We start from the raw sequence: 120,032 nt of genomic DNA, 5'->3' as shown, positions 1-120,032 counted from the left end.
AATGCCTTGCTTTTTATTTATCATAGTGACTTGAACCACTTAAGATAGGATCAGTTTCTACAGTTCCAAAGCAATTTGGAGAGAGACTTGCCCAACCCCTTCATTTTCAGACGTGGAAACTGAGATCCTGACAGGTGAGTGCTATGTCAAGGACAGGCAGGTGGTGGTGTAGGTGGGGTGGGAAGATGTCTCCTGAATCTTGGTCCAGAGTTCTGGATGAGAGGTTGTGCAGCCAAGCACGTGTGGCTTAACCAATGCACATAAATGAAAAGGCTGTCTTTTTGTAAACGCACCTATGTAACGATTGCTTACGCAAGAGGTGCTGTTGAATAAACCGTGCTCTTGAACAAGCCCTTTCCTTCCCATTGCATATCCTGGGCGTCCCCAGGGAGGCGCAGCCGCAATTACGCAGGTGGCAGTCCTGAGGCCGACCGAGTACTTTGTGACTGGATGACTGGCTCCCAGAGAGCCGGAAGACCGCCCTTGTCCTCTAATCGGGTCTCTCAGCTACCGAGCCGCAATAATCCGGTTTACCGGCCTCTGCACAAGGGCCAATACGAGGCTGGAGCCCTACCACGGGATCAGCTCCGAACGGCGACCAATCAGAGGAGAGAAACGGATCCCCGATGCCCAATCAGAGGCCGTCAGAGCTGGGTCGCAGCGGGCTGCCAGCCAATCAGCGTGCGAGCGGCGTCCGGTAAGCGCGGGGGGCGGAGCGTTCTGCACGGCTGAGCGTTGGGCGCTGCGAGGAGCTCCGCGGGTGAGTGGAACTGCGACCCTGGCCGAGGCGGGGGTGGGGAATGCGAGGGTCAGGGCGTGGGCGCGGGGCGTGGCAGAGTCACGAGGTGGCGCTGGCTGGATCCTCAGAGCTTCGGCTGGCAATGGGAGAAGGTAAGGGATAGAGTAGTGGGCTCGAGGAGGTGGTCCTCTCCTACCGGATGGCGGAGAAAGAAGGGAACATTGCTGCCATGGCAACGCATGTGTGCTAGCTGGCGAGGCCCTGGTACCCGGTCCCTTTCACCCTCGAGACATGCGCTGGTTTTAAATCCCCACCTTCTATCTTCCACTGTCGGCCCACCCGCTCCCCGAAGGGCCTCCATCATTGGTTGGCATGCTACCGCTTGGGACCAGCGCAGAAATAAGCCCCCTGTGGCCCGCCTCGCCTCCACAGCCTCACTAGCCTCCCCTCCTGTTGGCGATCTGCTCCAGTGACTAAGCTCACCCCGGACGCTTGGTGCAACAGGCCTCTGCCAAAGGTCCACCAGCGTTCAGCCTGGCTGCCTTGTCCCGGCAGCTAGCCCCTTAGAGACGCTGCAGCCTGAGAGACCTGGGGTCCTCCAGAGGTGGTATTTTTTTCTTCTTCTTTTCTTCCCTCCTTCCCTCCCTCCCTCCCACTTTCCCTCCCTCCCTCCTTCCCTCCCTCCCTCCCTCCCTTCCTTCCTTCCTTCCTCCCTCTCTCCCACTTTCCCTCTCTCCCTCTCTTCCCCCCTCTCTCCTCCCCTCCTCTCTCCCCGTTCCCTCTCCCCTTTCTTTTTTGGCACCCAGCAAGAGATTAGTGCAAACAAGTGCTCAGAGGAAGGGGGTCTTGAATCAAGACCACAATGGCACCCTACCATCCCATAGGCGTTAGAGATACAAAGCACACCACATACGTAATTTTACATTTTCTAGTATCTATATTAAGCAGATTAATTTTTAGTATATTTTAGTTAACTCAATATATTAAAACATTATTACAAAATACAATCAGTATTAGATTAATTGATGAGATATTTAAAATTCTTATACTACCTAAAACCTTCAGAAATCTATTGTATATCTTACTTTGAGTGTGTGTGTGCATGTATGTGTGCACGTGCGCACATGTGCGTGTGCACGTGTGCATGTGTGCGCATGCTGGTCCTAGGGCTTGAATTCAGGGCTTGGGCCTTGAGCTTTTTTGCTCAAGGCTAGCACTCTACCACTTGAGCCACAGGCTCCATTTCTAGCTTTTTTTTTTTTTTTTTATCATTCATTGGAGATAAGAGTCTCAAAGATTTTCCTGCTGGCTTTGAGCCACAGTCCTCAGATGTCACCCTTCTGAGTATCTATGATTACAGGTGTGAGCTACTACTGGTGTCCACTGTTGTATATCTAACAGCACATTCTCAACCACCCGCAGTGCAAATGCTCATTGGCCCCAGTTAGCTAGTGACTAACATGTTTATTTTTTTTCCTTTTCTGGGGACCCATGGTGTCATTAGCATGTCTCTACTACTGAATTCCACCTCCTCAGCCCCTACTATATTAAGCCTCACATTTCTTGGGTATATGTGAATTGTGCCCAAAATAATGATTGCAAAGTCACCAGTTTTCTTTAAAGCTTATCAGTGTGCAGGAAGATATTGTGCAGCAGTAAGGCAACAAAAACTGAGGCAGAGGCTCTGTCCCCTTTTCTCAGTTGAAAACAGGAATCCAACATGAAGCAGTATTTCAAATGGATATAATTCAGTCACTAGAAAAGGTAATTGAGTACAGTGATATGGCTGTTAATTATCGTGGCAATTCTTAGGAAGGCCCAGCACCTGTAGCTCATACCTGTAATCCTTAGGAGGATTCTTAGGAGGCTGAGATGTGAAGATCATTGTTTGAAGAAAATATGGGAGACTCTGTGTACAACTAGCCATCAAAAAGCTGGACATAGAGCTGTAGTTCAAGAGGCAGAACACTAACCTTAAGGGCAAAAACTTAAAGGACAGACCCTGAGTTCAGGTCCCAGGACCCAGCACAAAAATAAATAATAAGAATCATGAGAAGGATTCTTCAAGCTTATATAATACAGAAACACTTAAGCCTAATTTTGAAAAATGTGCAATCTTGGACCACTGGGAAAGATGAGGAAGGTGTTTTGTTTAAATAGAACTGAATGAAACTTCTTTTGTTTTTAGGGTTGAAGACTTTTAAGAGTCCAAAGGCTTTCTGACTAAAAAGACTTCCATCTCCCATCCATAATCTCCGCCATGATTCATAGTCTTTTCTTGATCAACTCCTCTGGAGACATTTTCTTGGAGAAACATTGGAAAAGTGTGGTCAGCCGTTCTGTTTGTGATTACTTTTTTGAGGCACAGGAGAGAGCTACTGAGGCAGAAAATGTGCCTCCAGTCATCCCTACCCCTCATCACTATCTCCTAAGTGTTTACCGCCACAAGATCTTCTTTGTGGCTGTGATCCAGACAGAGGTCCCACCTCTGTTTGTCATTGAGTTCCTTCACCGAGTAGTGGACACATTCCAGGTTTGTGAATATGGAAAAGTTTATGTAACCTGTAAAATGTATATATAGTCCTATGTCTGTTAGTGTTAAGAAATGTGTGTGTGTGTTTGTGTGTGTGTGTGTGTGTGTCCTTAGTCTTTATCTCAGAGCCTAGGTGCTATCCCTTGGCTTTTCTGCTCAGGGATCTACTACTGGATCCACACAGCTCCACTTTCAGCTTGTTGGTGGTTAATTGAACATTAAGAGTCACATGGACTACCTTGCTTGGGCCGGAACCATGATTCTCAGATCTCAGCCTCCTGAGTAGCTAGGATTACAGGCATGAGGCACCAGCATTTTTTTTTTTTCCTGGTCGTGGGACTTAAACTCTGGGCCTGGGCACTGTCCCTTAGTTCTTTGGCTCAAGGCTAGTGCTCTACCACTTGAGCCACAGTGCCACTCCCAGTTTTCTGGTGGTTTATTGGAGATAAGAGTCTCTTGGACTTTCCTGCCTGGGCTGGCTTTGAACTGCGATCCTCAGATCTCAGCTCCCTGAGTAGCTAGGATTACAGGCATGAGCCACCAGTGTCCGGCACAGAAATTTTTTTTTAAGATAAGAAAATTTTTAGAATTTTAAATACAAATGTTATTTGCTTTCTCCATCTATTTGATGAGATTTTTAATTCTGTTTGCTGAATTGGCTACATCCAAAATGACAAATTGAGCCTGGTATGGTGGCTCACAACTACAATTCCAGCTACTCAAGAGCTGGAGATAAGAAGGATCATTGATGGAGGCCTTCCCAGCAAAAAATTAGCAAGACCCTATCTTAGTCAATAAGGTGGGCTCAGTGGCAGCTGCATGGGAGGTCATATGTAAGAAGATTTTGGTCTGAGGCTGGCCCCTGGAGGGAAAAATCTTAAGACCCTAGCTGAAAAATAAAGCAAGAAAAAGGCTAAGGGTATGGTTCAAGTGGTAGTGTATTTTCCTAGCAATTGTGAAGTCCCGAGTTCAAATCTCAGAACTGCTAAAAATAATCTGGTGGACTTAATGCTAGCCATTGTTAGCTACATTGCTTTAATTAGATCAAACGTGTTAAGTGTGTGAAGTTTCCTAAAATAATAAACTCTAGTACTGCCAAAAATAAAAGAAAAGGAAGGGAAAAGCAGTAAACATTAAGTAATGCCTAGTGTTAAGTCTCCCTGTGGGGGTTATTTGTGAGTCCATGGTTTGCCTTGGGCTTGGGTAAGGGCTGAAGATGAGCTCTGTTGCAAACATAGGATTGGGAAATAAGTTTCTGAAGAATTTGTGACACCTTTTGCAAGGTACTGTTTTCATTTTTGATCTTCAGATCTTGAACAAGCAGAGTAATGGGGAGATGAGCTATTCCAGGAGATGAGCACTGCTTAACACGCCAGATTCTGGGTTCAGACAGTAGAGTCCTTTCCCTGACACTCACCATCTGTAACCTCTGCATCAGTGTGAGTGATGTCTGCAATTAGCACAATGAGATAAGGACCTAGGCTTGTGCTCAAAAGCAACTCAATGAGTTCTTTCATTTGCACTCACATCTGCATCACATGACTGCAGCTGCTTTCATCCCCAAGAGAATTAAAATTGTTTTCAAAGTTTTTTTTCCCTGAATAAACACTGATGGTAGTGGTTTTCTGGGATTCCAGTTTTGATGTGGCATACATACAGGAAAGCCTCACTCTGGGGAAAATCTAGGAGTAAATTCCTCCTGAACCCTGTTATGAGGTCCTCACGTATTTACCCCTTCTGTGGTTACAGTCCCATCAGAGAAGTTCCACAGCTGCTTCATAGTGCCATGCCAATACCATGTACATTATTAAAAGGTAGGAAGTGAAAAAACAGGCTGTTTCATCTATTTCAAACCACAAAGGAAGATGGAAAAACAAAGGTAAAGTTGCTAGTTTTGCATTCCAGGACTTCAGAGCTAGTCGTTTTTGAAGTAGTTGTTGAAAGTTGGCGTGTCCTGCCTGCATGCCAGTGGTTCTTCCATTAATTCTAGCTACTCAGGAGGCTGAGATCTGAGGATTGAGGTTTAGAGACAGCCCCAGCAGAAATGTCCATAAGACTCCAACTTCCAATTAACCACCAAAAACCATAAATGGAACTGTGGCTCAAGTAGTAGAGTACCAAACTTGAATGAAAAAACTAAAGGAGACAATGTCTAGGTTCTTAGTTCAAACCCCAATACTGGCACAAAAACCCAAAACAACAAAAACAAAACCACATGGACATGTCTGAATATTCTGTCCTGGTGCTTACAGGGTGGTGGAAGGGTTCACATGTGCTTTTGCTCAGCACTGTCATATTGCAAGCCCTTGCCATCTCCTTACCAGGTTTATAAAACCCAAGCTAAGTGTTTTATTATCTAAATAAAATTGTTCTGGGGAAGGAACTATGATACATACACTGTTAGTCTTCCTTTTTTGCCTTAGAAATACATTCCTGACTCCTCAGTGCCATGGGTATTGGAATTTTACTGGTACCTAGCATTACTGAGTGTAATTTAGACTGCATCTAGTACTGTCTTTACAATCTGAGATGTCAAAGAACTGGCAAGTGGTGAAACGATCTGAAAACCATACCACAGTACACATGGATCTGGAGTTTGGTCCTGAGTTTTTGTCTTCAAAGAATGGCAGGACTGCTGTATAAACTGGCTCTGTGGGGTAGAGCTAGGCGGAAGATTTCAGCTTAGCTAAAGAAATGACTTCTAATAATCAGAGCTCTCACTGAATCTCAGAAGGGCTGCACAACTGTCTCAGAGGTTCTGTAAAAGTCAGATTGACGTTGCTAAAATGTTACATTGGCCAACTACAAGCTTTTCTTTAATCCTTATGGTCTTCATACATTGCTCTAGTGTATAGATACTTTCATACATTGTTATTTAACCAATTATATTTTTTGTTGTTGTTGTTCTTTTGTTGTTGTTGTTCTTTTGGTGTTGGTCCTGGGGCTCATGCTTTACCACTTTGAGCCACAGCTCCAATTTTGGCTTTTTTGTAGTTAATTGGAGATAAGAGTCTCATAGACTTTTCTGGCTGAGACAGCTTCGAACTGCTGTCCTCAGATCTCTGCCTCTTGAGTATCTAGAATTACAGGCATGAGCCATAGGTATCCAGTTTAACCAACCATACTTATTCTTAAAAAAAAAAACATTTTATTGTAAAGATGCTGTACAGGGGTTTATGTGAGTAAGGTAATGAGTACATTGCTTGTTGTTTTTTCTCCTACTATCCCTTCCCTCCCCAAATCCCCCACTTAACCATACTTATTCTTTTTTTTTTTTTTGGTCCGGTTGTGGGGCCTGAACTCTGGGTCTGAGCACTGTCCCTCAGCTCTTCAGCTCAAGGCTAGTGCCCTACCACTTGAGCCACAGCACCACTTTTTTCCTTTTTGCTTATGTGGTGCTGAGGAATCGAACCCAGGGCCTCAGGCATGCAAGGCAAGCGCTCTACCACTGAGCCAACTTCCCAGCCCAACCATACTTATTCTTAAAACACCCCAGTATGTCAGCCTGATGTCATCCTGATCATACACTAAATCAGTCAAGACCCAAATTATTTAACATGACTTAACCTACTGAGTGACAATTAAGATTATAATTCTGACCATGTAAGCATGGTCTTCTAAATTGAAGGACAAAGAATTTGTTGAATTCTACCATTAGAGATGGTCCAAAGAGATTTTCTGCTGTACCGGCCAACCCTCATTTCATCTCTTCCTTCTTTATCTCTTATTTAATGTGTGAATATTGAGAAATAACACAAGAGGGATTAAAAAGATTTTCATATACAATTCTGTCATATGAAGTACTATGATTTTGAAAATTTTTTTTCAAATTGTTGATCCAGATTCAGCCTTCTATTCTCTATATATTATCATGTAGAGGCAACTGCCTTTACGAGTTGACTTCCTAGAGAAAGTATCTAATGGTTCTAGTACTATAAACCAGTCCAAGCTCTCTTTACCAAGCTAAGCTGCTTCGGGGAAATATGGCTCTGCCCAGTCTCCTCATTGAGGAAGAATGTCCCCAAAACACCAGCTAAACATGGTAGGCAGACAGATCCTTAGGAATACTCTTTTTTTTTTTTACAATCATCTCTGAGTGATTAATGTGTGTATTATATTTTCACCAGGACTATTTTGGAGTCTGTTCAGAGCCAGTGATCAAAGACAATGTGGTTGTGGTTTATGAGGTATTGGAAGAGATGCTTGACAATGGGTTTCCCTTGGCTACTGAGTCAAATATCCTCAAAGAACTGATAAAGCCTCCCACTATCCTTCGAACAGTGGTCAACACGATAACAGGTATGGTGGGGAGAACAATGACAAAGAGCTGCTACCACCCTGAATATAGCTACTGGAGTGTGTACATTGTTTGGAATCTTCTAGAATTTTAAGTATTCAAGTGCTTCACTATTTCTTCATGATCTAATCTGAAATAATGTTGTTTTATATAGATGGTACTTTTATTTCAGTGACAAAAAGAGGTATTCATGATCTTAGGGTATAGCTCAGTGGTAGAGTACTTACTAACTTGGTATGTACAAGGGCTTTAATCCCTGCCACTACAATAGTAATAATAATATTTGTAGTAGTGGGAGTTTGATCACAGAAGAAAAATATTATTATAAAAGCTTCAGAAACAGAAAAGCTCAAATAATATGAAAACACTTTAATATTCAATATGCTTTGTGTGTGTGTGTGCACACGTGTGTGTGTGTGCATGTGCACGCTTGTCAATCCTGGGGCTTGAACTCAGGTCCTGGACATTGTTCCTAAGCTTTTGTTGCTCAAGGCTAGCACTGTACTTCTTGAGCCACAACCCCACTTCCAGCTTTTTGGTGGTTAATTGGAGATAAGAGTCTTCTGGACTTTCCTGTTTGGGCTGGCTTTGAACTGTGATCCTCAGATCTCAGCCTCCTGAGTAGGTAGGCTTACAGGTGTAAGCATCCAGCCCCACTCTACTTTTAACATTTTTTTAGTATATAGTTCTTATCTCTTCTTTTTTAAAATTTTATTTTATTTTATTGTAAAGATGCTGTACAGAGGGGTTACAGTTACATGAGTAAGGTAATGAGTACATTTCTTGTCGAGAATTGTTCCTCTCTCCTTTGTTCTCCCCCTATCCCTTCCCTTCCCTCCCTCCCTCACTCCTCCCCCCCACTCCCGAAGTTGTAAACTTCATTTCCAATGTACTGTCTTGTGGGTATCATTGTTGCAATGGGTCATCCTGTGTCTTTGTTTCAGCATTGAACAAATGAATATACAAGATGCAGGGTGCCAATATCAAGTACAGTGATAACAGGAGATATACCATAGGGGCAAGAACATACAAAGGAAACAAAACAATCTCATAGTACATTAAAAACAACAACAAAGAAGAACTACTTGTGTCCATATCTTGGGGTTTGTTTCGCTTAGCATCGTCTTAAAACTACACATAGAACTCCCCTATGACCCAGCAATCCCATGTCTGGAAATCTACCCAAATGTCCACAAACAAGGCCACACTAAATCCACCAGTACAACGATGTTCATTGCAGCATTATTTACAATAGCTGAGATCTGGAACCAACCCAAATGCCCCTTGGTAGATGAATGGATGAAGAAAATGTGGTACATATACACAATGGAATTCTGTGCTTCCATCAGAAAGAATAGCGTTGTTCCATTCATAAGAAATGGAAAAACTTGGAAAAAATTATATTGAGTGAAGTAAGGCAGACCCAAAGAAAAGCAGGTCACATGATCTCCCTCATCTGTAAGAACTAGAATATGTAGAAGATATTCTAAACAGGGATCTCAAGATCACAAAAGCCAAACACTTAGTGCAAAAGACTATATATAATAATGAAGCATATTAACATGGACTCCAACTTTTGGAAAAAAAGAGGCTCTCATTAGATCCTCCATACAGTTCATTCTTTTTCTCTTGTTTTTTTTCCCCATGGTTTCCCTCATTTGCCATAATTAGGATATGTCTCAGATAATTTTATCAGATGAGCAAAAAGCTCAAAAGCTATGTACATATGACCATATCTTTTCTTTTAAAAAATTCTTTTTGAGACTTCCTACTTGAACTCCAGATCCTGCTGTCTACTCACCCACACCCCAGGCCTGGGATTAAAGGCATGTGTTTTATCTTTTCTACACAGATAAATAATAGATGGACAAAAAAATTTTAAGTAACAAATCCTCTGTGTGTGTGTGTGTGTGTGTGTGTGTGTGTGTGTGTGTGTATGTATATATGTATATGCAAATATTTAAACTTAACCTGTCCTCTAAGTTGTTTACTTAGTCCTTTTTCTGATGTTCATGATTGTTTTCCTTTTAAATGACAAAGGATTAATGTTTGTATACTGGAAATGGAAGTATTAGACCAAGATACACGTATATTATAGGGAATTTTCATGTACTGAGCCAAATTGACCCTTAGAAAAGTTACCAATTTGTACTGATACAAAGCTATCACAGAAATACACATGACAAGGTGTAGGAGTCTATGTATTTTTAATATATAAAGATAGGTTCTCACAATTGTCACTTGCCACACTTTAAGTGACTTAGTCAATGTAATCTTTGTGCTTTGTTAAGGTTTTACTTTGGGGTCTTGTTTGATATGTAAATTAAAGTTTCATTGAATTTGATGAATTGAAAAATATACTTCCAAAAGTATAAAGAGGTTGGGCATGGAGGCACATGCCAGTAATTCCAGCTACCTGGAAAGCAGATATTATAAAGATCACAGTTTGAGGCCTGCCCAAGCAAAAAACTAGTGAGACCACATCTTAACAAGGTGGGCATGATGGTATACACTGTAATTCCAGCTACACAGGAGGCATTAATAGGTGGATTGTGGTCTGAGGCCAGCCACGAGTAAAACTCATGAGAACTTGTTTGGAAATTAAAGCACAGTAGGGCTGGGGGGTGTGACTCAAGTAGTAGAGCCCCAGCTAAGCAAGTGCAAGAACCTGAGTTCAACCCCTAGCACTGTCCCCCAAAAAAGAAAGGAAGAAAAAGGAAAGAGAAAGGAAAAAATGGTATAAACTTGAAGACTAGCCAGGATCGTTTTGGAAAAAAAATTACATACAAGGGTTTTAGAAGGATTTGCCCTGTGAAATGCCCAGGAATATTTAGTTCTTATAGTGTATAAGGCAAAAGCTCACAGAGTAGCTATGTTAGAAGAACCAAAACAAAATAAAAAATTTAAGAACAGAGCAACAGAAAATGTGTCCTGCCAGATACAGGCTATATTGTGAAGTTTTGATCATTAAAAAAGTATATAGGGGGCTGGGAAGGTGGCTCAGTGATAGAGTGCTTGCCTTGCATGCATGAAGCCCTGGGTTCAAGTTCTCAGTACCACATAAGCAGAAAAAGCTGGAAGTGGTGCTGTATCTTAAGTGGTCGAGCGCTAGCCTTGAGCTGAAGAGCTGAGGGACAGCGCCCAGGCCCAGAGTTCAGGCCCATGACTGACAAAAAAAAAAAAAAAAAAAAAAAAAAAGTATATGGTATTAGCTCAGTAACAGATTTGGTCTGTTTGCACTATTCATAGTTCATTTCAAGCCTTAAAAGCTTTTTGGGTATTTTGGATATTGTGAAGTTATTTAAGCCTTAGTATCCTACTTAGAGGTGGAAGTATTTGAGGACCCTTTGGAAAAAATAAAATAAAAATGTTTTATAAACATGCTGAATATCTATGAATTTGCTGTTTCTTTCTTTAGAAAAAAAGATCCAGGTAATCGAAGAAGGAAATGGAATTTAAATTATACTTATTATTTCAGTTTAAAATCTTAGTAGTAAAAAAATAGTTTTTGATAACTGTATGTAAATGTGTTGGAAAAAAGCAGGTCAATGAATGGATATACAGTTCTTAAGAACAGGGAAGGCTCTGATTTATATTCTTTTCCTAAGTTTCAGTATTAGTGTGGGACAGAGAAAGTTGACATGTACATTTTAATACCTACCATTAATATATTTTAAGAACCTACCTCAAACAAGAATGCTCTTTTTAGCCATGAAAATTTTATAACAATATGTAGATTACCAACTCTGTGGAAAGCCAATACATTATTAAAGCTGCAAGCTATTGTGGAATTTGAGATACTTCAGTTCATGTTACTTTGAAAAACAAAATATGATATCTGTTTCACAGGTAGCTGGTTTTTTAAAAAAAAAAACCTTTATTCTGCTGGAGCAACAGAGCAGTGGTGACAATGGAGTGTTACCCTATAAAGAAGTTGTGAAGTACTTGTCTGCTGTTTGATGGTGTATGAACACAGAGGGAAGAGAAACTTCTAGGGAAGTGTTCTCTGGTTATATTAGAGTCAAACTGGCACAAGAGTATCAATTTGATTCTAAAAGTACCAATATCAATTGTCTCAGGAAGTACCAATGTAGGTGACCAGCTTCCAACTGGGCAGCTGTCCGTGGTGCCTTGGCGACGGACTGGGGTGAAATACACCAACAACGAGGCCTACTTCGATGTGATTGAAGAGATCGATGCCATCATTGATAAATCAGGTAGGTGCTTCAAAGATCTTCCACAGGTATGCAAATAGAAAGAGACCCCTTCCCAGGATACTGCTAGTATCAGAACTCCTCCCCTAGGATCAGTGCTTTTGAGTGAGTGACTCCTCAGCAGGCACTGTCTGTGGTGATGGTTGTAGAATTGGTGTTATGACACACATGTCTGTGTCATACTCCTACTGCTGTTATAAGTCCAAGAGCTGAGCAATTTGCAGCAATTTCTTTTCACATTGATGAACTTACCTATCCAATACATGCTTATTGTAAATTCATTGGGTTGCTGCAGCACAGTGGCGATGGTGGGTATTTGGTGATAAAGAAAAATGAGGCGGCTACTATAACAGCTACATCTGAAGCTAGTCTAGTTATGCAGACAGAAGAGTAGGAAAGGTGGAACAGATAAAAAGTGTCCTGCTGATCTGAGCACAGCATGCAGAAGCAACTGTGCTTGATTTATCAGCAGAGTGAGCAGAAGGATTTGAGACTGCATGGATTTTGGAGCAACCACTCTAATGAGTGTTTCCCAAAATGTTGTTGAGAAATAAAGACTGATAAGCATAAAAAGAGAAAACTAAGCCTTGAGGATTTCAAGCTAAAGTGACATAGTAACCTCTCATATGTCATACTGGGAAATAATGCAAAAACACATTAACAATAAAAAGGACATAAATTTTGATGTGGTTATCCACCAGAATATTATACAGTAGTGAAAGAATGAATTATGGATTTAACCAATGACATAAAAGAATCCCACAATATTGAGGAAAACTGTTAAATGTCTGTAATTATAACCTGTGCTATTACATTTATATGAAGATTGAAAAGAATTTTGTAATATCATAGGGACAAAAGGGAACTCTGGGATGTGGACATGCTTAAAGACTCAGCACCACATAAGCAAAAAGAAAAAAAGCCAGAAGTGGCACTGTGGCTCAAGTGGTAGAGTGCTAGCCTTGAGCTGAAGAGCTGAGGGACAGCGCCCAGGCCCAGAGTTTAGGACCCACAACCGGACCCCCCCCAAAAAAATAAAAAAGAAGAAGAAGAAGAAGAAGAGAGCAGCAAGAAATGGCTAGGAGTCACAAGGGCTGCAAAAAGACTCCTGTAATTAGAACAGTGTTCACTGGGAACCATAGAGGGGGAAGTTCTCGTGGGAAATTGTTTTTGGCCCAAAGATTCTGCTTTAAGAACTATCCCATTCATCCTTTTGTATCCTTTACTTCATCAGAGTGTCTTTGGATGTGCAGTTAGTAAATGTCTGGAAGAAGTATAGATCTAGCTCATGAGCTAGATGGCTAGAAAAGAGGAAAAAAGAGAGGGAAGAGAAAGGAAATGGAGGAGGAAAGGAAATAAATCTTTAGAGGTCTTAGATGTTGTCTTATTTTTTTCTAATTCAAACAAATGTAATTCTCAAGTAATCACAAAGTTTCCCACAAAATTACAATCAGCCAAATATTTTTTCTCATTTTTCACATGGCATTTTGATAGGATCCCATGGTTTCACTAATATTATGTTACAGTAAACCTTCATTAGTCTTATTCCTGCCTCAGGCTCCACAGTGGCTGCTGAGATCCAGGGTGTAATCGATGCTTGTGTCAAGCTGACAGGAATGCCAGACCTCACCCTTTCCTTCATGGTAAGGTCTGGGTTGGAACGTGAGCCCTTGGGATGGATGTGGGTGCTTCTGAGGTGGTGGGCATGGAGAAGAAGTACTTAGGGCAGCACAGAGCTGTCTGGCTCAGTGTCTCAACAAGAACAGTGGCAGAAACACTTCAAAAGAAACTGGATATCTGATCTGGAGTCTTGCTCTTCCTTGCCTGGTGCTGCAGAATCCCAGGCTGCTGGACGATGTCAGCTTCCATCCTTGTGTTCGTTTCAAGCGCTGGGAATCCGAACGAATCCTCTCCTTTATCCCTCCTGATGGGAACTTCCGTCTGCTCTCCTACCACGTCAGTGCGCAGAAGTAAGCGGTCCTGTCACTAGGAATGGAACCTGTTTCTGTGTGAGAACATGATGTCTGTTACAATTAAGAACTTGGGCTCTAGATTTAACCTGGGTTCAAGTTCCAGCTTCTCTGATTTGTCATTGTGTCACTTCTGGTGAATTCTTCCCTACCCTGTGTCTGCTTTCTTACCTGAAAATAATAATTTTTTTAAAAAAGTACCTCATGAAGACTAAGAACTTAAATAATGTTTAACACAAAGAAAGGGCTCATTATGATTGTGACTCATGTCTATAATCCTAGCTACTCAGAAGGCTGAGATCTGAGGATCAAGGTTTGAAGCAGCAAAATCTGAGAGACTCTTATCTCCAGTTAATCACCAATTAACTCCTGAAGTGGAGCTGTGGTTCAAGTAGTAGAGCACCAGCCTTAACAAGAAAGCTAAATAACAGCACCCAAGCCCTGAGTTCAAGCCCCAGTACTGAAACCCTCCTGCCAAAGAAAAAGATTACTGATGTTGTTATTGTGCTGTGTAGTTCTGGAGATTGAACTCAGGATTTGTAAAGGTAGGCACTCATTTGCGCTGTGCCTCTAGTCCTTTTACTTTTAGTTGAGTTTTAGATAGAACGTTTGCTAACTAGTCTAACCTTGCATGTAAATCCTCTAACATCCACTTCCCAAGTAGATTCGATTACAGGCTTTTGTCACCATTTTGGCTACTGTTGTTTTGTGAGATAGTATCTTTCTGTATATCCTTGGCTGGCCTGGAACTTGTGATCCTCCTATCTCAGCCTCCTCGGTACTAGGATAATAGGTATATACCGTACCTGGTTTGTGCATTTATTTTTGTTGTTACACATCTTATCTAAATAACATTTTCCCTTTCAAATCAGAATCTGAGCGTACCTTTATTTAATCTTCTGACCTGAAAAAGTGTTTAATTATGCTATGAAAAACATCAGTGCAGTGACTTTTGGTCTTGGATGTTCTATTTATTTGGAGTGTAAAGACTTTTGGAAACAGTGGTGCATGGTAGAAGGTTAGGAGGTGAGTGCATCGAAGTGATTCAAAAGACCTCAGAGCAGTTTGGAATCAATGACTTAGGGAATAAGTGCTGGTTCAGATTTCCTGGACTCAACCCTGCCTGGAACTCTTACAGTTTGTAACCTTGGGCCAACTTGCTCTCATTTAAGTGTAGGGACAAGGCATAAATACTGTCCATCCCTCAGTACCTATTTCGCATTAGGAAACAGCATGTAGCTTCAGTTTCTGTGTCATATAGTTACTTGGTGGATTTAAATAAGCTAAGGAGTAAATGGATAGAAAGCATTTAGTATAATCACTGGTGCAAAGGAAGTACTTAATGTTAGAAACTGTGGTTAGGATTTCCTGTTTCATCAAATCATGACAGCCTAGCTGTCAGTTGAGGCCAAATGAAACTACTCTCAAGAAGTTACAAAAGAGCTGAGGGCCTGCAATTCTAGTCTGAAATTTGGAAATTGCAGTTCAAAGCCAGCCCAGGCAGGAAAGTCAGTGAGACTCTTATCTCCAATTATACACACACACACACACACACACACACACACACACACACACACACACACACACACACACACACACACACACACACACACACACACACACACACACACACACACACACACACACACACACACACACACACACACACACACACACCAAAAATTATGAAATCTCCCTAAGGTGTGTTATTATGTGTAAATGATTGATCATATGCCATAAACAAGTACAGTGGCTCTTTATATTGCACATTGTGGCTTTCTCTGGGTAGGCTCAGTTAGGCCTCTTGATCTTATTCACATTATTCAGAGTCATCTGAAGCTATGTCCTACACACGGTCATTGCTTTTCAAAAAGGAAAAATACTAATTATTCCTTTTGTTTTTTTTGTTTTTGTTTTTGTTTTTGTTTTTGGGTCCGGTCATGGGGCCTGAACTCTGGGCCTGGGCGCTGTCCCTCAGCTCTTCAGCTCAAGGCTAGCGTTCTACCACTTGAGCCGCAGCACCACTTCTGGCTTTTTTCTTTTTGCTTATGTGGTGCTGAGGAATCGAACCCAGGGCCTCATGCTTGCAAGGCGAGCGCTCTACCACTGAGCCACTTTCCCAGCCCCTGTGTTTATTTTTGAAGGCAAACAGGACACGGGTAAGGGAAGAAAAGCTGCCAATTGGACAAAAAAAGCAAAATGTAGTTGGGCCCAGGGGTTCATGCCTCTAATGCTACTCAGGAGGCTTAAATCTGAGGATTGCAATTCTAAGCCAGCCTGAGCAGGAAAGACTGTGAGACTCTTATCTCCAATTAACCAGCAAAAATCCAAAAGTGGAGCTGAGGCTCAAATGGTAGAGTACCAGCCTGAGCAAAAAAGCTGAGGGACAGCTAGCCACCAGTAACTCAAACATCAAATCTCATGAGGCTGAGATCCGAGGATCACAGTTTGAAGCCACCCTGGGCAGGAGATTCTGATCTCCAATTAAGCAACAAGTAAGCCATAAGTGGAAGTATGGCTTAAGTAGAAGAGCCTTGAGCACAAAAGCTCAGTGACAATACCCAGGCTGTGAGTTCAAGCCCCAGGACTGGCACAATCACACACACAAAAGTTCAGAGACTGCCCAGGCCCTGAGATCAAGTCCCAAGCCGTTCCTCCCACTCCCTCCACCACACACACCACAATAGTCATACAAACACACAAAAAGCAAAATGTCAACTACTTGTGAGGCAGAGATCTGAGGAGCATGGTTCAAAGCTAGCCCCAGCAGAAAAGTCCATGAGACTCTTATCTCCACTAAACTACTAAAACAGCAAGAAATAGAGCTGTGTCTCCAGTGGTAGAGTGCTAGCCTTTAGCAGAAGAAGCTCAGGACTGGTGCGTGCACACACACACACACACACACACACACACACACACACACACAAAATGTCAAAATATCACACACACACACACACACACACACACACACACACAAAATGTCAAAATATCACTTTGCAGTACATTAATGAAATAGCTTTTTCCCTCTTTGTCTCTCTTTCCAGTCTGGTTGCAATCCCAGTGTATGTCAAACATAATATCAGTTTCCGGGACAGCAGTTCACTTGGACGTTTTGAAATAACAGTGGGACCCAAACAGACCATGGGGAAGACCATAGAGGGAGTGATTGTCACCAGTCAGATGCCTAGAGGAGTCCTGAATATGAGCCTCACTCCGTCCCAGGGAGCACACACATTTGACCCAGTGACAAAGGTAGGGAATTGCTCAAGTTAACCAGTGTGGCTCTGCAGGAGCCTTTATAGATGAGATTCATTAAAGGACATTGTTCATTAAAAGAACAAATAGGGGGCTGGGAAGGTGGCTCAGTGGTAGAGCGCTTGCCTTGCATGCATGAGGCCCTGGTTTTGATTCCTCAGCACCACATAAGCAAAAAAAGCCAGAAGTGGCGCTGTGGCTCAAATGGTAGAGCATTAGCCTTGAGCTGAGGAGTTGAAGGGCAGCGCCCAGGCCTAGAGTTCAGGCCCCACAACCGACAAAAAAAAAAAAAAAGAGAACAAATTGGTGTTTTCTAATAAAAAACACCTTCCCTGAGGCTGAAGCTCATCCAACTCAAATGAAGGCTCCACAGTGTATTGGGAAGACCACCTTACTGTTTTCATTTTCGTTGAAGATGCTGTCTTGGGATGTAGGAAAAATAAACCCTCAGAAGCTACCAAGTTTGAAGGGGACCATGAGTCTTCAGGCTGGGACTTCTAAACCAGATGAGAACCCCACAATTAACCTGCAGTTTAAAATCCAGCAGCTGGCTATATCTGGTAAGTGGCCATATCTTGCAAGGCTTTCCCAGGAGAGTAGTGGCTCTTTCCTAGGGGTAAATTGCAGAAAGCCTTCCTAGACTTTCTGTTCTGTGAAGAGGAAGTAGTTACGGACTTTGACTTTATTACATGCTATGTAACCTTAATAAGTTTTTTTTCCAGCATGTGCTGGTATAAGTTTGCAGTGGGAGAGTGGTGAGAAGTAGTAGCCATGGCAGATAGCAGGGTCACAGGCCATTGTTGGGTCAGACCAGGATTGTTGATTTGAGATTCCCAAAGTTTTTGGTCTGAGAATATTAGCTCATAGTAGTAAAGGATAATGTCCACTCCTAGTAGTAAAGAATAATGTCCACCTCTTTCTCCCAATTTCAAAAGATGTTCATGTTTGTCCTTAATATAATTTTGGAACATTGTCAATCTACTCTGCACCTACATAGAGCAGAGGTAATAACTTAATACTAGCTGAATGCCAGTGGCTCATACCTGTAATACTAGCTACTCAGGAGACAGATCTGAGGATCGCTGTTTGAAACCAGCCTGGGCAGGAAAGTCCATGAGACTCTTATGTCCATTAAACTACCAAAAAAAAAAAAAAAAGCCAGAAGTGGAAGTTCTCACTCAAGTGGTAGAGTACTTTGCACAAAAGAAGTTCAGGGATAGCAACCAGGACCTGAGTTCATGCCCCAGGACCAGCACACACACACACACACCACAAAACTTTACTACTTCGTAGGAGTCAATATGTGCTGGCACTCTTGTGAGTTCTTTCCATGTATTCTTATTTAATTTTTAGAGAAACTGTAGGTAGTAAGAAATGGACTTTAGCTTTTATATGACATTCCTAGTTTTCTCCACTAAAAGACTTAAGTCTAATAAAGTGGAGTTCAGTTAAGTAATAAGAACAAGAAGTCATTTTTTTATGATAGCATTTTCATTGAAGCAGAGAGTTGCACTGTCCATTTTTATACTGAGAGTCAAGAATCTGACAGCACAGAAGTGGCTATGGTTATCAGTGTCCATTAATTCCAGCTCACCTCTGAGCTAAAATGAGTATAAACAATTGTGCCAATTGTGTTTTCTGAATAATACTCATGTCTTATTTCCTCTTGTCCCCTTCCTTTTCTTCCCTCCAGGACTCAAAGTGAACCGTCTGGATATGTATGGAGAAAAGTACAAGCCCTTCAAGGGTATAAAATACATGACCAAAGCTGGAAAGTTCCAAGTTCGAACCTGAACAGAGAGTCTTGCCAATGAACAGCCAGAAACACTTTTTTCATTTCTTACTTGTCTAAAAATATCAGCCTGTCTCTTAGGTCAGTCCCCTCCAGGGCCTACTTGCTCCCTTTTTTCCTCAGCCTTCAGTGCCATGGAACTAATCAAGGGAGAAAGGGTCACCAGGGAGATCTTGGCAAAACTGAAACTGAGCACAACTCTGTGCTAGAGAAGAGGTGTGTGATGGAGGGAAGCCATACTTGACACTGGATTTAGCACTTTTAGAAAAACACCAGCATTTGTTGCTTGTGGCTTTAGTATCTAAAGCCAATGAAAGATATCTTGACTTTTTTTTTTAAGATAGAAAGTTTGGAAGAAAAAAACATCAATGTTAGTTAAGGAAAAGCCAGTTAGAGATCTGATCTGTAGGGCCAAGGATGTGACTCAGTGGTAGAGCCCTTTGCTGAACATGTGTGAGGCCCTGGTTCATCTCCAGCAACACACACAATGTAAAATAGATTCTATCTATGAGGGAGAAGCAAGAGGAAGTCCAGGGATATGTACTAAAAAGAAAGACCATCAAGAAACGAGTACATGAATGAGAGGATGGGAGAATAGAGCTGAGTTGGTTTCCTACTGATCCCTCTACTATGTAAAATAATTTGTACTTGTTGAAATTAACTGGAGACTTCTTAATTTCAAGTCTACTGTTAACATGGAACTCCAGTAGAATCAGAGTTCATCTTAAAGACTGTGGCGATACTGGACTAGCTCTTCATTCTAATTTTTGATTGCCTTTAGTATCTAGTCTTTCATCTTCAGTGAGATTACCTGTCTGCCTCCCCAAACCATTCTTTTCACTTCAGTTTACACAATTCACAGTCCTTTCTGGTTACCTGACACTTGCCTGTAGTTTTTTAAAAGTAGGAGACTTTATGCCTCATAATATTAGAGTAGAAACAGCAAGTCATTTCCCATAAAGTCATTCCTCACCTTAAACCAGTGATCTCATATTTACATTCATTGGTGCTGGACCCAGTGGGGCCCTTAGGCTGCCTGTCTGAAACTTCAATGAGGAGATGTAGATAAAAGGAGCTTTGAGGGCCTGAGATTCCTGAAGCTTCTTAGTAAACTTATCATTTCCTTATATTCTTTTTTTTGTGTGTGTGTCAATTATGGGGCTTGAACTCTGGGCCTGACCACTGTCCCTGAGTTCTTCAGCTCAAGGCTAGTGCTCTACCACTTGAACCATAGCACCACTTCTGGTTTTATGGTGGTTTATTGGAGATAAGAGTTTCACAGCTTTTCCTGCCCAGGCTGGCTTAGAACCACAATCCTTAGATCTCAGCCTCCTGAGTAGCTAGGATTACAGGTGTGAGTCGCTGTGCTCACTTTTGTATTCTGTAATATACCTATTAATGATAGATACCTATCAGTCCAGTTTTCTTTTAAAGCAAAAAAATTCCTTGAATCTTTGACTATAATTAATGCCATAAGATAATAGTCCATGTTGATTGTGTTTAGTGAACATGGCAATTTAAGAAATATTTAAGGCTTTCCAAAGAGTAATTTTTCTTTCAATATGTAATGATGCATTTATCTGTCTCTACAAAAAAATCATAGCTTAGGGAACAGTTATGCTCTGCATTGTACATGGAGAAAAGTGAAACCTGTGCTCTCCAGACCATAGAATTTTTCCCTAAAGTCCTATTTCCAATTACTTAAGCAATTTTTTTTTTGCTAGTTTTATCTTGTTACTTCCAGGACTTAGTTTTGCTGCAGAATAATGTTGGTTTCTGGTTTCCCTCTGGAATGAACTGTGCACTATGAACCAGTTGTGATTCCTACCATGCCACTTCAGAATTACTCCACCCCTACACTCACACCTCCCATGCAAGGGGAAACATCTCTGCATGTGGATTCCAGAATGCTGGGAATCACTTCTCCTGAGGGCTTTCAAAGACTTTGTTTCCCAGGTCACAGGAAACAATGAACAGCCATTTTACATCTCTAGTGTGGTATACACAAGATGCTTCTGTTTAAGTCCTAATAAAGTTGAACTGTACCAGTTCTCTGTGGCCCAAGTGTTCTGAGACAGGACCGACATAAACTCTTGTCAGGCACCATGCAGTAGAAGCAGTGAGGAGTTTGTCTGTTCTGGAGACCTAAAGCCACATGTAGAGTTTGATTTTCTACCCACCTCTGGAAGATGGGGAATGTTAGTGTTTCTGTCATTTCTAAGGTGGTGGAAACTATGGTTCAGATCACAAAAGTCATTAAAGCTGCCAGTGTTTATTCTAAAACTTTCCCTGTTCTCCCAGCTTCTCAGGTTGGTTAGGCAGGAAACTGAGCTGCAAGGTACCAGACATTTTTATTGTAGCAGTCATGTGTTGGAGATGAGGCTCGGGAATGTGAGGCTCCCCATCAGCATGGAAGTGTGCACACAGACATTGCATAACTGAAACGATATCCTTTCTAGGAGCTCAAGTGGTAGTTAATACTATTGCTTCTTTTAATAGTACTGAGGTTCCCACTTACCTTCAGCTTTGCATTTCCCAGTTCTAAGTGATAAACCATTCAGAATAGTTTAATGAAAAGTTTTTGCTTGTTTTCCTGTTTTTTGTTAGCATGCATTAGCAGTTTCACTGCAAAAATTCCATAAATGATGTATAATGTATTTTAAATAAGATCGTCCCCTATTTTTAACTCTGTGTGTGTGTGTGTGTGTGTGTGTGTGTGTGTGTGTGTGTGTGTGTGTGTGTGTGTGTGTGTGTGTGTGTGTGTGTGTGTGTGTGTGTGTGTGTGTGTGTGTGTGTGTGTGTGTGTGTGTGTGTGTGTGGCTATTGCTGTGGTTATTTTTGAGATAGGGTCTTGGTTTTGCCCAGGCTCACCTGGACTGCAGCCCTCTTATTTATACTTCCCACAGTAGCTGAATTGACAGACATGCACCACTGTGCTCAGTTATTTGATATGGGAAGGTCTCCAACAATGAGTAAACTTTTTGGCTTGGATGGCTTTGAACTGTGATTCTCTTCATCTCTACTTCTTGAGAAGCTAGGATTTTAGGAATGAGTTACTGGCATCCAGCGATGTTAGACCTTTTGATTGTGGCTTGTCTTGCTCAACGTGATGGTCTCCAATTCTATCCATTTTCCTGTAGATGGAAAAATTTTATTCTTTATGGTTGAATAATAATCTATGGTGGGGCTGGGAAGGTGGCTCAGTGGTACAGTGCTGGCCTTGCATGGATGAAGCCCTGGGTTCAATTCCTCAGTACCACGTAAGCAGAAAAAGCCAGAAGTGGCACTGTGGCTCAAGTAGTTGAGTGCTAGCCTTGAGCTGAAGAGCTGAGGGACAGCACCCAGGCCCAGAGTGCAGGCCCCACAACTGACAAAAAAAAAATCCATGGTGCATTTATATATTTTCTGTATCCATTTGCTGTTTGTGGTGCCTAAGCAGATTATACAGTTGGCTTTTGTGAAGTGCTTCTCTAAACATGTACTTTCCTTTGAATACATGCCCAGGAAAGGTAGGGTCATAATGTAGGTCTACTTTTAGAAACCTCTATACTGATTTCCATAGTGATTCCACTGGTTTACTTTCCTACCAACTGTGTATGAAGGTTCTTTTACATTCTCGCCAGCATTTTTTTTCTTGAGGATAGACATTCTTACTCAGATGGAATCTCAGTGTAGTTTTACATTCCCTCTGTACCTAAGGATATTTTCTTTCATGTATGTATTTACTATTTGTATTGAAGACTGTCCAATTCATTTTCTTATTTTGTAATGAGATTATTCATTTGTTGTTTAATTTTTTAAGCTCCTTGTATATTCTGGATATTAATACTTTATCTGTTTAACAGCTAGAAAATATTTTCTCCCATCCTGTGGGTTGTCTCCATTCTGGTGACTCATTGTTTCCTTGGATATGCTGAAGCTTTTTAATTAATGAAGTCCCATCTATAGATTCTTACTTTTATTTCCTAGGCAATTGGAGTCCTATTCAGAAAATATTTTTCTGCCCCTTGAAGTGTTTTCTATGTTTCCTTATAGTAATTTCAAAGTTTCAGTTCTTGCCTTAAGAAATTTGATCCTTGGGCTGGGAAGGTGGCTCAGTGGTAGAGCGCTTGCCTTGCATGCCTGAGGCCCTGGGTTCGATTCCTCAGCACCACATAAGCAAAAAGAAAAAAGCCAAGCCAGAAGTGGTGCTGTGGCTCAAGTGGTAGAGTTTGAGCTGAAAAGCTGAGGGACAGTGCCCAGGCCCAGAGTTCAGGTCCCACAACTGGACCCCTCCCCCCCCCCCCAAAAAAAAGAAATTTGATTCATTTTGAACTGGTTTTTTTAATAGGGTGAGACAGTCTTCTGCATCTAGATACCAGTTTTTCCATCACCATTTGTTGAAGAGACAATCTTCAGTGTGTATTTTTTTTTTTCACTTCTGTCGAAATTAAGGTGGCTGTAGCTGTATGAGTTTGTTTCTGAGTCTTCTGTCCCATTGGTCTTCATGTGTCATTTTGTGTCAGCATCATGCTGTTTGTTTTCTTTTGTTTTGTTTTTCTGTCATTCTGGGGCTTGAACTCAGGGCCTGGGTGCTATCCCTGAGCTCTTTTTGCTCAAGGCTAGTATTCTACCACTTTGAGCCACAACACCACCTCCAGTTTTTGAGTGGTTAGTTAGAGATAAGAGTCTCACAGGGACTTTTCTGCCCAGGCTGGCTTCAAACCATGATCCTCAGATCTCAGCCTCCTAAGTAGGTAGGATTACAGGAATGAGCCATCAGCACCTGGCTCATGTTGTTTTTATTACTATGGCTTTGTAGTATAGTTTGATATTCAGTGTTTTTGGTTGTTTCCAGCACTGCTGCTTTTGGTCAGGATTACTTTTGTTATTTGGGGTGTTTTATGTTCCATTTTAGGACTGATTTTTTTGGGGGGTGGGGGTCCGGTCGTGGGCCTGAACTCTGGGCCCGGGCACTGTCCCTCAGCTCTTCAGCTCAAGGCTAGCGTCGTTCTACCACTTGAGCCACAGCACCACTTCCGGTTTTTTCTGCTTATGTGGTGCTGCTGAGGAATTGAACCCAGGGCCTCATGCATGCAAGGCAAACGCGCTACCACTGCGCACGTTCCCAGCCCTAGGACTGATTTTTTTCCCCATTTCTTTGAAGGATGACATTGGAATTTTTATAGAGATTGTATTGAATCTGTAGATTGCTCTTGGTAGTATGGCCATTTTTACAATATTAATTTTGCCAATCTATGAACGGGAAATTTTCCCATCTTCTGGTGCCTTCAGTTCCTTGAAAGTTTTATGGTTTTCATTGTAGTTTATTTCTCAGGTTTTTTTGTTTTTGTGTTTTTTTTTTTATTTAGGCTATTATAAATGGAATGGTTTCCTGATTTCTTAGCCTATTCATTGTTAGGTTAATTTGTATCCTACTACATTGCCAAAAGTGTTTATCTGATCTGCAAGGTTTTGTTTTGTTTTTGTTGTTTTTGGTAGAATCTCTGGGGTCTTTTAAATATATGATCATATCATCTATAAATAGGGATAATTTGACTTCTTTCCCTTTTGAATTCCTTTTATTTCTTCCTCTCACCTTAGTGCTCTGACTAGATGTAGAGACATTAAGTAAAAGTGGGGAGAGAAGACATCCTTGCCTTTAAAGGAAATGAGTTTAGTTTTCCTCCCATTTTGTGTGATGTTGGCTATAGGTTTTTCTAGATAGCCTTTATGATGTTGAGAAATGTTCTTCTAGTCCTAGTTTATTCAGTGCTTTTATCATGAAAAGATGTTTTAAGTGTTTTTGGTGGTACTAGGGTGAAGTGCTTGCTAGGCAAACACTCTGTGTGCTAGAAAGGTGTTCTTACTGCTGAGCCATGCCTCCAGCCCTGTTTTTACATCCCAGGGCAGCATTGGGCTCTGTTAGACTTCCCATTGTAGCTAACAGATGCTTATCACTTTTGTCCAGCTCTTCATTGAAAAGGGATCTCAACTATTGTGACTCCCAAGGACAGATGTCTAAAGACACTGCATTCCTTGTCCTGGTCTTCTGGTTTCTGCCTGCAACCAACAGCAGTATCAGCTTGGTGCCATATGAGTGAGCACTGAGAAGTGAATCGCCCGCCCAGCCCAAACTTGCAGATGACTGTAGCCCCAGCTGAAGGGCTTTTTGAAACAAGTGATGTTGGAGTCAGGGCCTAATGATGACAAGAAGCTGCCTTGACAAGATGGTGGGGAGGGAAGAGGAAGCAGAAAATGTCCCTTTTTGGAAGCAAGCAAAAGATGTTGCTATTATGGATTATGTCACATTTGCCTTCTCAGTGACATTCCATTCTTTAAGCATCTTTTTTGGCGAAATTATCAATAATGTATTTTTATTTTCATTATTACTGTAAAATTAAATATCCATCGGCTAGAAGAAAAAAAAAGGATTTCAATTTATCTGAAATTGGTTGTCTAAACCATGATCCTCTCAATCTCAGCTTCCCAAGTAGCTAGGATTACAGCATGATCCAAGAGCACCCAGCAAGACAATGACTTTTGTCAAAGGCCTTTCAGCACCTATTGAATGACCAAGTGATTTTTGCCCTTGATTTTATTTTTTGTTGCACTGATGATTTTCATATGTTCAGTCATCCTTGCATCTGTGGAATTGAAATGAATTTGATCAGGATGTTTGATCTTTGTTTTGGTTTGGTTTTGACATTACTAGGTTTTAAACTTAGGGCCTTGCATTTGCTAGGTGGTACCTCACCCCTCCAGCCCTTTTTCATGTTGGCTATTCTGTAATAGGGTCTTGCTATTTTTTGGGCCAGGCTTGCTCCTGGACTGTAATCCTCCAATTATATATGTCCTGATATAGCTGGGATGACGGATATGCAATTGTTTATGAAGAGGTTTATGGATTTTTTTTTTTTTTGCCTAGACTGGCCTCAAATCTCAATCTTCTCAATTTCAGCCATTTGACTTTCAGTTTTCTAAAGATCACTGGTATGAGCCACTATGCTTGGCTATGGTATAAAAACCCTTTTATGTATGTTAAGTTTGATTTGCAATTATTTTGTTGAGAATTTTTACATCTATGTTCATCAAGGAATGTTTTCTGAGTTTGGTATCAAGGTAACATTGGCTTCATAGAATGAGTTTAGTAGCATTTCTTCCCTTTCTGCTTCATGAAATTGAGGAACACTGGTGTTAATTCTTTATTAATAAAGGTCTGCTAGAATTGACCTGTGAATATATCTGGTCCTGAGTTCTTTTTTGGGTAGACTCTTATTAATGCTTCAATCTCATTGCTGTTTAAATGGCTTAATTCTCTAGTTTCAGTTTTGGTAGGTCAAATGCATCTAGAATTTTATTCATTTCTTCTAATGTTCTACTTTATTAGAATATGAGTTTTTGAAGTATTTTCTCCAGATCCTCTGGATTTCATTCATCTTTTCTGTAATATCCACATTTTCATCTCTAATTTTATTAATTTTGGTCTTTTCTCTCTTTTTGGTCAGTTTTGCAATCATACATATCTTTCCAAAGACTTAACTTTTTGTTTTATTGACTTTTTTGTATTGTTTTAAAATCTCAGTCTCACTAACTTTTTTCATTAAACTTGCTTATTTCTTCCCACTAATTTTGAGTTTGGCTTGTTCTTGTTTGGAACTTAGAGTATATCATCAGCCTCTTTAATTCAGGTCTTTGTGTTTTGGTCTCCATAGGCTTAAATATTACCTGTATCTTCTTTTGTTGTTGATTTCTAGTTTGATTCTGTTGTGTCCTGTTAGAAAACAGTGGTTATTTGAATTCTCTTGTATTTATTAAGATTTACTTTATGTTCTAAAATATGAGGTATAAGTGTATATTGTGCTGTTGGATATCTGTCAGATTCACTTGGTCTGTAGTGTTTATTCTGAAGTTGTTTTTCTTTTTCTTGTCTGGATGACTTATCTGTTGGTGAGAGAAATTCTGAAGTCTCCCACTATTATCTGTGCTTATAAATACAGTAATGTTCATTTGTAATTGGATCCATCAATATTTGGTGTTTATATGTTAAAAATTATTAGTACTACTTGATGGATTGTTACTTTATTAATATGAAGTGATCTTTTTTGTCCTTTCGGACTAATTTGGTTTGAAGCCTGTTTTATTAGTGTATCAGTATATACTCAAATATTATAACTACTCGTGCCTACTTTGGAGATCCATTTGCCTTGAAACCCTTTTTCTGTCTTTTCACCCTAATACCCTGTCTTTGTTAGTGAGTTGAGTTTATTGTAGGGCACAAAGGATAGGGTCTTGCTTTTTAATCCAACCTACTTGTCTCTCTGTTCCCTTCTCTCTCTGTCTGTCAGCCTGTTTCTGTCTCTGTCTACTCTCTGTGTCTCTGTCTCTGTCTTTCTCTGTGTGTCTGTGTCTCTCTCTGTCTCTCTGTCTCTCTGTCTCTCTGTCTCTCTGTCTCTCTCTCTCTCTCTCTCTCTTTTTCTCTCCTGGTACTGGAGCTTAAACCCAGAATGTTGTGCTTGCTAGGTAAGCTCTACCTCTTGAGCCATATCTAAGCCTCATTCTCTTGTCTTTTGATTGGATAATTGAGATAATTTTAACATTGAATTTTAATAATCAAAAGGTGCAATATGTAGTATTTCCTATCGTTTTGTTGTGTTTGCAACTAATCTAATCCTCACTTGTAACTTACTTATCTAGTAGAATTCATTCTTTCTTATATTTTCCTGGTTACATTATCTTCCTCTTCTCCGTATAAGATTCTTTAAGCATCTTGCAGTGCTGCTTTAGTGGTTAAGAATATCTTTACTGGATAGCCAAATGATAGTAGATATCATCATTACATAGCCTTCTTGCTTTTAGAGTTTCTCTTGAAAAAACTGTTATTCTGATGAGTTTACCTTTGTGATTTGTTACTTTTCTCTTGCAGCTTTCAATATTTTTTTCTGTATTCTGTGTATTTGGTACTTTTACTTAAAATGTCTAGGTGTGTATCTTTTAGGATGTTACCTTTTTGGTGTTCTGAGAGCTTTCTCTACCTGGATGACCTTAATATTGCAATTATTCTATTGTGTTTTCTGTTGTTTCTCTCTCTTCTCCCTCTCCTTTATCATTGATTTGTAAGTCTGTTTTTATGTGTCCCAGAGGTCTTACATGTTCTGTTTGTAGTGTCTTAGTACTTTTTGTCTTTACATGATTTATCTAATTCTGCTACTTTATTTTTAATCACTGATCCTCTACTTTCAGTTTATTCCATACTATTAGTAAGGCTTTCATTTTGAGTTTTTGAGTTACTAAGCCTTTCAATATCAGAAATTCAATTTTTTTAGGATTTCTGTATTTTAATAAATTCCTTCAAATCCTCTATTATCTTCCTTATTTTATTTGGCTGTTTATTTGAATTCTCATTGAGTTTATTCCACTGTCTATTTATGTTCTATTTTAATTCATGTGCTTATACATGCTATTTGAAGTTTCATTGGTTGTTTGTTTTTTTTTTGGTCCGGTTGTGGGGCCTGAACTCTGGGCCTGGGCGCTGTCCCTCAGCTCTTCAGCTCAAGACTAGCGCTCTACCACTTGAGCCACTCGCCACTTCCAGCTTTTTTCTTTTTGCTTATGTGGTGCTGAGGAATCGAACCCAGGGCTTCAGGCATCCAAGGCAAGCGCTCTACCACTGAGCCACCTTCCCAGCCCTCATTGGTTGTTCTTATCATTGTTGAGTTTATTGTTTGAAAAGTCACCTGCTTTACTATCATTCAAAACCTTTATTGTGGAATTGTTTTTTGCTGGGGATATTTTGCCTTGTTTTCTTCAATAACTTTTATTTCTCTGTTGGGATTTATGCATCTGGTTGGAGGTTTAGTCACTTGTAGTCTCCAACTGAAAGCAAAATAATATACTGATTGAATCTTATTTCTTACCACTAAAGTGAGGGCTATGATTCAGTAGCCAAGCATTTGCCTAGTACTAGGGACATCAGGCCTGATCCTCAGCACTGCTTAGATGAAGGTTAACTAGCAAGAGTCTTTTGTGCAGGACTAGTTGTCTGTTTCTCGATTGTTTTCATTATATGAGCCCTCCCTTCTTTGTGTTTGGGGTTCCTGTTGGCTCTGGGCCTGTGGGCTGGACAAGCTCCCACTTACTTCATGGGCCCACAGTTTTTTCACCAAGGCAGCAAGCATTTAAGTCTTGAGGTGACCCTCAGTTATGTCAGAGAGTGGGCGGAACAAACAGAGCACTGAGTTCAGTACTGGCTTGGGAAGGACTGAGGGATCTAGTTGCCCTGTTGGCTGGTCTCAGTGCTTAGGTTTGTGGTTCAGAGGGTCTGGACTTGAGCCCTCAGTCCTAATTGTTAGCAAATGCAAGTCTCATGCTTTCAGGCCCTACCTGACGATTTACCTTCCCGAGTAGTGGGATCTTCCTTTCTTGGAGGATCTGAATGCAAGGCTCTGGTCCACCCAGCAGGTAACGCATTGTCAGGAGGCAGGCCCCAGAAACGGAACCATAAGTCAGGCGCAGTTTTTTGTCAGGCCTCAGCCAGTGGAACTCCTTCCTGGTCCTGGAGAGTGAGACTTCTAACCATCAAGTACCCTGACTACCACTGCCATCTCCTGCACACTGCCAGTGCAGTTCCCATAGCTTGAAATGTTCAGGGCCACATTCATTGCTTATGGCCATCTTCCTTTCAGGCTCTATGACATTTATCTTAGACCCTTGAGCTATGATAATCCATTGTTTTCCAGCTCCAAAGTGTCTCAGTCTTAAAACAATAAGGCTTCTCTCAAGATGATGGCTTTCTGTCACCCACTGAGACAAGGTAAGGAATAGAATATGCCTTTTCCCAGGCTAGCCTTCTACACTGCAGCAGTCACTATGTCACACATCCTCTCATGTGATCTTATAGCTTTTAGGACATGTGATCTTATAGCTAAAGTTGGCAATCTGTTATGAGGGCTGTTTGTCTGGTGATGGTGTCTTCATCTTCCCCTCGACCTTTCAGGAAGCCAGGGACAAGCTTGAAACTTCTTGTTGCTTTTCTCTGTTGCCTTGATTTCTTTTTGCTTTTCTGCCATCCTGTTGCCTTTCATAGTTCTCGATGCTCTTTTTCTTTCTCTCTACAGAAGGTAATTATTTCTATGTTACCTGACTCTTCTTATTCACAGAGTCCAAATGGTGGATGCTTCTAATCTACCATCTTCCACTCGGTTAAATCTTTCACTGTCCCATGGTGTCCTTTCCTGTTACATTCTTCACCTTCTTGCCCTGGATGTAAATCAGTGTTTCACGCTGGTGTTTCCTAATAGCCATTAAGTCGCTGTCTTGGTTATCAGATTAACTGTTACAGTATGACAGTGCTTGTGTTCAAGTAACCATTACTTAATAAGGCTCCAAAGCAATTTGGTATGCCAAAAAGAAGTTATCCCTCTAACAAAGCAAAAGTTGTCGGATTAATAAGGCAAACCATACATAAGATCTACAGTTAGAACAAAACATTTATCTAAAAATTATAAAGAAAAAAAACCTAGCAGTTTTGTTTTTACCCTACAAGCTATAAAAAAGTTAATGCCAAAATGTTATGAGTGTTTACTTAGCATGCCAAAGGCATCAACTTTGTGGGTGGAAGACATTAGTAGAGCATGTGTGCTCTACTACCAGTGGCTAATGTGCTGCACCATGAAGTATTGACCCTTTACAGGCTTCAGCAGAAGACCTCCTGAAAAACAAATGGCAGCAAGGTACGTTTACTCCAAGTGTCCATCAGGCTGACTGGGTATGGTTGGTCTAGCCTGACAGGAAATGTAAGTATTTGTACTTTCCTCTATGGCCAGTAGGTGGTGACTAGGTGCCATCAGTACCAATGTTAGCAAGGGTTAGTTAGGTTTGAGTTATTGTGTATGTATGTGTGTGTCTGTGTGTACACATGGGTCCTGAGGCTTGAACTCAGGGCTTAGATACCATTCCTTAGCTTTTGTGTTCAAGGCTAGCACTCTACCACCTGAGCCACAGATCCACATAAACTTTTTGTTGGTAAACTGGAGATTAACCAGCCCTACTGCTCTTACCACAATCCTCAGCTCAGTCTTGTAAGTAGCTAGGATTACAGGCATGAGCCACAGCGCCCATCCATTTGCAATGATTAGATTTTTTTGTTTTTGTTTTTGGTCAGTCATTGGACTTGAACTCTGGGCCTGGGGGCTGTCCAGTTGAGCCACAGCGCTACTTCTGGTTTATTGAAGAGTCTCTTGAACTTTCCTGCTTGGGCTGGCTTTGAACTGCGATCCTCAGATCTCAGCCTCTTGAGTAGCTAGGATTAAGGTGTGAGCCACCGGTGCCTGGCTCAAGGATTAGATTTTTTTTTAAGTGAATTTAATTGGAAACTACAGCTTTCTCCAGGGCTGTAAATACTGGGATTGTATGAGTCTTCAGTGTTTAAATATGGAGCCAAAAGGTCTTGACACTTTCTGACAAACAGGCATGAGTAGCACTCCAACTGGAACCATCTGTTTGTTCCTCTGTCTTACCCATTGAAAAGAACTGCAGTTACTGGGCTTCATTCCTCTCTGGGTCTGTTAGCATTTCCTTGTTTTATAAATCAGCCAGGGCCGGGCTGGGAAGGTAGCTCAGCGGTAGAGTGCATGCCTTACAAGCATGAGGCCCTGGGTTTGATTCCTCAGCACCACATAAACAGAAAAAGCCAGAAGTGGTGCTGTGGCTCCAGTGGTAGAGTGCTAGCCTTGAGCTGAAGAGCTGAGGGACAGCGCCCAGGCCCAGAGTTCAGGCCCCATGACTGGCAAAAAATAAATAAATAAATCAGCCAGGGCCAATTAAAAAAAAAATGCTTAATTTACTCTTAGATCCTTTCTCTTTCCCTGACAAGTTCCAGGCATTTAAGCCTAAATTTCCTAATCCATACTGGATAGTGGTGTATTGTCCTTTGATATTTCAGTGTGATTCAAATAACTGTCTAGCTGGGCTGGGCCTTTTGCCCTGTAACTCAGGCAGTGGCCTGATCCGAGCCATTGTCCTCATCTGGTCTGAAGTTTCCAAGACTCCACTGTGGAATGCTGCCGGGTCCTTTTGACTCTGTATTTCCATCTCTGGAGGCCTTTCTGCTTTGCCTCATCTCATTAACCCCACTGTCTGAAGGAAAGCTTGTTGTGGAGGGGGAGGGGTGAGTCCTGCTTCTTACCATCCTCAAACAGTGGTGTTTGGAAACAGCTGTGCTAGTTTCTGTCTAAAAATCTTTTAGAACCTAAGAAGATTGTATGAAATCAAGATTTTTTAATTTCTTTTTCTTTTTTTTTAATTGTGAAGATTCTGTACAGAGGAGTTATAATTACATGGGCAAGATAATGAGTACATTTCTTATCAAGCATTGTAGCCTCCTCCTTTGTTTCTCCTTCCCATCCCTTCCCATCCTCCCCCCCCCTTTTTTTTTATTTTAAAGGACCAGTGGTGCACACTTGTAATTCCAGCTCCCCCATAGTACAAGTAGGATTGTGGTCTGAAACTGGTTCAAGGCAAAAGTTCAAGACCCTGTCTGAAAAACAAACTGAAAGTAAGGGGACTGACTTGGCTCAAGTGGTAAAATGCTTGCCTAGCCAGTTTGAGGGTCTGAGTTCAATCCCCAGTACCATCAAAGAAAAAGAAATCTGATTTAAGTCTGTAAGCTCCATTGACTTAACACAGGAACATCAGCATTACAGGGAAGATTCTCTCCCCCTACCAAGCTTTGGGGCTATAGAGATTTTCTCTCATACAACTTTTTGTGCAAGAACTGATGAGCTAGGAAGTTTTGTCAGTTCTTCAAGAGATAAAGGCCTTTCACCTAAGAATGTCAACAGACACCCAGGCACACACATGGCATTGTTAGATTTATTCTTTTAACAAGGGCATCAATGATACAGGCTGAGGAAAATTGTATGAGAAAAAAAGCAGCAGGACTTAAGTAACTATATATGAAGACTAGCAGTTAATTTTGATGTAGAAACACAAATGGCAAACAATGGCTCCAGTGCAGACCTACAAATGAGATGTTGCTATGTGAGGACTCCTTTTCACTTTGTGTCCCATGACTTCTGTTCTCTCTCGCCACCAAGCGGTTGCTTTTGCTAAGCACCTTTAGTCCGATATTTACCTCCCCTCTCCCCACACCCTCCCCCCCCCCAGTACAACACAATGGCTCCGTGTTGCCTACAGAATTGAGTATAAATTGTTCCGTATTCAGAGCCCCACAATCTAAGTTAGAGTCTCCAGTTTATGAAGGTCACTTCTCTTCCCTGCACTCCATGTCTCCAAGTCTTTGTAGTTGCAAGTAGTGAAATTCTTGATCTTCGTTCTGTTTTTTCTACACCTGCCACAATCTAGTCTCAGTCTGTGAAAACCTCAAGTTTCTCTGTGTGTTAAAGATATTCCCTGCATGCTGGAGAAGAAAAAAAGCATTTCAAATGTGAATGTGAGCAACATAAAAAGCTGTGGAACTCTTGCATATGGAACAAAACCATTCCACTCCAATTTGAGAAAAATGTGAAAAATACATCTGAATTTATTTAAATACAGTATAATACAACATTGTGGTAGCAGAAAGTAAAAACTAAAATGGATCGATATAAAGTCTATTTTATCAATTATTAAAATGATAAAATACTCCTATCGAACTATAAAGTTTATGAAGAAAAAAGATTTACACTGTACACCCAAAGATTACCACCTGAGTGGTAGAGTGGAAAGCTGGAAGAATACTTGATTTCAAGGATGCTTGGTTTGGGAACATGAACTGGCCAGCCAGTTCATCTCTTATTTGGAGCTCTGTCCATCTCTCTTGTGACTATAAACACACATTTTATTACAGCCTTTCCTTCCAGAACTATCTAGTATTTTTACCATTGAGAGTGCTTTAATTTTTGGGATCCCATTTCCAAAGCTTTTTACAACCAAATAAAAGAGTAGGCCTTAGTTACACTCTGCTGTATACAATGGGCTTCTGAGAGGGGTGGGCATTTATTGATGTCTTCTCATCTAACAGAATATATTCTGAAAGCTTCCAAAATGTAAAGTACCTATGAAAGATATATACTCTGTCCTTTTCTTACGGCTCCTCTCCTGCTACTGTGTGGTGATTTCTGGGAAAACTGGCTTGGAGAAGAAGCACTTGATCCTTGCACAGGGTCTCCTGAAGAGGGGGATGGCAAGATCTCCTTGGGTTCCAAGAAACTAGGTTTTCTTAGTCATGGCTCAATATTGTCTTGAATCCAGTCAAGGTAATGAGTGACCTTGGTGTATATCCCTGGGATGTCCTTCTGCCCACAGCCAAGGCCCCAGCTGATGATGCCGACCAAGGTCATGCGCTTATCCTTCTCACATACCAGGGGGCCTCCTGAATCACCCTGCAAAACACAGAATATGTCTTTTGTAAAAAGGGCAGAATATTTGGGGGAGAAATGAGGATTACTATTTGTAGTGGTAAAATGGTATTCTTCAAAGTAGTCTGGCAAGGCGGATGCCAAGTATGAGGTTAGCCTATCTATGTAATGAAACTGTGTGTCAAAACAAAACAAATACTCTTTTCCTCCCTGACTGACAGCCTGCCACTATCATGAATGACACAGTAACCATCCGGATCAGGAAGTTCATGACTAACCAATTACTTCAGAGGAAGCAGATGGTCATTGATGGCCCTCACCCTGGAAAGGCAACAGACAGAAATTTGGGGAAAACTTGTTAAGATGTACAAGACCACACCTGATGTCATCTTTGTATTTGGATGGTGGCAAGACAACTGGCTTTGGCATGATTTATGATTCCTTGGATTATGCAAAGAAAAATGAGACCAAACACAGACTTGCAAGACATAGCCTGTATGACAAGAAAAAGACCTCGAGGGAACAGCAAAAGAAACACATAAACAGAATGAAGAAAGTCAGAGGGACTGCAAGACTATGTTGGATCTGGAAAAATATGAACTGGAGATTGGATAACAGCCAAAGGAATAAAGAGCCTTTAATGACTTAACCTGTGGTGATGACGAATTTTTCATGAAGGGATTAAAAACTGTAAACACCCAACTTGGCTTGGTGGCTCCCACCTATAATTTCACCTACTTGGGAGATGGAAATTGAGAGGATGGTGGTTTGAAGCTGTCCTGGGCAGAAATATTAGATTTCATCTTAATAAATAAGTTGGGCATGCTGGTAGGTGCTTGTGATCCCTACTATGCCGGAGGCATTGATGAGAGGATTTTGGTCTGAGGCAAAAGTACATGATCCTAAAATGAAAACATAAAAGGCTGGAGGTGTGGCTTGAGTAGTAGAGCACCGGCCTAGCAAGTGGAAAACCCTGAATTAAAACCCCAAGACTGCCCATAAAAACCCATCCTAGTTTTAACTTTACCACTAGCTATGGGGCCTCAGGTGCTTTGTTTTCCTTATATTATCTATCTCCTGAGGTTGTTATGGAAATCAAGTGGGAAGATGTATGAAAAGCTTGTAAACTCTTGGTAATTTTTAGCTATTATTGTGTTGAATCAAAATAATTTTTTGTTTTTAACTTTAAGCACTTGGGTGAAACAAGGTTTTGTTTTGTGTGCTAGCTTGTCTCGACTGTGACTAAGTGGTACAGTTGAGGTTTCTAGAAAGAACACATATGAAAAGAGATCAAATAATGCTAAAGAACCAAGGAAAAAATGTGGATATGAGTACTTTACTCGGCAAGACCATCAAGCCATCCGTTAACCAGAGCCTGACGGGCCTCTTGGCGTTCTCAACAGCCCCAATCCCTGACAGGAGAGTCTAGCACCGAGATGTCAGAGCAAAAGCAATTCCTGGCCTACAGTTAGTTCTTAATGTCATCTGGTTGGTTCGTCCTTCATGCTCCAAGGTCATATTAATCATAAAATAGTACTCACTCTAAACAGGATACACTCACAGAGAACCTACATTGTTCTGCTTCCCAGGATGTTAGGATGAACATCTGCTTTGTGTGTGTATGCCAGTGTTAAGGCTTGAGCTAAGGGTCTGGGCACTGTCCCTTAGCTCTTTTGCTTCAGGATGGTACTCTACCACTTGAATCACAACTCCATTTCTGTCTTTTTGGTGGTTAATTGGAAATAAGGGTCTCACAGGCTTTCCTGCCCAGTCTGGCAGATCTCAGCCACCTAAGTAGCTAGGATTACAGGTGTGAGCCCACAGGTGCCTGGCAGGTTTTCGTCTCTGCCACAACCTGCTACTAAATTTCTTTTTCTAGATAGTGAGCCACCAGTACCTGCTTGCTTGAACACCAGCTTTTAAAACTCATTTCTCACAGTGTGCCCATATCCTGTTCCCCCATGAGTTCTACAAAGCAAACTCCCAATTCTCTAACACCTACAGAAGTCAAGAACTTCTTACTTTGTTCTTCCTATCATCTCAATAACTACTGTATCGCCTGGGTTTGCAGGAAATCCTGTTGCAGGTGGAGTTTCCTGTACAGACAGTAGGGAAATTTCCTGCAGTTCAAATATCTTGTTTAGGTAGTTTTTCTCCAACTGGTTTCTTTTCTGAGGCAGCATCTAGAATCCCCAGGGCCTCAACTAAGATGAAACCACTCCATTCTGGCTTTAATGCTTTTCCTTGGTTCAGAACCTGTTGACCAGTGAACATTCATACCCCCAGGAAGAGGCCTGTGTGTACCTGGCAGGCATCGTGCAGCACTGCCTGATTTCCTCCACTTCGAGTGTCTCCCGCACACAACATGTTTCCTGTGACAGTTCTATTGAACAAATGCTGTGATGTACAGCGGCTGGATGGGTACAGTCTGACATGAGCTTCCTTCAGACGCTCAGAGTAGAAAGGAGAAGCTGAAAGAGAGGAGAACATGTCTGGTTATTTTAGGGAAAGTTATCTGTCCATGTTTTGGAAAGAGAAGGCAAATATTCCAATAACAGCTTACATTTATCAAATATTTACACTTATTAGGTTGACTTCTGTGACACTGCCAATATTTTGTTTTGACGTAAAAAAATCAGCAATTTTTTTTTTTTTTTGCGGGGGTCATGGGGCTTGAACTCTGGGCCTGGGCACTGTCCCTCAGCTCTTCAGCTCAAGGCCAGCGCTCTACCACTTGAGCCACAGTGCCACTTCCAGTTTTCTGGTGGCTTATTGGAGATATAACAGTCTCACGGACTTTCCTGCCCAGGCTGGCTTTGAACTACGATCCTCAGATCTCAGCTTCCTGAATAGCTAGGATTATAGGCATGAGCCGCTGGCGCCAAGCAAAATCAGCAATTTTCTAAAGTTCACCCCAGGATTTTTCAATAACAGCACTAATTGAAAGTTTGTGCCAGATAGTTCTTAGTTGTATGCAACAAATGTCTAACAGCCCTGGCCCTTGCTCACTAACTGCCAGTGTCAATTTTTCAGCCAGAGAGGTACCATCCCATGTTCAAGACATTGCCAAATGTTTCCTGGGCAAAATCACTCCATTCACTAGTTTAGTGAAATATCCCATTTAATTGGGGGATCTAGTTCCAGCTTAAATTTTGCAGTGAGTAATCTGAGACTTAGAACTGTTTCAAATAAAAAGATCCATGTCCAAGCAGGCACAGTGGCTCACAATCTTAGTCTTAGCTACTCAGGAGGCTGAGGAAGGAAGATCAACTTTGAGGCTAGCCTAGGGAACATTGTGAGATCCCTTCAAAAAGAAGAGAAAAAATATATATATATACATAATTTTTTTAAAACCTCCATATCTTGTGCTATAGTTTGCGTGTTGAATGTTTCCTAAGAGCTATGCTGAAGATGTGATTTTTGGCCACTGGTGTTTGGGGGAGGTAACAGATCCTTTGTAGATGGAACCATGTGGGAAGGGAGGTCATTGGAGGTGTGCCTTAGAGAGGAAACTAGGATCCTAGCTCTTCCTTTTCCTATCTCTGTTTTGGGGTCACCATGAAGTGAGTAACTGTCTCTGGTATAGTGATGGTGTACAGAAACATGCCACAGGTCCAGAAACAATATGCTGACCACAGGGTGAAACTGGATGACAAAACCCAGCTTTCTTTGTAAGTTGGTTTATGTCAGGCATTTGTTAACATTATAGAAAAAAGTAGCCCCCAAGGGCTCACTCCTAAGGCAGATGCAGGACTGAGATTTGAATTCAGTTCAAAAACTCCAGTCTGCGAGAATGCACAGCCCTCATCTCTGATTTTCCCTGGACCCAGGCTCTTAGCACTGCCCTGCCCAGCCAGGCAAGAGGATGAAAGCTGGGCTCTACTGAGGAGAGGTGGGTGCTCAGCGTGGGCACCTTTTTCCTCCAGCTGCTCAGCTGCCACAGCCCCTGCTGTCCTGCACTCAACAGGATGTGACCAAACTTCTTTCCACTTACACTCCTCGTGCTTGCCATAGCCAGACAGCTCACATTCTGTCCAGTCGGGCAGCTGTAGGTTGGGGTCCGGGAGACAGATGGGGCGGACGGAGCTGCTCTCCTGGGCACACTGCCCGGAACTGGACTTCAGCTGCAGTAGCGCTGTGAGGGAGAAGAGGAGACAGTACGAGCCATATGAAAGGAAGCAGAGGCAACAAGCTTGGAAGGAGGGCTGTGTGTAGACAAGAGTGCACATGTGTGCTCTAGAGCATGAACTAAAACAGGGACTAATGACTTCTTACCAATGTCATTGTCATAAGTGTCATCATCAAACTTTTTATGGACAATGTATTTTTCTACTGCAAAGTTCTGCTCTTCCTCTCCAGGCACCAGCCGATATGTTCTGCCCAAGACCACTGTAAGGTGCTCATAAGGAAACCTAAGGGCAGAGGAGAAGCTTTTCAGTGCTTTTCGTTATGATTTACTCTAATGGGATAAGGGAACTCATCTAGTTTCAAGCCTCTACCTCTCCAGAAAGCAGTGGGCAGCAGACAGGACCCAGCAGGAGTTGATCAGCACACCCCCACACAGGAACCGCTCTCCTGGGGACCTCTTGTTCTTGACAAAGATAGCAGCCTGCCATGGGTGTGAGGAAATGTCAGTGAAAAGCCCTCCTGCAATGCGGAACTGAGGCTGCTTGTACTGTCTCAGGCCGCAGGTGGCTGCAAAGGAAAGGAAAATGGAGAAGGGAACTCAGACTTGCACTGCTGAGTTTGTTTCTCCTGCAAACCCAAGTTTTGACAGGTCATTGTCTTTCCTCAGGTTGGTACAGAGCAATAGAACAGCCTCCAATGGTCTCAAAACCACAGCTTGCATGAGAACATTGAGCACTGAAGGCTATGTTAAATAAGGTATGTTAGTGCATACCTTATCTTTATCCCCCACTAAATTGCAGAGAGATGAAGACATTTTGTTCAAGGTCACTGTGGCAAATGGATTAGAACCCAGGTCTATTTGATTCACAATCTAGGGATCTTTTTGTTGTGCTTCATCCCTTCTAATTTTCCTGCCCCCATTTTTCCTGGCCTAAGAAATAATGAAATAAAGCTGGGCACGGGCTCATACCTGTAACCCTAGCTACTCAGGAGGTTGAGATCTGATGATTGTGGTTCAAAGACAGCTTAGGCAAGAAAGTTTAATACTCATCTCTAATTAACCACCACAAAGCAGGAAGTAGAGCTGTAGCTCAAGTGGTAAGAGAACTAACTTTGAGCAAAAAAGCTAAGGGCAGTGCCCAGGCTCTTGAGTTCAAGCCCTGTGATGGCACAGAAAGAAAAGGAAAGGACAAGCAGGAAGGAAAGGAAGGAAGAAAGGAAAGAAGGAAGGAAGGAAGGAAGGAAGGAAGGGAAGGAGGGAGGGAGGGAGGGAGGGAGGGAGGGAGGGAGGGAGGGAAGAAAGAAAGGGAGGGAAGAAAGAAAGGAGGGAGGAAGGGAAGAAGGGAGGGAGGGAGGGAAGAGTCTTTCAGTTTCTCTTCCAACTACTGAGCCTCAACTGACCTTTAGGACCAGGTGAAACCCCACTTACAAGGCTTTCCTTAGTTCCCTATCCTAAACTGTCTCTAGACCCATGGTACATGACCGTGGTTGGGAGTCTTACTTTCCAGTTAGATTCTATTCCTTGAGGAACATTCTGGCTTATCTGTGTGTTCATAGGAATTAAGTGATAATCTATTCTCAGGTAATTTCCAAATTAAACTTTGACTTTCTGAGAACACATGCCAACTCAAATTTTCCCTTAGTTTCCTATCCCGTATTTTTAACCCAGTTCCTCTGTGTTAAATGGATGCCAGGGGGAATGTGGAAGAGTTTACAGAAGTACAAGCCTTAGTGTCAGAGGCCCAGCTTCACCCCTCAGAGCCCAGAGCCTGGCAGGAACATGAGAGCTGATGAATGGAAGCAGGAAGCCTCCCCTCACCACGATATATTGTGTTACTGGGAAAATGCAGCAAAGGCACTTTGTTGTCCAAGGAACCATATATGAGAGATCTCTTCCACCTCCTCCCCCACCTCCTCCTCCTCCTGTTGCCGTGACTACACTGGCATCAAGACAGGGCATTTGAGAGTCCACTGAGTATAACAGAAACTGCTTCACTGTTGTCTATCTTTGTGTGTGTGTGTGTGTGTGTGTGTGTGTGTGTGTGTGTCTGTGTGTCTGTGTGTCTGTGTGTCTGTGTGCTGTTTCTGGGGCTTGAACTCTGGGCCTGGGTGCTGTCCCTAAGCTTTTATACTGAAGACTAGTGCTTTACTACTTGAGCCACAGCTCCACTTCCAGCTTTTTGTGGCTAATTGGAGATAAGAGTCTCACGGACCTTCCTGTCATGGCTGCCTTCAAACCACAATCCTTGGATCTCAGCCTCCTGAGCCACTGGCACCCAGCTTTGTCTTTCTTTTTGACTCTCCTCATCAGCTCCACACAGCTGACCAAGAGTGCCAACTTGCCCTATTGCTTCTGTCACAGAATGTAATCCCCCTCCCCACCAAGGCCTAGCCTCCTTGGGTACCTGGTAGTGACAGTTGGAAGCAGATAGTATGACAACACAGAAGGGCAGGGGCCAGCACTCACAGCACTGGGGCAGGTCGCAGTATTCCCATGTCAGCTTCCGATCCTTCAGCACATGGCACCAGGGCTTCACATCTCCATCTGGATTCCTATATATAAAGTTTGAAGTTTTCTGTCACAATGCCAATCACAGTACATGCCATGGAGGAAGTGAAAAGGGGTTGGGTTAAACCTACAGTAGTGTCATTGAGCTGGGAGGGAGAGAGGAAGGGAAAGAAGGAGGGATGGAGAGAAACTCAGCTTGACTCTAGCAAGTTCCCCACATGGGGAAGTAGACTTCCCTTTATATCTGTTTTTTCTATTAGTAACTCAGTAATCCCTCAGGAATGCTGAGAGGAACTGGGGCTGTTCTGTGAAGAACTTTCTGCATGCATCCTAATAGAATGTTGTGTGTGAACAGAATAGAAAAAGATGAATTAGTTGTAGGGCACATGTCTCAAATTTGAGATTTTGGTTCCCCAGCAGGTGTACTTTGCTTCTCAAGACTATTGTAGCAAGTGAATAGATTGGACTAGATAACACCCATGGTTCCTTCCCATGTGTGAGACTGATCATGTAACATTCAACATTCAGTCTTCTCCCCTTCCATACCCAGCTTTTCTCTCTGCCAAGCCCTGACTCCCTCAGACCCTGGGCTACATACCGGCAGTAGTTATGTTTGCCCAGATCCAGGGCCTGTGAGTTGCTCTTCCATGCTGTGTAACTCCTGCCTATCAAGATCATGGAATTCCATGGGAGGCAAGAGGCCCCAGACGTGGTACGGCTGTGGGTGCCACGGTAGGTTAACCCTTTTCCAGTGTAACAGTGCTCACTTACTTCTGGAACAAAAAAGCAAAGCCAATTATGTGGCAAAGTGGGCAAAGTAGAAGAAATAGATCTGCTGGTGAGGGAAGTGGAAGTCAGTTGAACATGAAGGGGATGTGTTGCTTGCAGGGTCCCCCTTTTTTTCTTTCTTCATACATGGAGAGAGTAGGTGGATTTTGTTATACTTTAGATTAGAAATGTCCCCCAGAGCCCATGTGTCAGAGGCTGGGTTCCATCTGTGCACTGCTAGGGGGTGGCAGAAGCTTTAAGAGGTAGAAACTTTTGAGTCATAGGTCATAGGTCATGGAGGTGTGGCCCTGGGGGTCAGGGAAGCCATCTGTGCATAGTTGGGGGTGGTAGAAGCTTTAAGAGGTAGAAACTTTTGAGTCAGAGGTCATAGGTCATGGAGGTGTGGCTCTGAGGGGTCAGGGAAGCTCTGGCCTCTTCCCTTCTCTGTCTTTTACTTCCTGGTAATGAGGTGGCCAGTTAATTCCCTGCCACTCTTTCACTATGACATGCCACCACAGGCCCAAAGCAATGGGGCCAAGTGATCCTGGATTGAAACTCCTAAGACTGTGGGCCAAAATAAATCCTTGGGAACAGTTGCTTATCTCAGATGTGATGCAAGGCTGACTAATAGATTTCATCTCCGGTGCCAGCTTCTACTAGCTATGGCAGCCTGACTGCTTTGTGAACAGCTCCCAGATATCTTCAGGTTCCACAGGAATAGATTCCATGTAACACTGGTAGTGATGGTTTGTGAAGCTGCTTTGAAAGCAATTAGGGGTTTCCTGTGGTGTGCCACCTACCTCCCCTTCTTTTCTCCCCACATGAAGCTGAAAAAGTCCACCTCTGCTGAAATGACATAGGAGGGATCTGGAGGATGAGATCTGTTACTCTTCATTTAGACTAGGTCTAGAGATGTGGAGAACCCATTAGAATTATTATGTCTGTCCTCACAGGTATATCAGCATTACCCAGAGACCTGCAGAGGAGTGTGTGAGTGAGTGAGTGTGTGAGTGTGTGTGTGTGTGTGTGTGTGTGTGTGTGTGTGTGTGTGTGTGTGTGTGTGTGTGTGTGTGTGTGTGTGTGTGTGTGTGGTATGTGTTTAGAACTTAAAATGTTTCATGCTATGGATCAATAATATAATTATTTGTGAGGCAATCACTGATTGCTCTTTTGAAACCTGTATTTTTCTTTCAACACAGGAAATTATTTCACATTACAAGTTTTGAGAGATGGAGGAAGAAAGAGACACCATTAATCCACAAGGGAAGAATCCCCATTCACTCTCAAGAACTGGAAGGCACTGATTCGGTCCCATTCTTAGCCTTATAGATGAGGAGGCTGACCAGGCTGGGGGAGAACCTACGTCTCCTCAGTTCTTCCCTCTGCTCTCTCTAAGGTTAAAGTGATAACTCACCCCCAGCCTGCTCCTCCTCTCAGATGAAGAAAGATTCTTGCCTTGTCCTCCCAGGTGCTTCTTCCCTAGGGACACTACAGGGGAAGATAGGCTGGCTGTGGCTGTCACTTACCCCTGGAACAGGCTGGTGTGCTGCAGAACTCTGCAATATACTTCCCCGCCTTAAAGACATAACACCAGGGTTTCGAGTCTCGGTCTGGGTTTCTGAAAAATCAACCAGAGAAGAACAGGAAGGGTTAAAAAGAATAGTTCTACTTTAGATCCAAGACTGTCTTCTCCTCTGGGACTGGGTTAGTGCCTTGTGGATTGAACACTGAACATTTGCATCATGTTATGCAGAAGTATGATTCACTTAATTCTCTGTATTTGGAAGTTAAGTATAGTTGAAGGAAATGTACATGGCTGCCAAGTTAACAGCAGTGGACAATACTAGTTAGTTTTTGAGTTCACATGACCAGGCTACAGTCATCAGGTATGTCATCAAACATTAATTTAGGTGCTACTATGCAGGAGTGTTATAGCTGTGGTTAGAATATACAGTCAGTTGACTTTAAGTATTTATTATCCTAGCTAATGAGTCTGAACTTCATTCAATCAATCAATTAGGCTTTACAAGCAAAAACCAAGATAGCTGGGCACTGGTGGCTCACACCTGTAATCCTAGCTACTCAGGAGGCTGAGATCTGAGGATTGTGTTTTGAAGCCAGCCCAGGTAGGAAAGTCTATGAGACTCTCATCACCGCTTAACTACCAGAAAATTGGAAGTAACACTGTGGCATAAAGTGGTAGAGTGCTAGCCTTGAGCAAAAAGAGCTCAGAGACAGTGCCTAGGCTCTGAGTTCAAGCCCTATGACTGACCAAAAATAAAAAAATAAAAACAAAAACAAGAAATTTGGCCCCAAGACTACAATACCAACTCCTGCCCAACTGTTCAGCTTTCTGGCCTGCCCTAGAATTTCAGCTTCACCAGTACTCCCCAAAATCAGCCTCTGTCTGTCCCCCCAAATCAGCCTCTGTCTTCTAACCTGTCTGTCCATCTAGCTACCTAACTGCCTATCATCTGCCTACCTGTCTTCTATTTGTCTATCTGTCTATCAAGCCACCCATCCATCTACCCACCCATCCATCTACCCACCCATCCATCTACCCACTCATCTGCCACCTATCTGTGTGGTCTTGGCTCTGTTTCTCTGTAATGATATGACACTGTCTTTGTCCCAGTTGTATGTTGGAAGATAATTGCCTCTCACCTGCAGTAGTTGTGATTCCCAAGGCCAAGCTTGATGGCTCCCGGTCTCCGCCCACTATAGGGCTTCAGTGCCAGTGCACTGCTGTTCCAGTTGATGCACTCGGTCCCACTTTCTGCTGTACTCCATGTGCCCCTGTAGTTGATGCCCTGGCCCTTGTAGCATGTGGCTCTGGTATCTGATTAACAGCAGGACATAATGACAGCTCACATTCAAGACCCCTTTGCTCCGCATAACTCTCAGCCCAATGGGTCAGACTGGCTGATGAAGCTGCTGGAGCCAGCGAGCTAGGTGGCCAGAGATGTCCCGCAGGCAACGCCAAGACAGGTGCCACCCACTGGCTCCAATGCTGTGGGTCCCTAGGCTCTTTTTAGTCCCCATTCCCTACTCCTTCCACCATACACTCCCATTTCTTTCTGGGTCCAATCAGAACTTATCTTACAGACACCCCTTTGTACTCACCTATTTCACAGCGCTTCCCAACAAAGCCTTCAGGGCACTGGCACACAAAGTCTGAGAAATACAGAGCCTGCCAGCACGTTCCCGCGTTGAAACACCTCGGCTGCGTGCAACCTATCAAGTGCAAATGAGGAACCCCCTGGCTACTTTGGAAGCAGTTCCAAGAATAATGTGAACTAAGATGTTAAACAACTGGTTTGTAATACACAAAAGGAATGTCCCAGCTAGCCACAAAGTATCTCATTGTACATTTGAGGAAACAGAGGCTTACAGCATTTGCCCAACGCCACACGGTCACCTATTTTGGCCTAATACCTTCCTTCACTTTTGCTCACAGGGCACCATGCCTGCCATCTGCTGAAGGTATATACACACTGGAGATGAGATCAGGCCATGAGCTGAGACCCAGGCATAAAGCATAAGCAAAAAGTTAATACAAGCTGAGCACTAGTGGTTCATGCCTATAATCTCAGATACTCAGGAGGCTGAGATCTGAGCATCGCTGTTCAAAGCCAGCCTAGGGAGCCAGTTTTATGAGACTCTTATCTCCAGTTAACCAGCAAAAAGCCAGAAATGGAGCTTTGGATTATATGATAGAGTGCTGGCCTTGGGAAAAGTCAATATACTTTCTTGGGGGAAGCGGGAGAGGGTTGTGACAAAGGCCCACTATCTCACTAATGTAGCCCAGGATGGCCTTAAACTCATGATACTCATGTCCCCATCTCCCAAATACTGAGATTACAGGTATGTACCACCCTGCCTGGCCTGGATACTTACCTTTGACAGGCACTGAGTGGCACTGTGACCTGCCACTGTTGCACCAGCAATATTCTACCCGGTTGCCCCTGAGCATGGGACGGAGCCATGACTCATGCTGCTCATAAATCATCTGTGTTTTCTCATCTCTGCAGGTCCCTGTAACACAAGACACCCTAAGTTGACCTCTTCAGAATATAACAAAAACAGTAATAAAGGCTGGACCTACTGAGAATAGTCTCTCACTTGCTTTCAATATACAGTGAACCTTCTGTATCCACAGATTCTAGCAAATGTGGGTGAACAATGTAGTTAGAAATGTATCTTCACTGAGTAACATGTTAACTTTTTCTTTGTCATTATTTCCTAAGTAATACAATAGAATGATTATTTGCATGTATATTAGGAATTATAACATTTGTTATATTAGGTATTACAGGTAATCTAGATATGACTGAAAGTATCCAGGACATCGGTACCCTCTTAGATGAGGAATCTGTACATCCATGGTGGGGATTTTCACAGGATGTTCTCAGGACCTGCCAACACTGAGGGGCAGCTATAATCCAGTCAAAATGCCTAATGTTATATCACCAATGACTGACTCTCTTTATTGATTTTCCTCTGATGTGCCTTTTTTTTTTGTCAGTTGTGGGGCTTGAACTCTGGGCCTGGGTGCTGTCCCTCAGTGTAGAGAGCTGCGAGAGGCCGCACCTGGAAGATGGTTCCGGCTTCCGCCCTCGGCCTTCCCGATGGCGAGTGCTCTCTGTGGTAAACAACTGGCTTGCTTCTGCGCACCTGAATCTATTGGTGGTTCCCATGTGGCATATCAGGGTTGGCTACCCAGCGGGTACTTAAGGCTGTGGGGAATTCTCCCCGGGGTTGGGGTCAGAAGATTACTCAAAGGTCCTGAATAAACTGCAGAGAGAAGAGTTCGGTGTTGGTGTTGCGTCTTCCTTGGTGGTCGAGGCGGGTAGCGACACGTGGTGGCCCGTACAGGGACTCAGCCATAACCCCGAGGACTCAGAACTCTCTGCGGTCAGGGTGGTGCACCGGTAAGTTCCCAGGTAAAAGGGGAATCCGCGACAAGAGCGGGGAGTAAGTTCCCAGGTAAAAGGGGAATCCGCGACAAGAGCGGGGGGGGGGGGGGGGGGGGGGATTTTTGCTCTTCTCTGTAAGATAGGGAAAGAGCAAGAACCCGGAGCTAGTCAGTAGAGTAGCCAAAAGTGAAAGTAAAAGTTTGTTTACCAGCTTTAAATGTTTAAAACATGGGCGCTTCTTCTTCGCACCCAATTTTTTTGGCTCTCAATGAGCTACTGCACTCAAAAAAGTTAAAAATAAAAAAGAGTACTTTAGAGAGATTTTTGAATGAATGTGACATCGTTGCCCCGTGGTTCGCTGTCTCCAGAAGCCTCACGGTGGCCTCTTGGGAGAAACTAGGGAGGGACCTAGATTTTGCCTCTGAACAAGGAACGCTTAAGAGCGGAGTGAGACCAATATGGAAACTGATAAGAGGCTGTCTTGAGGACCAGCATTGCAGTGAGGCGGTAGAGAATGGTCAGGCCGCCCTAGAAATGCTGCAGGAAGAAAGATCGGAAAAGGCAGACAGCGAAAAGGAGGAGAGCAGGGGGGGGGGTTATACCCCGATTTTGCCAAACTAGAGACCTCTGAGTCTACAGACTCAGAGGAACTACAATCACTCATAGAACAAATAGAAAAAACAAAGATAAGAAAGAGGAGGAAAGGGAAGGAGAGAGAGGACCCAGATAAAGACAAATGCACGCCCTCCGTGCACCGCCCCACACCTTCGGCCCCTCCGCTCTATGCGGAGGACCCCAGAAGTGGCAGCCCCGGCTGTTCTTTCAGCCCAGGCGTGTGGAAAGCGGTCAGAACCGAGTTACATCTAGCCTGTCCAATATTTCAGGATCCACAGGGACAGCGGTATCATGAACCCTTAGATTTTAAGGTGATAAAATCTTTAGCTGAGTCTGTGCGGACATACGGAATCACAGCCTCCTTTACTGTAGCCCAGGTGGAGGCCCTAAACAGACATTGCATGACACCCGGTGATTGGAGTGGGCTCGCACGAGCTTGTTTGAGCCCAGGTCAGTATTTAGATTGGAAGGCCTTTTTGATTGAATTTGCTAGTGAAGAGGCTGCAGCCAATCAGGCTGCGGGGAACCCAGCTTGGGACAGAGATATGCTGCTTGGACAGGGGAGATTCGCCAATCAGCAGATAGGCTACCCGGTTCAAGTTTATGAACAAATCAATAAAATTGGCATGGAAAGCCTTACCAAATAAAGGCGAGGTGAGTGGCAATCTCACCAAAATCCTGCAGGGCTCTATGGAGCCGTTTTCGGACTTTGTTGCTCGTATGGTCGAGGCTGCTGGCAGAATTTTTGGTGACCCAGATGCAGCCATGCCATTAATTAAACAGCTTGTTTACAAGCAGTGCACTAAGGAATGCAGAACCACCATAACCCCATATAAGAATAGGGGACTAGAAGCATGGATGAAAGTTTGCAGAGAGCTGGGCGGACCACTAACTAATGCTGGATTAGCTGCTGCTGTGGTGCAATTAACCCAGAAGAATGGGGCTGGGAAGGTGGCTCAGTGGTGGAGCACTTGCTTTGCATGTCTGAGGCCCTGGGTTCAATTCCCCAGTACCATATAAGCAAAAAGAAGAGAAAAAAGCCGGAAGTGGCGCTGTAGCTCAAGTGGTAGAGCGCTAGTCTTGAGCTGAAGAGCTGAGGGACAGCGCCCAGGCCCAGAGTTCAGGCCCAGGAAAAAACCTATTTAAAAAACACTGCAAATTTGTCTAAACAGTTGTCTAGTTATCTTTTAGGTAATTGAACTGGGGAGTTCGACAGCCTGATGGAACAGCTCAGGGTTGCCATCGTCATGGTGAACTCGACCTGAGTGGATGCTGGATTGGCGGAGGGGTTATCTTCATGGATCTCCGCAAGTGCTCTCTGTGGTAAACAACTCCTTATATGGCTAAGGAAAAGGATCTGGCTTGCTTCTGCGCACCTGAACCTCTTGGTGGTTCCCACGTGGCGTATCAGGGTTGGCTACCCAGCGGGTACTTAAGGCTGTGGGGAATTCTCCCCGGGGTTGGGGTCAGAAGATTACTCAAAGGTCCTGAATAAACTGCAGAGAGAAGAGTTCGGTGTCGCGTCTTCCTTGCTGGTCGAGGCAGTAGCGACACCTCAGCTCTTCAGCTCTTGAAGAGCTGCAGTGGTAGCTCTCTATCACTTGAACCACAGTACCACTTCTGGTTTTCTGAGTGGTTTATTTGAGACAAGAGTCCCACAGACTTTCCTGTCTGGGCTGGCTTTGAACCACAATCTTCAGATCTCAGCTTCCTGAGTAGCTAGGATCACAGGCATGAGCCACCAACCCCCAGCTTGATGTGCTTTGTTTTGAAAGAATTTATTAATATATATCTAATATTAAATAGTGCACATTTTTTATTTTTGTCAGTCCTGGGACTTGAACTCAGGGCCTAGGCACTGTCCCTGAGCTTTTATGCTCAAGGCTAGCACTCTACTACTTGGAGCCACACTACTTCAGTTTTTGGATGGTTAATTGGAAATAAGAGTCTTACTGATTTCCCTGCTCAGGCTGGCTTTGAACTGTGATCATCATATCTCAGCCTCCTGAGTAGATAGGATTTCAGGTGTGAGCCACTGGCTCACATAACTAAGATGACAGATGAGCATCACCACACTCAATCTTCCATTGAGATACAGTCTCCCAGACTTTTTTGCCCTGGATGGCTTTGAACTGTGATCTTCCCAATTTCAATTTCCCAAGTAGCTCACATATGTGAGCCACCAGCACCTGGCACCTTTACTTTTGATTAAAGAAGTGGAGATGTGATTCTGTCATAGAATAATTGCTTAGCACATACCATTCCTAGGTTCCATCCCCAGCATCAACAAATTAAATTAAAAAAAAACAACAACAACCATTGATTGTTTTTTGGGCCTGCTGAGTCCAGGATATTGCTGTAAGAAACACTATGCTATCTAACAACAAAGTCATCAGGGGGAGGCTATTAATGTAAGAAAACTTTCACTTATTAAAGGGATGTTGAAGTCTTCTAGAGGGCAGGAGTGTACCTCACTGGTTTGAGGTCCTGGGTTCAACCCCTAGCATCACCCGCCTCCAAAAAAGTAGAGGGAGGGTAGAGCTGGGCTCTGGTGGCTCATGCCTGTAATCCTAGCTACTCAGGAGGGTGAGATCTGAGGATCATGGTTCAAAGCCAGACTGGGTGGGAAAGTCTGTGAGACTCTTATTTTTTTTTTTTATTTTTTATTTTTGTCGGTCATGGGGCTTGAACTCTGGGCCTGAGCGCTGTCCCTCAGCTCTTCAGCTCAAGGCAAGCGCTCTACCACTTGAGCTATAGTGCCACTTCCTCTGTGAGACTCTTATCTCCAATGAGCCACCACAAAACCAGAAGTGACCCTGTGGCTCAAAGTGGTAGAGTGCTAACCTTAAGCAAAAGAGCTCAGGGATAGTGCCCAGACTCTGAGTTCAAGCCCCACAACTGGCCAAAAAAAGTGGGGTAGGGGAGAAGGAAGAAAAGTCTTCCAAACTCAAAGGAACCAAGACATGGGGGAGAAAAGATGGGGCCCCAGCTTGGTAACTTGTGACCTCAACTGAATTCTTCAAATCCAAATCAAGAAAAGGCAGCTGTTATTTTCATTCTTTTTGAAATCCTGATAGAAATGTTCTTCTACTTCTTAAAAAGAACTTTAAACATGGACTTGTGGAAAGAAAACTTGCACACCATGCTTATGAAATAGCCCAGCTTAGTTATCCCAGTTTTACTAACAGGAGGTACTAGAACAGAGATAGTTAAGAAATCATTGCATGGGGAAGATTCCACAGGACCTGCACTGCCATGGCCATGTATACATTTTCTCAGGCATATAACAAGGATATTTGACCACTGAGCAGGTGGGTTCCACAGACATATGATCCCCAGACAACTTGATTGTTCCTCTTAGATACTGTCTGGGGAGTTCAGCTAATTGGTTAGCTGGTATGTAGGAAGAATCCCCCTGAAAAAGTAAGCAGGCAATGGGTATATGAACCTCCTGACAGTATAAAGTACCTCAGACTGAACCTGCCTTCTGCTTCCATCCACCCCATCTTCTTACCTCTGAAGGATCTAGCACCTCTTCTGGATCGGGAGTGGATTTCCTGCAAAGAGACCAGAAGGAAGAATCAGAACAAAGACCTAAGAATCTGTCAATCAGGTGCTGTCTGCTCAAGTATATGCCTTCTCAAGAAATGGCCTGGGTGGAATGTCCATTTCCTACCTTCTTCTAATCCTTCCTCTCCCCTTCACTAGCAGAACTTTATGCATGACAGAACTGGTTCCTATCCATGCTATCAAATAGGGTTGCCAACGGAAGTGTTGATAATGTGACCAATGAATTGACTTTCCAATTTTAGTTAATTTAAATTAAGTTAAAGTTTATCCAATCATGTGTTGGTTGGTAGCTACCATATTAGACAGTGTCCTCTAAGTAGCTAGTCCAATTCTTTCTTCCCTAAAACCTTGCTACAGAAGCATCTTTGACCTTATATGACCTTTGCCATGTGGAATTTTTGAAGAGTGTGTAGATTCCATTCCTATCAGCATACCTGCTTCTATGGCTCACACATAGTACTTGCATGTCTTCTATACTTGATGGATTATTCAAATATTTTTTTCCAGTGCTCAGGAATCATGCCATGTGTTTTATACATACTCTGCAGGTTATTTGCCACCAACCTACATTTCTAGCTCTTGTTTTTTATTTTTGGGTCTTTTGGGGGTTTTTTTGGTGCTGGTCCTGGAGCTTGAACTTAGTTTTTTCATTCAGGGCTGGCACTCTACCCTTTGAGCCATATCTCTACTTCTAGCTTTGTGTATGTGCTGGTCCTGGGGCTTGAATGCAAGGCCTGGGCACTGTCCCTGAGCTTTTTTTGATCAAGGCTAGTGCTCTGACATGTGAGCCACAGCTCCACTTCTGGCTTTTTTGGTGGCTAATTAGAGATAAGTGTTTCATGGACCTTTCTTCCTGGGATGGTAGTGAAGATTATAGGTGTGAGCCACTGGCATTAGCTTCCACTTCTGGCTTTTTGGTGATTAATAGAGATAATAGTCCCAAAGACTTCCCTTCCCTGGGCTAGCTTTGAACTGTAATCCTCAGATCCCAGTCTCCTGAATAGGTAAGATTATAAGCATGAGCCACTGGCCCTTGGCTTAAATATATTCTCTAAAATAGCTTCAAAGAAGGCAATCAGAAGCAGGGGGTTCTCAGTTTGAATAAATGCCTAGGTTCCACTGCTGGAACTTAGACCTCAAATGTCTCACCCAGATGGGATAGTGTACAGTATATTTATGTTGTATGGTCATGCTCTCCATTGTGGAACATCTTTCCCATCCCAGGGTGCTTGGAAGGGAATGGACTCCTAGTTATACCAGGAATATCTGCAAGCACAGCTGCCTGGCAGGGCAAGGTTCAAGGATATGGTGACACCTACCTGGCTAGACAAGGTGAGGAACGCTCCACATAGCAGCAGTGCACACAAGAGCTCTCTCCTTAACAGATTCATCCTTTCTTCAGTGTCTTTCAATCCTAAAAGGAGAGGAAGACATTAACATAGGAGGTCAAAGAGTGCAAAAGTTGAAGAGCCTGAGACTTGCATCTTTCTACCATCAGTCCTGGGACAATTGTCTAGAAGATGATTTTTTAAATTGTAATGTATTGGGCTGGGAAGGTGGCTCAGTGGTAGAATGCTTGCCTTGCATGTATGAGGCCCTGGGTTTGATTCCTCAGCACCACATAAAAAGAAAAGGCTGGAAGTGGCGCTGTGGCTCAAGTGGTAGAGTGCTAGCCTTGAGCTGAAGAACTAAAGGACAGAACCCAGGCCCAGAGTTCAAACCCCACAACTGACAAAAACAAAATGATATCTATTTGCCTCATGTCCTGAAGTCCAGCCATGTTTCTGCTTGTCCTTTTTGAGGCTACATAATATTCCACTGTCTAGATACACCATATTTTATTTATCCATTCATCTGTTGGTGGATGTTTTGGTTGCTGAAGGATTATTTTGCCTAGAAACTTCTGTGGACAGAAGGGCAAGGCCATTTCTGGCACTTCTTGGTGGCCCAGGGACCACAATCCCAATCATTGGCTTCCAGGAAAGGGCTTTGCTATCCTGGGGTAATATCACTGGAACCACAGTAAGGGCTGCTCTGTGTGTTTCAGAGTAGGCTGCTGGTTTATCACAGCATAGCCCATCTTACCTGACTTCTCAGCTGTCTTGCTTGTAAGGCCCTGAGCTGGCTCCAGGCCCCTTGGTCTTGTCCATCCAAGAGAATCCCTACCCTCTCCTTTTTTAGACTATGACAAGCCCAGTAAAGTGAAGATCTGCACAAACAGAGGCAGCATCTGGCTTTTAGTCACTATATTCAGATCTTCACAGACCTCAAATTCCAGGTTTCCATTTGCCTTTCTCCTGATCTTGCCTTTGGTGACTGAAAGTAGGTTAGTTGGTCGATGCTATTTTGTGGTCTGATTTCACAGAATCACAGCAGAACCTTTCTTCCCTGACTCATTTCTCTCAGTCACAACAACCCTGATTCCCACCCCTCCCCCATCATCAGGAACCAAAGCTCATGAGATCAGAGGCTGCCAGGATTCCATCTGTCTGGGTGGCTGTGGCTCTGTTGGAAAGAGTCCATTTGGAAGCATCATCAGCCATCTCTTAAATCTTAGGCTCCCTTCATGGTATGTATGAGGCATAAAGGAAGATGAGGATGGGGAGAGAGGGAGGGATGGAGCACAAGGCTGCACACTCTCTCCAGTACACTCTGGGTGCACTTCTCTGGCAGGCCCCAGGCAGGGAGGGCTGAGCACTGTGAGGGCCTTTCTTCACTCAAGGGAAAGCTATGCCACTGGCTCACTGGCTCCAAGGAGTCAAGGAAGAAAGGAAGTAGCAGTGGTGGCCACTGAAAACAGGGGCCTGGGTAGAATCTTCTGCTCTTGGGGAAATTCTCTGGATTTCTCTTTCAAATCTTTCTTTAAATTTCCTTTTCCTCAAAATTTCCCAAAATTCTGCTTAAATTTCCCTTCTTAATTTTATATCAATACTCACACAAAATTTTAAAAACAGATCCTGTTCTTCTATCTTGATGTTTCTCTAAATGGATTTTGGGGGGAGTGGGCAGTAGTAACTACTAGAGTTTGAACTCAGGCCTTCCATTTATTAAGCAGACACTCTTACCTCTTGAGCTTTTCCACCAACTACTTTTTGGGTTGGTTTTTTAAAAATATAATTTATTATTATTAATTATTATTGCGTTGTACACAGGAGTTACCATTTCATAAGCCAAGTAATGAGTACCCTTTCTTATTTGGGGCAATTTCACCCCTTCCCCCTAGTTTTCTTCCTGTTCCCCCTCGCATTTCTGCCCACAAGTTACATAATGGGTTGGTTATTTTTAAGATAAGGTCTTGACTTATGCTTGGACTGACCTGTATTACAATCCTATTCATGCTTCTATTTATGACTGGGACGGCAGGCACTTACCACCTTACCACCAAACCACCATACCACCATTGGTCAAGATAGAATCTCATAAAATTGATTGATTGACTGATTGGGTTGGCCTCAAACTCCAACCCTGCAATCCCCAACTTCCAAGAAGCTATGATAACAGGCCTGAGCCACCACATCCAGCTTGTCCCACCTTTTGTTGTCTCAGGTAACCTGTAAGATGGACAGATTGCATGCTCAACTCAGTGCCTTTTGGGGTGAAATATATAATTACATGAAAGAAGAAACACACCGCTCAGAGAAGACGAGAGCTCTCTTCTTCATCCTGCCCATGAATCCACCATGCCTTTTCATCTTATAGTCACCTGACCTTTGCCCTAGGTATCCACCTGCTTCTGATCTTACCTGTAGTCACAGGACCACAGGTGTGTGCCAGCACACATGGACAAGTAAATTTGTATTTCAAGTACTCAAAGTCTCTCTAAATAGAACCAATTATAAAAAGTGGACAAGGCAAAGTGAAATATGAACAATATTTACTCCTCCCCAAGGATCAGCCTTAGTCCTGAAATACTGGAAGTGGTCAAGGCTTGGGGAAGAGCAGCCTCAAAGACAGGGTGGGCAGAAGATACCAACTGGTACATTGCATTCTGCCTTTTCCCAATAAAGCACAAGGGACAGAAACACATGTTGTGGGCTGTAGGAAGCGATAGAGCCTTGTTTTCTGTCTTCCAGCTGCCTTTCTTCTTGCTAGGCCCTGAGTCCAGTGTAAATGAGTTTCATATCAGCAACATGACAGCTCCCACCAGTCTCCACAGAAGTAGACAGAGTTCTGGATGGCCGCATGGGGGAAGAGGATGAGAGAGAAATTAGTCACCCACCAACCATCTCGAAAACAGTGCAGTCCCAAGATGGGAGAGTGAAGAGGGGGGAAAGTGTATCCGCTGTTAGAGCAGTGGGTGTGGAGGTCTGGGGCAGTGCCAGGATGATGAACAAATGAACACCAGAAATGTGAACTCAAACCCTGAGGCCTGTGGGCCTGGCCAGACCAGACTATGGTTCTGTGGACTGCAGGGAAACAGGTTCACATGTGTTGTGGGGAGGCTGGGCAGGAGGTAGGACCAAAGGACTAAATCCGAGAAACCCTTTAGGGGTTTTTGTTGTTGTTATTTACCTATCTTCTTCTTTTGGTGCTATGTAATAGTTTTCCAAGAGTATCAAATAACTGAACAAGGGGGGGGGAGGGGAGGGGGGATGGAGGGAGGGAGAGAGGAAGGAAGGAAGAAAAGGAGGGAGGGAGGGAGGAAGCAGGAAAGGGGGAGGGAAGAACAAGGAAGAAAATAAAGGAGGGAGAGAAGGAAGAAAGAAGGAAGGAGAGGGGGAAGATGAAGGAAGGAGAGGAAGAAGGTAGGGAGGGAGAAAGTAGGGGGAAGGACGAGCAGACACATGATCATCTCCTCTAGCATGCAGGGAAGATGAGATGATTGTGGACTGGACAGAAACACTGGCAGCAGGAGACCTGGCTGAAGGGCCTGGGGAAGGGTAGGTTACAGGTTCTTGAGCCTTATCACCCTTCCCTCTCTGCCTCCCTCCTACCTTCTCCATCTTCCCTCCACAGTAATCTGCACTAAGGAAAGGAACTGCTGAACACATTCACAGGAGGTAAAATGACCAGATGAAGTTGTCATTTTTGTCCCTCCATCCCTTCAAGAAGCACCTATTATCTGAGGCACAAAACCTGCTCCTAGCCATGCAAAACCAAGAGGTGAAACCAAGGATAATCTAGCTAATTTTTTCCCCCATTTCCTTCTTTCTTAATTGTTTTTCCAGGTACTGGAGCTTGAACTCAGAGCCTGGATGCTGTCCCTTAGCTTTTTCATCAAGGGTGAAATTTAACTATCTGAGCCACAATTCCACTTCTGGCTTTTTGCTGATTGAGAAAAGAGTCTCAAGGACTTTTCTATCTGGGCTAGCTTTGAACCACAATCCTCATATTTCACCCTCCTGGGTATCTAAGATTACAGGCATGAACCACACAGTGCTCAGCTCAGAGCTACAGTTCTTATGAAAACAAAAGAAGCCCAGTGGTGATGGAGAGGTTCCTCCCTAGGTAGAAATGCTTATATTTAAATACAGGAAAGCAATTTGTGATAAAAGAACTGGACAAATAGAGCCCATCCATTGAAGTCTGATTCTAGGTGCAAACCATATGGCCCTGGATGTTGGTGAGCTGGAGGACCTGTAGTTTGTAGAGCAAACTACAGGTGGCTAAGATTGGAAGAGGAAAACACAAGTAAATTGACACTCTCACCTAAGTTTGCACCACGTGCAAGGATTACTAAAGCAAGAGTCTTATTACTTCTCTGGAAATTTGAGTAGGAGAGTCAGTCTCTAAGAGTACCAATGCCCACCCCATCCCCTGCCCACCGTCCCCCTCCCCCATGATCCTAGCTCAGAACTGAGCCAAGTTAGAGAAGAAATGGCCAGAGCCCCCTGAACCACCAAAGATGTGTTTCTGGGAGAAGGAAGTAGGCAGTGGAAAGGGCAGAAAGTTTGCCCTGTTAGTATCTTTGTTATAGTAGGGTCAGATGTAGGGCAAGAGCCTGAGGCCTGTCAGTTATAGCCCCAAATCCAGAAGTCTTGCTTAACCTTTAAAAATGGTAATTTTCCATAGGCCATTTTCTCCTTCCTTCCCTTTCACTATGCCTACACCCTCTCCCCCCACCTGCCACCCCCTTTTATTTGTTGCATATCTAAGGACCTAACTCAGTGGGAAGTGCTCTTTTTTCTTTCCTTTTTTTTTTTTTTTTAAGTCTTGATATGTAGCCTAGGCTGGCCTAGAACTCATAACCTTTATGCTTCCTGAGTGCTGGGGCTGCAGATATGCACCACCACACCCAGCCTTCTCTTCTTGAACAAAACTCTATAACCAAGAAAGGAAGAATCTGTTTCTTAGTCTAATGTAATCAATTGAAATGAAATGAAAAAAGTAGAATTCTCTCCTGGTGTCCTGATACCCACCATAAAGGAAACATTCTCTCTAATGCATCTTCAAAATATAGACATGATCTGCATCAAAGCTCCATGAAATTAACCTCAGGAAAATCCACTGGAGTACCTGTTCCATCTCCTCGAAGCTCCACGGTCTACCAGCTAACCTGGGTCTTTGAAAGAACTAAGAAAGTATGGATTAGGATCTAGGAAAACAGTAATCACAGCCTCTTCTTGTTACACACACAAAAAAAGCTTGCTCTCTCTTACTGTCTCTGTTGTCTTTCTGTGATGCAGGGTGTTTTTGTTTTTTGTTTTTGTTTTTATCAGTCATGGGGTCTGAACTCTGGGTTTGGGCGCTGTCCCTTAGTTCTTCAGCTCAAGGCTAGTGCTCTACCACTTGAGCCACAATACCACTTCCAGCTTTTTCTGCTTATGTGGTGTTGAGGAATCAAACCCAGGGCCTCTTGCATGCATGCAAAGCAAGCACTCTACCACTGAGCCACCTTCCCAGCCCCCATGCAAGGGTTTTGAGCTCAGGGCTTTGCACTGGGTAGTCTGGTATTCTATCATTTAAGCACATCTATTTTTAAAATACTGTCTTGTGGCCACATGCTAGTGACTTATGTCTTTAAACCTAGCTACTCAAGAGGCCAAGATTTGAGGATTGAGCTTTGAAGCCAGTCCAAGCAATCAAGTCCATGAGACTTTTATCTCCAATTAATCCCCCAAAAGCTGGAAGTGGAGCTGTGGCTCGAGTAGCAGAGCACTAGTCTTGAGCACAAAAGCTCAGAGATAGTGCCCAGGCCTTGAGCTCAAGCCCCAGGACCAGCATCAAAAACTTTTAATAAATAAATACTGTCTGTGTTTATACTCACAATGGTCTGACCTGTGACCCTATTTATGCTTCCCTCATAGCTTGGATGACAGGCAATGTGCCACCATACCTAACTTTTCATTGGTTGACCTAAGATGTCATAAGCTTTATTCTAGAGCTGAAAAAAAGATACCCCTAAATGTTCCCTCCTAATAGGTAGTGTTATGGCAGTCAGCCACTGTACTTAGCAGTGGCTGGAAAGGAAAAGACCTTTAATGCATGCAGATCCTACTGAAAAGAAATTCAAGGGTCAACTGACCAAAGTGAATTTAGCCAGTGCAGTAGATAAGCAAACCCTGACATGGATCATCAATTTGAAAGAACATCTTGTTAGGCTATGAAAATGGCCCCTGTGTTCCCTCCACTCCTTAAAGCAAGTACTGCGCAGGTTAATTATAGATGCCTCCAGATTGAAACACAGATTGAATCAGGAAATAGTGATCAGAAGCTTTCATTGTATTTTTATACTTTATCTGAATTCACATGTGAAAATGTGGGTAGATTCATGCCATTCAACACATACGAGGGAACTGCCTACTCAATTCCAGGTATTGAGTTTACAAATCACTTAATTTACATACATTAAATCACTTAAGTCATTATTATTTCATCTTTGAAGATGCAAAAGCTGAACCTCTAGAAGCAGAAGGAGCTGCCTCATAGTTGCACATAGTATAGGAGGTAGCATTGGTACTCAACCAGGATGCTGGGTCCTCCTAGCTGACACCTGCAACCTGACACTGTTCCACTTCTCTGCCCTCCCACCCCCCACCACTATTAGGGGTGGAAAGCCAGAATCTTATGCATGCTAAGCGTGTTTACTACCACTGAACTATACATACTACCTTGCTTGTGATATCCTTGATATGTCTGAGAGCAGATTGTTGCAATGCAAGGATTCTCAGTTTAGAACCCCAGCTACCACTGAGGTGGACAGCCTGGCCTCTGAGTATTGGTATTCCTGCATTTTCTAGTGTGTTAATCATACCCCTCTTCCTAGATAGTTCTGTTGGTTAGAGACATCAGATAAATAGCAGGTATGAGCTGCACTCAAAGCTGTGAACACACTGGGCACTAGTGGCTCACGCCTGTAGTCCTAGTTACTCAGGAGACTGAGATCTGAAGATTGCAGTTCAAAGCCAGCCTGGGCAGGAAAGTTCTTGAGACTTATCTCCAATTAACCCAGAAGAAGAGCTGTGGCTCAAAGTGGCAGAGAGCTGGGCTGGGAAGGTGGCTCAGTGGTAGTGCTTGCCTTGAATGCATGAAGCCCTGGGTTTGATTCATCTGTACCACATAAGCAGAAAAAGCCGGAAGTAGTGCTATGGCTCAAGTGGTAGAGGGCTAGCCTTGAGTGGTATTGCTAGCCTTGAGCTGAAGAACTGAGGGACGGCACCCAGGCCCAGAGTTCAGGCCCCACTACAGACAAAAAAAAAAAAAGTGGCAGAGTGCTAGCCTGGAGCAAAAAAAAGCTCAAGAACAGTGCCTAGACCCTGAGTTCAAGCCCCATGGCCAACAACAACAAAAAGCTGTGAATAACTTTCACCAAACAAAGCAAAATCATGGATGGCAGCAGGGAACAGCTGCTAAGAAACTCAGCCTTGGAGGGTGCCAAGCTCCTGGGGTTCTTGCTCTGTCCAATATTAGTACCCAGTCTTGTGTCCTAGCTCATTTCACATGTTGTGACAATCCATGACCAGATTCCCCACAAGTGAAACAAACCTTCTTGCCCTTCATCCATGCTCAAAGACAGAAGAACAACAGTCATTTCCTGAATCTAGAGTGGTACTGACTTGTATCTGATTTTTAATCTCTTTCTTTCTTTGCCTTTCAAGCTAATTTATACCACTCAGGCCAGGGCCTCTGTGAACTCTGAGAGGAAACTGGGATTAGCAGCTGAGGTCTCACTCCAACTGTGTCAGGCATCATAGTTGAGAGGCCTGTTTAATGAGAAGCACATTGTGTCTGGAAGCCAGTGGGCTCTGTGAGAAAGGACTGGAGAAAAAGCCAGCAACATCAGCCACAAAACCTTGTCCTTTCTCGCTACAGCCCATGTGGTATACACAAAGCAGAACAAAATGAGCTGCTTTTCTGAGCATAATGCAGTGTGGTCAGCCAAAGGAGACCGAGACACCAACAGTCTTTCTTTTTTACATTGTGGGGACTGGGCTCCTGCGTTTGGAATCCCTACTTCTGCCCTCAGCCTTCCAGAAATCCTCGCTGACACCAGACTCCTCACTAAAGACCTCTAAAAAGAGGCTTGAGAATCTCCCAGGCTGCTTCTTCCCAATGCTAGCAAGTTTGAGGCCCTGAGTTCAAACTTCAGTGCCACAGTAGACAAATAACTAGTCACAGTCAAAAAGTGATGGGAGCTGTGCTGTGTTAGAGAGGGATGTGGAGAAGAAAGTGGTTGAGAGGTGGAATTCATAATATATAAGCTGTCTATTGAACAAGAATGCACCAGATAATGATGGTGTTCCTGACAAAGCCTATCCCCAAAATGGGTCCATGTCCGGGTTGCAGGTAGAGACAGCCAGCAATCCGATCCCCTCAAGCTTCAGGACAAACTACTCAATGGGCAAAATGTTAGCATCCACACTCTTCAGATTCTCCCTTCATGGGCCTAGGGAAGTAATTTGAATTCTGGAGAGTTCTGAAGATGTGGAAGGAGTTGGGAGAGTTTTCTGGGGAGTTTGGTTGGAAATTCTTAATCTAGTTGTAAGTTAATGCAATATTTCTAACTGTATAAAGCAGAAAGGCATTCCATGTAGAGGTCTACAGTAAGGTCCAAGTGATTATTTCAGAATCTAACAGTGAGATCTAGCTCTACTTCCAAATGAATATCTTGAGTCCCTAATATATACATCAAGCATTTTCAGTCAGCAGGTACATTTCAGCTGGACCTGCTGGCCAATGACCACCCTCCAGAAGTCGGCCAGTGGGGTGTGTAATCAGCCACAGGCAGCTGCTAGACACCTAAGTCCTACAGGGAAACAAGCTGGCCAGCATTTCCTGGGCACTCACAAGCAGTACAGAGCTCTTCTGAGCTGTTCCGACTCCTACAGAAGTCTGCTTTTTCTGTAGTGTGTAAGTGGACAACAGTGCCAGTAGCAGAAGACCTTGTGGCTTGCTTATTTTAGGCCTGAGGAAGGTGATGACCTCAAAGACTCTTTCTAGTTCTACAATTTTCTATAAATCTAAATCATGCTCATTCTGGCCAGGTTTGGTAGGAAATCCAGCTTTTGAGCTGCTAGATTAGGGTTAGGTTATAGACTAAAACTAGTATGATATTCTGAGTTTCTGGATTTAGCTTTTCCTGATGCATTTAAGAGAATTTGCCAGACCCTAACCATCTATCCTGTTTTATCAAAACAAATCTGATGACCATTCACAAAGAACATAAAACTTTACTCTGGGATGGCTGAAATCTAATGTTATTAAATGACAGCTAACTTCAACTAAAATTTCAAAATTTCCTCACTACCAGATACCAACATCTCAGAACTATGTTGATTTTGAATTTTAAGGACAGCTAACTAAATCTACTACCATTACCTATGAGCCACTCCTTCCTACTCAGCTATCAGATTGAAAACAGCCAACATATATTTCAGCAGTGAAAGTCCCAAAGCTCACACTAGTCCAAAATTGTTGAACCATCCAGGATCCCTAGTCAATTGCTATAAAAAACATCCCTGCTGGCAAATTAGAACTAGACCTGACTAAGTCATTAAGTTTCTGGAATATGCTATGGTCCTTCTACTCATTCACCCAACGAAGTCCTAGACAGTCACAGTTGCTTCAAGTCACACCACAAATGTTGATCTGGTCTGACTGTTACAAGGATGTGTGAAATTTATTGGGCTGTACTCAGCCAGCCAGATCCTGGGGGAAAAAGAAGGCAGAATCTTTCCCGGTCATTACTAACCAGCAGGATCACTGCCTCCCCAGCTTCTCTCTGGCTGAAGAAATGGCCCAGGTCTGGGTCAAACAGCATATAGCAGCACAGACACTGGGACACTGCTAGGAAACATGAAATAAACTGGGGTTTCTAGAGAGGGCAGCCAGCATTGCTCTCCATGATACTTGGCTGGCATCTCTGCTCACATTTTAGGTGTAAGAATTGATGAGTAAAATGTATATACAAGATTTTTCTAATTTGGAGAGGGGAAAGGAAATAACAAAATGCTTAAATAGGGATACAGGTTGACCCATTGTAACAATGAGATGCACAAGACACTATGTTGAAAATGAACTTTACAAATTCAGTTGGGGGTGGGGCAGAGGAGTATTTGGGGAGGTGGGGAAGAAAGGGATGGTAGGGGAAAAACAAAGGAGGAGGTAATAATGCTGGATAAAAAAAATGTATTCATCTCCCCCAAGGTATAACCCCTGCTTTCACTGTATTTGATGTCGGTATAATTTGTGGAGAAGGGAAAAAACAAATCGTTTAAATAGGGATACAGGTGGACCCATTGCAACAATGAGATGTACAAGTCATTATGTCGAAAATGAACTTTACAACTTTGGTGGGGGGGAAGGAGGATTGTTTGGGGAAAGGGGGGAGGATGGGAAGTTGAAAAAAGGAGGAGGCTACAATGCTTGATAAGAAATGTACTCATTATCTTGCCCATGTAATTGTAACCCCTCTGTACAGTTTTTTCACAATTAAAAAAAATATTGATTTATAAGGTACTATGTGATTTTTTTGTTGCTCTGTATGTCCCTCCCCCACAGGTATAACCCCTGTTTTCACTGTATTTGATGTTGGTAAAATTTGGGGAGGGGAAAGGAAAAAACAAATTGTTTAAATAGGGATACAGATTGACCCATTGCAACAATGAGCTGTCGAAAACTTTCCAATTTAGGTGGGGGGGGAGGGGAGCTGAGGAGGTAGGAGGGAAGGGATGGTAGGGGAAAAACAAAGAAGGAGGCAACAATGCTGAATAAGAAATGTACTCATTACTTTGCTCATATAATTGTAACCCGTTTGTACAGTATTTTTACAATAAAAACAAAAAAGAATTAATGGGTAGATGGAGCTACTTATATTCAATATTCACAGCTTCCCTTACTCTGCTTCACAGATTGTAGCAATGGACACTCCTGCTGACCGTAAGAAACTGATTTTGGACAAGACGAAAGTCTGGATCCAGGCTGGCCTTCCTGACTACACAAAAGAATTGCCAAGTCACCTAGCAGAAAACTCCTGCAGTTGTATTTGTAAGATTTGCTCACCGGATGCAAATGCACACACATGCACGCAGACACAATCTTTTTCCATTACCAAAGTAAACCACTGCTACTGCACTTTTTTTTGCACTTGACTTTTTCCAGTTACTTGGAAGCTCAGCATGGTTTCCTTCCTTCCTTCACTCCCACTATCCCAGTGGGTAAGAAAATAAGGATAATAATGGTGAGATGCTACGCGAAGCCTTGAAACGCTTCCTGCACTCCTGCGCAGAGTGAGTTAAGAGGAAAGACATAGATGTCATATTCCCCCAATTATAAAGTCTTTAAAGAGGACTACATGCTTGATTGATACTTAATGGGGGGAGAAAAGCTGGGGGATAAAACTGACTGGTGGCGATCATGGAAGACTGGGAAGGAAGTCAGTTGTGTTTTCTTCCCTGACTCCAAATGGAAATGAAAGGTCCCAAAAGTCACCTGCTTCTCTCACTTTGCTTGGTTAATCATGCATTATAAGTAAGTCATCTTCTGTCCCCAAATCCCAAACCTCAATTTCCTCATGGACTCATGAGGTGAGGGAGAGATGGAGACAGTTTCTGCCAGGACCTTCCCAACTCTGGGGCCACACGTCCAAAGGCAGCTGACTTTACATCTACAGCCATTAGTCATGGGATGCTCCCATTGTCTATTGAGAGCATTTCTGGGTAATTCTTTTCATTTACCCCTCCCTCTGCAGCAGAGAGTTCTGTAGGAAATACATCTCTTTTTCTCCCTTTCCCCTCACTACTATGCCTTTCCAAATCCCACTGGCCCAGACCACACCCCAGCAGTACAGATACAGAAAGAATGCTACCCCCTGGATGGAAGCTAGCTGTTGTCTTTATGCCTAAATAGGACAGTTGGTCTCTTCATCTAAGCATTCTTTCATCAGCTCGGCTTACTCTGAAAGACCTTAAAAGGACAGAGATGGCCAGACAGGCACAGAAATTCAACTTACCCTGCTTCTCTCCTCCTAGCCTTTTTCTCTCCTCACAGAAGCTTCTCTTGCAGGCTCTCAGCTGAGACTCCCTGACCAGCTCTGTCCTCCTTTAAGGTTCCAGGCCAGGGGTGTGGCCAGTGTTACGGGGTAGGCGGGCCTCTGGAGCCGGAGGATCCCAGTGGACAGGGCCTGGAGGGAGCCAGGGGGCATGGGCCGGGCCTGCGCTTCGAAGGAGGGGGAGGAAGTTCACTGTGGATACAACAGTCACTCCTGGCTTGGCGCCAGCCTGATTATTCACAGGCCCGATTATTCACAGCCTGATTATTCTTGTCATCAAACCACAGGAATTTGGGGGTTGAACAGAATCACCTTCCTGTAGTATCAAAGGCCTAAAAGGATTCTCAGGACCAGCTGGCTCTAAGCTGTCCTGACAAGGAGTTTACAATTCTAAACAAACATACCCAGAAGGTCACTGGAGGGGGGCAGGGGACTAATGGAGTTTGAAGCAGTAACTGCTTCAGTTGGACCAGCTGCCTGCAAACAGATGAAGCATCAAGGTTCGGGCAAGTTGGAGGCGGGCAATAAACACAGAGGACTGGGCTGACCTGGTTCATCTCTAGTGAAAAGAGCCCTGGCCTTGAGTTGGCCCAGCCACTCCCCAGTCATGGCCTTCTGGGAGAATCATTTTGCTTCTCTGTCCAGCCAAAGACTGGACCGAGGAGCCTTTCATGCCTTATCAGCTCCACATTCCTGGAGTGGGGCTGAGTGTTCTGCCTACAATGGGGTCTGAGATATCCTGAGCCATCATCCATCCCCTAAGCCAGTGACCCTCTTTCTGGTGTTCTAGATTTTACTCTCAAACAATCTGCTTGACAGGTTAACACCTTTCAGATGACTGACAAAAGATGGGGGGGTGGGGATGGGAAGAGGGCTACAGTTAAGCTCTTCCACCTGTTGAGTTGGGTTTTTTGCTTCTGCAGAGTCTGTCAGGATCACAGAAGGAGAGCTTACCTATGAGCACACTGGTTAGATCAAGTGGCATTTCTTTGTTCTTGATAAGAGAGGATTGTGTTTGGGGGTGATCATAGGTGCCCAAGCTTTGCTGATGACTCAGACCTGCTAATTCCCAGCAGCCTTAGAAACCCAGGCTTTTGTGTTCCTCCTGTACTGGAGGTTGTTTTCCCTTTGGAGAACTCCAGGGAAGCCTGAGAATGGGGAGGCTGAACAGTAACAATAGGGACTTTGATTTTAGTCAAGGGATAGTGGGGGGTAGAGGGAAGGAATGAAAATAAATCTTTTTGGGGGGGGGGTCCGGTCATGGGGCCTGAACTCTGGGCCTGGGCGCTGTCCCTCAGCTCTTCAGCTCAAGGCTACCACTTGAGCCACAGTGCCACTTCCGGCTTATGTGGTGCTGAGGAATCCAACCCAGGGCCTCATGCATGCAAGGCAAGCGCTCTACCTTCCCTGTCATGGGGCTGGGAAGGTGGCTCAGTGGTAGAGCGCTTGCCTTGCATGCATGAGGCCCTGGGTTCAATTCCTCAGCACCAAATAAGCAAAAAGAAAAAAGCCAAAGTGGCGCTGTGGCTCAAGTGGTAGAGCGCTAGCCTTGAGCTGAAGGGCTGAGGGACAGTGCCCAGGCCCAGAGTTCAGGCCCCACGACCGGACCCAAAAAAAAAAAAAAATCTTGATGACAGCACCTGATGACCAAGGAGATAAAATAGCCCAGACAAATTGGAAGGGAGAATTTCTGAAAGTATCCCAGGCAAGCCTGATTTCTGGAGGCACCTCCCCCACCAAAAATGTATATCACCTGGGGGTGGAGAAGGGGAGTTGAGGAGCCACAAGACCCTTTATCACAACGTAGAGAATTAAAAAAAAAAAAAAAGTGGACTAGAAGCTGGACAATGTAGCAGAAGTTTTGGTTCACAAACTTCCAAAGTTTTGGAAGCCAGGGCTGCAGTTGTAATTCAGTGATGAAGAACTTTCCTGGGTTGTATGGTGAGAAAATGGAGAAGCCACATTTTGAAAGACTGGATCAGAAGTCTTTTTAAAAAGACTGCATGGTGGATTCCTGTTTCAAAGACCAGCAGCCAGCAAATACAGTTAACACTGTTAGGAAACTGAGCCATGAAGGCTGGAGAGGAAACAAAAAACAAAATACCAACGAACCAGTTCCAATGGAGAGCTGAAGTGGGACGCTAGGGTGAAGAGAGACAGGAGACAGGGCACGAACAAGGAGGCATGTGGCATGGCATAATGGCACAGAAGCTGGTCTGGGCCTAAATAGTGTGAGGGTTGGGCGGGGAGGGGAAGCAGGGTCATGGGAAACTTGAGTCCCAGGCCCTGGAATCACAGGTTTCGTAACTTATCCACGTCCCTGCTCCTTCCTCCAGGGATTCAGGTACACTTATTACCTGGGAGGTGGGAGCTTTACCTTCCCCCACCATGAAGAAGATGCCAGACTCTACAATTCACCATGTGACCAAGATGGTGCCAACCAGACCTGATCTCCCCAATTCTACATGACAAGCTCCCCTCTACGTGACAAGCTCTGAGTTCCAATCCCAGGACCACAAAAAAAAAAAGAAAAAAGCCAGGCTAGATTCGAAATCAGTGTTATTGTGGCTTAAGTTACATAGAGTCTCTCACTTGGGTCAAAGGACTGGTCATGTGAATTACATTCCCACCTCCACACCCAAGAAATAAGCTTCAAGTCTGAAAGGAGCCCTTTAGAAATGGCTGTTTTTGAGAATTCTGCACCAGGCTGTACAGGGAGATCCTTGCCATATTCTTTGTGGGGGAGGGGAGCTACTGGGACTTGAACTCAGGGCCTTACACTCTCACTAGGCTGTTTTGCTCAAGGCTGACACTCAACCACTTGAGCCACAGCTTCACTTCTGGTTTTTTGATGCTTAATTTGGATATATAAGAGTCTCAGGAACATTACTAACTGCTGGTTTCAAACCAGGATCCTCAGATCCTAGCCCCCTGAGTAGATAGGATTATGGACATGAACCACCGATGCCCAGCTCCTTAGTAATTTATTATGGAGTTATCATTATTTTTTTCAAACTCTTCTTAAGCAATCACATTTTCATTTTCGGGTTGATTTCCTGAACTTCTAAACCAGAAATAGCTTTCCTTGATCTTCAGCTTCCTCATATAAGGCAGCACCAGGAACCTAGTTTCACTGTTCTAGTGCCAAGACCCATCTGAGCATACTCTGCCGAGCTGTGCTATCCAGTACAGAGGTCTTGAGGGTGGACAATATAAATTTGTTTTCTTTGTGTAATTAGTTGCCTGTCTATGAGCAAATCTTTGCCTTGTGCTAACCTTTTGCTTTCTTGTGTTTCAGATAACTGCAATAAACTCATAGGATTATTTAACTGAAATAGGATACCATGAGACAAATAACATGCTCTTGGTGATTTGACAAATCATTTATAAACATCGTTTAGGGCTAGAGATTTTTCTTTTTCTTTTTTCTTTCTTTCTTTTTTTTTTTTTTGGTCGGTTGTGGGGCCTGAACTCTGGGCCTGGGTGCTGTCCCTCAGCAATTCAGCTCAAGGCTAGCACTCTACCACTTGAGCCACAGTGCCACTTCCAGCTTTTCCTGCTTATGTGGTGCTGAGAACTCGAACCCAGGGCCTCATGCATGCAAGGCAAGCATTCTACCACTGAACCACCCTTCCCAAGGCTGGAGATTTTTCTCAGCGCCTCCTGCAGGAAGAAAACAGAGAGGGGTGTGGGAAGGGAGGGAGGAAAAGAGAGAAAGGAAGAGAGAGGGGGGAGATAACAGATAAAGGAAAAGAAGGGGAAGGAAGGAAGGAAAGGAAGGAAGGAAGGAAGGAAGGAAGGAAGAAAGGAAGGAAGGAAGGAAGGAAGGAAGGAAGGAAGGAAGGAAGGAAGGAAGGAAGGAAGGAAGGAAGGAAATTAGAAGGCTCTTGCCAGAGTAAAATCCACTACCATTTTCTCAGAGATTCTGAAACGGACTTTAAGACTCATCTGCCCCAAATTTTCTCCAATGTCTTCTAAATAACATTCTTGTCATATAAATGAATGAAAATCAGGACTAGTATATTTTTCCTTTGAAAATACTGCCATCACACTTAGTTTAGGGTATAAGAGGTAAGCCATGGGGAGGGTAAGATATGTATGGAGCTCTTTCCATTCAACAGTTTGGGTTGTTTGTTTGTTTGTTTGTTTTTGTTTTGGTCAGTTGTGAGGCTTGAACTTTGGGCGTGGGCACTGTCCCTCAGCTCTTCAGCTCAAGGCTAGCGCCCCAGCCTTAGCACCACTTTCGGTTTTCTAGTGGGTTATTGAATATAAGAGACTCGGGCTGGGAAGGTGGCTCAGTGGTAGAGCACTTGCCTTGCATGCTTGAGGCCCTGGGTTCAATTCCTCAGCACCACATAAGCAGGAAAAAAAAGCCAGAAGTGGCACTGTGGCTCAAGTGGTAGAGCACTAGCTGAAGAGCTGAGGGACAGCGCCCAGGCCCAGAGTTCAGGCCCCACGACAACCAGACCCCCCCCCCCAAAAAAAAAAAAGAAGAAGAAGAGTCTCACGGACTTTCTTGCCTGGACTGGCTTTGAACTGCGAACCTCAGATCTCAGCTTCTTGAGTAGCTAGGATTACAGGCAGGAGCCACTGGCGCCCTGCTTCCATTCAACAGTTTTGTATACCTAAAACTACTGTAAGAAAATGTGTATTAATTTTGTAAAAATTCCTTGAAAATGCAAACAATAATTTCTTTTTTTTATAGCCAGTCCTGGGGCTTGAACTCAGGACCTGAATGCTGTCTCTGAGCTATTTTGCTCAAGGCTAGCACTCTACCACTTTGACCCACAGCACTACTGCTGGTTTTCTGGTGGTTAATTGGAAATAAGAGTCTCATGAAGCCGGGTGCCAGTGGCTCATGCCTGTAATCCTAGCTACTCAGGAGGCTGAGATCTGAGGATCAAGGTTCAAAGCCAGCCTGGGCAGGAGAGCGCTCGCCTTGAAGTGAAGAGCTGAGGGACAGCGCCCAAACCCAGAGTTCAAGAGTCTCATGACTTTCCTCCCAGGCTGGCTTTGAACTGATAGCTTCAGATCTCAACCACCTGAGTAGCTAGGATTACAGGTGTGAGCCACTATCACCTAGCTAACAACTATTTCTAATATTATAAGGTGATATAGTATTACTGTATGTATTTATGCCTAAGATTTGTGTGTGTGTGCCCTCATACAAGTGCACATGTGTGCCAATATCTAGACTCAGAGGCCCAAGTGCTGCCCCTTAGCTTTTTCATACAAGTTTGGAGCTCTGCCACTTAAGCCACAAATCCACTTCTGGCTTTTTAGTGATTTGTAGATAAGAGTCTCACAAACTTCTTGTGTGGGCTGGCTTCAAACAGAAATCCTGTTTTGGGGCTGGGAAGGTGGCTCAGTGGTAGAAGTGCTTGCCTTGCATGCATGAGGCCCTGGGTTCGATTCCTCAGACCACATAAGCACACAGAAAAAAGCTGGAAGCGCTGTGGCTCAAGTGGTAGAGTGCTAGACTTGAGCTGAAGAGCTGAGGGACAGCGCCCAGGCTCAGAGTTCAGGCCCCCATGACCAGACCCAAAAAAAAAGGAAAAAGAAATCCTGAGTTCTCAGCCTCTTGAGTAGCTAGAATTATAGATGTGAACCACCAGTGCCCAGCTATACCTTAGAACTTTTGTAGAAATTGTCTGTGAGGCTATACACTAGCATCTACTTACAGCCTAACATAGTGAAAGCAGAAAAAGATCATGACTAGACTAGGTAATTAGGGGAAAGGCCACCTTCCCATAGAAGTTCTGCATCCCTGACCATGGCCTTGAGCAGTTTTACACGCAGGCTCCTAAAACATCACATCACCATGGCCATGAGCAGACCCCTGAGCATCAATCCAGTCATGCCCATTGCCCCTGGAAGAATTGCATGGAATAATGGACTTATTGGACCCAAGAGGGGTGCACCCTAAAGCTACCTGGTCAGAGGGGCTAACAGACACAAGAAGAACTCATGCAGGCTGCCTGGAGGCTTTGATGGGATCTGGGAAAGGATATGGTTCACAGACTGTCCAATGATCTAGACAGTCACATAGCTCTCTCTTAAAAGACACCTTATTGAACCTTGGGGAAGGTAGGGAGGGAAGGGTTGGTAGGGAGAAAACAATGGAGGGGGTAACAATGCTCAATAGGAAGTATACTCATTACCTTGCTCATGTAACTGTAACCCTCTGTATAGTATCTTTACAATAAAAAATAAAAATAAAAAAAGACACCTTATTAACTACTGGAGGCCATAGCTGGATGTTGCCCCTTCTCTTCTGCCTAGCAAGAGCTCTGTTTATATTTTCTAGAGTAAATCTAAGCCATTTTACTTATCCCTCTATGCTGGTGGACTCATTCTTTGAGACCATAACAACAAAGGACCTCATTCAGGTGTTGCAATTTTTCTGTATCAATATTAAATGAATGTATGTAGATATTCTGTCATAACTTTGTAGTTTTTTTTGAGGGGGTGGTCCAATCTTGGGGCCTGAGCTCTGGGCCTGGGCACTGTCCCTCAGCTCTTCAGCTCAAGTCTAGCGCTCTACCACTTGAGCCACAGCGCCACTTCCGGCTTTTTCCTTTTTGCTTATGTGGTGCTAAGGAATCTAACCCAGGGCCTCATGCATGCAAGGCAAGCACTCTACCACTGAGCCACCTTCCCAGCCCCAACTTTGTAGTTTTAAAGGTTGTTTGTGGTCAATACATTTATGAAAATTGTGCTATTGTAATACAAGATTTCTGCTGTTGGCTGTGTGTGTGTTGTGTGTATGTTGAAATAGCATCCAAGTCTTGTTCATGAAAGGCAAGTGCTCTGCTACTGAGCTTCACCTCAGCCCTAATCTTTGTATTTAAATTTGAGAAGGACTGTCTGAGTTACATGGGCAGGCCCTCCAGGCCAGTACTAAGATGATGATCACTTCTGCTTACACAGGTCCTTGCCTCATTCCTAGTGATACCAGATCCTGTATCTTTATATGGAGGACTTTGTTTCCTTTCAGCCTTTCTGACCATCCTTTTTTTGTTTTAAAGCAACATCACAGGCTGTGAATATGGCTTAGTGTTTGCCATGCATGAAGCCCTGGGTTCAATTCCTCAGTACCACATAAACAGAAAAAGCCAGAAGTAACGCTATTGCTCAAGTGGTAGAGTGCTAGCCTTGAGCAAAAGAAGCTCAGAGACAGTGCCCAGGCCCTGAATTCAAGCCCCTGGACTGGCCAAAAAAAAAAAAAAAGCAACAATAACGGCAATAACAGAAATCAAGAAGTTATAGTTGTAAGGTCTGCACCTGGATGGCGAGCAGACTCCACCCTCCTCGCAGCAAAGTCTCCACCCAGTACCTGCGTTACATAGGCAACTGGGACACCTGGAAGAGGTCACATCTGCATCTGCTGAGGTCACATCTGAATTTGATGTGGCCACACCTTTCCCCACCCATACCCTACATAAAGGCTAGCCCAGGCCCAGACTCTCCCTCTTTTTTTACTCTCTCTGTTCATTTCTAGCTCTTGCTGCTCTTTTCTTGCTCTCTTTCTCTCTCTCTTTCCCAGCCACGTGGAGTGCCAACCTTGCCTGGTCCCAGCAGGTCTACCCCTTACCTGAATACCACGTGAGTGCTACTGTTCTTACCCCTCTCTCTGCTCTTTTCTCTCTCTTTCCTCTCTTCCCAGCTCTCTCTCATTCCCAGGCCTTTCCTAGCCACATGGAGTGCCACCCTTGCCTGGTCCAAGCAGGTCTACTGAATAAACCTACCCCTTATCTGAATACCATGTGCGTGCTGGTGCTGTTCTTACTCGGTTTACCTCTTTTTAAAAACCTAACAATAGTCACTCACTCTGACTCCTAAGGTGTCACCAAATGATGGAGGGCTGAATCTGGGTAAGGCCATATAGAAAGATTACCAACGTCCCCTTTATTTTATTTATTTTTTGTTAATTTTAATTTTTTGTTAGTCGTAGGGCTTGAACTCTGGGCTTGGGTGTTGTCCCTGCACTCTTCAGCTCAAGGTGAGTGCTCTACCACTTGAGCCACAGTGCCACTTCCGGTTTTCTAGTAGTTTATTGGAGATAAGAGCTCACGGACTTTCCTGTCCGGACTGGCTTTGAACTGCAATCCTCAGATCTCAGCCTCCTGAGTAGCTAGGATTACAGATGTGAGCCATCTGCATCCAGAGTCCCCTTTACCTCAGCAGTGAATTCATCCATTGCCCATCCAGGAGGGAAACAGACTTTAGCCAGCATGGTGACTTACATAGGGGCAGCTCTTACATCATTTCTGATCATTGTGGGCTGCACATGTCCATGGTGATAGGAACACTACTGTTTACGCAGAACTTGTGGCAGTATCCCGTGACTCCCTGCTCCCGCTTTCTTCCTGAGCCAGGCATTTTTGCTCAGTGCACGCAACTCCTTTTAGGGAGGGAAGTTTATAGAGCTGGTTTATAGAAATACTCTCCTACCTCATTCTAATTGGAGTCAGACTTTTTTTTCTTTGATGGATTTGCACCAATCTAAACAAACCTGAGATAATTTTCTTCCCCAGCTTCCTTTATCTATGGGGCACAGAGCTTCCTGTCTGATTTTTGTCATAGATTGGGTTGGTGACATTTCAAATGTCCCTTGACCTGCCTCATTACATGTACAGAAGTGGCTGAGTTCATAACCTTTATTAGAAATTAATAGAGAAACTAAGCCAGGTGCTGGTGGCTCATGCCTGTAATTCTAGCTTTTCAGGAGGCTGAGATCTGAGGATCATGGTTCAAAGTCAGCCTGGGCAGGAAGTTAGTTAGACTCTTATTGGCTGTGGCTCAAGTGGTACAGCACTTGCCTTGAGCTGAAGAGCTGAGGGTCAATGTCCAGGCCCAGAGTTCAAGCCCCATAACTGACGAAAAGAAAGAAAGGAAGAAAGAAAGGAAGAAAGAAAGGAAGGAAGAAAGGAAGAAAGAAAGAAAGAAAGAAAGAAAGAAAGAAAGAAAGAAAGAAAGAAAGAAAGAAAGAAAGAAGAAATTAAGGAAGAGAAATAAAGACATAGGTTAGAGGTAGAACACTTACCTAACATGCACAAGGCTTTGTGTTCCATCTCAACTTTAAAAAAGAGAAACTGAAGAGAGAGAGCAGAAGAAGAACAAGAACAAGAAGAAGAGAAGAAAAGGGAATGAAGGGAAGGAAAAGGAAAGGAAGGAAATCATGGGACGTGACCACTGAATGGACTCTGAATCCCATCATCTAATGTAAACTCTAATATAGAAGAAAAACCTCTGTCAGCATCTACCTATGTGACCACCTCAAGACCCACCCATTCTAAAGTTACCCTTGGATATATGGGAGCTTATATGGAAATTATTTTGTAATGGGAACAAATAAATCAGGTTCTAAAACACTTTGATGCTATCTTTTAAGTATGCTCCCGAAGGATGAAGAGGGTAGAAGTTAGGAATGAAGGTGTGAAAGGTGATTGCTCTGAAATTGTATCTGAACCAGTGGCCAGTGAGCACTAGTAGGGAATGTCAAAGGCCAGGCCCTAGGAATAGGACTAAGAAAATTTCTATATGTCAGTGGACACTGTGGTAATGGGTCACTGAGTTAAGGCTGACAGAGGACAAAGGACTTCAGGATAGGAGCTCCTCTGAAGAGCATATGAGGATTCAAAGACAGAGGGAAGAGAATGGAAAGGCTGTCAGGCACTACAAAGCTGGGAAGGAGGGAACTGTGGTAAAGTGAATAGACTTCTGGATCATTAAGGAAAGTGGAAATGATTTCTAATTCATGAAGATATAACTTCCCAAATTGTCACCCCCCCAACCCCCCAGAGGATGGTGATAAACCAGGTTCATTTTATCTGTTGTATAGTATGCCAATCACTAAAACGATGAGTTTTACAAAATAGAAAACGTTTATTTACAGAGCAGAAAAATTTAAGAGGTGAGAGGCTCAAATCTAGCTCCCTGGAAGCAGGGTTTGGGGATACTTTGAGGTTACAGAAGCAGAGCAAATTAAGGCATGGAGAAAGTGATTGGAGGAACAATAAGTCCTCTGTGCACGTATACGCAATCTTCATAGCTCTTTATCATAGAAATTTGGGGGGGGGGGAGTCTGGTTGTGGGGCCTGAACTCTGGGCCTGGACGCTGTCCCTCAGCTCTTCAGCTCAAGGCTAGCACTCTACCACTTGAGTCACAGAACCACTTCTGGCTTTTTTTTCTTTTTTGCTTATGTGGTGCTGAGGCAGGGCCTCATGCATGCAAGGCAAGCACTCTACCACTGAGTCACCTTCCCAGCCCTACCATAGAAACTTTAAAAAATGACAGTTAGTATGATTTGTGCATGGACTTCTCCACTTCCTGATGTTAAAAGTAGAATAATGCTAACTATTTAGGAGGTTGAAATCTGAGGATTGTGACTCAAAGCTGGCCCGGGTAGAAAAGTTTGTGAATGCTTATTTCCAATTCACTAATAAAAAAATCAGAAGTGGAGGTGTAGCTCAAGTGGTATAGCATCAACCTTAAATATAAAAGCCAAGCAAGAGTATGAGGTCCTGAGTTCAAGCCCCAGTACCAGTACAAAAAAAGTGGGATAATCCAATACATGTAACAATATATATAGCTCAGCAATGTGGCCTCCAAATGTAGTAGTTTTTGTTTTGTTTTGTTTTTTGCTTGGTCAAGGTGCTTGAATTCTCGACCTGGGCGCTGTCCCTGAGCTCTTCAGTTCAAGGTGAGTGCTCTACCACTTGAGCCACAGAGCCACTTTCAGTTTTATGGGGGTTAATTGGAGATAAGACTCTCATGGACTTTGCTGTCAGGCTGGTTTTGAACCACCATCCTCAGATTTCAGCCTCCTGAGTAGCTAGGATTACAGGCACAAGCCACTGGCACCTGGTTTGAATAATAGTTTTAACAGCAATTAATTAAGCAAGAGGAGGGGGCTAGAATCAGAGAAGTAAAAAGTACAAAGATAGCTAGATGTACAAAGTAAAAGTACAAAGATGTCATTGAAACTAGGGCAGCTGTGTTTGTTGACCAGTGATTACCCATGTTAATTATGAGTCTTCCCCTGGATCCTGAGGTCTTAATTGTTTGATGGCTACATTCCAAGGACTGCTTCTTCTCTTTTATTTATTTATTTGTTTCTTTATTTGTTTCTTTTTGGTCCGTCATGGGGCTTGAACTCTGGGCCTGGGTGCTGTCCCTAAACTCTTCAGCTCAAGGCAAGCACTCTACCACTTGAGCCGCAGGACTACTTCCATTTTTCTGGTGGTTAATTGGAGATAAGAGTCTCATGGACTTTCCTGCCCCAGCTGACTTTGAACTATGATCCTCAGATCTAAGCCTCCTGAGTAACTAGGATTACTGGTGTGAGTCATCGGTAACCAGCTTCTTCCCCTTATCTTTGAAAAAAGATTTCTGAGTTTAGGAAGACAGTATTTATAATTATAGGTCTTCTTTTAGTAAATACTCAGCAGACTAGTGTGGGCTCTTGAACAAGGGTTCAGTTTCGTGACCATTTGAAGAAAAAACAGAGGAATGAGTGGGAGACCTCAAGGGCTTAATTTTTCTCATTGAGCCTGCTTTGCAGCCTGGGCTGACTTTGAATTGCAATCCCCAGATCTCAGCCTCCTGATAGTTAAGATTACAGGGATAATTCACCAGTGCCTGGCTACAACTTCTCTATGATGGTGGTACTTCATAGAGTACAGACCAGAAAGAAGGCAGGGAACCGAGAGATGCTGGGGAAAGAGGTACAACTACCTCTGCTCACTCAGCTGGCAACCAAGCCTCAGGGATTTTGTTGGGTCATCCCAAGGTCATCTAGTTGTGCTAAAGGGGATTGTCAATATTGGGGGGTTGACAGTACAGGGAGAATAGGGCAAAAAAGGTTTAATGGTACCATTTCTGTGAAGCTCTGCATCTTACCTAAACAGGAAATAGTGGCTGCGTACTGAATTCCTATAAATGATTCAAGGTAATGCAATAAACAAGAATACATGTGAAGTGGTACAATCCAGCTGGAGTTGGACAAAAAGTCAAACACCATTGTTTATTAGTGTACTCAAGTCACAGCCCTCCTTTGCTGAAAGCAAAGTAAATTTCCATCAATGGCTCAGACTTCCTCAAACGTCAGAAAACTGTGACTCCCCCATGAGCACGCAGAGGCGTGCCCCACTGAGAGAACATTTCGGGGACCCAGAAATTCTTATTTCCGCAGGTTTCAGGTCTCTGGATGAGGCTGTGTTCCCAGAAGCAGATGCCTTAGCTTTCACTTGGTCTAGTCTTTTATTTTACATTTTTTACTTCTCTGGACCCTGGAGTACCCAACTAGTCAGGAGTGGAACTGGGACTAGATACCAGGACATTCCTAGAACGTTGTGAAATAAATATTTCTGCTAAGGACATCAATACATACTATGTTAAATACAGCTACTGTCTATCTGAAGGAAGGCTTGATCATCAACCTCCACAAAATGAGTATACGAAGTCTTCTTCAGTTTAATGTCTATCATTTTGTGATGATTTGATTGCTTGTTAAAATCTGATCCCTACAAAAACCTGACTGTAAACAACTCCTCACACAGAAGTGTATCTACACAACTTCTACCAGATCCTCTGTGGTTTATTCTACAGTTCTGGGGCTCCGAGTACCTTTCTGAGGAGCCCTTTGTAGGAGAATGAGTCTTGTATTTGCTGGAGCTTTTCATGACTCTGATAACTGCTTTATTTCACTGCTTCGTTCTGGTATCATAGACAAGAAAACTTCGTCCTAATCAGATAGATCCTATGACTGACTATATATTCAAGCTACATGATAGACCCTCACTCTACCTAGAGAAAAAGAGAAGTATTCAACTAATTATCTGTGTAGTCTTAGATAAACTTCTGTTGGATTCTCGCTACATTCCAGTGTGCAACAAAGGTGAGTCACACTCAGTCCTTACCCTTAAGTACCCAACTGCTGAGGGGAAAGAAATGTATACGGAAAGCAGGTGACAAGCGAATTTTTCTGATAAAGGGCCAGATGGTAAGTCTGTAAGGCTTTACAATCTGTCATAACCACACCTCTGCCATCCACATGATTTGGATCTCAAGTATCCTCCAAAAGCCTATGTATTGATGCTGGTTGCAGCATAACCTGTGGGGCTACTTGGAGCTGGTATAACCTTTAAAAGGTAGGATGTAGGGCTAGGAAGGTGGCTCGGTGGTAGAGTGCTTGCCTTGCATGCCTGAAGCCCTGGGTTTGATTCCTCAGCAGCACATAAGCAGAAAAAGCTGGAAGTGGGGCTGAGGCTCAAGTGGTAGAGTGCTAATCTACAGCTGAAGAGCTGAGGGACAGCATCCAGGCCCAGAGTTCAGGCCCCATGACTGGCAAAAAAAAAAAAAAGGTAGGATGTAGTGGGAGGAAGTTAGGTCACTGGGGACATGCCATTCTAGTGGGCATGAAGACCTCTGTCTTTCCTTTTACTCTTTGCTTCTTGGCCACTATGAGGCGAAGCAACATCCTTTGCCAGATATTCCTATCCCTTATAGCATTCCCACAGACACAAAAGCAATGTGGCCAAGTTACTATGGATTGAAACCTCTGAAACTGTGAGCTCAAATAAACTTTTCCTCCCTATAAAGTGTTATTTCAGGTGTTTTGTTTCCGTGATGGAAATCTAGCATATCATTTAACATAAAAGTGGCCTCAGCATGTAAACAAATGGGTGTGGGAACATTCTGCTAAAACTTTATAAAATCAGATGGCAAGTTGACCTTGGTCCATAGTCACAACTTGTCAGTCCCTACACTAGAATGTAGGCGGGCAGGACAGACGTGAACACCTGGCACAGAGTGGTCCAAGGGAGGGGCAGGCCACTTTTATTAAGATGGTTAGGGCTAGGATATGGAAGAGGCATTGAGTGGAACAGATTTATGAATTACTGGGCAGAAAGGCCCATGCCAGAGCAAAGACCCCTGAGGATAGCACTGTGTTGAACTGTAGGCAGCCACCATCAATCAGTGTGACCGGTGGAACTGGGAAAACAGAACGAGGTAAGGGCTGTCTCAGGGAGACCACTTGATCCATTCTGAGGACGTAGGCCCCTATCCTAATGATGTGGACGGGGGATTAAATAGGATTGAGCATAGATGGACAGTGTATAAATGATCTCATATTTATTCTCACCAATACCATGAGGTTGGTGTTATTTATTCCATCTACTGATGACTACATTTGCCAGCATTCATTGCTTACCCTGAAGGACAGGATCAGGTTGCAAACTCAAGTCTGTTCTGGGCTAGAGAACTACTCTTTCCACTGTTGCTGCCACCTGTGGCCAGGTCCAGTCCCACCCTTGGACTATGACCTGCTAAGGCTGGTTCTCTTCTCCCAGCAGGGACAACTTAGAGAAAGACAGAGTTTCCTAGGGTTCAACAGAAAAGTTGAACCATGAATGGTACAGAGAGAAGATCTCCAGGAGGAAGGATGCTCAGAACTTACTGTTACATAGTGGTAACCAGGCCCTGTGGGCTCTGTGCTTTCTTACGTGGCTATACCCAGGTCAAGGAAAAGCCTGGCTCCCTGATGGAGAAGGATGTGCCTTTGCAGGAGCCTTCATCTGCTTTTACTCTTCCTTTACCCAGAGAAGGGGCAGTACCTACTCTGTGCCTGGGTCACAAATGCAAGGCATTCCAGAAATTTTTACTGAGGAGTCAAGCCTGGCTTCAGGCCTCCCTATTTTCCTTTACTGTGTTGCTTAGTTGCAGACACTGGTTCTTTAATTCCACCCTTTGAAAATCTGTATAATCAGCAAGAACAGGTCTCATTCCTCTATTATGTATGCTAGGCATTTGGTAAACTTTCAATAAACATTTACTAAATTCAACAATTAATGTTGAAGGACATCATCTGTACAAATGCCTCTTCTTTAATTCTTTCCACTTGTTCTACATCAAAGCCTTCTGAAGAACATTCTGCAGAGACTTACCATTTGCAGGACTGTGACTCCTTGCTTAGCACTTGCACCACCTGGAGCCAGCACCTGCCAGGAGCTTGTTAATCTGAGGGTGGTAGTAGAGCTAAGTGGTCAGCACCACAAAAACAAAACTAAACTAAAACTAAAAGAGCTGAGCACAGTGGTTCACATTCATAATCCTAGCTATTTTGGAGGCAAGAATAAGTAGAACTGAGGTTTGAGGCCAGCATAAGCAGAAAGTTTTTTCGATCTCATATCAACCAATAAAAGCGAGGCATGGCAATAATGCACTTCTGTCATCCCAGCTATGTAAGAAAAGTACAGGAGGATCTTGGTCCCATCTAGCATGAAGATGAAACCCTATTTGAAAAATAACTAAAGCATAATGGGCTGGGGAGAGGGAGGGACATCATCTGCCTACAAGTTCAAGGTCCTGAGCTCAAACCCCAATAATTTTTGGGGGGGTCCGGTCGTGGGGCCTGAACTCTGGGCCTGGGCGCTGTCCCTCAGCTCTTCCGCTCAAGGCTAGCTCTCTACCACTTGAGCCACAGTGCCACTTCCGACTTTTTTCTTTTTTGCTTATGTGGTGCTGAGGAATCGAACCCAGGGCCTCAGGCATGCAAGGCAAGCGCTCTACCACTGAGCCACCTTCCCAGCCCCCCCCAATAATATTTTTTAATGCAGTCTCAGGCCCCTCCTCAGACCTGTATAATAATGAGATCCCTAAGTGATTCTTCCTCTTTTTTTTTGTCCTAGTGATTTTTGAGAGCATTAACCTTTCACAAATACTGGGACATAGTTTGGCAATTATAATCAGAAACTTGCTCATTGGCATGAATCTTGTGCCTTAGAAAACTTCAAAAGTGATCCTACATTCTGAGTTGAGGTATATTCTGAGTCCAGAGAACATTTTAGCACCTGCAGATCTCTTCTGCATCAACCATACTCTGGAGTGTATCTGTACCCTCTCCGCTTGAGCAGCAACAGTAGTTGGACTGGTAGCTAGCCCATCCCAGGGCAGTGATAGGTTGGTTAGTAATAAGGAAGTGAGAGTGGAAAAGTGGCTAATGACACATGTGAGAGTGAGAGCCAGTTACCTGACCTCTGCAATTCCTGTTGTGCAGTTGTGCACATCTTGTGTCTTTCCTTCACTTCTTTGCCAAGCCTTTCAAGGATGAAAGTAAGATGAAGAGGCTTTCTCAAGGTCACCCAGCTAGTCAAGTGAGATGGGGCAGGGACACATAAAGTCATAGGATCCCTTTAATTTGCTACCACTCCTGGAAAGAACAGAAACTCCAGTGTTCAGGTCCTTGATCAGCCCTGTTAGGGTCAAACAAACCTGCTTTCAATCTTAGATCTATGATTTATTGGTGGTGGGCCTTCTGTGAGACTTGTACTTATGGAGCTTATTCTTTATTGGTAACACAGAATTTATATCTGAGCACTAGAAAATGACTGTGAACCAGAGAGGTGTCCCATTGTAGATACTCAGCAGAAGTTTGTAGTTATCATTTCCCAGCGAGTTCATCCTGGTCTGGCAGTGGAGCTAAGAAGTAGAGTATTCCACAGCACCGGGCACCAGGTATCCTTGCCCTGCCCCATCAGAGACCAAGGAAGTAAGAAAGCTGTTCTCAATCTTTTCTCAAGGATGCCTTCTTCACCTCACTGCCTTTCTTCAAAGCATTCCCTGCTCCCTAGGGGAGAATGAGCAAATTCTTTAGAGCTCAATGCCTCCCCCATTCCGTTTCCACCCACATTTTTAGGCTTTCATGTAATCTCTTTTTGCTTTAGATATTTTTTTCAAATAAGGTCTTGCTTTTTGCCCTAGTCAGCTTAGGCTATGATCCTTCTATTTAAGCTTCCTGGGAAGCTTGGGTGACAAGTGCATACCACCATAGCCCATTTGTTTTATTGATTGAGATGAGGTCTCCTGAAATTTTAACTGAGCTGGTAACAAATTGTAATGCTTCCAGCTTTTGCCTCTTGAGTAGTTGAGATTGCAGGAGTGAGCTACCCTTCCTGGCTTGCTTTATTTTATTTCCAGTCCTGATGATAGAACTCAGGGCCTTGCACATGCTAGGTAAGTGCTCTATTCCTGAGCTACATCCTTCACTCTCTTATATTTCTTTTGACTAAAGGAATGCCAAGAAATCTGATTTTCTTATTTCTAATTTATATAAATATTATTTCTCTTCCAACCAATACCTTCTCCAAGGCCTATGAGGCATTTGGTTTTTTTTTTTTTTTTTTTTTTTTTTTTTTTGTCGGCCGTGGGGCTTGAACTCTGGGCCTGGGCGCTGTCCCTCAGCTCTTCAGCTCAAGGCAAGCGCTCTACCACTTGAGCTACAGCGCCACTTCCGGTTTTCTGGTGGTTTATTGGAGATAGGAGTCTCACGGTCTCTCCTGCCCGGGCTGGCTTTGAACCGCGATCCTCAGATCTCAGCCTCCTGAGTAGCTAGGATTACAGGCGTGAGCCACCAGCGCCCGGCTTGCATTTGGTTTTTTTTAAAGTAATTAACAAAAGACTATTCTCTATATTAAAAGTGCTATATCTCTTTTTGTATTAAAATACACTTAAGAAGGTTGGGAGTAGCTCAGTATGCATGCACAAGACTCAGTTCTATTTCTAACACCAAAAAGAAACAAAAAAAAACCCAAAACAAAGCATAAAATAACCTTTAGAGTTACTTTTGCTAAAGTTTAACTAGTAAATCTTCTTGTGATTTTGTAACACAAATGACTTCATCTACTAATTGTTCATGCACTATTCTTTTCTTTGGTTGTGGGGCTTGAACTTTGGGCCTGTGTGCTGTCCCTGAGCTTTCAGCCCAAGACTAACACTGTACCACTTGAGCCACAGTGCCACTTCTGGTTTTCTGATGGTTACTTGGAGGTAAGAGTCTCACAGACTTGCCCCAGACTGGCTTTGAGCTGTGATCCTCAGATCTCAGCCTCCTGAGTAGTGAGGATTACAGGCGTGAGCCACTGGTTCCTGGCTCATAGTTCTCGTTAACTTTTTGTGGAAAAGATGTAAATTGTAGTTTTTGCTAACTTTTACTGTTACTTTTGTCATTTTCTTTTTTGGGGGGGTTGGGGAGGGGATTCTGAAGATAGAATTCAGGGCCTTGCACTTGCCATGGAGGCCACATGCCAACCTACTTCTGTCATTTTCTAATAGCATTTAAAAAAAAATCCCTAGTATTATTCTCTTCCGTGACTGAGCAAGAATGTTTGAGGAAATATTAAACACAGTCTCACTAGACTTTGGACACTAGAGTTCAGAATGATCAAGTTACTCCTCAAATAAACTGATTGCTTGGAGTGAGTTATGATTTGGTTCTCCCAAGTGCACTGCTCAGTTTGCTAACCATGTTCTGACTCATCTCATTTATAGGTTCCAATAAATTAATTATTTACTCAATTATAGATTGTTTCACTGAGAAAAAAACACTCAACAGGTTGTATATGAATGCTTTGTAGACTCTTTTATTAATGATTAAATCCGCTTTAGAACTATTTAATCATCTAACATTTTCATAAATGTATGCTGCATGAAAGAATGTCATCTATTTTTAATTCAGATACTTCAACTTTTTCTAATAGTTTTAAAGCTGATCCAGGCTCTGGTAGCTCACCCTTGTAATCCTAGCTACTTAGGAGGCTGAGATTTGAGGATCACATTTCAAAGCTAGTCCAGGCAAGAAAGACTCTAATCTCCAATTAATTACCAAAAAGCTCAAGGACAGAACCCAGGCCCTGAGTTCAAGCCCCAGGAATGGCACCAGAAAAGAAAAAAAGGAAAGAAAGCTTTACAGCTATATTTGTGCTTACTCTTCTACTCAGTACTCTACTACTCTTCTACTCTGCTATAGTAGATAATGGCAATACTTTTAACAAGAGAATAATGACTACAGAGCAGACACACAAAACAAATAGAAGCATCACATGGTATTTTCATTTTAAGCTACATTTTAAAAAATTGAATGTCTTAATTGTACGAATTAGTGGGGTTCAGTCTGATATTCCTACACATGTATACAGGGTGCACACCCTGGTGTTTAACTCCTCCCTGCATGAGCTTCTCAAGATATCTTGAGGATTCTAGTGACATTTTTTATTTATCTACAAGGCTGGAGATATTTTCAAGTCAGGCCTAAAGCTAATTATCTGAGTTTTGATTAGTGCCATAAAGTGAAAATTAGTTCCTTTGAACTAGTTGGCCATTTCTGATTCTATGCCACATCACCCTCACATAGGATTTTGTCACAGCCTTACTAATATAACTGTATAAACAGCATTTCCAATTGTGTCATTTTACAAAGAACAGATTCCTAATGAACTCATGCAAATAACTAGTGCTGTGAAAACAAGAATACTCACTAAGAGGTTCTGAATTCCAAAAGGATTGAGTAGAGAGAAAAACACAGATGCTCCAATTCCCTTTATCAAGATAGACTTGACCTTGGACTGGGATATAGCTCAGTGGCAAAGCACTTGCCTAGCAAGTGCAAAGTCCTGGGTTCAATCCCCAGTACCAGATAAGAAAAAAAAGATATAATTTACTAGATTGTTGTGAGATATAGTCAGTTTGAAGAAAACAAAAAGCACAAATCTTGAAAAATGAAGCATTAAAGATTAATATTTCAAATAAAGTAATAAAGACTGTAATCATCCTTCATTACTTCATTTAGTCCAATGAAATCAGTTCTTGTTCTGATGGCCTTAAGATCAATCAAATCCATGAAGTTCTGGAAATTCTTATGCAATTTAGGGGAATTTTTTTTTTTTTTGTCAATTGTGGGGCCAGAATTCTGGGCTTGGGCACCATCTCTCAGCTCTTCAACTCAAGGCTAGCACTCTACCACTTGAGCCACAGCACACTTGCAGCTTTTTCTGCTTATATGGTGCTGAGGAATCGAACCGAGGGCTTCATGCATGCAAGGCAAGCACTCTACCACTGAGCCACCTTCCCAGCCCAAGGGGGAATGCTTCTAAAGTAACCAGAAGTTGATATTTGTTAGTACCTTTCCCATGAATCTCCTGAAAGACAAATTACCTTCAGGTTATAGTTACTGGAAAAAGCCTTCAGTTTAGCATAAGGGTTAAACAATTCACTGTGTTCATACAGGGCAAGTTTTAAATGGCCATGTTTAAACGTTTGACAATACAACTGTCAAGAAACTTCAGCCGTTTCTGTGGAAAACAGTATTTTAAGACATTATTGGGCTGGGTGCTGGGTGCTCATGCCTGTAATCCTAGCTACTCAGGAGGCTGAGATGTGAGGATTGCAATTCAAAGCCAGCCTGGGCAGGAAAAGCTGTAAGACTCCTATCTCCAATTAACCATTTAAAAACTGGAAGTAGAGCTGTGAGTAAAAAAGTTTGGGAAGGGCTGGGAAGTTGGCTCAGTGGTAGAGCGCTTGCCTTGCATGCATGAGGCCCTGGGTTCGATTCCTCAGCACCACATAAGCAAAAAAGGAAAAAGCCAGAAGTGGTGCTGTGGCTCAAGTGGTAGAATGCTAGCCTTGAGCTGAAGAGCTGAGGGACAGCGCCCAGGCCCAGAGTTCAGCCTCCACAACTGACAAAAAAAAAAAAGTTTGGGGACAGTGCTCAGGGCTTGCCAATACACACACACACACATACACACACACACACACACACACACACACACACACACACACACACACGGACATTATATGAGGACATACAAGTGGTTACCAGGAATTTCATACATTTCTGGAATATTTGTATTAAGAAAATGTACTTGAGCTGGGCACTGGTGGCTCATACTAATAATTCTAGCTATTTGGGAGTCTGAAATCAGGAGGATCATAGTTTGGGGCCAGCTCAGGCAAAAAAAAAAGTAAAAAAAAAAAGAGTTCCTTCTTAACCCACAGCACAACTGTCACTTAGCTATATGGGAGACTGAGATTGGGAGGACTATGGGTCTAGGCCAGTCCAAGTAGAAAAGTCCATGAGACTCCATCTCAACAGAAAAAGTGGTATTATCTCAGCTATAGCAGGAAGCCTAAAAGGCAGACTAAGGTCTAGGTACATGCCTAAGCAAGGAGCAAATAACCTGTGCAAACAGAGCCTGAAGCATGGGTCAGAGGTAAAGCATCTGCCTAGCAAGAGTGAGCCTCTGACTTTAAACCTCAGTACTGTAAAAAAGAAAGAAGGAGGAGGAGGAGGAGGAAGAAGAAGAGGAGAAGGAGCAGGAGGAGGAGGAGGAAGAAGAAGGAGGAGGAGGAGAAGGAGCAGGAGGAGGAGGAGGAATAAGAAAGAGGAGGAGGAGGAGGAGGAGGAGGAGGAGGAGGAGGAGGAGCAGGAGGAGGAAGAGGAGGAGGAAGAAGAAGGAGGAGGAGGAGGAGGAGGAGGAGGAGGAGGAGGAGGAGGAGGAGGAGGAGGAGGAGGAGGAGGAGAAGGAGAAGGAGAAGGAGAAGAAGAAGAAGAAGAAGAAGAAGAAGAAGAAGAAGAAGAAGAAGAAGAAGAAGAAGAAGAAGAGAAGAAAATACACTTCTACAAACGTGTCTTTTAAAGGAGTATCAGTTATTTGACAATACTTCTCATGTAGTACCAAATGAACTTAATTAGTTTAGCATCTTTGTGGAAGACTTTTGGAGGCCAAAAAGATATCATTAGTACTCAGTAGTCATGATGTTGAAAATGAACTATACAACTTGTGGGCAGGGGTGGGAGAAAAAAACTGGGGGAGAGAGAAAGATGGGGTGACATTGTATATATCACCTTTATAATAATAATAATTTTAATAATAAAAATCACAGTGTGTAGTATTAACAGAAACAACAATGATATCATTGTCTAGTGCTGGTGGTTCACACTTATAATCCTAGCTATTCAGGAAGCTGAGATCTGAGGATTGCAATGTGAAGCCAGCCTGGGTAGGAAAGTCTATGAGACTCTTATCTCCAATATACTACCCCCAAGAAAGTTGGAAATAGAATTCAAGTGCTAGAGTGCTAGTCTTGAGCAAAAGAGCTCAGAGCTAGCACCTCAGCTCTGAGTTCAAGCCCCAGAATCAGAGAAGAAAGGAAGGAAGGAAGGAAGGAAAAGAAAAGAAAAAGAAAAAAGATATAATTTAGAATTTGATTTAGAGAAATAGTTAAAACTATTAAAAAATGTTTAACTCCTTGCAATTAACAGGTCACTATATCATGGATGAGGGATGAGGAGATGGCCTCATCTAATTTCCATGTTTCCATGGAAAATCACAGGAACTTGTCAACATTTTAGGGTGTCTCACAATAACACTAACAAGGTAGAAATTTTTACAAGATTTATTTTAGTATAACAGAATAAAGTAAGGAGAGAAAAAGAGAGAGAGAGAGAACCATTTCCTAATTGCACACAGTAAAGACTTAAAATAGGAAATAGTCTTGTTGTGTTTCCTTGGCCTGGAGGTTGAGGCTTCCAAACCCTGGTCCAACAACAGAAAGCAACCCAGTATGTAACTGGCAATTTGTAATCTGACAATTTAATGTGTAAAACTGAACTGTAAATTACTTTTTCAATTCATTGTTAATTAGTACAGAAGTACTGGCTCATGCCTGTAATCCTAGCTACCCAGGAGGCTGAGAACTGAGATGGTGGTTCAAAGCACTCTTGGGCAGGAAAATCTGTGAGTCTCTTATTTCTAATTAATCACCAGAAAACCAGAAGTGGTACTGTGGCTCAAGTGCTAGAATCCTAGCCTTGAATGGAAAAAGCTCAGTTTCTGAATTAATAATCTACTGACAAAGGTTTGCTGTTGTTTCCAAGAGACTTGTCTGAGAGGGTTGTTGCCAAAATGATTTTCATTGGCAGGTATATGATTTGCAAATGCTTCCCATTTCATGGTTTTACTTTTTACTTTGTTAGTTATAGTCTTTGATATATAGGCTTTTGTTTGTTTATTTGTTTTGGGTGTCAATCCTGGTGCTTGAACTCAGAGCCTGGGTGCTGTCCCTGAGCTTTTTTACTCAAGGACAGTGCCCTACCACTTGAACCATAGCTCTACTTCTGGCTTTTTTGGTAGTTGACGGGAGATAAGTCTCATGGACTTTCCTGCCCTGCTGACTTTGAACCATGATCTTTAGATCTGAGCTTTTTGAGTAGGTAGGATTACAAGTGTGAGCCATCATTACAAGGCTGGTGCTTTCAATTTTGATGTCCAGCTGGGGTGGTGGTGGCTATGTTTATAATCCTAGCTATTCAGAAGACTGAGATCTAAGATCTATTTGAAGCCACCAATTGTGATATTTTCTCCCTAGGGTTTCTTCTATGAGTTATACATCTAGGTTTTTTTTTTGTTTTTTGTGAAAATACTGTACAGAGGGGTTACAATTATCTGGGCAAGATAATGAGTACATTTCTTTTTTTAACTTTTTTTTTTATTGTAAAGATGCTATACAGAGGGTTACAGTTACATGAGTGAGGTAATGAGTACACTTCCTCTTGAACATTGTTACCCCCTCCATTGTTTTCCCCCTACCATCCCTTCCCTCCCTACCTTCCCCGAGGTTCTTTTTTTTTTTTTGATTGTGATTAAGTGATTACATAATTTCTGGAATTTCACAGTATTGTGGAATAATGATGCTCATTTAAAGTCACAAGTTTATTCTAACTTTCCTAGAGCAAATTGTCTATCACAGTCTATAACATACAATGGTGTTCACATGTTATACACCATACATGTGATCAGCAGCATGGGGATATTTAGTAGTGGTTCGATCAGATGAGTGGGAGTTCTTTGTTTCTTAAGTCCTGTTGGTTTTATCGTATCACCTAACATTTTGGATTTAGCATCCACTTATCAGGGAGACCATGTACTGTTTGCCTCTTCGCTCTTGGCTTACCTCGCTCAACATGATTCCTTCTAGCTCCATCCATTTCCCTGCAAATGCCATTATTTTGTCATTTCTAATGGCTGCATAATACTCCATTGTGTATAGATACCACAATTTTTGGATCCATTCATCTGTGGTGGATGAGTACATTTCTTATCAAGTATTGTAGCCTCCTCCTTTGTTTCCCCTTCCCATCCCTTCCCATCCTCCCCCCCTGCTCCCCCATCCAATCCTCCCCCCCCACCAAAGTTGTAGAGTTTGTTTTTCCACATAATGACTTGTACATCTCATTGTTGCAATGGATTCACCTGTATCCCTAATTAAACGATTTGTTTTTTTCCCTTCCCCTCCACAAATTATACCAACATCAAATACAGTGAAAGCAACAAAGAAATAATCTTATAAATGTGTTAGAAACAATTACTTCTTGTTTTTTACATTCATGTCTTCAACCAAGTTGTAGTTAATTTTGCATATGGTAAGAAGTAGCATTTAACTTTATTCTTTTGTATGCAAGTGTCTAGTTTTCCCAGCACCTTTTCTTGAGATTGTCCTTTCCTCAGCATAGCCTTTTTATTCAAAAACTCAGGTTCAGATACTGGTTCCCTCACTAATGGTCCAGAGATCTAAGACTCTTAGGGAAAATATCCTACTAATAAATTGTGGTTTGCTTTTATTATAAAACCAGAGGTACCAAAGTGGTTGAGCACCTTCCTTGTATAAATAGAACATCTTCAACAAAGGAGGTCATAGAACATCTGGCCTACAGATAGTCTTAGGCATGTTGTATAGAAATCACAGTTTTCTCATGTCTACACATTAAGACTACATCTCTTTCCCCTCAGTTGTCCAAGGAAGTGAGAGAGCTGTCATTGGATGGTATTGTGTAACTATGACTTCTGGTCTGCTTATAGCAACAGAATGCATCAACAGCTTCAATCTGAAGACTTGTGTTCACAGATGCTCACCAAACAGGCCCAGCCACCTGTCAGCAGATGGAAAACCATACAACTCTTACTTGGAAAAGCCTTTGGGCACTGAAAAGTATAAGAATCCTACGGAGTATATCTGGATGCCTTCGGCAATACAATTAAAGAAGATCAAACCTTTGTCTTTGTATTGAAGGTATAGCTCAGTAGTAGAGCACCTGCTTAGCAAACTTGAGGCCCTGAGTTTATATCCCAAAAGTGCCAAAAACAAAAACCACACATAACTCATCCTCTGTCTTTGGGTGTCTGTTAGAGTTTAGGTCTAGAAAGTGTCCTGCAGGCCCACAAGTAGAAGGCTGGGTCATCAGCGTGACACTTCTAGAAAGCAGTGGAAGCATTAACAGGTTGGGTGATTAGGAAGTATTTAGGTCATTGGAGGTATGCTCTTAGTGAGACTGTGGGGTCTCTTCTCTCTCTCAGCCATGAGATGAACAGTTTTGCTCTGCCATGAACAGTCTCTATGGTATGCTGCCTTGCTATGGATTCAAAGTAACAGTGCCAATTGAGCATAGACTGAAACTCTAAAATGATGAGCCCAAATAAGCCTTTCCTCTTTGTAAGTTTATTACTTCGGGTATTTTGTTACATTAATGGAAAGCTGACTAACTTAGAGATCATAGTTTCATCTTGTTTTGATCAAAGTAGAATTAACTACTCTTAATCTCCAAGAGGAAAGATATGTAAGACAAACAATTTGGAGAGCAATTCAGTAATAACTACCACAATATTTATACTGACACTTTTTTGAGCTGATATTTATACTTCCAGGAATTTCTATGAGATTCTTTGATGTGTGTCTGAAGATAAAGCTATCACAAAGCTATTATAATAGGCAAAATTATAAGCAACCATCAACCATTAAGAAGTGGTATAGCCTTCCAGTGCAATATGATGCTGCTCTTGAAAGAATAAAAATAGAAGTAGATAACTGATAATAGCATGTTTTCAAAGTTTGGCATTAAAGTAGAAAAGAATCACAGAAGAAATTTATCTCTGTAACTGCTCACAAGGCCATCATTTTCTGTGTTGTCCCCTATTGTTCTGTCCTCTCTCTGCCCAAATATATTATTTTGCATTTTTTAGTATTAAAATGGAAAGACATGTCTAATGAAACGGATATATAAAGATCCAATAAGATATGTAAAGTCTAGCACAGAGTGGGCACACTGTGAAGCTTACTAAATCTTAACTGTACTATGCCCGTAACCATCTAGGTGGAATACATTCTTTCTTCATCTTACACCAGAAAGCTTCAGAATCTCAGAAAGCTAGTAGAAAACAGCTTCTTAAGCACTTTTCCTACTTTTCTTTGACTGTCTATGTGGCAATCTCAAACTTCTTGTCCAAGGATTTGGGGAGTCTTAGGCTGTGGATGCCATCATTTGTCATGCTGTCATCCTCAACAGGCACATCAGTCGTTCATGGGCTAGAAAGACAGATGGTCTCCAGAAAATGCTGGTGTTTTCCTTAGAAAAATGGTGAGGGAGGTGCAGCCTCTTTTTCTTTTTCTTTCTCTCTCTCTCTCTCTCTCTCTCTCTCTCTCTCTCTCTCTCTCTCTCTTTCTCTCTCTCACTTCTTTTTTGAAACTGGGTCTTGTTATGTAGCCAAACTGGCCTTAAAAATCTTTGTTTTTATTTTTATTTTATTTTGTGGCAGCACTAGAGCCTCAGTTTTTGATAGACAGCAAGGCAAGTGTACTAACACTCCAGCTGCCCCTCTCCATTTTTTTTTTGTCAGTCTTGGGGGTTGAACTTGAGGCCTGGAGCTGTTTCTGAGTTCTTTTGTTCAAGGCTAATGCTCTACCACTTTAAGCCACAGCGCCACTTCTAGTTTTTCTGGTTTTTTTAAATTGGAGATAAGAGTTTCAAGAACTTTCCTGCCCAAGAGGGCTTTGACTTGTGATTCTCGGATCTCAGCCTCCTGAGTAGTTAGTATTACAAGTGTAGCCACCAGTGCTCCGCTTCCAGACCTTTCTTGTATTGGTTATTTTCAAGATAGGGTCTGGCTTTATGGGCTGTGATTCCTAGTTGTGCTTCTGTACTTATCTAGGAATGAGAGATCTGTACCCAGTCATTGGTTGGGATGGAGTCTCACATTTTGTTTATTTGTTTATTAGATATCAGTCCTGGGGCTAATTCGCAGATCTCTGCCTCCTAAATATCTAGGATTACAAGTGAGCTGCCACAGCCCAGCAAGATCATATCTTCCAGTTGAAAAAGCATATAATAATAGCTATAATAATTAAAAATGATTTTTTAGGGAAAAGAGAGGGAGAGAGAAAGAAAGAATAAAGAAAAGAGAGAGAAAGACAGAGACAGAGACAGAGAGAGATGGGGCCAGGCACTGGTAGCACATGCTTGTATTAGAAGTTTAAATTTAGAAGACTGCAGCTCAAAACCAACCTTGGCAGAGAAGTCTGTATGACTATCTCCAAAATAACCCTTAAAAGCCAGACTCAGGTGCTCATGGCTAATGCCTGTAAATAACAGTTACTTTAGATGATGTTTTAAAACCAGACCAGGCAGGAAAATATATAAAACTCTTATCTCCAATTAACCAGCAAAAACCCAGAAGTGAGCTCTATGGTGGTAACTCATGTTTATAATCTTAGCTACACAGGAAGCTGAGGTCTCAGAATTGTGATACGAAGCTAGCCCAGGCATGAAGGTCCATGAGGCTCTTTCCTCCAATTAAACAACAAAAAGCTAGAAGTGAGTGCTGGAAATGTGGGTTAGTGATAGGGTGCTTGCCTAGGATGCATGAAGCCCTGGGTTCAACTCCTCGGTACCACATAAACAGAAAAAAACAGAAGTTGTACTGTGGCTCAAGTGGAAGAACACTAGCCTTGGGCACAAAGAGGCTCAGGGACAATAGCCAGGCCCTGAGTCCAAGCCCCACAATGACAAAAAATAAAAGAATCTAGAAGTGGATCTGTGGCTCAATTGGTAGAGAACTATCCTGGAGCAAAAAAGCTCAGGAACTGCCCCAGGATGGGCCCAGAAGTGGAGCTGTGGCTCAAGTAGTATCAAACAGTAGAGCACTAGTCTTGAGTGAAAGAGCCAATAGACAATGCTCTGGCCCTGAGTTCAAGCCCCAGTACTGGTGCGCGTGTGCGTGTGCGCACACACACACACACACACACACACACACACACACACACACACAAGCTGAGCTGGACTTGAGGCTCAAGTAGTAGCATGCCAACTGAGCAAGCACACCAAGCAGCTTGAGGCTCTGAGTTCAAAGCCTGTCCTGGCCAAAAAAAAAAAGACAAGAGGAAGTAGAAGGAGACAGGATGTAATAAACATAATAGAATTTATAATTCAAATATAGAGTTGAAGCAAATGTTAGTAGAGGTTATACTAACGGTGGCATTTCAGTGCAGTGAGATTTTGTGTGTATTCGTGCCAGTGCTGAGGTTTGAACTCAGTGCCTGGCACTGACTCCAAACTTTGGTGCTTGAGCCACAACCCCACTTTTACATGTTTGGTGTTTAATTGGAGATAAGAGTCTTACAGACTTTCCAGGTGTGAGCCACCAGCTCCTGGCAACACATATAAATGACTAGAACTAGTGTAGCCATTGAGGGCCTGGGCTGCAGTTCTGAATCTCTTCCTCATTTCTTACACAAAAAGGTATTTTTAATGGACCATTTATGTCACCCAAAACACAAACCAACAAAAGTACAAGCAGAAAACTTCAATGAAATTGATGGCAAGCTTTTTAGCAGGGAAGGCTTGACTAATTATCATATAAAGCCTAGAAACCACAAAGCATAACTAAATTGGTTATCATAAATTTTTATAGTCAGGCGACGGTGGCTCACGCCTGTAATCCTAGCTACTCAGGAGGCTGAGATCTGAGGATGGCAGTTCAAAGCCAGCCCAGGCAGGAAAGTCCGTGAAACTCTTATCTTCAATAAACCACCAGAAAACCAGAAGTGGTGCAGTAGCTCAAGTGGTAGAGTGCTATCCTTGAGCTGAAGAGCTGAGGCCCAGAGTTCAAGCCCCATGACCTACCAAAAATATTTTTTTTAATAAACTTTCACAGCAAAACAATCACACAAAGAAATGTCAGATAAAAAATAATTAATTGGGGAAAATGTTATTAAGAGGTCAATTTTCTAAATTAACAAGGAGGATCAAGAAAGACAAATTTTATAAGGAGGGACTTAGGCAGATTAAGCAAAGAGATTGGATGATTAAATATAATAAGGAAAACTTTGTGAACAAGAGCAGAGGTTGCTGTGTAATTCTCCACTGATAACAATCTGTGTGGTTTAATCATCCCTCTCTTCCTGTTCCAGATAGGGAGACACCCTTACAAATGGGCATTTACTTTATGGAAGAAAATTTCCATTATGAGAGGATAATTTCTGCTCTATTTTTAGAACTTCTCATTTAGTTCTGCCTCTCAAAATAATTTTTGTGATAAGAAGATAAGGAGATGTATTTTAGAAATGGAAAATTCTGGTTTCCTATAACCCTCCATTTGAAACTTCCTTTAAAAAAAGATGTGTGCTTTCTTTAAGAAGTTTCCTTTTTGAAAGGAAGATATATATATGTATGTATATATATATATATATATTATATTATATATATATGGGGAGAGAGAGCTGGCTAGGTTTGTAGCTGTTGAGAGAGCTTCATATTAGATATGCCATCTACCTGCAAAAGGGGAGAAAGAAAGCATAGACTAGAATACGAATAAACAAAAGCTGGACAAATTGAAACACAGTGCCTCATCTTATTCCATCAGTCTCTCAGCCCTGGTAATAGGTGCCATAATTTGGCTTAAGTGTCTCTCACAGATTAAAGGTTTGGCCCCAGCATTCCCTACTGGAAACTTTAAGATACACAGCATAGTAGGAGGTCTTCAGATCTTCCAGAATGTGACCTTAAAGAGTATAAGGGGATCCTGGTCCCTTCCTCATTCTTTCTCTTCTACATTCTGGTTATAATATGGGTGATTTGCTCTGCCATGTGTTCTTGCCTTAATGGCAAGAGCCTGAAATTTCCAAGTAAGTTTGCCAATATAAGCCTCTTCTCATTTTAGGTTATCTCAGGATTTCTTTTTCTTTCTGTTTCTGTTGTTGTTGTTATTGTTCTTGTTGTTTGTTTTTTGTTGGTCATGGGGCTTGAACTCTGGGACTGGGTGCTGTTCCTCAGCTCTTCAGCTCAAGGCTAGTGCTTTACCAGTTGAGCCACAGCACCACTTCCAGTTTTCTGGTGGTTAATTGGAGATAAGAGTTTCATGGACTTTTCTGCCTGGGCTGGCTTTGAACTGCGATCCTCAGATCTCAGCCTCTTGAGTAGCTAGGATTACAGGCATGAGCCACCAGCACTGGGCTGTTAGTTTGTTTTGTTTTAGCAGTCACTCTTGCTTTAGGTGAGTCCAACCCTACTTCTTGCTGGTTATTTTGGAGAGGGAGTATATGGAACTTTTCTGTCTGGGCTAGCCTTGAACTTCAGTCCTCTGGGTCTCAACCTCCTGAATGGCACCTGGCTTGTCACACTTTTAATAAGGAATATCAGATTTGATGTTAAAAAACCTTTGGAGGGCCAGTGACTCAAGTCCAGGAGGCTGAGATCTGAGGTTCATAGTTTAATGTCAGCTCTGGCAGGAAAGTCTGTGAGACTCTTATCTCTAATTAACCACCAAAAAGCTGTAAGTGGAGCTGTGGCTCAAGTGGTAGAGTACTAGCCCTGAAAACTGCACAGAAACCTGAGTTCAAACCCCAAGATTGGGGGAGGGGGGAGGGGGGAGAGAAGCCTCATAAGGGTAGAATCCAAGCTAAGACTTTCTCAGGCTTGTCCAGACTTTGCCAGTATTTGGTTTTTCTTCTGGCATTGGGGCTTGGATCAGAGCATCTTTTTCTTTCACTTTTTCACTCACAGCTGGTACTCTACCACTTGAGCCAATCCCACTGAAAAAGGAGAGTCACAGAAGAGAATTTAAACAAAGAGAAAGAACCAAGCATTATCAATTAAAAACACACACACACACACCAAACTACAAAGGTGAACAAGAGACGACGAGAAAAACAAAGGATACAAAATAGCCAGAAAAAATAGCAAAATGACAAAAGTAGGTTTTTTCTTGCCAATCATCATAACCCAAACATAAATTAAAGCCCCCAACTGAAAGGTATAGACTAGCTGAATGGATAAAAAGTTATAAGACTCAAGATATGCTTCTTATTAAAAAAGCAACAACAACAACTTACCTTGACACGGAAGACACACCTACACTGAAAGTGAGGAGGTGGAAAAGATTGTATCAAGGAAATGAAGCCAAAGGTGAGATAATGAACTATTGTGGAGGTGTAGCTCAACTGTTAGAGTGCTAGAAACAACAAAGATTCAAACAGAAATAAATTAAATAGAAACAAAAAATACAGGGCTGGGAATATGGCTTAGTGGTAGAATGCTTGCCTAGCCTGCATGAAACCCTGATTCCTCAGTACCACATAAACAGAGAAAGCTGGAAGTAGCACTGTAGCTGAAGTGGTGCTAACCTTGAGTAAAAGAAGCTCAGTGACAGTGCCCAGGCCCTGAGTGTAAGCCCCAGGACTGGCAAAAAAAAAAAAAGAAAGAAAGAAAGAGACTCTATCTCCAATTAACTGTCAGAAAGCTCAAAATGGAGGTGTGGCTCATGTAGTAGAGCACCAGCTGTGAGCAATAAAGGTGAGTGAGCGCACTAGACCCAGAGTTGAAACTCTAGCATAGGTACAAAATAAACAAAAAGCCTTTAACAAGATTAGTCAATAAGAAAGTCTCAAATAAAGCCAGTGATGAAAAAATAGATATGGGGAAGTGGCACTGTGGTTCAAAGTGGTAGAGCACTACTGTTGAGTGAAAAAGCTAAAGGAGGGCTGGGAAGGTGGCTCAGTGGTAGAGCGCTTGCCTTGCATGCATGAGGCCCTGGGTTCAATTCCTCAGCACTACATAAGCAAAAAGAAGAAAGCTGGAAGTGGCGCTGTGGCTCAAGTTGTAGAGCGCTAGCCTTGAGCTGAAGAGCTGAGGGAGTGCCCAAGCCCAGGCCCAGAGTTCAGGCCCCACAACCAGACCCCCCCCAAAAAGAAAAGAAAAGCAAAAAAGAAAAAGCTAAAGGACAGCACCCAGGGCCTGAGTTCAAGCTCCATGACCAATAAAAAAAAATTTTTTTTAATTAAAAAGTTAAGGAACATCCTTGAGAATAGAATACTTGCTTTAAAAAATAGGAGGCTGGGAAGGTGGCTCAGTGGTAGAGCACTTGCCTTGCATGCATAAGGCCCTGGGTTCAATTCCTCAGCACCACATAAGCAAAAAGAAAAAAGCCAGAAGTGGTGCTGTGGCTCAAGTGATAGAGTGCTATCCTTGAGCTGAATAGCTGAGGGACAACACCCAGGCCCAGAGTTCAGGCCCCACGACCGGACCCCCCCAAAAAAAAAGAAAAAGAAAAAGAAAAAATAGACATGAAAGCCAGGTGCCAATGGCTCACACCTGGAGGTTGAAATCTGAGAATCACAGTTTGAAGCCAGCCCAGGCAGAAAAGTCCTTAGAAGACTCTTACTTCCAATTAACCACTCAAAAACTGGAAGTGGTGCTGTGGCTCAAGTGGTAGAGTGCTAGTCTTGAGCACAAAGAGGCTCAGGGACAGTGCCAGGCCCTGAGTTTAAGCCCCATACCCACAATTAAAAAAAAAAAAAACAAAAAAAAAACAGACATGACAACTGATACTACAGAAGTACAATTATTATGGACTGTTAGGAATTACTATATGCTACTAAATATAAAAACCTAAAAGAAATGAATAAATTTCTAGATATATATCACCTACCAAAATTGAACTATGAGGACACAGAAAATATATGCAGACTGATAACAAGCAATAAGATTAAATAGGAAATAAAAAGTCTCCCACAGCCTGGCTCCAGTGGCCCATGCCTAATGCTAGCTACTTGGGAGGCTGTGATTGGGAAGATTGAGGTTTGAGGCTGGAAAATGCACAAGACCCCTTCTGAATGAATCATTGGAAACAGTGACACATGCCTGTTATCCTAGCTATGATGGAAAGCCTAAAATAGGCCAACATGGCCTAAGCAAGTGACCAGATGAGAAGGGAGACACTATCTTGAAAATAATGACTACTTAAAAAGAGGGTGGAAGCTGGGCACTGATGGCTCACACCTTAAACTTAGCTGTTCAGGGGGTTGAGATCTGAAGATCACAGTTCAAAGCCAGCCCAGGAAGGAAAGTCCATGAGACTCTTATCTCCCATTACCCACCAGAAAACCAGAAGGGATGCTGTGACTCACAATGGTAGAGCAGGTAGCCTTAAGCAAAAGAGCTCAGGGACTGCACCTGGGTTCTGAGTTTAAGCCCTACCACGAACAACAAAAAAAAAAAGGTTGGAGGCTTGGCTAGGCAGTAGGAATGCCTGACTGGAAAGCATTTGGCCCAGTTTTAACCTGAATACTGCAAAAAAAAAAAAAAAAAAGAAGAAGAAGAAGGAGGAGGAAAGAAAGAAAGAAAGAAAGAAAGAAAGGAAGGAAGGAAGGAAGGAAGGAAGGAAGGAAGGAAGGAAGGAAGGAAGGAAGGAAGGAAGGAAGGAAGGAAGAGAGAGAGAGAAAGAAAAGGTTCCCAGCAAAGGAAAGCCCAGGACTCAATGGCTTCACCGAAAAAAATTTCCAAACCTTAAAATAAGAATGAATACCAATTATTCTCACACTATTCAAAAGTATTGAAAAGAGTAAAAAAAAAATCCTTTCAAACACATTCTGTGGGCAACATTACTCAATATTTAATCAGATCAACACACACACAGACACACACAGACACAGACACACACAGACACACAGACACAGACACACACACAGACACACACACACACACACACACACACACACGCCCCTCTACAGACCAGAATCTCTAATGAACATAAGACACAAAACATTTCAAATGAAAATACTATCAAATTAAATCAAAGTCCCCCACCATACAGCTGGCCACTCCCTCTCTCTGCTCAGACCCACCCCAGCAAGCACCTACTTCACTTCCTGCCTCTTAAACCCTCCTGCCACCTGGATAGGGATGGAGGCCATGTGTTCCTTCTCCTGGGAAATATGGCCCCTCTAATAAACCTTATAATAATAATTTTTCTCCTGTGCATAATTGCCTCCACATGATTTCCTGGGATGGATGTGAAGGATTTATTTCATTTGGTGCAGGAAATCCAGCATAGATTTCCCAGTAGATTTGCTCCCCCACCCCACTGCGATGGGGGTCTGACTAGCTCCACGGAGACCTAGCCCACGATCCTACACTCCTGTCGCCAGAAGACCACCAAGGTAACTTTCTCCTGACCGAGCACTCTACCTGCTGCCCATCCAACCCAGCTAATGTAGTCCTACCCCAGGTAAGTGAAGAGTCCACAGGCTTAGATTCCACTGTGCAGGCTTCTGTGCCTCTGTCGGGGGGGGGGGGGGGGGAAGGGGGGAGCTTCAAGGCCCCCAAAACTTGGCCTAGTATCTAAGCCCCATCTTGAGGGCCTTCTGTGGCCTAGGGACAACATTGGTGGGTGACAACTTAACTGCACTGCCGAGGACTCTTGGTGGCAAGCTCTGATTTCAAGGGTCACTTACCATGGAAAGGACACAATTGAATTTCTTTGCAATCAAATTTACCCCCAGATTTATAACTCCACTTCTGTGAGTCCCCATGCTCATGCTCTGCCCACGTGCGCTCTCTCATGCTCTCTCTCTCTCTCTCTCTCTCTCTCTCTCTCTCTCTCTCTCTCTCTCTCTCTCTCTCTCTCTCTCTCTCTCTCTCTCTCTCTCCCCCACCCCTCTCCTTCTCTCCCTTACCCCTGCAGGTAAGGGCTAAAATTAGCTTCAGATAAGGTCTCCTCTCTTCCAACTTGGTGGGATAAATTTAACTCCCGCATTCTTCAACAACAGATATTTGATATGCTAATATACCTGCTAGCAAGCAAGCCCTGAAAAAATTTTGCCCAGCCAGAATAATTTGTTTAAAAGTTTGTATTAGTAAAATTGGCAAATAAATAAATAAAATAAAAAATTATGTCTTGCCACTAAAAAAATTCAGGAAAATGTAGGCTGGTATTCATTTTGCACACTTTAGTATCTTTTTGCACAATAATATTATATGTATATAAACTTGTTAAGATAAAACTGTCATCATTATGTTAAAAAAAAAAAAAGGATGAGTTTAAGTTTAAGCTCCCAAGAAAAGTCAGCAAGATTGGACATTACCAAAAGTGTAAAAGAATTATTGCATTGTTTTAAAGAGGAACTTTAGCTAAAAGGTTTTCTGCTCTTGTTAAGCATGGCGATTATTAAATTCTGTTAAATCTTGGGGCTGAGAAGGTAGCTCAGTGGTAGAGCGCTTGCCTTGCGTGCCTGAGGCCCTGGGTTCGATTCCTCAGCACCACATAAGCCAGAAGTGGCACTGTGGCTCAAGTGGTAGAGCGCTAGCCTTGAGCTGAAGAGCTGAGGGACAGCACCCAGGCCCAGAGTTCAGGCCCCACAACCGGACCCAACAAAAAAAAAAAAAATTCTGTTGAATCTTGAGTTATCTCTAGCATTGACCATGTGGCTGATGTGCCATCATGGCATCATGGTAGCTCAGCTGCTGTTTCCCACCAACTCAATTTTGTGTGACTCCCCTTGTTTCTGTGAACCTCCCCCTGACATGACCAACCCAGGCACCATTCTGCCATGCCAAATATCTGTATTTGTGTCTTGTTTCCTGTTTACTGAAACGTTTTTTGATGTTGGCAAGGTTTTGTGTTTTCAACTGACCACATGGTTCCATCATAATTAGGCAAAATAAAAATTCTAAAAATACCTTAAATGGTCGATTTAAAAATTTTATAAGTGTGCACAAACATGTCTATTTTTCTATTTGTCTATGTGTGAAATATATAAAATGGTTATGGTTTCAAAATTTAAATAGTCTGCTTGCCAAAACATCTTTGTCAATGGAAGCTGTGATTTAATCTGAGTTGCTTTATGTTAGATTATTTAGACTTTACCAGAAAACCACACAGACATCCAAGTACCGAAAACAAAGAAAGGCTTATTGCTGGGAAAGGTGCTGGAAAGACCCCTTCTCACAAGGGAGAAGTGAGAAGTAGCACTGGCTATTGTCTGAGGTGACCTATATAGCCTAAAGGCTTAGGAGGGTCTAGAAGGGGCTAGGAGGTGGAGACCCACGGCCAGGGACCTCATCATGGTGGACTAGGATTTATGGCTGCTGCCCAAATAGTAGATAAGGGGCCGTGCAGCTATCCAGATCCGAAGGTCACTTTAGCGGCCTCTTGTTGCCTTATATGGTGGTAGCTGCCCTAGATAAGTGTTATCCCAAGGTAAAGGGGGTTGATGGCTGATTATTTACTGGTTGATTACTTGCTGCCTTTACTACAGGGACCTAGCATTTGCCTCAGAAGGGAGCTTGCTAAGCTGTGGAGAGGGGAAAGAGCATACTAAATTATGGGAAGGGAGCTCTTTGGGTTAACACTAACAATTTTGAGTCCTGACTACAACCCAAAGGAAAAAAAACCCAAGCAGTTATAAAAGGCCTTGGGAAAAGAATTAGAAAAGATGGTTTCCTTTGCAAAGTAAATGAAGTTGGTAATTAAGTTGCTGTCATTTATATCATTTCTCTCTTTCTTTCTTTCTTTCTTTCTTTCCTTCTTTCTTTCCTTCTTTCTTTCTTTTTTCTTTTCTTTTCTTTTCTTTTTGTCTGTCGTAGGGCCTGAACTCTGGGCCTGGGCACTGTCCCTCAGCTCTTCAGTTCAAGGCTAGCACTCTACCACTTGAGCCACAGCGTCACTTCTGGCCTTTTCTGCTTATGTGGTGTTAAGGAATTGAACCCAGGGCCTCATGCAAGTACTCTATGAATGAGCCACCCTCCCAGCCCCTTATGTCATTTCTTATGTCCATCTATGCTAAAAGTTAAATATTGTAAGGCTAAGGTTTTGTTTCTCCGTTGTCTCTCTTATGCACTGATCACTCTCTTTAAGATCAAGGGACCAGAGTGACTCAGGATGCAGTTTGCTCTCATGTATGGAAAATGCCCAGAGAACAGAACAAAGTTGTCACAGCTGCCAAAACCAGTGGCACCAGCCTACAAAACCCAGTGTGCACCAGATCTTTAACCAGTATGTGTAGAAATTTTGCAGGTAATCAGCGGGAGGTGTGACAATCCATACATGCTGGGACATGCCACAGCTTTGCCCTTGTTCCATCACACATGATCAAAGCTTGTTAATTCGAGGAAAAAAAAACCAGCCACTGTAGATATTTGTTTCTGTTCCCTTCCACCTATCAGTAATATTAATCCCCACAAGTTAGACCATAAGGGGTATATGAGGAAAGGAGGTAATTTAACTTCTATGCTATTTGCAATTGGATTTGTTTTTTTCTAAAAAGGCAAAAGATGCTAAGTCTAGATTCTTGGTACAGTGCTAGTGCTTGTAACTCTTGCATTAAGAAAACTTCAAAGAAAAAAGTGGCCAGTTTAAACCTTTGGCCAAGAGGTAATGGCTGTTTCCCAGTGTGTCAAGGGGGCATTTAAATGCAAATTAAAGTGACTTTTAAAAAAAAGTATTAAAAAGGTATCATCATTGTAAAAATTTGGAAAGTTATGGGGAGTGGCTGGCCTCCCTGATGAAAAATTTTAAAGGTAAAATTGTCCTAAATGTTTATTTCAAAGTGAAAAAAGATAATTAGGATTACCAAAGTGATTGTTTATTCCAGTTTTCCGTTAAAGGTTTTTTTTGTAACAGTTTCCAGCAGGCCCACAGCAAAGGACAGAGGATTCTTACAAGTTTGTCAGATGTAATGTTGGCCCTTAATAAGCTCCAAATAAGAACATGTTTATAAAACTACTTACAATTACCATCTTTGCTGCTTTTAATTGGAGTAAAGTGGCTGTTTGTAAAGACTTATTGATCTGAGAACTGCAGTTCAAAGCAAGTTTGGGAAGAGAAATTAGAGATTGTCATCTCTGATCTGCCAGCAGAGTGCTGAAAAGTGGAGTTGCTTTGGGGCTCAAAGTGGCAGAGTGCTAGACTTGAGCTGGAGAGCTGAGGGACAGTACTCAGGCCCTGTGTTCAAGTCCAGTGACCAACCAAGGAAAATGCCAAAAGTTCATTTATCCCAGCATGGAGAAAGATACTCTTGGGATCCTGGCAATGATGGAACATCCAGAGGCAGTTACAAGTCATTGTTTGGATGGCAAAGATGGTGTCAGATCTTGGAGTCTCTTGTGCTTGTCCCTTCAAAAATTGATCAGAGCCAGAGGAGGTCATGGGAAGATAGTTGGTAAGCATGCCTTTCTAATGCCCATGTCTCTACTTCATAACTGGGCAGGAATTTGCCAGTCATCTGTGATAGTGGGTAGTAAAAGCTAAGGCTGTAAAATGTAGGGGATAGTTTAAATCCCCAACCCCTTGTGTCTGCTCTAAGTCCTAATTGGCAGTAAATTTTGGGTTGAAACCAGCCACATAAACTCAGGAAAGGAAGTTTGTGGATCTGAGATTGTGCAGCTATTGAAGTGTGTGCAGTTATTAAAAGTTAAATGCTGTACAATTTACAGTTTGGACTAAAATATTGTTCTTAATGACATCCAATCCTGGCAATCCCTTGGTAAAATAGGCTAAGGTTATATAAAATAGGCTAAGATTATAGGTTCCTGGCTAGGCAGGGTCAGCAAGATGGACCTTGGCGCATTAGCCCCTTTTAAGATCAAGGGACCAGAGTCATTTTGGCAAAAATGAGGCAGAATGGATAAAAGGAAGAGGCATGAGAAGTAGTGGTAAGAAGATTATAAGTGTGTAAACTGTACTTGTTGGAGATGGTTACAGGACCAAGCCTTCTATATCTGCTTAGGAGATCTTAGCCTCATTAAAAGAAATATCTAGTTAATAAAACTTGTCACCCTGGTAAACTGTCCTGGGCCACTGCCTAAAAGGTTGCCTTAAAAACCAGACAGATACCAGCTGACCTAAGCCTATCTAATGTATCCTTAACCAGTCTACATAGAAAGTTGCAGCCCAGCAGTCCATTGGAGCCACTGGGAGTTGCTGCTGCTGCTGCCCACCTGTTTGGATGAAGTTCAAAGATGACTTGATATGATCCAGAGGAGACTACATCCTCATGCTGACTACCTTCACCGTGGTGAAAGTGGACTGGACTTCTCTATCACTCATGACTGCTTCCCAGTGGAAAGCTGCTTTGGATCTGCTGAAACTAAGATTTTGTGGGACATTCTTTAGTGATATCCAGTAACTCTCTCTGCTCCCACAGTGGATATTGAGGCAAGGACAACATCACTGGACAGCCTTAGACCATTCAAGGTATGGGGAACTGGAGAAAACCACTCTATAGTCACAGTCTGGCTCTGCTCCGGTGGGCTAATGACCTGTTTCCTCCTAGGTATGGGTGTAGGAGCAGCAGTCCACCAGACTGACCCCTGTCTCAGTGGATATGTGTGAGTTTAAGATACCATATCCTTTGCATCTCCTTCTATAGAGAAAGACTCAGGAAAGAAAGTTGGTTTCCTCTGGATAAGAAAGGACTTGGAAAGTAATGGTTGTCTTGAATTGTTTGTCTCAAAGGGGAAAATGGGAGGAAGACAAACTCCAGAAAGTTTAAGTATGTAGCAAATGGTATATCTTAAAAATGGAGCTTATGAGTAAAGTTGGCACGTAATTAAGTTGGCTATGATATGCATAGAGTCAGGATTGGTGCACTGATGTGAAACTATATGTATGGGTGGGGAGGAAGGATGGGCCCATTTCGACCTAGATGCTAGTTTAGTCCATAGAGCAGCGCCCCCTTTTAGTTCCAGTACTAGTGGGAGTAGGAATTGTAGGATCCACAGCATTGGGAACATCAGCCCTGATAGTTGGAGACAAAAATTTTGGAGAATTAAGTGCTCGGATAGACATAGATGTTGAACATTTAAAGACTCTCTCTCCTGGTTGGAAAGCCAGGTAGACTCATTGGCAGAGGTAATTCTCTGAAATGGCCAGGGACTAGATTTCTTTTTCATAAAGCAAGGTGGCCTTCATATGGCATTAGGGGAAGCTGGGATATTTCAGCCATGATAGTGAATTAGAAGTATTTGCCATGAATGAGAAGAACCCAAAGACACAGAAGAGGCTACATTGTAGAAGAGAACCAGGAACCACAAAAGAACCACCCAATATGGGGAGAGAAGTTGAGGACTTCATTATAAGGTAAAAATCCTGTTAATCCTTTCTTAAGGAAAAGCCCACACAACCCCAAGTTTGTAAGGCCAGGATCAGTCTGGTAAGAAAAGGCTAGCAATAATGAAGAAAGGCATTCTGCAGTCTCTTTATCTCAGTGTACCTGTTGTTGGAGTTTGAGTTCCTTCTGTGGGGCTGGGGGAAAAAAAAGCAATTATACACTGAGGAAATCATGAACCCTTGCCATAGAGGCAGGGTCACAGGAGATATTTAAGGAGAGGGAAGAGCTTTTGACAGGCCCACTCCACGGAAGTTTAAACTGCAGGAGAACTACATTGGCAGCTTGTACCAGAGTCTGCTGAGGAGACACTTAACAGTGACTGAGACCTGGGACCCCCTGTGGAGGTGAACAGCAGAGGTCTGGCCGCCTCCTGTAGCCATCCTTGGAGTCATCATATTTTCCTTTTCTATAGGTCTTCCCAATTTATCCTTTCCTTCTACCTAAAAATAGAACTGTTTTCTTGCTCATATTCTCTTCTATCCTTAATCTTTCCTTATTACCTACACTCAGCTGGTAACTAGATTCCTGAATATCACTTTTATTAGAGTAGTTGTAGTCATTTTTATGTATTTTTATTAGCTTGCATTAGTTATGAGGAGGGATTTCATTGTTACATTTCCATGTTTATAATATATTCCAATTAATCTCACCCAGGGATTTTTTTTTTCTTGTTGCTTGGTGTGTGTGTGTGTGTGTGTTTCTCTAGTTCTCTTGATTTATCCTTCCCTCTTCTTCCCTACCCCAACACAATGTTAACTAGATCTTTTCTACTTATCACATTTTGGGGGGGGAGGGGTCTGTCATAGGGCTTGAACTCAGGCCTAGGCATTGTCCCTAGCTTTTTTGCTCAAGTGTTCTACCTCTTTGAGCCACAGTGCCACTTCCAGTTTTCTGGTGGCTAATAGGAATAAAAATCTCACAGATTTTTATCTCACAGATATTCCAGGATGGCTTTGAACTGCGATCCTCAGGTCTGAGCTTCCTGAGTAACTAGGATTACAGGCATGAGTCACCTGGCTTATCAGATTCATCTTTTTTATTAATTTTTTCTATCAAACTTAGCTTACAACTTTTTCTTCCCTATATAAACAAATTAGTCCTATTTATTATTCATTGGTGTTATCCCCTATCACCTTCCATTATCACCCTGGTTAATGTAAGATCTTCTGTGAGCATGAAGCTACCACTTTGCTTCTTTTTTTTTTTCCGGGGGGGGGGGGGGGGGCGGGGATTTCCGGTCCTTGGGCCTGAACTTCTGGCCTGGGCACTGTCCCTCAGCTCTTCAGCTCAAGGCTAGCACTCTACCACTTGAGCCACAGCACCATTTCCGGTTTTTTTCTTTTTGCTTATGTGGTGCTGAGGAATCGAACCCAGGGCCTCATGCATGCAAGGCAAGTGTTCTACCACTGAGCCACCTTCCCAGCCCCCCACTTTGCTTCTTATGTAAGATACTGGAGCAGTAGTGGTGATTGATCTTCACTAAAGATTGCCACAGACTCAAGATTGTAGTTTATGAACTACAGTGGCTTTTGTTATTCATCACCCTGAATTGAGAAGAGACTTGACAATGTCTTGAGCATTGAAATTGACTATTGAGCCAAACCTCTTCAATCTAGTAACAGGAAAATACACCACAACACAGCCACTACCTGTAAGCTTTGAGAAATCATCAACTAAAAATACATAAAAGAATAAAAGCTCCTCAAAAAAAAACCCTCCACCAAGATGTATAAGTCCTAGTTAAAAAAACAAAACAAAACACAAAATTCACAAATACAAGGTAACATTTCCCTCCCAGAAGCTAACAACTCAACAATGAAAGACTTACATAATAGAGGAAGCCATTTCAAATAATGATTTTTTAAATTATAAGAATGATCAATGTAGGGGCTGGGAATGTGGCTCAGTGGTAGAGCACTTGCCTTGCATGCCTGAGGCCCTGGGTTCGATTCCTCAGCACCACATAAGCAAAAAGACAAAAGCCAGAAGTGGCGCTGTGGCTCAAGTGGTAGAGCGCTAGCCTTGAGCTGAAGAGCTGAGGGACAGCACCCAGGCCCAGAGTTCAGGTCCCACAACTGGACCCCCCCAAAAAAGAATGATCAATGTAATAGTAGGACAAAAAATTCAAAAAGGATGTAAACAAATAACTGAGATCAAACAGTTCAAATAGGTGAATAAAATAAAGAGGACAATACAGTTTATTAATGAGGAATTCATTGAAGATATAGAAATTTTGAAAAAAATCAAATTGAAATCTTGGGAAATGAAGAACTCAATAGCTTAAATAAAAATCTCAGTGGAAAGCTAAGCGCCGATGGTTCACACCTGTAATCCTAGCTACTCAGGAGGCTGAGATCTGAGGATCAAGATTCAAAGCCAGCCTGAGCAGGAAAGTCAATAAAACTATCTCCAATGAACTACCAGAAAACCGGAAGTGGCACTGTAGGTCTAGTGGTAGAGTGCTCACCTTCAGCTGAAGAGCTGAGGAACAGCGCTCAGACCCAGAGTTCAAGCCATGACCGCCAAAAAAAAAAATCTCAATGGAACAGAACAAATTAATAGATTATTAAGGATTGAAGACAAAGCAGAGAAATTAGATTGAATAGTAGAAGACATTAAAAAAACACTTAAGGAAATAGACCTCTCAAACTTTATCAAAAGATCAAAACTAGCTGGGTGCTGGTGGCTCATGCCTGTAATCCTACCTACTCAGGAGGCTGAGATCTAGGATCATGGTTCAAAGCCAGCCTGGACAGGAAAGTCCTTCCATTGAGACTCTTATGCCCAATTAACCACCTGAAAATGAAGTGGCTCTGTGGCTCAAGTGGTAGAGTGCTCACCATGAGCTGAAGAGCTCAGGGACAATGCCCAGGCCCAGAGTTCAAGCCCCATGACCAACCAAAAAAAAAAAAAATCAAACCTATGTACTTGTGATTATAAAAAAGAAAGTATATACAAACTAAAGGTATTAAGAATCTATCCAATAAAAGAATAGCAGAAAGCGCAAACAGGCAAAATCAGGGAAGAAATACATCTGCACATAGTTAAAATTAAATATATAGAACAATTCTTTAAAGGAAAAGAGACAAGTTGCATACAATGGCAAGCCCACTCCGATAACAGCAGATTCCTCAACACAAACTCTAAATGTAAGAAGAGCATGGGAGGTCATAATTCAATCTCTGAAAGATAACAATTGTCAGTCTAGATTAGTGGACCCAGAAAAGCTGTCCTGCATAATTAAGGGAGAAATGAATAAAAGCTTCCATTATAAAAGCTAAATGAATGCATGATTATTAGCTAGAGCTACTAAAGAAACTTAAAGGATAAAGACAATTGGAAAAAACAAACAAACAGGAAAATTCAGTGAAGAATAAACCTCAGTGAATGACTAGATTAGCAAAGGAAAAATAAGAAGCAAGCACCATAGAAACAAAATAGGAAGTAGAACATACTTTTCAATATCAACATATCAATAGTCTCAACTCTCCAATGATATGAGCATAAAAGAAAACATTCTGACCAATGGAACAGAACAGAGCTTAGAAATAACCTTATATATTTTCTTTTTTTTTTTCTTTTTTTGCCGGTTGTGGGGCCTGAACTCTGGGCCTAGGTGCTGTCCTCCAGCTCTTCATCTGTAGACCAGTGCTCTACAACCTGACCCTCAGCCCCACTTCCAGCTTTTTCTGATTATGTGGTGTTGAGGAATTGAACTGAGGGCTTATGCATGCAAGGCAAGCACTCTACTGCTGAGCCACCTTCCCAGCCCAACCTTATATATTTTCAGCCGACTGATTTTTTTTCTTTGTGCCAGTCCTAAGACTTAAACTCAGGGCCTAGGAACTGTCCCTGAGGTTTTTTTTTTTTTTTTGCCAAAGATTAGCATTCTAGCACTTGAGCCACAGCTCTAATTCTGGCTTTTTTGTGTGTGTGTCAGTTATGGGGCTTGAACTCTGAGCCTGGGCGCTGTCCCTCAGCTTTTCAGCTCAAGGCATGCTCTCTACTGCTTAGAGCCACAACACCACTTCCGGTTTCTAGTGGTTTATTGGAGATAAGAGTGTCACGGACTTTCCTGCCTAGGCTGGCTTTGAACCTTGATCCTCATTTCTTAGCCTCATGAGTAGCTAGAATTACAGGCATGAGCCACCGGCACTGGGCTTTACTTCTGGCTTTTTTTTAATGGTCAATTGTAGATAAGAGTTTCCTGGACTTTCCTGCCCCAGCTGTCTTCAAACCGTGATCCTCAGATCTCAGCCTCTTGAGTAGCTCAGATTATAGACATGAGCTACCACAGCCTGATTTAAGCAAAGGCTATGAGTAAAGGAAAATCTCTTCAATAAATGGTGCTGTGTAAACTTGATATACATAGGCAGAAGACACTAGATCCCTCTCTCACCACATGCAAAAACTAATTCAAAATGGATAAAAAGAATTAAATGTAAGATCACCAAACAATGAGATTACTAGGTGAAAATATAAGGGAAATACTTTAGAATATTGGTGTGGACAAAGATATTTTTTGGATATGACCTCATAAAATGGGCAAAATAAGCAAAAATGAAATTGCACCCAACTAAAATGCTTCTACACAGCAAAGAGGACAATCAACACTATGAAGACATAACCTATAGAAGAAAATGTTTGAAATTTATTAAAACAGCAAGAGAATGATTTCAACATGAGAAATAAAAAAGCCTCACACCCCTTCAAACTCAAACCCAAAACAACTAAGCAGATTGATATGGTGGCTCATACCTATATTTCCACCTATTGAGGAGGTAGAGATTGGGAATATCTTGGTTCAAGGTCAGCCCAGGCACAAAGTTATCAAGACACCAATCTGAAATAGCAAGTTGTTCATTGTGGTGTGTGCTGCAATTGGAAGGCATTGGTAGGAAGATCAAAATCCAAACTGGCCCATGATAATAATGCAAGACCCTACTTGAAAAATAACTAAAGCACAAAAGGGTTAGAGGGGTAACTCAAATGGTAGAATGTCTGCCTAGCAAGCATGAAGACATAAACTCAAGCCCCGGTATTACCAAAAATAAAACTTACAAACACCTCATAAAGCCAGGCAGCAGTTGCTCATGTTGTAACCCTTGCTGCTTAGGAGGCTGAGATCTGAGGATCACAATTTGAAGCCAGCGTGGGCAGGAACTTATCTCCAGTTAACCACCAAAAATTGAGAAGCAGAGCTGTGGCTCTGCTCCATAGGAAATGTACTCATCACCTTACTCATGTAACTGTAGCCCTTCTGTACAGTATCTTTAAAATAGTATCTTTACAATATCTTTACAGTGTTCAAGCTCTAAGTTCAAGCCCCAGGAGAAGCACAAAAAGCAAAACAACAATTTAAAAAAAACTCATAGAATAATTTGAATTAATTACCAGTGATCCTCAAAGTTTGCCTTTCAAGGAAATGATTCTCTGATCCTAGAGAAAGTATATATCTCAAAGGTATAGAGAAAGGATATACAGACTCTCCAAGAAAGAGTACAGAGCATATTTGCTTATGTTCAGATACTAATTTTATGGAAGCCATATATTAAATTTTAGGCAAGTGACAAGAAGAGATTTAGTAGCTCTGTAAATTTTTCTCTGGAAAAATGTTCTTAGTAGATAAAAATATCCAGTCTATTTCTAGTTACTCTTTTCTTTTTTTCTCCTTAGATAGTGGTGATAAGGTTTGTGATCAAAGGATCCAGGATGATACAAAGTGAAAGTTAACCAAAGCTTTATTTCAAGCCAAGCATCGAGAATTGGACTGACCTATCAGGGCCATCTCTATGGAGAGAGTGACCCCTCCCAGTCTTACAGGCTAGTTTTTATAGGACAAAACCACAAATCATAAACTAACTGTAAGCATGTAGCTAATCTTACTTCTATTGCTTAAAACAGAAGGGTTACATATGTGCTTTTTACTGATTGGATGCCTCCACCTGACCTGACTCTCACCTTTGTTTTTCTGGGCCCTGTTACTTTTTTTTGTGTGTGTGAAAATACTGTACAGAGGCGTTATAATTACGTGGGCAAGATAATGAGTACATTTCTTATCAAGCATTATAGCCTCCTCCTTTGTTTCCCCTTCCCATCCCTTCCCAGCCTCCCCCCGCAATCCCCACCCCAGGCTCCGTTACCGAGGCAAGCAAGCAAGGTTACAGAAGCAAATCACAGTAAAAACATAGCCTTGAGTCACAGAAGCTTAGGCAAAACATAATCTTGACTTGGTCAGCATGACCAATACTATCAATGTTGTTGACACTATTACAGAAATTATTTTTATTATAAGCTCGTGACTAATACAGAAACTCAGTGTAGCTGGTGATAAGCCTCAAGGTTGTCAGTAGCCTTTTGCAAAGCTGCCAGCTTGGTAAACTTAACTGAGGGAGAGATGTTCTTTTGCTTTTTAGCAAGGATGGAGAAAGGACAAAGGCTGACTACTGGCAGCCTTTGTCTGGGGAGTTACTTTGGCTAAACTGGGCCTAACAGTGGTTTTGGAGGATCCTGAGTTATCTGAGAGTATAGATACCTAAGGTTCAAGAGACTGGAGGACTGGGGTCAAGTGTGGTGATACAGGCCTATAATGCCAGCAATATGGGAAGTAGGAGGCAAAAACTTAAGGTTATATCTTAAAAATAATGGAAGCAAGCAGACTGGTGATTTACATCTGTAATCCTAGCTGAGATTTGAGGATCCAGTTTTGAAGCCAGTCTGGGCAGGGAAGTCTGTGAGACTCTTATCTCCTATTAACCACCAAGAAGCCAGAATTGGAGATGTAGCTCAAGTTGTACATCACTGACCTTGAGCAAAAAAAGCTTAGGGAGGGCTGGGAAGGTAGTTCAGTGGTAGAGTGCTTGCCTTGCATGCATGAGGCCCTGGGTTCAATTCCTCAGCACCACATAAGTAGAAAAAGCTGGAAGTGGTGCTATGGCTTAAGTGGTAGAGCCCTAGTCTTGAGCTGAAGAGCTGAAGGACAGTGCCCAGGCCCAGAGTTCAGGCCCCATGACTGACAAAAAAAAAAAAAAAAAAAAGATCAGGGACAGCTCTTTGGCCTCAAGTTTCAGACCCAGGACTGGTGTGTGCGCGTATATGTGCATATACGCATACACTCTAGAGCAAAAAAAAAATAGAAATGTGTAGGGGCATAACTAGCTCAAGTTGTAGAATGCATATCTAGCAACAAGCACAGGCTCTGAGTTCAATCCACAGAGACAGAGACGAGAGCTGCATAGACAATCAAATATTAGCTTTCAGTCAGGTCAAGTTCCAGCCAATGAAGTCCTTTTTCTTCATCTATACCTTATTATCAAGTTTGGTTGGGACAAACACTAAATAATCCTGACAGTATTGAACTCTTTTCTAAGTGTTTTTTCTTTAACATCAAAGAAATACCTATCACATGGCTCAAGACCAAAGGCAATATTCTTCTGATGACTTAAAACTAATAAGCCTTTTTACAGCTTAACTACAGACACAAGAGGGATCAAAACGCATAGTCCTTAAAAACAATTCAGAGCCACTCCCAAGGATGGAAAGAAAGTCCTGAGAGCTAGCTATGGTTGTTAGGATACTAGTTGTAAACAGTGTCTTATTGTATTATTGGATGTCTCCATGCAGGGTTAACAGCCCACATCAACAGACCCAATAATCTAGGCAGTCAAGAGTTACAAATTCAAGTCACACTTTTAGCACATAAAAGAAGAAAACCAGCTAAGCAATAGCTGACCTTGAGAGTAAAAGGACTGATAGCCACATTTAAAACCACATTTAACAAGAATCAAAGTCAAAGTCAATCAAAGTCAATTCTTACTTACTTTTGCCAATATGAATTTGGAACTAAAGGGATGAAGAGAAACTATTAACTGCTTTTTTGATTGGACATTACACAAGGAGACTCAGAGAGCTGGCTTGGATTAGCATTCTTACCAAAGCCACATTCTGCCGTTTTCCCCAGGATCCAATTATAGGCTTCAGGGAAAAAAGGGTAGGGGCAGCTTGGGGTTGTGACTCAGTGGTTGAGTGCCTGCCCTGTGTGCTCTGGGTCTTGGGTTGGCTACCAAGACAGATTAAGAAGAGAAAAACACCCAAGTTGTTGTTTTCTTAGTTGTAGGGCTTGAACTCTGGACCTGGATACTGTCCCTGAGCTCTTCAGTTCAAGGTGAGGACTCTACCACTTGAGCCACAGAGCCACTTCCAGTTTTCTGGTGGTTCATTGGGAATAAGAGTCTCATGGACTTTCCTGCCCGGGCTGACTTTGAACCATGATTCTCAGATCTCAGTCTCCTGAATAGCTAGGATTACAGGCATGAGCCAGCCACCAGCTTCTGGCAACAACCAAGTTTTGTAATGTGTATGCCTCATTACAGGTGGAGATTTAAAAAAAAAAAAGAGTAAAATTTATAGATGTATTTAGACCTCAGGCTTACATACCATATCCAGCCTAAACAAAAGATGATGGGTACTGGGCCAGGTAGCTCTTGGATGTGTCCAGAAAAGCATGGTAAAGAAAGAGAAGGCTAGTTACACAGCTTCAGGTCAGTCCCTTCTCTCCTGATGAACCTAGTGACTTGTTTTCATCTTTCTATTCCTAGTAGAGTGAAACCCTACAAATAGAAATTTATTTTAGGGCTGGGAAGGTGTATAGAGTGTGTAGAGTGCTTGCCTTGCATGCATGAGGCCCTGGGTTCGATTCCTCAGCACCACGTAAGCAGGGAAAAAAAAAGCTGGAAGTGGCGCTGTGGCTCAAGTGGTAGAGCGCTAGCCTTGAGCTGAAGAGCTGAGGGACAGTGCCCAGGCCCAGAGTTCAGGCCCCACAACCAGACCAAAAAAAAAAAAAGAAATTTATTTTATAGATGTAAATTTCACTTATAAAAAGGCAAGTCTTATGCCCAGATAAAGATCCCCAAAGACCACCAAGGAGTCGATTCTGATGTAAGCACATGAGAGTCCTTTATTATAAGCTCCAGCCTGGATTCACAACCATCACCGATGAAGTGGGTCAGAGTTGAGAGTCCCGACTCTTCCTCTAGCAGGGTTTTTATAAGGTTTTTAGAGACTTCTATGAGTCATTGCAAGACTTAACAAATCATATCATAACGCAGGAAAATCATAAAGTAATTCTAAAAGATGATTAGCTTAACCAGTGGCGGGAACCAACCAGGTACTAGGGATTGGCTAGTTCATGGAGTTGATGCTCTTTGAAATGATTGGCTAAAGAAGATGGTCTGAGCTGCAACCGAGTGGTCTTGCAGGAACATCTGGAACTTTGGGTTTTTCCTGTTATCTGCTGATTAGATGTAGTTAATGGAATTTATTGTAAAGAAGGTTGTTCCTGGAATTTGAGCTCAAGGGGATCAAGGGGAGTTGCTGACACATTTCCTGGACAAAATGGAATCCAAACCTAAAATTGCTATATTTTGTTCAGGCTTCACACAAGCAAGCCAGGTGCTGGTGGCTCATGCCTGTAATCCTAGCTACTCAGAGGACTAAGATCTGAGGATCACAGTTCAAAGCCAGCCTCGCAGGAAAGTCTGTGAGACTCTTATCTCCAATAAACCTCTCAGAAAACTGAAAGTGGCACTGTGGCTCAAGTGGTAGAGCGCTGGCCTTGAGCTGAATTGTTGAGGGACAGCACCCAGGCCCAGAGTTCAAGCCCCATGACCAAAAAAAAAAAAAAAGGCAAGCATGTTGTTTCTTAAAGTAATCCTTATGTCAGAGAGACACATTTTGGGATGATATATTCTGGCTTTCTTTAGTTACTGGGGGGAGACAATATTTGGCCACCTGCAGTGGTGGGACAGCCCTGAGAAAGTGGGAGGTAGTAGAGGCCACACCTCTGACAAGGGGAAATACCAGGAAATCTGTGCTCAGGATGGATTTGTGCCTGGCTAAGATCTACATTATAGCTGAAGCGATTCTGGCAGTAGTTGCCAGGCTCTGTTAGTTGTATACTAAGTTGTATACTTGAATTTGGTAAGCTTTGTTTTATATAAATTCTACCTCTGAATTTTGTCTTTTTTGGGGGGGCGGGGGGGTGCCGATAGTGGTACTAAAGTTCAAAGCCGGCGTCTTGCACTTACTAGGCAGGTGCTGTACCATTTGATCTGTGCTTCCAGATTCTTTAGTCTTAGTTATTTTTCAGGTTATTTTTCAGGTCTTGTGCTTTTTGCCTATGTCTGGTGTGGACTGAAATCCTCCTACCTATGTCCTCCTTATAGCAGGGACCACAGGTGCACCACCATTGCCCAGATTATTGGTGGACATGGTCTTGCTAGCCAACAAGCCCCACTTGTTTTAGTTTCTGAGACAAGGTCTGTAAGGAAATACCCACCTCGCAGACCTAATGTCTGCCCTTGATGGCAGCCCTGAGCAGTAAATGAGACACCTCCCACTTCCAGCCCCTGATATAAAAGGTGCCTCCAAGGAGTCAGATGGCGCTATTTTCTCCCTTTCCTCATGAGAATTGGCCTTGTCAGCTCTGCTGGCAATAAATCTTTTCTTCTACTTGACTTCTGTCTGTGAGATCTTTTGGGTTACTTTCTTTGGGGTTACTTCCTACCTAGGTTTACATTTTCTCCTTCAAGGTCTTATTATATAGGCTAGACTAGTCTTGAACTTGTCAGCCTCCTGTCTCCCCTGGGATTACAGGTATTTGACACCACACCCAGTTTACTTCTGATTTTTTTTAAGTGACCAAGATAACAGGAAGTGTGGCTTAAGTGGTAAAGCACCAGACAAACAAGCTGAGAAGTGTGAGGCCTTGAGTTCAAACCCCAGTACAACCATAAAGGAAGGAAGGAAGGGAGGGAGGGAGAAAGAGACCAAAATAAAGAGATTATGTATTTAAATTCTTGAATGTTTTCTGATAATAAAAATGAGTAGGGGGTTGCCAATATTTTTCCTTTCACATTCTTCTATATTTTGTCTACTGATCCTTACACTGGACCAGTGGGGATTCATTCATAGTCGTAATTAGTAAAAATAGAAAAGAAATGTTATTTAATTCCAACATTTGTCAGTGTTTCTATCTTTTAGGAAAGCATAATTCAAATCAAATCACCCCAGAGCCCTCTCCGGCTAGGGCAGACGGAAAAAGAAGTCAACTCCTACCTCCTTGAAGGCAGGTCCTCAATGAATCACAAGTGTTTTGAGTTAGATAATATCAACTTGAGGAGGAGCCAGTTTACATTGATTAGCCAGGGTGGCAGTTAGTAAACAGGCAGCCTTAGTGTACAGCCTGGGCTGTTGTAGCTCACGCCTGTAATCCTAGCTACTCAGGAGGCTGAGATCTAAGGATTGAGGTTCAAAGCCAGCAGGGCAGGAAAGTCCATGACACTCTTACCTCCAACAAAACCACTAGAAAACCCGAAGTGGCGCTGTGGCTCAAGCAGTAGAGCGCTTGCCTTGAGCTGAAAAGCTGAGGGACAGGGCCCAAGCCCAGAGTTCAAGCCCCATGACCGACCAAAAAAAAAAAAAAAGACCCTGTACCAAGGGCTGCCACAGTCTCCTAGCTTTGAGTTCACTGTAGCTCTTAATTGTAGTTAAGGAGAGCTGGTCACTCTCAGGAGATCTGGCCCTTTTTTCAAGAGCAAAAGGACTGAGGAGCTGGGCAGGTAAGAGGATGATGGGATGGAAGCTGAAAACTGGCTTTTTGAAATGGGCTTTTTTTTTTCCCCAGGACTAGGGTTTGAACTCAGGACCTCACTCTTGTTAGTCAGGATTTCAACTTGATCCATGACTTAACCTTGCTTTGCTTTTATTATTATTATTTTGTTGTTGGTCATGGGGCTTGAACTCTGAGCCTGGGCGCTATCCCTCAGCTCTTACAGCTCAAGGCAAGTGCTCTACTGCTTGAGCCACAGTGCCACTTCTGGTTTTCTAGTGGTTTACTGGAGATAAGAGTCTCACAGACTTTCCTGCCCTGGCTGGCTTTGAACTGTGATCCTCAGATCTCAGCCTCCTGAGTAGCTAGGATTACAGGCGTGAGTCACTGGCACCCAGCTGCTTTTATTATTTTTTCTGATAGGGTCTCACTTTTATTCCTAGGACAGCTTGGGCTTCAATTTACCTATGTAAGCTTCCTTCATAGATGGGATAACAGGTATATACTCCCATGTCCCAGCTTATGGGTTGAGATGAGGGTTTCTCAAACTGTTTACCCTGTGCTGGTCTGGCACCAAGAGACTCATTATCTCAGGCTCTTCTGAAGCTGGGATGACAGGTGCAGGCCATTGCAACCATCTGGAAATGGGGACTTTTGAAAAGTTGTCTGATATTTAATTTTAAATGACAGGTGGTACTGTGAAGTCAGTCTTCTCCAAATTTTTGGTCAAGTCTGTTAAACTCCAATTCTTCTATGAATCCTCTACAAATGATCATCAGGTAAAATCATGGGTCAGCACTGACTTTCATGTCTGGGGGAAGGAACAGGATCTATAAACCCTTGATGGGAAAATAAACCATAAACAGATCAAATTCCTTTATAAATAATCACAGAGTACTATGTTAGTCAGCTTTGCATCACTGTAACAAAATGCCTGGGATGAACAACTTACAATGGAAAAGTTTATTTTGGTTCATGGTTTCAGAGGTTCCAGTCCATGCTCATTTGGCCCTGTTGCTTTAGGCCTGTGACAAGACAGAGTATGGTGGCAGGGAGTAAGTGACAGAGCAAAGCTGCTCACCTCACTGTGGCCAGGAAGCAAAAGGACATTCCCTTCCAGGGCAAGCTTGGCTCACTAGAACAACTTACTAATCCTTACTTCTTAAAGGTTCCACTGCCTCTAATAGTGTCACAGCCTGGGGACCAAGCCTTCAACAAATAGGTCTTTGGAGAATACTTACCCAAATTACAGTAAGCACCTGCTATGTGGCCAGCAAATGTTTGTTGTTATTATTGTGTTTGGCCAGCATGAAGTAACACTTTGGCAGTCAGGTACAGAATACACAGGCAAGGAGCTGATGGTACTGGGCAAGGCAGACAATAAAGAACAGATGTGACATTCCAATTTTTAAAGATTAGAAGAGAGTATGACGATCAGTTGTGATGGGGAAGAGAATCCACTGAGAAAGGACTACTGAGAATTTAGCAAAACTGGTAGGAAGAAGAAAGGAATACTGAAGGGTGAAGAAAACCAAAGGTTGTTACATAGATATGTACATGTGTGCATGTAGATAGATAGTATAATGAAATGTTTATCAAATGGAAAGGGGAGAGATAGGAATATGGTAGAGGGTATGAATTTATTCAAAGTGCACTGTGTGCATGTATAGAAATATCACAATGAAACACCCTTAACTTACAAATGTATATTAACTCAAAAAATTTAAAAAATTATGTAATTTTTTTTTGGTCGGTTGTGGGCCTTGAACTCTGGGCCTGAGCGCTGTCCCTCAGCTCTTCAGCTCAAGGCTAGCACTCTACCACTTGAGCTACAGCACCACTTCCAGTTTCCTGGTGGTTTATTGGAGATAAGAGTTTCACAGACTTTCCTGCCCAGGCTGGCTTTGAACCGAGGTCCTCAGATCTCAGCCTCCTGAGTAGCTAGGATTACAGGCGTGAGCCACTGGTGCCCAGCTTGTAAATTCTTCTTACTAAAAATATTAGCAAATTGAGTAGGTCAGAGGCAGAATAGAAAAGGAATTGTTCTGTTTCACCACCATCATGTGGTCCCATTCCTTCATCCACTTCCTAAAGACAAAGAAGGACAGGGGCCTTGTACTTCAGGCAGAAGGGATGAACACTTGAATGAGGATCACTTGAATCACACAGGACAGGAATCTCAACTGACTTTTGGGTAACTGGATTATACACAAAACAAAAACAAAAAAAACAGGGTTTGGGTAAAGCCCAAGAGTAGAGTCATTCATACATAAGGCTCTAGGTTTTGTCCCCAGTGCCTCCTGCACTGCAAAAATAAATTAATAACAGAAGCATTAATAACTACTATTCAAAAAGGGCTTCATAAATACCTGGTTCTGCACCTTTACATATTATCTCACTTAAACTATGTTATCATGAGTTATGTTTCCTTGCCTCTATTTTACAGAAGAGATATCTGAGGCTCAGTGAGTTCAGTAGGTTGTCTGAGTTCAAGAATCCAGGAAAAAGGCAGAGCCTGGATGAGAACACTTTCCCAGATTCCACAGACCACATGAAGTAAAATGCTAGAGTACAATTTAAGACTTTTTGTTGGCTAATGCTTCATTCATTCAGTAAAATTTTTATTGAACACCCATGATATACCAGGAACTAGGGAAGCCACAGAGAATAAAAATCTTTGCCTCTATGGAGCCAAAGCAGATATTCAGTACTGACATGAGCTAAGAAATGTAGGAGTCAGGTGAAAAGAAAAAAACATAAACCCACTCAGAGCGTATCTGAAGGCTTCCTATATCACCATGGCCAAACTGGGTGCTATTGTCCTTTGGTGAGTTCCTCTTTTTCAATTTGAGTTTACTGGGGATAAGAATTTGTGTAAACATAAAGGGAACTAACACAGTGATTTCCTCTTCCAAGCTACCATTCTTTGAAGGTTGGGTGAGACAGGGTTCCAAGCCCTTAGCAAGAGCTTTCTGTGCTTTATTTAAAGCTTAAGGCACGATGGGCTGTCTGCCTACACCCATCCTCTGGAAGTTTCACAATGCCCATATCTGCACAGGTGGCCATCTTCTCTTTCCTCTTCTGCAAACATCTCTGCACTGAACTTAAAAGGAACTTGGCCAAGGTTCATTCTCATAACCAGCCCAACCCTTTCTCCAAGAACTTCCTCCGAAGAAAGGCAGATTTCTTCATGCCCTCCAACTAAACACGTTTTTCCAACTTTCCTGGCAAAGGAATATTTGTTGAAGGAGCAAGACCTGACTTGCAGAGTTCTCTCTCCCCAGGGCCAGGAACAAGTAAACTTTCAAGGGATAATGAAAGAGTAGCTGAAAACACAGATCTAGAGCTGAGTGGGACTGGGAAACCCTTCTATCTCTAATGGTTTGTTTTATTGCCTTCCTGTCTTTGAGGATGGCTTCTCCTGTGATGAGTCAGATTCCAGATGATGCAGAAACATCTTTTCCTAACTTACAGGACCTCTACACTGTTTTGCCTGGCTATTATTTGGTGAGAGTAAAGTTTAATCAGCTGATGACATAAAAAGACTAAGAGGATAGTTGTCTTTGGCTCCCTCTGGGAACAAGGTTTTATTGTAAATTATAAAATGATGTTCAGAAATTATTTGTTTGTGTGTGGGGGTAGGTACTGGGGCTTGAACTAAAGGTCTGGGCCTTGTCTCTTAGCTTCTATGCTCAAGGCTGGTTCTCTACTACTTGAGCCATACTTGCACTTCCAGCTTTTTGCTGGTTCATTGGAGAGAAAAGTCTCACAGAGTAGCTCCAAACCTCAATCCTCAGATCTTACCCTCCTGAGTAGTAGGATTACAGAATGGAGCCACAAGTGCCCAGCTGATGCTCGTGAACTTTTTCCTTATCAAAAGTCTACTATGTTTGCAACAGAACAAATAAGTACCTGCTTTTTCATTTCCTGATTCTGGTGTCTTCTTACCCCATAGCTTTCTGTAGTCATATCTCTGGAGGATTCTAAGTTCCTCTGATATGACCAAAGGTGCTTGGATCCCTCCAGTATCAGCCCTGGGGGCAGAATTAGTGAATTCTTCATTATCCTGTACTCACATCTAAATAGCACACTCAGCCCTGATGCATGAAGAAAAAGGAGCATCTTTTTTGCTGTCAACAGCCAATTTATATCTTTGTATGGAGACCAGATGCAGGCAAGTCATCTGGACATGTCCTTATCTGAAGGAAAAATGGGGCTTAAGATGATAAACATCTTAGATCAGAATAAAATGCAGAAAGGCACCTTCCCGAGCCATCATTCATTTAAAAAAAATCTA

General features: G+C 42.7%; 2 protein-coding genes and 1 pseudogene across 4 annotated transcripts; 2 read left to right on the top strand and 1 right to left on the bottom strand.

The window, feature by feature from the left end:
- The first annotated feature begins 683 nt into the window (after nucleotides 1–683).
- On the top strand, nucleotides 684–19,929 carry Ap3m2 (adaptor related protein complex 3 subunit mu 2). 3 transcript variants are annotated; one of them, XM_070016083.1, is made up of 9 exons: nucleotides 684–760; nucleotides 2,928–3,272; nucleotides 7,400–7,571; nucleotides 11,649–11,786; nucleotides 13,341–13,426; nucleotides 13,620–13,753; nucleotides 16,798–17,005; nucleotides 17,424–17,568; nucleotides 18,702–19,929. In XM_070016083.1, the coding sequence occupies exons 2-9, from the start codon at nucleotides 3,000–3,002 to the stop codon at nucleotides 18,800–18,802; spliced, it is 1,257 nt and encodes a 418-aa protein (XP_069872184.1). In that variant the 5' UTR covers nucleotides 684–760; nucleotides 2,928–2,999; the 3' UTR covers nucleotides 18,803–19,929. The 3 variants fall into 3 exon arrangements, with proteins under 3 accessions (XP_069872184.1, XP_069872183.1, XP_069872185.1); XM_070016082.1 differs by lacking the exon at nucleotides 684–760 and adding an exon at nucleotides 805–891; XM_070016084.1 differs by lacking the exon at nucleotides 684–760 and adding an exon at nucleotides 946–1,343.
- On the top strand, nucleotides 18,798–34,904 carry LOC138823140 (small ribosomal subunit protein eS24 pseudogene; annotated as a pseudogene).
- Plat (plasminogen activator, tissue type) lies at nucleotides 32,634–64,140 on the bottom strand. Its single transcript, XM_070016081.1, has 14 exons — nucleotides 64,035–64,140; nucleotides 51,964–52,058; nucleotides 50,589–50,631; nucleotides 45,441–45,578; nucleotides 44,667–44,777; nucleotides 44,208–44,382; nucleotides 43,070–43,161; nucleotides 41,374–41,548; nucleotides 40,734–40,819; nucleotides 38,638–38,833; nucleotides 38,414–38,550; nucleotides 38,133–38,273; nucleotides 36,443–36,609; nucleotides 32,634–34,162 (listed from the first exon to the last, which is right to left on the bottom strand). Exons 2-14 carry the CDS (start codon nucleotides 52,033–52,035, stop codon nucleotides 34,004–34,006), a joined length of 1,692 nt encoding a protein of 563 aa, XP_069872182.1. The 5' UTR covers nucleotides 52,036–52,058; nucleotides 64,035–64,140; the 3' UTR covers nucleotides 32,634–34,003.
- Nucleotides 64,141–120,032: the final 55,892 nt, after the last annotated feature.

The sequence above is a fragment of the Dipodomys merriami genome, unplaced genomic scaffold (genome assembly GCF_024711535.1).
Source record: "Dipodomys merriami isolate MVZ:Mamm:240054 unplaced genomic scaffold, mDipMer1.0.p SCAF_12, whole genome shotgun sequence".
In the NCBI taxonomy this organism is placed as follows: Eukaryota; Metazoa; Chordata; class Mammalia; order Rodentia; family Heteromyidae; genus Dipodomys; species Dipodomys merriami.
This window is presented reverse-complemented; position numbering and strand designations above follow the sequence as displayed.

Excerpts from the sequence above, each read along its gene's own strand:
- Plat (XM_070016081.1), bottom strand. The coding sequence starts at position 52,035 with ATGAATCTGTTAAGGAGAGAGCTCTTGTGTGCACTGCTGCTATGTGGA. Across the intron at positions 40,820-41,373 it reads GGCAAACATAACTACTGCCG|GAATCCAGATGGAGATGTGA; the intron begins GTATGTAGCCCA and ends CTTTATATATAG. Across the intron at positions 34,163-36,442 it reads TGCTGCACGATGCCTGCCAG|GGTGATTCAGGAGGCCCCCT; the intron begins GTACACACAGGC and ends TGTGTTTTGCAG.
- Ap3m2 (XM_070016083.1), top strand. The coding sequence starts at position 3,000 with ATGATTCATAGTCTTTTCTTGATCAACTCCTCTGGAGACATTTTCTTG. Across the intron at positions 11,787-13,340 it reads TGCCATCATTGATAAATCAG|GCTCCACAGTGGCTGCTGAG; the intron begins GTAGGTGCTTCA and ends TTCCTGCCTCAG. Across the intron at positions 17,569-18,701 it reads CCAGCAGCTGGCTATATCTG|GACTCAAAGTGAACCGTCTG; the intron begins GTAAGTGGCCAT and ends TCTTCCCTCCAG.